Genomic DNA, 141009 nt, shown 5'->3' with positions numbered 1-141009 from the left:
TTGCTCTTCCTTCCCCTCCCCTCTATCTGCCTAGCCGCCATTAATGGAGTTGTGGAAGCTTTAATTCATGGTAAATTTTAGTGTTATGTTAAATAATCATGGACAATTATGCTGAATTAGTTTTCTTTGCTCTCCTACAGCTGTCTCCTTTCTCTCTCCTACTTCTCCCATCTTAAATGATATTATCTTTCCTCTATCCTCCATTATTAAAGCTTTGGAGCTGAAGAATTCACCAATGTTGATCAAGTATGATATTATAAAAAATGATCTTCATTGTTACCATCTTTATACAATATTGACATTGATTACAAAGTCGGTGAAACTGATGATAGGTAGTCAGGTAGAGCAATACGAGGAGAGAGAAATTAAATTGTATTATAAATCAAATTTGGTGCTGAAGAATTAACACCACCTAACTGCAGCAATTAAATTAATTTGATATTAAAAAAATCATTTTGATTTAATGATTTCATATTTGATTATGGAACTGCAAATAAAAAATATTAAAAGTTCACAATTCTTGATTTGAAGTATCATCTATTTTCACTATTTCCCAAACAAGGGGAATTGAAAATTTGATATTCTTGAACTTGAATTTTAGTATTTTCCAAACATGATATTTGGAATTCAAATTCCAGATTTCAGAATTCAGAATTGAATTCTTTCATTTCAAATGAATTCATGGTTTCCAAACACTACCTTAATGGTACTTTTCTAAATTCCCATTTGTTAATGTGAGACAGTGTTTCTGTCTAGTGTCTATTGCTATCTAGATTGTATTCTCTGTCTCTGATATAATGTGAAATTTTAGATGGAAATTCAATTTAGATGGTTTTTCCATGTCCATGACCAGAATGTGCTGTTAAATGATCTCTTATTTCCCATGACCGTTCTACTAAGAATTAAAGAACTGCGGTGTAGTCTTTACTCTAATGCTTACCACTAAAAAATCGGTTTTATCAAGTGAATTTCATATGCACCAAATGCATAGGCAAACTCATTGGTAAACTTCATGTGTAGGTATGCCATTGGTGGGTATGATGGAGCTCAAATGGTGCCCACTGTTGAAGTTTTCGAGCCTCGCGTTGGTTCATGGACAATGTTGGAACCGATGAAATATGCCAGAGGATATATGGGTTGTGTGACTCTTGAAAACACTATCTACGCAATAGGTGGGATGCAGGAGAATGAGGAAATCCTGGACACGGTAAGTAAATTAGCGTGGTTTTCTCAAATGAACTTTGCTGATTACAATAATTTGTAATATTGATAACAAATTCCTCTATTGCCTTTATTTTTGGTGGTAGGCGGAGTGTTTTTCTGAAGGTAAAGGATGGCAACTCACTGACCTGAAGGCCGTTGGGAAAAGATGTTTTTTCTCAGCTGTTGCCGTGTGATGTATTGACGTGACGACATGGAGAATCTTTGTGAATGAAAAGTTTGTATATTTCTAAATTAGCCATCTAATTAACTACTTCTTAACCCATATTATAATGATAACTAAAGTTGTAATTCTATAGTACATGTATGAGTTGTAACCGTGAGTTTTTTGCGCGTTGGCCATTGTAATAGCGTTCCAACCCCCACACGATACAATATTACAATGTAGGATGGGTTCATATTTAAGGCTATAATCTCAATGATTACAACTTCCAACTGTTTTCATCTCTCTTTTTATATTTTGCTTGCTTTTGGGTCCAAATGAGCAATACAATTGGAAAAAGGGGGATCTAAATGAGTCAAGACCTCATTGTTTGTTACTACTAGTGAATTGTGAATTTGTGAATTCCAAAATTCATATTTTCATTTTGCTTTCTTGGATTGAATTGGTGCCTAAGTTCATAGCTACACAGTTATTGTATTGATACACAATTTCGCATCCAGCTTCGATATGATGGTGGATTGGTGGTAGTATGCCTAGTAGAGTAGTAGATGCTGTCATCTCATTGCCACTAATTTAGGCATTTATAATGTCCTTTTTTGTTCATAGATAAGCCATATTTATTTACCATGTTATCCTGTACCATTAAACTCAACTCAAAGGACTTTAAATCCCGAAACCAATCTTGATCGTTAATTTGAGGTTTTAAAAGATGGTATTCAAGATAATAGAACAAAATTAATGTCTGTTAATCAAAATTGCATGATTAAGGGCTTGTTCATATTTACTTAATTTCAGTTCAGTTCAGTTCAGTTCAGCTCCAATCAGTTCAGTTCAGTTCAGTTCAGTTCCAATCAGTTCAGTTCAATTCCAATCAGTTCAGTTCAGTTCAGTTCAGTTCAGCTCTTAATTTCCCTCTCACATAAAATATTCATTTCAGCTTAATTCAGTTCAGTTCAGTTCCAATCAGTTCAGTTCAGTTCAGTTCCAATCAGTTCAGTTCAGTTCAGTTCAGCTCCAATCACTTCAGTTCAGTTCAGTTCAGTAAATATGAACAGGCCCTAAGTGTACAAAGTTGCTTTCTCCATCACTTGATTATTCTACAGTATAAGATTTTCTAGAAAAAAGACACGACCATTGAAAATATATACTATAATTAGCAAAACCCAATTGCAGACAAAAATTACAAAATTCCTCTATTTGACAATCAACTAGTACAGATCAGCAAATCAAGTCGCCGCAAAATCCACGTCAGAAAACCAAAAAAGAAAAAAAAAAAATCCAACCTTTTTATTCGTTCACAATTTCCCCTTTTCAGTTTCCTTTTATTTTTGAGGCAGAAAATTATCCATGTCTCCATTTATTCTCCTTCCATTTCTTCACCAAGCTCTTTGAGTGCCCTGTGAATGTATCACTTTCTCTCTCCTCGCCATCAATGAAGCTCCAAGCTCACCGAGGCGCTGATTACATTCCACGGCTTCTCCAACACTCCGCCGCCAAATTTTCGCCGGAAAATCCTCATATTCCGGCGAACATCCGTGTTTCTCGGCGAGTTCTGACCTCAAGATGCCGTTTCACTGTCAGAAATTCCGGCGAAAATCACGAGAATTCCGACGAAGTTAGTCGCGGAAGAAGAGGTATTATTTTCACACCATTGCTTGCTGTTGGCGCTGGTTTCCTCCGGTCGGCGGTTGTTAAGGCAGACGAGAAGCTTCCAGAAGTGGCGGTTACTCCTCCAGCGCCGCCGCCTCCGGCGGAGAATAAGGTGGAGGAGATTTCTTCGAGGATATACGATGCGACGGCGATTGGAGAGCCGTTAGCGGTGGGGAAGGATAAGAGTAAGGTGTGGGAGAAGGTGATGAATGCGAGAATTGTGTATTTAGGTGAAGCGGAGCAAGTTCCGATTGGCGGCGATAAAGAGTTAGAGGTTGAAATTGTGAAGAATTTGAGGAAGAGATGTGTTGAGAGTAATCGCACTCTTTCTTTGGCTCTTGAAGCTTTTCCTTGTGATTTGCAGGAGCAGCTCAATCAATTTATGGATGGAAGGTTGAATTCTCTATTTTTCTACTTTTAATTTGTGATAATTTATGTTATTAATTAGTTGCAATTGTGTTATCTTGATTTTGTTAGTTAGTCTGTTTATTTGTGAATGTTTTAGCTTTAATTTTGTTGCTTTGATTGAACTTAACTTATATGAACTGAACTTATCTTATATGGAGTATGAACTTATTACAGTTTCGATTTGTATTTATGTATCCCTATAATCCCTGAATCGAATTTAAAAGTGTTGGACTATTATCTTAGCTCATTAAACCTTTAATGAAACTTGTCTGAATTTATTACTGTAGAATGTATCACCGTGATTTGATAAAGCTACCTATCTTTACTAGATGGGCTCTGAACTTATTACATTGTAAATATACTCGTAAATAACATGGTATATAAGTGTGTTCTTTCTGTTTTCAATTTATGTGAGTAGAAATTGTGGAAATGGTTTTGAGTTTCTGTTGATTTGTTTGGATCATAAGAGAACTTTCATTGTTTTCCAACAAGTTTTTCCTAGTAATTAGGATTTTACTTGTCAATACATTAGGTCTTGGATAAGGTTTTTCTTTTTCTGTTGTGTTTGTTGAACTGACCTTTGAGCCTTAAATGAATTAATAATTGTATTTCTGGAAAATTTACCAACAAAACCCTTGTAAGCTTGGGACTTGCTACCATAGTACTATTCCTTGATGAGTCTTTGGAATTTAGGTGTTATGGCAAATGGCTTTTAGCCTGTTTTTGAAATGGTTTTTGGCTTATAGTTTAATTATTTTGTCTGGTGGTAAAAAAATTATGCAAATGGCTTTTGAACTAGCTGATAAACTAACACACGGTTTTACTATACTAATAACTAAATAACACAGTACTAACAGCTGGTCAGATAAGTAAATTGCATGGGCCAACTCTAAACCTGAGATGCCGTACAAGGCCCTATTGGGTGGTGGTCAATACTTTAGAGGGTGACAAATTGGCTGAATTTGTGCTTGTTGTCAAATCAATGAGCTTAGTAAACAGTCTTAAAAGTCTATTATAACACTCATAAGTTTCAGGTTGTTGTAGGGTGTCAACTATCTGCAACCCTAAAGCTCATTGTGCCTTTACATGATCTATGAAATTATGCTTGAAATTGGTCTTCCAGTTACATCTTAGCAAGAACTCCTATTTCTGAAAATTTTGTGAAACATTTGGCAGGATAGATGGGGACACCTTGAGGTCTTATACAGCACACTGGCCACCTGAGCGATGGCAGGAATATGAACCTCTTTTAGGTTACTGCCGTGAGAATGAAGTTCGCCTGGTTGCTTGTGGTGCTCCACTTGAGGTGCTTTTTGTTTTTTAATTCATACCTGTGTGTTTGGGATAATTACATCATCCAAGAGCGATAATTTATTAAATGCTAATGTACAATTTTTTAAGACACCATGTAGTACTGCAAATGTTTGATGTCTCTGTGTAAAATGGGCCTTAGGATATTATGAAGCCATTTGCCTATTTGACATGCGTATTGTTTTCCTGAAATGTTCTCCTTCAACATCTTTTATAATCCAGGAAATTAGGTTTTGTGTTGTGTTCCTATCTCATGGTTTCTCTGGTTCTGCGTATCTGCTGTTGAAATATGTGTTCAATGAGCTTTTACTTCTCTCCTCTCACCCTCACTTCTAAAACAAAATAGCCAAATGAAATTACAGTTATTATTTTTCATAGCTGCCCAGATAATGCTTTCTTTTGGATGTATGTGCTAAAAGTGTTACCAAATCCTTTCTCCTTTTAAATTTATTTTCCAATTTTAATGGTTTTAAGCTTAATTTTGATACAACTAGGTGATGAGGACAGTCCAAGCTGAAGGCATTCGCGGACTTTCAAATGCTGATCGTAAAAAATACACTCCTCCTGCTGGTTCAGGATTTACAGCAGGCTTTAATGCCTTTTCTCGAAAATCATATAAGGATCCGACTTCTTTAAACGAGGCGTTAACTTTTGGTCCAAGCTCATATCTCTCAGTACAAGCTAGGGCTGTTGAGGATTATACTATTGCTCAGGTCATTCTGCAAGCAGTGACAGATGAAGGAGCTTCTGGGTTGCTTGTTGTTATCACTGGTGCAAGTCATGTCATTTATGGACCTCGGGGCACAGGAATTCCAGCAAGAATTTCAAAGAAAATGCAAAAGAAGAACCAAGTTGTTATGCTACTCAACCCAGAAAGGCAATCTATGAGAAGAGAAGGAGAAGTTCCTGTGGCCGATTTCTTATGGTACTCTGCAGCTAGACCTTGCAGTAGGAATTGTTTTGATCGTGCCGAAATTGCACGTGTTATGAATGCTGCTGGCAGGAGAAGAGATGCACTTCCTCAGGTAACTTGTTCTTATTGTTATTACTGAAAATGGGTTGTCTGCTTGACTGCTTTTTAATACATTTAAACTCAGACTAAATAATTTGACCTCTGACTTTGGTTAAGCTACTTTTGTTGAATGCTCCCTGATTTTAGTTGTTGATATTTAAGACTTCATACCTCTTCCCGAGAGAAACATCCACCAGGAACTTGTATGGCTAACTTTTTTTCAACCTCAAAGAGGAACAGGTCAATCTGCAATGGTCATTATCTGCTCTTTACTCACTTATGGTGTCTGACTGTCTGTAGAGATAAACCCTTTTTCTTTAATTACTAAGGTGCCTACAACTCTCAAATATTTCTAGAATTCCATACATTGGAACTATGCAACAGAGTAGTAGTGTCTTGATGGGTACATTCCCATGAGAAATGCAAATTGGTTCCATGCTTTACAGCCATAGTAACATATTAAAACCTTGCTATCTGTAATATTCTATGTATTAGTTTTATCATTTCATCCTCTTGTACGACTTGTATCTTTATTGAAAACCATTATGAAATTAAATTATAAGGAAAACGATATTATCATCTGCATAGAACAATTATCCAGTCCTCTAGTTTACTAAAACCCAAATTTGTAATAGGTTTTCTCTCTTCACGTAATCAAGAAAGTTTTTAGCAATAAGTATCAAGTGTTTGTTTCCCTAGCATTATTCTTTGACCTGATCAATGGTCTTAAAATGCTTCTCAGGACCTTCAAGAAGGACTTGATCTTGGTCTCGTGTCTCCGGAGGTGCTACAAAACTTCTTTGATTTGGAGCAGTATCCCATTATATCAGAACTTACTCATCGGTTCCAGGTAAGCTAGTTGTCAGAGTGAATGCTTAGTTACTTATCCTAATTTCAAAATGCATAGAGCTCTTATGTTTACAAGATTGTTTATTTTCAAAGCTACATATGACTTAATTTTGTTTGGGGAGGGAGGTTGGGGGGTAGGGGGAGTGGAAAGAGCCCAAAGAGGTGACCGTGTCATAATGTATATACTTTCTGTGCAGGGTTTCAGAGAAAGATTATTAGCAGATCCAAAATTTTTAAACAAATTAGCTATTGAAGAAGCTATATCACTGACAACAACTCTGATTGCACAGTATGAGAAACGGAAAGAAAATTTTTTCCTGGAAATTGACTATGTCATTACTGACTCAGTCAGAGGAGCTGTAGTTGATTTCTTTACTGTTTGGCTTCCAGCCCCAACCCTTTCCTTCTTATCTTTTGATGAGATGGGTTCATCTGATAGTATGGATTCTCTAAAGGGTTTGTTGGGATCCATCCCAGACAATGCTTTTCAAAAAAATCCTGTGGGGAGAAACTGGAATCTGAATCACCGGCTTGCATCAGTGGTTTTTGGTGGGCTGAAACTTGCTGGAGTTGGATTTGTATCAAGCATTGCTGCCGTTGCTTCTTCAAATATCCTATATGCATTACGTAATTACCTCAATCCATCTCTGGTCACAAACCAGAAGATAAAAAGATCACCAATCCTAAAAACTGCTGTTGTCTATAGTAGCTTTCTTGGAACATCAGCAAATCTCCGATACCAGGTAAATTGATCTTTAGCTAATTTAATTGCATTCATATGACTCATAACAACTTTGATTGGTATCATGCAAATATTGTTTGTTATTACCTTATACTTCTAATTGCATGCAAGGTGCAATCTATGTACCATCTCTTGGTAGCATTGTTGATGCTGCAAAGGTTTTGATATTAATGAAAAAAAAACAGTTTTTTTTACTCCATGCCTGCATGCAAAATTTATACCAATCATACCATTTAAATAAATTTACGTAGGGCCTCCTCATATGCCAATGGAGGATTTATCTCTTTCATCTATTTGTTAAAGCTCATTGTGTGCGAGCTATGTAATTAGTAAGGATTGCTTTGGAAAATTATATCATCAAATACGGGCAATTAAACATGCTGGTCCGTACAAATTACTAGATACTCCATATGCCAGTACACTAATTTAATAGATTTATGAATTACTGTAACCTTTATCTGAGGTCTGTGCAAGGAAATAAAGATGTATTTTTGTAAAGTAACTTTAGTTGCAAATATTTTTATACTTTTTATAAATTACTATGTCTGATACATTGAAACAATGATCATAGAAGTCTCATGACTGTTGATACTAAGCAAGAAACTGGCTTTACTAGTCCATGATAGGGAAGGAGAAGAGTTGTTGTGATTTGTGATTCCCTTTAAGTTAGCATTGTGCAGTGGTGATCTGTTACTAATTTCAGAATTTTTGCTGCAGATTATTGCTGGTGTAGTTGAGCATCGTATATCTGAGCTCCTACCTTCTCAAACGCTGCTTGTAAACATGCTATCCTTTTGTGCAAGGGTAATAAATTCCTATTGGGGAACCCAGGTTAGCTTGCCATTTCATTATCACTGCTGAACAGTGTTCCATTCATATTTTTTAGCTCACTCTTGTCTGATAATGAATAACTGGGAATTCATACATCTTTCTTTTGAGCTAGTTTAATCTGCTCGATAATACTTCATGAACTCACTTTATATTTGAGTCCTTGACACTGTTAATTAGTGTTGATTTGTCAAGCTCAGTCATATTTTGGCACAAAATTAGAAGCACACACAATGAGTGTGTGATATATAAACACTACAAGTGTGTATATTGTATTCATTTAGATATATCGTTGAATACTCTTTTTCAGTTTAGTGTTGCTACATAAGAAATCCATTTGTTCAATTTGAGGGTTTGGAAAGAAGCAATTAGCTTTTGTGGGAATGATCAATTTGGCAAGTGAGATTTGGATGCTCAAAGACGACTCATGGCTCTAAAGTTTAACATAGATACTTTTTTATAGTGTCTTGCTTAACAAAGCTATTGTTATTATCACTGCATAAGTGCATATTGCTTTGCTGCCAGTGCAGAATTCTGCCAACTCTTTGGTGCTTTATCCATCTCATAAGTGGGTTATTTTGAAATTACTAAAGAATAGAGGAATATTCATTTATTCCATAGTCATATGTTCCACAGTCATATACTCATACAAATAATACAATACCTAGCATGCTTCATTCCAATATAATTTTCAACTATATTTGGGATCTCAAAATAGTACCATATTTTTTTTTACTATATTTATGAATTGAAAGAAATATCAAATAGTTCCAATGTGTATGACTTTTTTTTAAACTCTGCAGCAATGGATTGATTTGGCACGTTATACTGGGCTGCAGACTCGCAGTGTTGAATCATCTCCTGATGTTTCCGATACTGTTGAAGCTTCTTCCATCGAATGCAGTAGCTCAGATGAAACCAATGTCAATGACATTAAAAATCAGTGAGCTTACATTTGATTGCTTTACTATTTATACTTCTATGTAATACATGTGCTGATGCCTAGGTCTATAGATACAGGGACAAAGCAAATTTTTTATAAAAAAAGCAATTCCTTAGTTTAGGACTTTTTTGTATAACATCACACTAGGAGAGTGACATGTATTACTGTATAAAAATGAATATAGTTCGCTGCCATATATATATCAAAGCAGCAATTTTATGCAAAGCCAATAACTTTTCCTGCTTCAGTCCTTCTCCCCTCTCTTTTCATATTCTCTTTATAGGAATCCCAATTTTGCACTAGGGTACCCTATGTGATTTTCAAGTGTTCTATTATGCGTATGAAGTTTAAATCGTTCAGTTTGCTAATTGCTATTCGAATATTGATGATCATTTGTGTGATGTCTATGTAGTTCTGTTGGCCGTAGTTTCTGTAAAAGGCACAGCACTAATTTCGATCATAGTCATACAGATGGGTGGTTGGCATATGGACTGAATGGTCATTGAGTTGCTCGGTCTTATGAGAGAGATTACGCTTATTAGGAGGAATTGAGGTCACAATGACTGTTATGATTAAGGCAGATTATTTATCCCTTTAACAATTAGAAAATTTATGTAGTGTTCCTGCAGTTTTTAGTGAAGCTGAATTGACTTGATCAGTTGACCATGTCCCTCTCTACTTAGGTGCCATGAGGTCTTCCATTTCATTGATATATTAGCAACTTTGAGGAACTATAGACTTAGAAAAAATTTGAGACAGGTATTAATACAGATTTTAGATACAACCTAGACATCTACAAGACAATATCCTATGCTACTTCAATCTAAAATTGGGATTAACCTAGGACCTATTTTTCCTAATAGGATTTGTGAATCTATCTATAGTAACTGTCCTTCATCGGGCTATTTTCACTGTCTATAGAAATTTCCACCGATGGTTTATGAAGGTCACTTGTTCTTTCAGTAAATGGCTCATCATGTACATACATATCCCTATTTTGTGGTACTTGACCAGTAGATGTGTTGATTTTTTGTTGATGTACAACCAACTCGGATGCTGTGGTTTTAGCATCAGGAGAGGCAAGTCACCGATTACACCGAGCTCAGGACATTCACTCCATTCATGGAGTCCAAATAGAAGCGGGGAGTGCTGATGGCTTCTTCCCACTAGTATTAGATCATAGCTATTATCCATAGTTCTAATAGATTCAGCCAACCCAACGCCATCTTTTACCAATTTTTCCTGGTACATGAACCGCTCATTTCCAGAGTTAGCCTTCTTATAGAACTCAATGGTTTCACTTTCATGCTTTCTCTCTCTTGAAGTATCCCGAGCTAAGAGAAGAAAACGGATGACTGTTACTGCAACTTGCTCATGCTTGACCATTCTGGCTCCATAGGCTAGTGATTCTATGTCATCCACCCCTCCAATGAAGAGCACAGCAACACGATAGATTGACTTGTTATTGAGAATTGATGAGGAACCATTTATTGGACCTCGGTCAATGAGAATCCCGAGTGAGCATGGAACACACTCAAGGAGCTTAAGGTTCATCTCCTTAATGGGCCGGTTCACTGCCTCTACTGTGCCATCTATAGCCCATTGTTTGTGAAATGGCAAGATTACAAAATTGGCTCTCTTGTCAGCTGCCACCCTGCATACATCATCATGCATGGCATCAAAGTGAGACATATTTGTGTAGACCTGCACTGAGGCTTTTCCTTCATTTTGTCTTTCATATTGCTGGAAAGCATTGGAAATATGGTTATTACATGAGCTGGTTGGCTCAAGGGTTCGCTGGGGCCTGTAGGCTAAGAGCATGGGTGCTGACTTGCCTACGACTTCTACTAGGATGACAACTATGACTGAAATAGGGCTTTCTTCAGAAGCACCTGAGGCTTCTAGAACGTCTACTAGGGTAGGGACATTGTTGTGTTGGTGAACACACACCACTATTTTCATCTCCCTGTCTTTCTTGTGATGTTGAATGGTCATCCTCGACACTGGAACATATCTTCTTGAAGGACCATAAAAAATTTTGACAAGAGGAGATATTATTGCAGTCACCAATGCTGCAGAGAGTACCAGCAAAGTGAAGTCCTGGCCTGATATTTTCTGTAGTTAGCAAAGAATTGTGTTACGCATGGAAACAAAATTAACCCTAGATTGAGAATACATACTGTTGGAAGGTCTTCATTTTGAGGATATGATTGGATTCATACCTTATCCTCCAAGACCAAGTTGTAAATGATTAGCTCATTGATGCCTCTGGTATTCATCACGAGGCCAAGCACGAAAGCCTCTTTAAAAGGTATATTGCCATGCATTGCTGGTATCATCACTGCTGCAAACTTAGCAGCTACTCCAGCAAAGACAATTATTCCTGTCTGCCATGATTTCCTGAAACCAACACTGAATATATCTGTCTTCAACCCGCCAATGGCGAGAAATGTAGGATAGAGCAACCCGGAAACAAAGGTATCCAACTTCGACACAACTGCAGCTCCAAGAGGTGATGAATTGGGTATAGCCAATCCAAAACTACAGGTCCAAGGAAGTAGTGCTGTCCAACAATCTCACTTAGCAGGGTAGATATAAACAACACTACAAAGATAATACTTAGTTGCAACTCATTCACTCCTGACGAGGTTGTGGGTGCTCTTTTGGTTTCTTTGTATGGTACCAGGAACCGCAACAGGAGATACCGAACCACGACAACAATACTCACGATGAAACCTAAGATGGACATGATTGCTGCCATCGACCTTAGGAAGCCCTCTTCCTGAGTCTCGAAGTATGCAAACACGAAGGCACAGGTGCTCAAAACAAGGAGGTCAAAAAACATAGAGGTGGCCACAGCTAAGCGGCCCACCTCTGTGTTGAAGATCTTGAGCTCAGCCAAAAGGCAAGCAATGGCTGGGAAAGCTACTATGGATTGGGATCCCACTAGTAGAGGTAAGGATCTCCGGAGTTCGGACTCGATGTTAACTGTATTCATGATAGCAATGGTAACAGACAGGGGAATGATTAGGGTAAAGATGAAGAGGGACATGCTTATTGAGATGGCGATTTTTTCAGGCTTAAACATTAAGCTAGCATCCATCTTAACACCAATAGAGAACAGGAAAAGAACAAGGCCAAAAGTGGATAGTGTTTCTATGATTACATTTCCTCTTTGAGGAAATAGAATTGCTGCTACATTTGAAGCTTTTCCAAGAACTGATGGCCCTAGAATCACACCACCCTGCATTTCATATCAGATGAAATTTTAATTTGGATAACTCCATAACTAGGTACAAAAGCATCATTTCGTAATGTAGTCTACAATGCGCTAAAGGCAAGTTCCGGGTGGCACAAGGCATGGATTTCGAGTTTGTGCACAGGTGTTACGGTCATTTCACACCGAGGTAAAACTATTGGCATCAATTTGATTGAATTTTGCAAAAATGATGACCCCCTCCTCTCAAATTAGACCACTAAAACATTAAACGACATAAATTAGAAACGTCCTTCACATCAACTATTGTTAACTTGTTACGCACTTAAGCCTTATATTATAGCTCACATCTTACAATCTTTTTTTGAACATGCATCAAATATGACGGAACTTAATCAATAATCCATTCTTAACCATAGAGCGTCAAAGGTTTCATATGGTGCACACTAAAATCACACGTACGAAAAAACATACACATTGATGCATCTTTCAGACGTTGTCGTGGAATCGAAAAGACTTACAAGAATTTGACATACAATGGTGGATTGTCCAAGGGGCCTAAGGCAAATCTCGGCAGCTTTAGAAGTGAGAGATATCAAGATGAGTTGAGCTAAGAGAAGTGGAACGCTTGACCGCAAAGGATTCTTACCATCCCAAATACCATTAGAATTGACCATTGTAGGGTTATGGCAATACATTGATCTGTTTGCAAACGTTTCCATCTTCATCTATCGCAAACAACAATCATAACACAAATTAATAATTTTATTGTTGCCTTTTCTTTTTGTTGGTTTTTTTTTTTTCCTTGAATGTATGATTATGTTGTGTAAAAATTAGAGAGAAAAAGAAAAGAAAAGTGATAGTTTGTCTTTGTTTTTTATTGAATGATCAACTTTTTTGGGGGAATGAGGTGCATGAGAGATTGAGAGTAAAGGCAGGGTGAAAGAACGGACTTTCTGTTGAATCAAAAGAGTACGATTTATCATTAAAGTGGTGATCCATTTGGTTAAATAAAAAATTAGTATTTCAGAACACGGTAACTCGTATTTTCTACATAGGTTTTTTTTTTCAATTCTTAGGAAATGTAAATATTGTTTAATGGATCAAGAAAAGTTTTATTTACAGGGTCTTAATATGTCAAGATTCAAATATGTAACCGGGCAAAAATTACACTTGTTATAGTTGTTATTTTTCAATGGAAAATTGATACTTGTGGCTATATAAAAATAAAAACCGATTGAGAAAACGTGGGCAAAAATACTAATTCAAATTACCAATTTTAGGCATATGTTTAATTAAACATGAATTATAGTATATAATTTTTTTCTCATGAGTTCTAACTTTTATACATCATGATATGAAATATTATACTTCTTCTAATTTATATTTACTTGATACAATCATACAATATTACATCAATGTAATACTCTCTTTGTCTCTATTTTTTTGCCCCATACCTAATTTTTGAGTCAACTTTTAATAACTTTGACCGCAAATTCCCATTAATATATAAGAGATAATATAGTCAAGTGGGATCTTGTTGGATTCGTCAAATTATATATTTTATTAATATCAAGTTTTTATAATTTTTACACTCATAGATCTTGAGATATATACGTTTTAACACGCGTCTTGAAAACCGTAAAATGTCCAATAGAGCAAAAAAAAAGGGACAAAGAGAGTAATAAATAACAGATCAGCAAGGCCAAAACGGGATGGTGCTTAAACACTTTAAATCGAATTCTATCTTAAGATTAGATTACTGCGAGTAACTCAAATGAATTGGTACAAATGCTATAAGATGGAGGTACTACTGTACTATATTGATACTTTATTAATTACACAATGTTAGCTCACCTACTTGCTACGGGATCAACATGTTCGTTTATTTTCGTATTCTAATGTAATTTAATTTCTTTATGCTTATGTTTTTAAAATAGAAATTGAGAAGAAAAAAGAAAAGAAAGTAGCACAATTATTTAAATGGGGCGTGACGTGAGTCACGTTATTAAAGCAGTAAAAATGAAATGTGGCATCTCTATAATGGATGAGGCTATGGATTAGAACAAACTAACAATGACGTGTTACTCATTAATGAAGATTTAATACATTAAAAAATACGAGTAGCAGTGTATTTAGCCCTTTTGTTTCTTCGCACGTGTTGGTTGCTCCCCAACTAAAGGTCACTAATCCTAACCCATATATCGCCCACTGATTTTTACGGAGTACTTACAGCCTTTTTACACTTTCTCCTCTGCGGTGTTATTTGATGATATATTGTTTCTTTTCGTCCCCTTTTGATAGTTACTTATATTATTTTTGGTGACCTAAAATATTAGTCATATTTGCTTTTTTGAAGTACCATTAGTATTATTTTTTTATCAAAATTCTCTCCCATTTGCAAAAATATTTATATAAATTTAACTTTTTAATGTAAATTTTACTTTCCCATGTACTTTAATTACTTTTTCTCTCTACTTTTTTGCATACCAAATGTAAATTTACTTTTTAATGTACTTTTGATACTTCTTATTTATATTTTTTAATTCCCGTAATTTTCTACCAAAAGTGACTATTAAAAGGGGACGGAGGGAGTACTATGCTTAGCCGTTGATTCAGTCTACACTGTCTTGCTTTACTATGTTATATTGTGCTCTTTTCTACCTGCTCAGAAGCTCAAAAAACAGAGTTTAAGGGTCTGGATGTCTTTAGCTTAATTAAAGTCTTTCTTTTCTTTATTGGAGGGGGCGGAATTTCAGTTCAGTTCATTTCAATTTAGTTTCTAATTTCCTTCTCTTATAAAATATTCATTTCAATTCAGTTCAATTCAACTCCAATTAATTCTGTTGAGTTCAGTTCAGTTCAACTCCAATCAATTTAATTAAGTGCAGTTCAGTTCATTTCAGTTTCAATCAATTTTGTTGAGTTCATTTCAATTCAGCTCCAATCAATTCTGTTGAGTTCAATTCAGTTCAGTTCACCTCTAATCAATTTTGTTGAGTTCAGTTCAATTCAGCTCCAATCAATTCATTTCATCTCAATTTAGTAAATCACAACAGACAATCTATAACAATAATATTCAATTACCCTTGTTAGATTATAAATAAGTGTAACATTACATGCTTAGTACACACAATGAAATAATTTACTCCATAATTACTAAAATGACTAACACGCATAATATACTCTGTAACATCCAATTATATAGAAAGAACACCCTCCAACAATCTACTTAAATGAAAGAAGCGATTGATTCATAATTGGTACTCCATATTAGAACTTTTATCCAAATCACACCCTATATTTATTTTCATTTTTAATTACTGTTAAATTAAACAAGATTCTTGTTGACAATGATGACTCATACATACTCCGTTTAAGATTTCTCATCTAGAAAAATCCGTACTAGTCTGGTTTTATCCACCGACCCACAACTTTCCCATTTCCTTCCTCCATATCCAAAACCAAGTGTCATTTCCGTAATTTTATCAAACTCCAATACCCTTTTCTTACTCTCCCTCTTATAAATATTCATTTTACTATTACATCTAACGTTATCCATTATTACCCCCAAATTTCATTTCTCAAATCCTATCCAAAAAAAATATCACCAACCTCAAAAAATATCTTTAACAATGGATGTTCTTCATCCTCAGTCACCTCCAAGATCGCTAGCATCATCGAGATTGAATCCTAACGCTCCGATCTTCGTCCCGATGAAATCGTATCAGACGGTCGAGGATTTCTCCGATCAGTGGTGGGATCTTGTTCACTCTTCTCCCTTTTTCCGAGATTACTGGCTTCAAGATTGCTTTGATGATGTCGTTGATGATTTTGATCTCCCTGATTTCGATGACGCCTTTGAAGAACTTCATCCTCCTAAACGTAACGTTTTTCTCTCTTTTATTCCATTTTTTAATAAAATCACGTGTCGATTGGTGTAATTAATGTTTGATTTGCATTTTTCAGCGGAGGAGAAGGTAGCGGTGGCGGAGGAGGAGAAGAAGAGAGAGAAGGAGCTGATATCAATGGCGGCGTTGAAGTGGATTGGATCGAATGGAAAACCGGTGGAAGCGCCGAAATATTCGGAGAAAGCGCCGAAGGTTGTGAAGAGTGTGAAAGTGAATCCAAGGACGATTCATCAGCCGCGTTAGAGTGATTGACGATTGACGAAGAGTAGGAAATCGAGCTTTAATTTGTTCTGTTTTTTTGTATAGAGGAAACTGTCTTTGATTTAGTTTATCTGACTTTGATTTCGCAGTTGTTTATTTGGTTAATTAGAGTAAAGTTGTTTTAATTTGATCTAGATTGTGTTGAAAGTTTTAGCTTTCGTCTTTGTAGTTTGTAATTATGCTCCTGTTTTCGATGATTAAAATGAAAAGAAAACAAAAAATTGGAGTTCAAACTTTAATTTGTGAGATCAATGATCAAATGTGTTATGTCTTAAGTAAAATGGTTAAAACATTTGATCAAATTATACTCCGTAATAAGTGTATAAGTTGTATTATACGAGCAAATTATTAGTAAAGATGTTTAATTCAAGAAATCAAATCCGTTGGCCGTTGGTAGGTTGTGGAGTATTGTGGACTAGGCTGCTCCGAGCTCGTTCCTACAAAACCCGAGCCCGAACCCATCATGTGGTATTGACTCTTGAGTCTCTTTGATAGACTTGTTGGGCTTATTTTATATTTCCTCCGTTTATTTTTAGTTGACATGTTTATTTAGTCACGTTTGTCAATACACTTATTCAATCATTAATATCTTTAATTATCGATAAGGAAAAATTATGAAAAGTTAATATTTTGAAAGTATATAACACGACGAATCTAACAAGATTCCACATGACTATATTTTTCATTACGTATAAAGCATTAAACACAGTCAAAGAACAATGTGTGAATAGTGCTAAAGTCAAAACGTGTCAACTAATAAAACTGAGGTAGTATAAGGAAATGAAAACAAAATGTTACAAATACGGATATTGGTCCAAATTAAGCTAATGACTATGGAGTAGTAACAAGTATAGAATTATCATCAAGCTAAATTTGGTCTAGTGGAAAATAATACACTTTTCAATTTTGAGATTGAGGGTTCAATCTTTACTTGTGAAGTTGTGATACTTTAAGGGGTATGATTCCTTACTCCTCCCCCCTTCACTCTCAAAGTGTAAACCGTTATAAAAAAAATAAAAAATTAATAAATAAGCATAGAGTTATCCTCATAATCAAGTAATAAAACGACTTTTAAGTCTCAACATGACATAAGCCAAAATTTAGCCTATAACATAAATCAAATAAAATAATATAGCAAAAAAATTTTAAATTAAATTGGGGATATAACCAAATACGAACATTAATAGGTAAAAATGCAAGGATGACTATTCAATGGCTACAATAAATATGTAGCCATTGTAATTGTTTTCAATCTCAACCATTAAAAATTTAAGAATAAATCTTGTTCATTTATTTGTTTGACTATAAAAATTTTGAAGGAAAAAAAAAGTTCACTGTTTATTTTTAGAATAACTGCTTATTTACTGTTTTGTCGCCACTCGCCAAATACAATCGGATTTACGCTTTCTCTACCAAGCGAAACACTCAATATCCATTGTTTGTACAGTAGAAATTAACATCGTTAACTGTGTATTATCATCAAGAATAGGAATATTAGATATTTTATCTTCCACCATTAAGTATGTATTGCCTTTTTCGCAAAAAAATATGCACCCTTGACACCAATATCATATGGAATACATCCTATGAAACTAGAAATTCGGAATCAAAGGAAATAAGGTTTGGGAATCAAATTTTAAGATTGTTTAAATCGATCAATTATTATCACTAATTATATCAAATAGAATTAAATTTTATTTATTGCATACAAATATATCATTATTTTATTGTATTAATTATTAAGGGAAAATTAGGAGGGAAAAAACAATTAAGTTGGCATTTGAAATGGGTAAATTTTGGTTTTGGTTAATTCCCTCCTTTTGTACACTCATATAAATATAACCACCCATAAGATAACATTTATTTCTACTGAGAGATTTGCCCTCTACAAACTAGCCACTATGCCAAAGGGAGGAGGAGGAACCCGAAAAACATCGTCTATTGGTCAACCCACTTCTTCAATTATGGTTTGATACTCTATTTTCCTTCCTTTCTTTCCTTTTGTTGCAACATTATTACTGTTAACTCTTATGATTTCAATATGTGTTCAACTTTTGAATTTTTAGAATTTGATTGTCAGAATAATTAAGATTATGCAATATTAGGAAGTTTGTACAAGTGATTTAATTTGTGATTTGAATATGAATAGCTTTCATATTAATTTTCCGATGATTTTTTTAATAGGGTGTATGTAGTTGTGCTACATAATGGCTCATTTATTATTCTAGTTTTGTCTAATATATTCTCGCTCTAATTTGAGATATGAATGTGAGATTTGTTTAGTTACTCACTAGGGTGCTACTAACAAGTCTCAATCCCAAGTATCGTGGATTCGATGTCGTGAATAGATGTGGTGGTATCTCACTATCTCAATTGACTATGATGGTATATTGGTATGTGTATTACGGATTTACGGCGTACAAAGTACTATATCTTTATGTGCCGTAAATGTAGTTGTGAGCTCGTTCGGTTGGTTAAAGCCTTAAGGGAGTGATACCTATGAACCATGTACGCAATTCAACGATCTTTTTCCCTTTGTGGCATCCTAAGATTAAAAAAAATATAGAAGTCCCTAAAATTTGATGTTATGTTGGTTCAGTCGTGATATAATAAAATCATAAACACATGTTGAACCATGTAAGAATAACAATTGTGTGGATTATCAACAAATTTTATTTAACAATTGTGTGGAGTATTAACTGAAATCGCGCAATGAATACTTATTATATATATCCTGTTCTTCTGTATCTATCTCCGCTTAATATTAGCTGTGTATACATAGGTGAACGATCAACCTCATCAACACAACTATGAGGATGTCTGGTCTCAGCCAAACTGGCCACCGCGTCTAGAGAAAGTGTTTGTGGAGTTGCTACTCGAAGAAATGAAACTTCAGTATTTTGAGGTCTGTGTTACTGGATTCTCTGAGCAAGTTTGGGATCATGTGACTGAAGAGTTCAGAAAAGAAACTGGTTTGGATTATGACAAGAAGGAGCTCAAGAAACACCTGGCTGTGTTGAAGAAACGTTATCGCATTGTGAAACCATTATATACTCACCCTGGCTTTGGCTGGGACTACCGGCGAAAAATGGTAGATGTGGATGATGAAATGTGGAAGGATTACATCAAGGTATGCATCATGACATATAATCTGCTGTTTGCTGTCAACATATAAATACTCTGGTTGAAACTTGTGAATTTTATTTACTGGTGGACTAATGGACTTACATGACAGTTTTAGGCTTTTATTCGACTAGAAAACCCAATTTGTTACAGCCCGAGTATATTTTTAGGGTCTTGAATACAATTTTTCCAATCCAAAATTATGTGCAAAAAATCCTGACTTTACCAACTGATATGACAGGTTTAGGTGAACTGAATATGTATTGGTCTCATGCAGGTGCATCCTGAAGCTGCACCTTACAGAAAGTATAAATGTCCACTCTATAATGATTTATGCACACTATTTACAAAACCTAGAGCTACTGCACAGCATGTTATATCATTTGGAGGTGGGGGGATTACTCGAGTCAATAGCTCTAGTGCATGAGGCAGCAACAACAAACGTAAATCTTCTCAACCATTGGATTCGGCTCCTGGGAAGAGAATGGCTACTGCTACTCAGAATACAGGAGTAGGCAGCACAACCAAAAAAGGAGCAGCTTCATTTCCTGATGGTAAATGCATAATCTACTTGGACTAATAATGCTTGGTTATTCTCTCTATATGTGAAGACTGAAGGAAAGTATTCTGATGCTCAAAGGCAGTTAAATTTTTTTTTTTCCTTTTTTTCTTTTGACATAGACGATGCACTTTAGTGTTTATTTGTGGTTGCAGCAAAATTAAAGGAACAAGGTTTAATAGTTGTAATTATGCATATGTAGTTTGGTTATGATCAATTATCTTAGCCTGAATCCCAAAAATCGCCGCTGTGAGCAGCTATTACCATCTAAACAGACAAAATAAATTAGCCAAAGCCTTATTCTTGTAGTCAACATGAAGTAAAGAACAAAGTTTTGGAATCCTAAATAGTAAAGAACAAAGTTTTGGAAACCTTTCTGTTAGAATTATATGAGGCCATCAGCAAGCAGACAACACCGGGAAGATAAATTGGCATCAAAATTGTAAAATCAACAAGATCTGAATTGAATTACACTACATGTTACGCGTATATACTACTGCATAGATCATTCATATGCTGTGAGAATTAGCATGAAAGATTCTGATTTTTTAACAAAATGCAGAAATAACATCACATATATCCTGCTGACACATTGGTTGATTCTTCGCGATCATCCCAACTGCTAGCTGTCTTCCCAATTTTATGTATCACTCGTATCACCTCCTCTTCTGTGACATTCCCCGTCACTGTGACTTTGTTAAGCCTTGTATCGATGTTGTAAGTTTCAATATCTAAACCAAGAAAAAATGGGAGAAAATCAACAATATAATAATGAAGTAGTGAAACAGAATTTCCTGAAAACAGGATGTAATGTTGAATTTTTCCAGTGTTATATCATTCTTTACCTTCAATCTTCTTGATGGCCTTCAATATTTTTTTGATGCATTCATCACAATGCAATCCCACCTTCAACTCAACCATCTGAAATGACGCCGAAATAATGATGTTAAGTAATTAAAGATCATACAATAACTGAACAAGGAAAATAAGATTCATACTTACATTTGTCATAGTTGATGAATTACAATATACAAGTCTGTTGGTCTAAGAAAGAGCTAAGAAAATTAGAGAACACTAAAATTGCTAATGTTTTTGCATTTGTTAAGGCTTATACCTGTATATAAACATGACCATGAAGCTTGAGGTGGGGCATTAGATTCTTCTTTTCTGGTGATGATAATAGTAGTATAATCAACTTTAGGTAAAGGTGAAAAAATTCAATTTTATTCCTGCTTTTTGGACTTTAATTTAGGATGGTTCTTTCATACATACGCGTTTTATTATGGAGTACAGTTGAACAATCATGAGCAAGCAATTATGCATCATATTCACCTATCATACTCATCTATAATAAGGCCATTTTAGACATGTATAATACGATGGTTTGATTATGTATACGGGATAAAACGGCCATCATAAGTTTTTATGTTAATCTATTTTATTCAACTATTGGTCTTGAGTAAAAGGTAAGACCATAAGACACTAATAAGTCACTTTTTAACAATTTTTTTTTTTTAAAAATTTTTTATGGGAAAAACAATAGTCACTTCAAATAAGCTGATTTTACCAAACTTTTCAAATAGCGCGTTGTATTAGTGTATATACGTTTTTTTTTTTTTTTTTTCAAAGCCTACTCAGCTACTCGACTTAGCTAGTAGTAACAATTAAAACTTGAAAGTGAGTACATGACTATACTTCCAAAAGACTAAAAGTGAGTGCTAGCATGATCATTCTTCCAAAGATAAAAAGAAGTTATTGGCGTGTGCATGAAATAAAGCCTTTGTTTGGGCCAAAAGTAACAAGTTTTATCCTTCTTTTCTTCTTACTGTCACATAAAACGGAACAAATCAGTATTGAGGTCTATGAGAACACCTTATTTAGACGAAGTGGGCGGCAAATATCATGATGCTTGCATATCATAGACTATTCTGTTTTACTTAATGGCCAACATTAATTTAGTACTTTATTAAGTTCGTATTAATTTTGTTTATTGAACTGATTTGCTTATGAATTTATGATAATGGTAATGTTTTGTTCAGAAGAAGATTGGGTAAACATGAAATACAATTCATGCCTTTTTTATGGGCCCAGTTCCATCATGTGTATGGCTTAGCCCATTTAAAAATTGTGCTCATTTTTTTTTCAAAGGAAACTGTTATATCATTCGTTGAACATTCTTGAAAAATTACATCTAAAAGACTAAAATGAAATTTCACTCTCAAAATCAAATTTAAATTTTGATTAGTATCATTGAAATTTACTTACAACAATGAATAGATTCACCGAGCATAAGGTATAATCATATAAATCAGGTTATTACCAAGATTATGACCGAAGTCTTGTATACGATAAGTCATAGGTTCAAATCCCCATCCCCATTTATAATTTGTAATGTCCTAGTAACACTTCGCAAAAATATAGAAAAAAACTTAAAATGGTTCTTTCTATCTTACTCCGTACTCCGTATTTATTTACTATAATACGAAAATACTTGACTAGAGTTTTAGCAATGTACAATAATTGTGTAGTATTTTGGTCCATAATCTGAAAAAGTCCAATCCAGTTTATTTTGGTCCATAATCTGGGTCTAATAATTGTGTAGTTGGATGAGGTTTGAGAAGACCTTTCCAACGATATATTACAAGCCCAAATCCGAGTTATAACGAGGAAATTATGGCCAAAATACTAAACCGAGTCTAAATCGAGCCTTACCTACGACCCAATGATCATGTGGAGGGTCCAAAGGCTTTAATCACATTCCTAAACCAATTAGGATTAATTAGAAATCAAGCCTTACCTACGACCCAATGATCATGTTAACGAATAGTTTCATATTATTTGTTAATTTACGAATAGTTCATATATAATTTGTCAATATTTATATGTTGCTTGATACTTCGTATATATTATTGTTATTTGTCCAAAAGCACCTTATAAACAACGACTGATAAACCAAAGACCATTACAGTAGCTGTAGTATTCCACCATCTGAAAACAACCCCCTAACCCAATATCAGGTGGACTATAGTGTATTCGCATTCCTTCGCCAACAGACTGATGAGAATCACAGCAACGGCGACTAAGCCCAAAAAGTACACTTGAAACCTCCCGGGAAATATTCGATGTACAGCAATGGCCATGACTGCAACCAGAATTAGACCTAAGGTGATAAGGAAGACGAAGAGAATTGGGTCGAAAATAAAAGAGCAAAACACTTGAAAATTGGTGGGTTTAATTTTTTTTTTTTTTTTTTTTTAAAAAAAAAAAAAAAAAAAAAAAAAGTGCGATCTAGCGGTTTGAGTTTCATTTGCTTCCATTTGGATTTGAGGAGAGAGAAAGCAAAGGATAGATTGTTGAGTAAGGAAAGGGAAGGAGTACTATAGTCTGTAGAAGAGAGAAAAGGGGAAAGGAGCGAGTGTTTATATAAGGCCAAAATAAAAGGAAGACTTTTCTTTTGTCCTAATACCCTGATTCATTTGAACATTAAGCCTTGTATCTATACTCCGGTCCAATTCCAATATTTGTGGAATGGAGAAAGGTGGTTGATGCGGTGTCGAAACGCAAACAAATTAATAATAATTACCCTAAGAGTACGAGTTTGTAATTAGCGGAAGTAAGGGTCGATCCCACGAATAATGTGCTTGCAAATAACTAAGAATAAAATCCAAAACACTTAACAAAGACTCAAAACAACGAATAAATGATTGGGGGGAGTTTAAGGATAAGGATCAACTAACAACTAGGAACTTAAACTAATAAGAATAATAACATATAAGGAACTTGAGATACTCAGCAACTATATATAGAAATCCACTATACAAATGTATAATCTCGAACATATTATTTAACCCTTTAGAATAGCTCGACTTATGGAACAAGTTCCTCTGTTTTCCTTTATTAATGGTTAGATCCCGTACGACTTTCACTAACCCTAACCAACAGATAACCCCTATACTACTAGCAAGGAATTTAACCTAATGACGTCATTAAGAACTAGGAAAACATCAAGCCAATACAACCACAACACTCTAGAACTTACGTGATTTGGCTCGATCAAGAATTACTTTTCAATTAATATAGTGGAACGTCCTCCTCTACAATTGTTTGCTACTTCATTAATGTTCCCAAGCAATTACGAACTTAGTAGTATTAATTAGCAAAAGAAATCAGACCCAAACAAATAGTTGTACACCTACTTATAAGAAATCATCATTCGTATGAACAAAACAATAATTCAAGAATACTCCAAAGCATTAATCATTAAAACCAACATTACTCGTTTCAAATACTTAATACATGGCTTTAAACTAATAGTTACTGAGCATAACAAATTAAGGACTCATAACACAAAGATAAGAAAAGAAAACGAAACAAGAACCCATCAAGTTCCTCGGATTTGGATCTGAGCTCCTCTCAGACAGCTTTGAGTTCCTCCGCTGCAATGTATCGCGAACTATGACGAATGACTCCAAACCCTTGAGGGGTTTTGGAGTGAAGCCTCCCTTCTCTCGCGGCTCTAATCTCCAGTGTCACCCTAATTTCATAGCTTTAAATAGGCAAACAAATAAGTGGGAATCTTTCAAAGATAAGGAAAGCAATTAGATAAGATTAGGAAAATATATCTTTTTCCATATCTTAACCTATTGATAAGATCTTCTCTTTATTCATATATATCTTTTCCAACTATTGTCGATCTTGTAAATTATTCCCCAAGACTTCCCAAATTCGTGGATTCAATGAACCTAGACGAACAAAACGTGCTTAGCAAGCTCTTTTCTTCTTCGTCAGTTTCTCAAGTTCCTCCGAAGGAACTTCCATTTGTGCTTCGCATTGACTCCTTTATTTGGTTCATTTTTTTATCTTCTAAAACCACTCAATAACCTATAAAAATAGACAAAAGAGAAATAAGCCACAAAATATCAAAAACCTAAATAAAAACACTAAAAATACTAAAGGAACTAACCTAAAATCTAAGGAACATAGATATAAATAGTGTCGGAAATGACACTCATCAGTGGTGTTAGGAAGCAGGGGCGGACCTTCATTGCAGCTGATCGGGGCCCGACCCCTTTTAATTTTTCTAAGTTATTGGTTTTAACTAATATAATGTCTAATAATTGCACTTAAAAAGTTATGACATAGTGGTTAAGCATTGTTATTTTTTAGCAAAAGGTCCAAGGATCAAACCTTGGCCCCCAAACTTTTTGGCCTGAGATCCGCCATTGTTAGGAAGAATAGGAACACAGAGAGAGTGTAGATATAGTAGTAGAATAATTAATAGATGCATTATATTACAAATGTACAAGTAATGTAACCTTTAACAAGTGATGAAATCAATTAATTTATTATTTATTGTATACGGGAAGGTACAATTGATGAATTTTTCTCATGTGAAATACTTAAAAAAATTTAAGTCATGAATTTGTTAGTACTCGTATGATAGTAAATTTGTAATAATAAACAACTATTCAAAAGAAAAAGTATAGGCTCACATGCAAATAAAATACTAAAAACGATAATTTGTACGAATTAGAAAATAAATAAAAAGATTGATTTTTATGTTCGAAATAATTACTCTCTTTCATGAATTATATTGTAGTTTGTATTAATTAGGGCATCGGAGTACAACACGTCAACATGCTTCAAACTTGGTATCAAATACAATTTCATTATTATGAATTATAAATGAAGATCATTTACATATTTTGTAAATTAAATACCGATAACGATAAAACCAATATAAACTGTACTATTTGCGGTGTACATGATAGAATGCTTCCTAAATAATCAAACACCCTAAATAAAAGCATAGATCGTGCAAATCTAATCAAAGGATTCGTCGTCATCAATGTCCTCAGGTTTTTCCAATTCAAACCGGCAACAAGGGCAAACACAATTTTCATGAAGCCATATTAGGATACAAGGCTCATGAAACACATGCTCGCAAGGCAACTTCACAAGTGACTTTGCTTTAATTCAACAATACAATGAACATCAGTACTAGTAGTAGCGGTATCATTATTATCGATATTTAGATCTTCATCCTCTTTGTTTTTCAATTTTCGTAAACAAATACCACACCTATCCTCTTTTTTCCAAAACTTGCTATCATCATCAAAACTTACCTTTTCTAACCCCGTTATAATTGGTATCTCCTCTTCAAAAAAATCCTTTCCGGACCATGCCCTAAACTCCTCTTCATCGCAAACTCGGCCCAGGAGCATAAAAATCAAGCTTATACTCGTAAATAATATCAACCTGTCTTTGATCACAATCATTGCCACATAATGCCATGACGATCAATTTACACCATACTTCATCGCTTAGATGTTTCAACTCATTATTCACCCCATCAATAAACATATTATCCTTAGATACTAAAAGATAGTTAGCAATAATTTTTCGACATGAAGGGCAAAAAGGGTTTAAACTAAAACATGTATTGTTTGTTGGAAATGGTAATGCAATTGGATAATTGCAAGGCCTGACGATCCGCACTCGTGGGGGATTAAACGTTCCAAGGAATACTCGTGGCCTACCGGGTGGGCCGTTGCCCGACCGGGCCCACCTAATTTGCTTGAGTGGGTTTGTTTATTTGTCTCTTATTTTTGAGATACATATAAATACAAGTATTGTCTTCTTCTTTTAAAATAATACTTCCTCCGTTCCACAATGATGTTCTTGTTTGGAATCTTTGACCTTTTAAAAAAAAAAAAATCTTCTAAATTTCTCTTAATCAATAAGAACAAATATAGTCATGTGGGATCTAGTTTGATTCGTCTTTGTGAGTAGATTATTAATGTCTAACTTTTATAATTTTTGCTAGTGTGAGATTAAAGATGCGGTCAAAGATGGATAAAAATTTGCATCGATTTACAAAACAGGAACATCATTCTGAAATGGAGGGAGTAACATATTATTATTGAACCCTAAACACATAAACACAAGCCTACCCTTTTGAGATCTGAACAGTTCTTGAGCAATTCCAACCTTCGAATTCGGGTACACGAATTATGGAGGTCGTTGTGTAAAACTTGTGGGGCGTGCGTCACTAGGATACTTGTACCGGTGGTGGCGTATTTTGCTTCTAAGTCAGTGGGTTCCAAACCACGGCACAACTGAAGAAACAGGTATTTAGTTCGAGTATGGCGATCGAATTTGTTTCGGGCAAGTTCTTGATTTGTCTAATATTATTCATGAAATCAACATGTATTTTTTTCCATCATTGTTTGGTATATTATGTACACTCACCAATTGTCGACCGTTTGTATGATAATATATCAAGCTATCGTAGACATCAAAGACTAGCCTAACGTCGAGTTTCGTAGAGGAAGAAGGTGAGTCATCGTGTGGTTTATTAGGATTATCATGGCAACAAATAAGTTTTGATGTTCATCTATTTTATTCAACTATTGGTCTTAAGTAAAAGGCATGACACGCAATAAGTCACTTGTTAACATTATAGTCACTTCAAATAACATTATTCACATATACTATTTTTTCTTCGGTGTTTAGAGAACGACAAAGGCAGGTGATGAGATTCGATCTCAGGATCGACTAGAATCGGGAGGAAAGCTCTACCCATATGAGCTATCCCTCACTCTATTATTTACTGATACTATGAAAATTCTTTACTAGAGTTTTGCCAATGTAAAATAAAACACCGATCTCAAAACAGGAATGTCATACTCTTGCGTATAAATTAGCATTCACAATAAACAAATAGACAGTTACTGTTTGAGTTTAGTAATCCCTATTACAAACCATTTAGCAGTCCAAGAAAACTTAATTTGCCAAATACTACTCCGTAATTATTTCCTAAATAAGTGAGCTAATCGATATCTTTTAAAATTACGTCTTAAATCAGTGAACATAAATAATAATAGTAGAGTTAGTACTCCATGCTACTGCACATGATATAGCAAGGTTTGTCATCAATATCACAGGAGATGCCATGAGCAAAAATTCTTTAGTTCCCAATAATGCTCCCCTTGTAACGGGAGGTCGGTCTTATATATGAAGCCTATACACTATACAGCCACCACTACCAGCACGGATAGCGGCGCAAACATTCAGTCCCGGTACCAGCACTGCTACCGCGCTATGAGGTTGAGTAGTGCAAGAGGAAGGACTGGGGGGAGAAGAAAGTTGTAGAAGGCTAATAATATAACTCTACATTAAAAAAAATGCATTAATGCAAAGGTTAAGTTAACATTAACCATTAATTGACAATGTAAGTAGTAGGCTGATTCAGCGTCGACATACGCTTGCTTGATTACGCGTTAACATTATACGATTATGCAAGAAAAGTGGTTTGCCCACGTATTTTTGTAAAGTATCTGCTACTAATAATATTCTATTAGTAAGCTTGTAGAATAATCAACTGTACCAGCTAAGTTGTACAAGTTATCCAATCTTCTTATCTCTAATTTACGGTATGTGTTTAAGGTAGGGGTGAGGTTTTGGTGTGTGAAACGCCTATACAGGTATTAGACAAGTCAAGCAAGTCGGATTAGAATTCCATTGAATCTAAATTATGATATTTAAAGACCAATATTATGACGTTACGAAGTATTCTTAGCACATATGTGCATAAACACATACGGAGTACATCACAATTGACAAAAAATAAGACATAATCTGTACTTATATAAGTTAAGTGGGGCAATCAGAAAGAAAACAATAATCATATAAGGTAACTAGTAATTATTACGAGTAGATATTTAGCCTCATCCATTCTCAAAAACCACAACTTTTTTACAACTAAACAAAAATCTATGGGGTGTGGTCCTTAAACTCCCTAGAGTTAGATAAATAGATCAAAGACTCGAGGTAAAGATCTACCAAATCCTGAAAGATATAAATAGTGCCATAAAATACAACCCTTCATTTATTACGTTTCGTGTACCTTTTCAATTCAATACGACGTATATAAAAATAAAAATGAAAAAAACCGTCCCTTAATTATAACGCCGACGCTCCTCAATGTCACAACGTCTCTCCCATGTCCCGCATAGTATATACTTTCACGTTGACTAAAATGGGGGCAAACTATTTGTAAAATGTAACAGAATTATAAAATATCCTAACAAACACCCAATCATATCTGTCATCCTCCCACTCCTTTCCTTTCCCCACAAATTATTCTCTCGCTTTTTTTCTTTCTTTCTTTCTTCCTCTCTTTCACCAAAAACAGAAGCATTAGCTACCTGATTAAGAAAACAAAGAATGGGAAACGCCTTAAGATTTCTCTACAAGAATTGCTGTCAGCCTTCAACCACAGACTCGCACCCGCACGGCCACCACGGGGTTCCTACCCAAAGCGTCGGAGTCTCCGCCCTTGCGCAGGATCTCCTCCACTTTGAGGCCACATCCCAGGTATGGGATCATCAAGAAAGTTCAATTCAATTCATCTAGGATGAAAAAGCATATTTTGGATTACAATAGATAAGGTGAAGAAAATAGAGTGGTTGGTTTGATGTTGATGTTTTAATCTTCAGGTACCGGAAGGGCTCGGTAAGCATGTTGTATCGTCGAAGAAAGCTCAGTCTAACTGGTAAGTACCGCCATACAACTGCATAAGCTGTTAAAGTTAATTATAACATCCAGATGCTTCAGTACTTCAGATTTGATCAGAAAAAGTCAAACAGAGTCTACAAGAAATAAGTCCTGTATTTTACTAATCTTGATCCAGACTGATATCTAATCGACGTACCAAGACTCATACGTCGGGATGTACACAGCTTTACTCTGACTAGACAATAGTTTTAGAGAATCTGATTCTGAAGGATCTACACTTCTACAGGAGACTGTCATTTCTGCAATGTAGTCGAATTCGAAGGGAAAGTTGATCTGCTCTTTCCCATGACCAAATTCAATGCTTTGAGCATAATCAAATTCCACAATTCTGCTACCAATGTCTCCCTCCCCCAGCCCACCTACCCAAAATACTGGCCAACATTCGGCGTTGATCATAACACACAAGCAAGTCTTGGGTGAAACTGTTTCATACTATTTCTTATGATACTATAAGATATTAGCCTAAAAAACTGGGAAGTCATTTATAAAATTTCTTCCCTAAAAAGGGGGAAAGCATATAATTCATATGAGATTTTATCTCTTAGGTACAGAAAACTTCTACAAGCATGGAAGGAGGCCAAGCCCCCACCAAGAACTCCAGAGGAAACAGCAAGGCTCATCACTGCGACCTTGAAAGGACACCAGAAGGCGGATGTGGAGGTAAGCTCCACCGCCCCAAGGATTTTCTTATAAGCATTGTTAACGAAATGAGACAGCATACAAGAAAATTATTCTAATTTGGGGTAAATACTATTTGAGCAGGGCTTACTTGCCTACTACAACCTGCCTCATCCTCATACATTAGTTGATCTCCCTACTGGAGCACCATCCGCATACCCTGGTGGGGTGAAGTACGAGCTCCATACTTTACCGGTAAGAACCTACCTTTTTCTTGCTCTTGCTCCAAATTGATAATGCAGGAAGATTTTACCTGAAAATCAAAATAAATGGATGGACACAGGTGGATGTAAAGGCGGTAGCAGACGGAGATACCGTAACTGTATATGTAAGTACTGCAGATCCTCGAGAGTCATCTTCAGTTCCTAAAGAAGTGCAGGTTGCAGCAATTGAAAGAGCAAAGGCGCGTGCTCAGAAAAATTATCCCAAGGCCGATGCACTCCATAAGAAAATAATCGATCAGAATTACAGGTATTTCCAGATCTTTATCTAATCGTATCACAGCTCAAAGAATAGGAAACTCATGAAGTTTTTTTTGTTGTCACAGGGTTATTCCTGTTCAAAATGAGGAGGTTCTAGCCAAAAAGTACCGAATTCGATTGAGGTACTATAAATCATGATAAAATTCCCTTAGTACAACTCAAGTTTCATCTACCAAATTTGTAATGCCTATGAAAAGAATTCAGGGGAATAGATGCACCTGAGAGTGCAATGCCGTACGGGAAGCAGGCAAAAGAGGAGCTGGCAAATCTTGTACAAGGAAAGAGCTTAAGGGTTCTCGTTTATGAAGAAGACCGTTATGGTCGTTATGTAGGGGACATCTACTGCAATGGCGTATTTGCACAGGTACTTCACTCCCTTGCCATTATCCTGTAAAGCTTATCACCCTTTCATGGAAAACTATGTCTTAGTCTTAGGAATGTGATATTAGTTAGTATACTCATTCACCTTAGTTATGATATTATTCCATACCTCTGTTCTTTTATCCACCCAAAATTTATCGATTCCACCTTATCATCACCCTCATATCAGGAAGTGATGCTGAAGAAGGGATTAGCATGGCACTACGCAGCCTATGACCGCCGTGCAGAGCTAGCTAATGTAAGAAAAAAAAACATCATATTGTCAATTTACTCTGCTTGTATCCGAACTCTTACACTCAAAATGTACATAATGATAATTGATACAGTGGGAGAAAGAGGCACGTGCTAAGAGGGTAGGGCTATGGGCTTCGAAAAATCCAGAGGAGCCATGGGAATGGAGAAAAGACCGACGTGAAGGAAGATAGATTAAACACAGTGAAAGTGATAATCAAATTACAAATCCTCAGCTTCGATGGAAGCAGTATGAATGAAGACAGAGAAATAATCAGAAAAGCGTTAATGTTGTACAACATTGGTTTTGTTGAATAATATGTATATTGTACATCAGTGTATATATTAATCAATTACTACTGTATTTTAGCAGTATCAATACAAGGAAATTAAAACTTCCGGCCAACAAACTTACCATTTCTATCAGTAAATTACACACTTCATAATCTACATATATACGGAGTTATATGAAACAATGACCAAATATTGCAATACCAGTAAGAAGGGTGACCATCTTCTCATCCCAGCAACAAGTGGTTAATGAAAAGTTTTCTTTAAAAGCCAGTTGTAAGATTTATAGGCATGTACCTTTGATATCCCATAGATTTGGAAATTTTATATGTTTGAATGCTTAAAAAAGCCAATAAGAGTAGTGTACTTAGGAGCAGTAAAACAGTGAGTAAATAAATATCGGAACCTGATGAGAATGCTTGGAATATAAAAAGGTCCTCGAGCAACTGCAAGAAACCATTGGCACAAATTGGTTCAACATACAATGTAGTGAAACACGAATGTGAAATTAGTCTAATAGCAACGGAACCCCAGAAATGCACAATCTCTGAGTAGTATGATCCTGTGAATCCTGTTCAGTGGCTCAAGTCCTCCCCAACTTAATGTCATAATGTAGTCTATCACATCATTGTTATTAAGAGGATACATGTACTTATGACCGACTAGGTTGATTTAAGGTTGACTTATTCTAAGTATAATACATAATAGACAGAAAGAAGCATTGTGATTGTCCAAGTGAGTAAATAATCGAGGGGAGAACTGGCGTATTTCTTTTTTCTTTTCTGTGAGGACCACGAAAACACACTAACCATTAACTTACAAGCAGAAAAATTCAAAAGCTATCTCAAATGGAGCACAGCAAAATTATGTACTAAAATGATGCATTCTTTGCATATTGTCATATCATCATCACATGCAAGTGTAAATATTAGCAATGAATGGCCTTGTTTGAGTGGCAAATGCATTTTGGCCCACTTTTTATTTGGCTTTCAGCTGAGTGGTCAGGCAGCTTGAGAAAGCAGTCAATAAAACCGCAATTTAGATAGGACAAGAAAAATGGTCTCAAGAAAACCAAGCTACTATGTCATGTTGACTTGACCTACATTTCTCCACTAAATGTAAATGCTATTCATAATCATGATCTAGCCAACGCATATGCTTTGATACATTCACTTGAATTCACAGCATTTACTTGAGGGATAGGAAACATTACCAAGCAAATGTAAATATTCAATACCTTGTGAAAAAATGTTGCATCAACTTGTAAAGGGCCATATATCATCAAACATGTTCCTCATATACTAAAGAAAATATTGCCTTCATGGCCATATAAACAAATGACAACATACATATACTGATATACATGGCTAATTTTGGTGCTACAGTGTCTAGATTGAAAAACAAATACAAAAACAACTCACAATTGGATCTCCTTCTGCCTGTAACATAGTATTACATGTTGCTTCTGGTGTATTAGAGATCCTGAGACTCTGAGTCACTTACATTGTACCCTATAAGAAGGCAGATATAAGCAATGATAAACTTCAAAATCTAAGCTGAAATTTGGAACAAGACAAACCTGGCTGTTTATTGCTAACTTTCCATGCAGAAGACCTTCCTTTGGAAGCTATATTAATCCAATTACGCCCCTGGATTACATGTGTAAAGCAAGTTATTGGTCACCCTACCAGATGCTATAACACATTATTCACCTTTTATCTAAAATCTTAAGCACTAAAACAGTCGGCACTAACAAGATTTTCTGAACGAAGCAGAGGTGTATGTATCACACATACAAAGCACACTTTTTTGCAAATATGCTGATAAGCAGATCTAGAAAAGGAAGAATGATGTGAGGGGTGCACCTCACACTCCTCCTGGTTAACATAGCACAAGAGAGGTTTGTGTAAAATCTGTAAATGGCATGCTAAGTGAAAAAACCATACCAACATAAGTTATAGCATACTGATCTAAGTACCTTGAAGTTTCATGCTTCTTTCAGAATTTAAAATTGTCAGAACGGATAAGGTCACACCTTTGGAGTAACACACTAACACCCACCTTCCATAAGACTCCCTCCTCACATAAAGGAAAGGGGAGGCCTTAAGGTAGAACAAAGGCGCAAAAAAAACTCTGTAGCATTGTAGCATAGACTGTAGAAAGTGTGATGAAGGCATTCTCCTTCATATACATAAAACCAATATGATTCTTGATTTAGCCTAGCATTGAATGGAATTTTGCAATGACAAGTTCTAAGCCTTCTAGCAAACAACTTTGAGCTAGTTTTCTTGCTTCCCAAGAGAAAATCTGCAAACTCCTGTCCCATTTCTATTCCCCAAATAGCTTGTCTAGGAAAATTCCTATCCCATATCAATCCCAATATCACTTAAATTCAGCCAAACAACTCATCTTACAACCAAAGAGGAAAGCTAAGACAACCAGCACATCACAAACAAGAAAGCTTCTTTTTTTAAGCTAGTATGCGCTTAATGAATATTGCTTGCAAACCATAATACAGTATAAATTTCCCACTCAAACATCAAAATCCAACTTAAACACAACCAATCAACCATATATGGTCTACATTCCTTCCAAAGTCTACGTCAATATCCAATTTTCAAACTATTAAGTATCAATCCACATAATTCCATAACCAAAAAACAAACATGTTCACAATTGACAAATCAAAATCATACTATTATTGCAACACATTTTCCGAACATGCCTACATTAACATCCAATATTGATCAATCCCGCACTCATGAATAATAAAACCGCTAACTAACTCAACAATAATTGTAATAAAACAACAACATACACTTTAATATCAATTTCCCACAAAATTGAATTGCATAAAAAAAAAACACAAGTATTCCCAATTTCCAATTACCTTCTCAGTATCCTTTCGAACACCATAACCACTGTTATACATCTGACCCACCAAAACCTGCATTGTAGCATCCCCATTTTTAGCCTCCTTAAGAGTGTCTTGAAACCAGCGCCTCGCGCAATCCACGACAACTTCCGACAAAGGAATCCGAGTTCGACCCACCGAGTTGTTCTCCATTTTCAAGCCGAGTTTAGCCGAGTCAACTCGGGGTTGTGACTCTGACATTGAGACAGATGTTTTGTTGTGATTTGGTGATCTGGGTTTGACTTGTTTTGGAGGGGTGATTCTTTCAGATGTTATAATTCTGGCAAAATTCTTTAATCCTGCTGTTGAAGGTAGTGATTTACCCATTTGGAGGAGAGAGAAAATGAATCAATTAAGGGAAGATTATGATTAAAGATATGATTTTTATGGGATTAATGGGAGATTAATTAGTGTAATTATTATGGGGTGTAATGTTATCTGGTTTTCATGGTGGAAAGATTTGGTCTTTTGAAGGTTTTGTTGAATGAGATGAGAGAATTTTGCAGGAATTTCATTGAGGTGCGAGTGTAAGTGCGAGTCGATTTGGTTTGACTCAGTGAGTTGAAAAATCGGCCCAACTCAATTGGGCTTATTTATTACTTCGAGGAATTTGGACATTGTAGGCCCAATTTAGAAAGTTGGTTTGGTCCAGATTGTGGGTAATAATAAGAACATAAAAATTTCTGGTTGATTGATTGGAAATATTGGCAAAATATGTTGTTTATGTTAATGTTTGATAGGGTTAATTCGATTGGGATCATCATATTTGAGTTTTCTAACATTAATTTATTCCGTATTTGCTAATAATAATAATAAATGCACTATAATTATTGGATTGATTTAGCACAATTTGAATGGGGTTAATAGCAATTTGGATTGAGATCAATTTATATAATTTCTTATGTTTGAGGTACATTTTGAGTATGAAAATATTGGAAATCACGAGAAGTCTATCGGTTAAATAAGTATATAAATGACTTTATAAAGAAAGTGTGTCAAGTAAATAAAGACAAAAGGAATACTGATGTCCGATAACAATATTATTTAGAAGAGGCCTACAAATGATTTTAGATGATTTTAGATTGAGACAAGTTGTCTCGTGTTGGGACCAAGAATAGGCTTGTTATTATAATATATAATTATATAAGCTATTTATACATCATTATTTTTAAGTTAGACTGTTTATGACATGTGATTTCAAGTTGAATCTGGATTTTGGATTGGATTATAAGATGCTTATCTAGTAAATTTTATCAAATATATGTAATATTTTAAAACCGAATATGTATATACTTTGTAGCTAAAAAGAACATAATATTCGTTGTTGGGTGAGAGATTTCAACTACTTTTCACACTAACCTAAGTGCAATTATACTCTTTAATTTCCATTTTGACATGCATAATCAGGTTTACTTTTTTTTATTGCACTTTCGGTTTATCTATTCTAACCTTTGTCAAAAGCATGTAATAAACGATGTGAAAGATTGAAAGGGGGTGATGTCGTGATGTATATTTAGCTTGTTGCTTGAATTATGACAATGTAGTAATGTTTTAATTACTCACCTCTTAGAATTTAGTAAAAGTTTCGATTGTTTTGCGTAATAGACCAAAATTACTTGAATAATTCCCTGATTTTTCAAGGGTAGTTTATCATGTTGATGTTTTATTATATAACCAATATGTTACGGAGTAATTCATGTAAGCAACCTCTAGGCTGTTGACTTCTTGTAGTGCTCTTTGATGTTTTTGCAAAGTAAGAAAAAATGGAAGTGTTAGGCCTGAAATTTCTTCACCGAGCAGTTTATGATAAGAATAGGTACAAAAGAGTCAAAAAAAAAAAAAAAAAAAAAAAAAAAAAAAAAAAAGAATAGTTACAAAGAATAATATACATACGCAAATTAAATTCTAAGATACGATAGGTGAATTTTATGTAATATACGGAGTATAAAGTCATATTAAAATTAAGCGTCGTCTTATTAATTAATAAGTGATCACCTACACGGTAGATGCATGTCATTAATAAAAATCTTGGAAAAACTAATTTAGCATAATTGCGAATTTTGACATGCATCATAACCATCCGAGGTATATGATTCAATACATCTATCTACCATATTCCCTTTGTAATATATATGAAAGTGACAACATAATATAGTGGAAAGCTTAGTGGGTTAGTGGATATATTTAATCTTTTCATTATAAAGCGAACGGTGTGGAAAAAAATATATTTATCTTAGAATTAAAGTTAAGAAAACTGATTAATATTCTTTCATCACGAATCAGAATTATTCCTTCAACGTGATTGATCATCAAAGGCATGTCAAATTTAATTTGCAAAATCTCATTATTGCATATGAGTCTTTTTCATGATATATATTTTTATTATACTACTAACCTAGCTACTATGATTAAATTTGTAATATAATCAATAAAACCTTAATTATGTAAGGGAAATATTTGTAAACAATTTGGAATGTTTAATGAATGTTATTGCACTCTTTTGTGAGTTTATGAGTTAATTCAGTTATCATATTATTAGCAGTCGGTTTGTTATACTTGTATTACGCTAATATTGTATTTATGTCAAGTTTATCTTGTTAGGAGTTTTAAGCAAGTTAGGGGTTCCTTTTGTATTGTGTGTATATATTGTCGCTATATGAAATGCAAGTCCTAAGTTGTTTTCTCTAATTTTTCTCCACTTTAACATGGTATCACAACCTCTCTAATTTCTAGAGATTTTTCTTCGATCCTTGGTTTGTTCTTCAATTAATTTTCCGCAAATTAATTTCTTCATGAGATTAGGGCTTTGATATTTTACAATTAAGATTTAAGAATAACATGGAAAATGGCAAATTAAGTGAGCAAAATATGCTTGATAATTAATTTGTTTTCAATTTCATTTTGTTGTTTCAATTTTGATTTTTTAACTTGCAAAAATAAAACTCAAATAAGAACACACAAAAAGGATTTTTTTTTTTTTCTTTTTTTTTTTTTGGTTTGACTAAGAGCAATTCATCAAAGTGAAATTGAATGATATGACTGCTCCCCCCAAAGAGGGGAAAAAACAGGGAGAATATTCGTATATATTGCATATGCTTTATTCGTTGGAATGAAATATTAGGTTGATATATCATTAATATCAATGTTACTATGTTAGGAAGTTAGGAACATCATACTTGTAGGAATCTACCACGTGATAAGAATATGCCTTGATCATTATTATTAATAAGAATATGTTTCTAGCTTGTTATCATATCCACACAAAATTAGATGTTCTAAATATTATGTTTGCCCTTTTCATATAAACTCCAAACCATTCAAATTGAATATTTAAATGAACAGATCGGTCATTTTTAATGAGTTGATTCAGTACCGTCTTAATGTCTTATACTGTTAATTATACTGCGTGTTAATAATTTAGAACACATAACTTACTTGTATTGTATATTGATTTGATTGAGGATTTACATTTTGCGAAGCAATTGTCAACATTTATTAATTTAAGTTAAAATGTCATTAACTAATAATTGTTTTGCAAGGAATGTATTTCTAGTAATATCATGAGTTTATTTCTCTTTTTGGAAATTTTTAATTTGGACTTCTAATCGATACCTGCCTTTTGCAATTACATATTTGGCTCTCATTTATATTTTTAGGTCGGCATGTGATTCCTATGTGTCAAATTCTACATATTCATGTTCGTCATATATTAATTTGGCAACTTCTACATTATTTTTATTGTTATAGTGCTAATCATTGTTATTATGGTAATCATTTTTTAATGCAAAATTATCATATATATACAAAAGAAATACTCCCTTCATCCCCAAAACTTCGACCCTTTTGGGTTGATTTTGCAGTTATTAAGAAACTTAAATAAAAAGAAATAAAAATATATTGGAAAGATAAATTTACATGGGGTTTATAAAAAAAAATAGAGAGATAAAGTATTAAAAATACATGGAAAAAACAAAATTTTATATGAGAAAACTAATTTTGCACAAATATTGTTGTAAATTGGTGGGTATTTTAATACAAATGGGTCGATTATGTTAGATTTCGGGAAAACTCCTTTCGGTTGGAGTGTGTACCATTGAATAATATATATAGTGTTACAATACTAGTCCTAATCATGTTAGGAAACCTAGTACGATAAGAATACAAACTATATCACAAATATATACAAATATATCCTACTCTGCGACAAATATTATAATAATCCTATAATATCTAAAGCTTGGGATTTGTATTTTAGAGGAATTGTCCACACAAAATGAGTATGATCATCTAATAAAACTAAATAATATTTGTGACCTTGAGCACTACGAATAGGAGATGTCCATAAATCGGCATGTATAATATCAAAAGCACAAATAGTAGTATTATTAGAATTTTCAAAGGGAAGACGGGTATGTTTTCCTAATTGGCATGAATTGCAAAACGGGGAGTCATGCTCCTTATTACAATAAATATGATTTTTAGACTTAAGATAGCTAAAAACTTGAGCTCCAGGATGTCCTAGACGGCTATGCCAGGTGGAAGGTGAAACAGCAGTAAGGGAAGTAGCAAGACAAGTTGATGGAGTGGACTTGGTGGTTCTCACTGGATATAGGTCTCCCGAACTATCACATCTCGTTATTATTTTCCCCGTACGAAGATCCTTCACAGAAAAACCAAAAGGATCAAACTCAATAGACACAGAATTATCAGTGGTAAATTTACGAACTGAAATAAGGTTTTTAATGAGTTCAGGTGCTAAAAGGACATCACGAAGAACGAGAGGTGTTTTAGGATGGGGAAGGGTGCTATGACCATAACCTGTTACTGGAATACGATGACCATTACCAACTAAAATATGATTTTTAGTGCTTAAATTAAACAGGGGTAAGAGATTACCGGCATTATTCGTCATGTGAGATGTTGCACCCGAATCCACATACCACTGATTGTCGGGATTTGGAAGTGTCATCGTGGAGAAAGAAGATGCCAATTCCGTTGGTGTCATGGGCTGCCCGTATTGGGCCGTGTATGCTTGCTGCTGCGAGGGTCTGGGCTGACCGAGAATAGACTGCTGCTGTTGGGCTGGAAATGGAGCAGGAGGCCTGGCCCATGTGGCTTGCTGAGCCCACTGCTGAAAACTTGCCCATAGTTGTTGTTGGCTTGGGCCTGATTGATTAGCAGGGGTGGGTTGGGCTGCCACGGACTGTTGCTGCGGGTTTTGCCCACGCCCTCTGCCTTTGGCTTTGGGTTTGCCACCCCTGCCCTTGTTGCCACGCCCACCGCCACCACCTCCTCTGCCCTGGTGCTGCGGCTGCTGCTGCTGGTGGGTGGCTGCCGCGGAGGTGGTGGTGATGTTATTAGTTTGCGTAACAAAAGCCTGTCCAGAGTTTTCCTTAGCCGACTTGCGAGACTCTTCGAGCAAAATTCGTGATCGTGCTTCATCAAATCCGGGTAGAGGGCGAATTTGAGTGATGGATTGAGCCACTCCATCATAGTCTGAGTCAATTAAACCTGCGCAAAGACGTAACACCAAAGTTCTCTCGGACACGGGTTGACCAACGTTAGCAAGTTGATCTTTTAGTTCCTTCAATTTCTGACAATAAGAAGACACATCTGGAAAATTCTCAACAAACAAATTGTTAAACTGATTTTCAAGATAAATAGCACGAATTTCACCATTGTCTTGAAAAATATTAGCGAGCCTATCCCAAGTTTCTTGTGCCGTAGCATTCTTGTACAACACCGTGCTTCGTAAATCTGCAGAAATTGTGTTATAAATCCACTTTTTCACAATTGAGTCAAGGCGGTTCCACTGCGCCGTGGTGAGGTCCGTAGGACGGGGTGATTTTGGATCTATATGGTCGATAACATTGCAGGAATGACAATGAATCTCAAAGAGTTCTACCCAACTACCATAATTCCCTTTGTCACGATCAAGAATTTCAGGCACCTCATTCTTGATATTGCTAATAGAATTAGCAGGGTGATAGTCGTTGGAAGGTGGAGGAGGAGGAGGTGATGGGGCAGGTTCATCATCTTTTGCCATTGTTAATTAAGGAAAAGAACAAAAGGCTGCTACTGGAGAAACAACAATCGTCAATCTTGCGGCAAGAAGGACAAAATAAGGTAGCAAATATGGTGATGAATTACCACGTGAAAGAAGAGTTTGCGGAAGAAAGGATCGGAATTTTTTAGAAAAAAAAAAAAAAAAAATTTTGTGGAACCCTAAAAAATTCTAGGCTGTGATACCATGTTAGATTTCGGGAAAACTCCTTTCGGTTGGAGTGTGTACCATTGAATAATATATATAGTGTTACAATACTAGTCCTAATCATGTTAGGAAACCTAGTACGATAAGAATACAAACTATATCACAAATATATACAAATATATCCTACTCTGCGACAAATATTATAATAATCCTATAATATCTATCAGATTATTTTGGAACTAAAATTAGGCCAAAAGGGTCGAAGTTTTGGAGAGGGAAGGAGTACAAAGTAATAGTTAAATTAATATTAATCATGCAGATTCTTGTTGATTCTATGTGTAATTATTATAGATTAGTACATAAAACATATTCTTGTATAATTGATCTTGATTTAGATAATCAATAAAGTGATTTGGCTGGTTAAGTTGTCTATCAAAGGGATGGCTGATACCAAATTTCTAGAATATTCACACATATTCTTTTTGATTCTGCATATCAATAATAATTTTTAATTAGGTTAATTAATAAGTTATATCATTCAATTTAGCTGTTAAACATAGTTTTGTTAATCATGATTAATCAAGATGTCCAACACATCAATTGCTAATACCATCAAAAAAAATTGAGGTATATAAATACAAACTATAATTGAAAATAATAATATATAAAAGTTAAACTAAGTGGATATATATTAGACATTAAAGCATTATTTTAAGTCAATAATTGTAGGTTTAGTACTTTAAGTTGGCCTTGATAATCAAAATGCATATGTGGATAATGTAATGGACGGTGCATGAAAATACAATGCACCCGCAACTAGACAACATAGTGGGTCCCAATAACAATTTTTTAAAGATTATAAAATAATAAAAAGCTTAAATGGGAAATCATGTCCACATTCCCAAAAAAACATTCATAAGTCTAAAAAAGGAGTGGTTATGGAATGGTACGCACGTGTGGTAGCAAGGGTTTCTCAGCTCAGCTCAGCTCATTGAGGTTTTAACACGTGCATGCCTTAGCTTCATAAGTTTATGGCAAATTATTGATCAGAGAATGCCAAAGCTACTCATTAGGGTTGAGCAAAACTTGAGGGTACACTAATCTGGAATCGAAACCTGCTCGGAACCGCAGGTTTTAGAATTGGAACCTGTAGATCAGGTTCCGATTCTAGGTAATAAAAATGGGAACCTGTTGAAACAGGTTTCGGTTTCGGGTAATAAAATTTTGGACTCGGAACCTGTAGGGTACCCTGCTAGTATAGGTTTCCTATAAGATACATGAAACCGGAACCTATCATTTAAGCCCAAGTATAAAAGCCCTATATTAAAATTGTATAAAATCCGTCTCCTACCTCTCTCACTCCTTTTATTCATTTTTCATCATACTCTTAATGGTTTAATTAACGGTATTAATATAAGTATTTGTAATTTTGTATTAAATATTCTAGACAATCAAGTAACTATTAAGCTTATTTTGAAAGACATGGTACCCTATTCCGGAACTGGAACCTGCAGGTTCCAGTTCTGGTTCCCAATCTTTAGGAACTTGTTGAACAGGTTCCGATTCCGGTTCCTATTTTTAGGAACCTGTTACAACAGGTTCCGGTTCCGGGTCCTGAGATTTTTATAGGATACCCTGTTACGCAAATTAAAAAAAAAAAAAAAAAAAAAAAAAGAATAGTTACAAAGAATAATATACATACGCAAATTAAATTCTAAGATACGATAGGTGAATTTTATGTAATATACGGAGTATAAAGTCATATTAAAATTAAGCGTCGTCTTATTAATTAATAAGTGATCACCTACACGGTAGATGCATGTCATTAATAAAAATCTTGGAAAAACTAATTTAGCATAATTGCGAATTTTGACATGCATCATAACCATCCGAGGTATATGATTCAATACATCTATCTACCATATTCCCTTTGTAATATATATGAAAGTGACAACATAATATAGTGGAAAGCTTAGTGGGTTAGTGGATATATTTAATCTTTTCATTATAAAGCGAACGGTGTGGAAAAAAATATATTTATCTTAGAATTAAAGTTAAGAAAACTGATTAATATTCTTTCATCACGAATCAGAATTATTCCTTCAACGTGATTGATCATCAAAGGCATGTCAAATTTAATTTGCAAAATCTCATTATTGCATATGAGTCTTTTTCATGATATATATTTTTATTATACTACTAACCTAGCTACTATGATTAAATTTGTAATATAATCAATAAAACCTTAATTATGTAAGGGAAATATTTGTAAACAATTTGGAATGTTTAATGAATGTTATTGCACTCTTTTGTGAGTTTATGAGTTAATTCAGTTATCATATTATTAGCAGTCGGTTTGTTATACTTGTATTACGCTAATATTGTATTTATGTCAAGTTTATCTTGTTAGGAGTTTTAAGCAAGTTAGGGGTTCCTTTTGTATTGTGTGTATATATTGTCGCTATATGAAATGCAAGTCCTAAGTTGTTTTCTCTAATTTTTCTCCACTTTAACATGGTATCACAACCTCTCTAATTTCTAGAGATTTTTCTTCGATCCTTGGTTTGTTCTTCAATTAATTTTCCGCAAATTAATTTCTTCATGAGATTAGGGCTTTGATATTTTACAATTAAGATTTAAGAATAACATGGAAAATGGCAAATTAAGTGAGCAAAATATGCTTGATAATTAATTTGTTTTCAATTTCATTTTGTTGTTTCAATTTTGATTTTTTAACTTGCAAAAATAAAACTCAAATAAGAACACACAAAAAGGATTTTTTTTTTTTTCTTTTTTTTTTTTTGGTTTGACTAAGAGCAATTCATCAAAGTGAAATTGAATGATATGACTGCTCCCCCCAAAGAGGGGAAAAAACAGGGAGAATATCCGTATATATTGCATATGCTTTATTCGTTGGAATGAAATATTAGGTTGATATATCATTAATATCAATGTTACTATGTTAGGAAGTTAGGAACATCATACTTGTAGGAATCTACCACGTGATAAGAATATGCCTTGATCATTATTATTAATAAGAATATGTTTCTAGCTTGTTATCATATCCACACAAAATTAGATGTTCTAAATATTATGTTTGCCCTTTTCATATAAACTCCAAACCATTCAAATTGAATATTTAAATGAACAGATCGGTCATTTTTAATGAGTTGATTCAGTACCGTCTTAATGTCTTATACTGTTAATTATACTGCGTGTTAATAATTTAGAACACATAACTTACTTGTATTGTATATTGATTTGATTGAGGATTTACATTTTGCGAAGCAATTGTCAACATTTATTAATTTAAGTTAAAATGTCATTAACTAATAATTGTTTTGCAAGGAATGTATTTCTAGTAATATCATGAGTTTATTTCTCTTTTTGGAAATTTTTAATTTGGACTTCTAATCGATACCTGCCTTTTGCAATTACATATTTGGCTCTCATTTATATTTTTAGGTCGGCATGTGATTCCTATGTGTCAAATTCTACATATTCATGTTCGTCATATATTAATTTGGCAACTTCTACATTATTTTTATTGTTATAGTGCTAATCATTGTTATTATGGTAATCATTTTTTAATGCAAAATTATCATATATATACAAAAGAAATACTCCCTTCATCCCCAAAACTTCGACCCTTTTGGGTTGATTTTGCAGTTATTAAGAAACTTAAATAAAAAGAAATAAAAATATATTGGAAAGATAAATTTACATGGGGTTTATAAAAAAAAATAGAGAGATAAAGTATTAAAAATACATGGAAAAAACAAAATTTTATATGAGAAAACTAATTTTGCACAAATATTGTTGTAAATTGGTGGGTATTTTAATACAAATGGGTCGATTATGTTAGATTTCGGGAAAACTCCTTTCGGTTGGAGTGTGTACCATTGAATAATATATATAGTGTTACAATACTAGTCCTAATCATGTTAGGAAACCTAGTACGATAAGAATACAAACTATATCACAAATATATACAAATATATCCTACTCTGCGACAAATATTATAATAATCCTATAATATCTAAAGCTTGGGATTTGTATTTTAGAGGAATTGTCCACACAAAATGAGTATGATCATCTAATAAAACTAAATAATATTTGTGACCTTGAGCACTACGAATAGGAGATGTCCATAAATCGGCATGTATAATATCAAAAGCACAAATAGTAGTATTATTAGAATTTTCAAAGGGAAGACGGGTATGTTTTCCTAATTGGCATGAATTGCAAAACGGGGAGTCATGCTCCTTATTACAATAAATATGATTTTTAGACTTAAGATAGCTAAAAACTTGAGCTCCAGGATGTCCTAGACGGCTATGCCAGGTGGAAGGTGAAACAGCAGTAAGGGAAGTAGCAAGACAAGTTGATGGAGTGGACTTGGTGGTTCTCACTGGATATAGGTCTCCCGAACTATCACATCTCGTTATTATTTTCCCCGTACGAAGATCCTTCACAGAAAAACCAAAAGGATCAAACTCAATAGACACAGAATTATCAGTGGTAAATTTACGAACTGAAATAAGGTTTTTAATGAGTTCAGGTGCTAAAAGGACATCACGAAGAACGAGAGGTGTTTTAGGATGGGGAAGGGTGCTATGACCATAACCTGTTACTGGAATACGATGACCATTACCAACTAAAATATGATTTTTAGTGCTTAAATTAAACAGGGGTAAGAGATTACCGGCATTATTCGTCATGTGAGATGTTGCACCCGAATCCACATACCACTGATTGTCGGGATTTGGAAGTGTCATCGTGGAGAAAGAAGATGCCAATTCCGTTGGTGTCATGGGCTGCCCGTATTGGGCCGTGTATGCTTGCTGCTGCGAGGGTCTGGGCTGACCGAGAATAGACTGCTGCTGTTGGGCTGGAAATGGAGCAGGAGGCCTGGCCCATGTGGCTTGCTGAGCCCACTGCTGAAAACTTGCCCATAGTTGTTGTTGGCTTGGGCCTGATTGATTAGCAGGGGTGGGTTGGGCTGCCACGGACTGTTGCTGCGGGTTTTGCCCACGCCCTCTGCCTTTGGCTTTGGGTTTGCCACCCCTGCCCTTGTTGCCACGCCCACCGCCACCACCTCCTCTGCCCTGGTGCTGCGGCTGCTGCTGCTGGTGGGTGGCTGCCGCGGAGGTGGTGGTGATGTTATTAGTTTGCGTAACAAAAGCCTGTCCAGAGTTTTCCTTAGCCGACTTGCGAGACTCTTCGAGCAAAATTCGTGATCGTGCTTCATCAAATCCGGGTAGAGGGCGAATTTGAGTGATGGATTGAGCCACTCCATCATAGTCTGAGTCAATTAAACCTGCGCAAAGACGTAACACCAAAGTTCTCTCGGACACGGGTTGACCAACGTTAGCAAGTTGATCTTTTAGTTCCTTCAATTTCTGACAATAAGAAGACACATCTGGAAAATTCTCAACAAACAAATTGTTAAACTGATTTTCAAGATAAATAGCACGAATTTCACCATTGTCTTGAAAAATATTAGCGAGCCTATCCCAAGTTTCTTGTGCCGTAGCATTCTTGTACAACACCGTGCTTCGTAAATCTGCAGAAATTGTGTTATAAATCCACTTTTTCACAATTGAGTCAAGGCGGTTCCACTGCGCCGTGGTGAGGTCCGTAGGACGGGGTGATTTTGGATCTATATGGTCGATAACATTGCAGGAATGACAATGAATCTCAAAGAGTTCTACCCAACTACCATAATTCCCTTTGTCACGATCAAGAATTTCAGGCACCTCATTCTTGATATTGCTAATAGAATTAGCAGGGTGATAGTCGTTGGAAGGTGGAGGAGGAGGAGGTGATGGGGCAGGTTCATCATCTTTTGCCATTGTTAATTAAGGAAAAGAACAAAAGGCTGCTACTGGAGAAACAACAATCGTCAATCTTGCGGCAAGAAGGACAAAATAAGGTAGCAAATATGGTGATGAATTACCACGTGAAAGAAGAGTTTGCGGAAGAAAGGATCGGAATTTTTTAGAAAAAAAAAAAAAAAAAAATTTTGTGGAACCCTAAAAAATTCTAGGCTGTGATACCATGTTAGATTTCGGGAAAACTCCTTTCGGTTGGAGTGTGTACCATTGAATAATATATATAGTGTTACAATACTAGTCCTAATCATGTTAGGAAACCTAGTACGATAAGAATACAAACTATATCACAAATATATACAAATATATCCTACTCTGCGACAAATATTATAATAATCCTATAATATCTATCAGATTATTTTGGAACTAAAATTAGGCCAAAAGGGTCGAAGTTTTGGAGAGGGAAGGAGTACAAAGTAATAGTTAAATTAATATTAATCATGCAGATTCTTGTTGATTCTATGTGTAATTATTATAGATTAGTACATAAAACATATTCTTGTATAATTGATCTTGATTTAGATAATCAATAAAGTGATTTGGCTGGTTAAGTTGTCTATCAAAGGGATGGCTGATACCAAATTTCTAGAATATTCACACATATTCTTTTTGATTCTGCATATCAATAATAATTTTTAATTAGGTTAATTAATAAGTTATATCATTCAATTTAGCTGTTAAACATAGTTTTGTTAATCATGATTAATCAAGATGTCCAACACATCAATTGCTAATACCATCAAAAAAAATTGAGGTATATAAATACAAACTATAATTGAAAATAATAATATATAAAAGTTAAACTAAGTGGATATATATTAGACATTAAAGCATTATTTTAAGTCAATAATTGTAGGTTTAGTACTTTAAGTTGGCCTTGATAATCAAAATGCATATGTGGATAATGTAATGGACGGTGCATGAAAATACAATGCACCCGCAACTAGACAACATAGTGGGTCCCAATAACAATTTTTTAAAGATTATAAAATAATAAAAAGCTTAAATGGGAAATCATGTCCACATTCCCAAAAAAACATTCATAAGTCTAAAAAAGGAGTGGTTATGGAATGGTACGCACGTGTGGTAGCAAGGGTTTCTCAGCTCAGCTCAGCTCATTGAGGTTTTAACACGTGCATGCCTTAGCTTCATAAGTTTATGGCAAATTATTGATCAGAGAATGCCAAAGCTACTCATTAGGGTTGAGCAAAACTTGAGGGTACACTAATCTGGAATCGAAACCTGCTCGGAACCGCAGGTTTTAGAATTGGAACCTGTAGATCAGGTTCCGATTCTAGGTAATAAAAATGGGAACCTGTTGAAACAGGTTTCGGTTTCGGGTAATAAAATTTTGGACTCGGAACCTGTAGGGTACCCTGCTAGTATAGGTTTCCTATAAGATACATGAAACCGGAACCTATCATTTAAGCCCAAGTATAAAAGCCCTATATTAAAATTGTATAAAATCCGTCTCCTACCTCTCTCACTCCTTTTATTCATTTTTCATCATACTCTTAATGGTTTAATTAACGGTATTAATATAAGTATTTGTAATTTTGTATTAAATATTCTAGACAATCAAGTAACTATTAAGCTTATTTTGAAAGACATGGTACCCTATTCCGGAACTGGAACCTGCAGGTTCCAGTTCTGGTTCCCAATCTTTAGGAACTTGTTGAACAGGTTCCGATTCCGGTTCCTATTTTTAGGAACCTGTTACAACAGGTTCCGGTTCCGGGTCCTGAGATTTTTATAGGATACCCTGTTACGCTCACCCCTACTACTCATTTAGGTGTACAAGTAAAGATGGTATTGGATTGAGCTGATCGTAACATAAATGGTCTAATATGAAAGACGTATAGGTTACACAACGCCAAAGCTATTCATCTATGTGTACATGTAACGATGGTATTGGATTGAGCTGGCTGGGACATAAATGGTCCAATACGAAAAACGCAAGAAATGGCATGGGCCAAGGTAGGCATAACGCATAATATGCCGGTGAGCCAAGCTGAGGTGTCATTTAAGCTTGTATTAGTCACGCTGAAACGACATAATGGCAAGTGAGCTTAGTGTCACGTGCCGACTACTTTACCCTAGTCACGCACCGTGCGCCACCCGCTTACAGTCCGTCGTAAGACGAGTCAGGCTTTCTCCTTGGCACTAACTCTTTGTGCCCACGTAGCACAACCCTTTGTGCTGCTAGATAAGTTTGCTAGCACGATCCCTTGGTGCTAACAAGTCCCTTAGTTGAACTAAGCACTCTCCCTTAGTGCCTTAGTCCGAATTTACGACTAAGTGTCGTAGACAATTGAGCACACAAGCTATCACCCTTGCTAGTATGCCCGATCACTCACTTGGCACCCTCGTGCCTTAGTTTTCCTCACACTCTCTAAGTGTTAGAAGGAAAGGATTAAGTTGCAAGAGAACACAAGTGCTTATGAAAGGCTTTTTGTATTGCTCTCAACTTGAATGTACAAATGATGCCTTGGAGCCTATTTATAGTGCTCCACCCTACTTACATAATTTCTCTAGAACGTTCCTAACCTCCTCAAATGGAGGGTTCTAGACTACAACAATCTAGAGAGTTCCCACCTCCTTAGGAACATACATACATGGAGGTTTCTACACCCATCTAAGCCTAGAATGCTAAAGACTAACCTAGAACATTCTAGAACTTTACAAAAGTTATGTACATATGTAGAAGAACCTAGAAGACTCCTACAATGTACCAGACCTTCCTTGATTATTCTAGAGTCATCCTCTCTAGAATAATCTCCAAAAGAACCTTGTAGATAGCTCCGGAACCTTCTAGAAGCTTCCCGCGTTTTCCGGGCTACCTGCTGCCAAAACTTGTATTTCGGGACCTCGTATCGGAAAACCGACTTCACCATCGTCTTCCTTGGCCCAAAATACGGTGGACCCCCAAATTTGGGCCCGTTTGGACTTCATTTGGGTCTCCAAATGACCCATTATTGTGTTACTGTCACTTGGGTGTTTACTAGGAAATTAAGCAGGGTACTAAATAAAGCTCTATAGGGGGAGGTGCTCAGCAGGGCACCAAGGGCAAGCCCCCTAGCCACGATTATGCCCTGTTGCCTAGTGACCCATGTGACGCCCATTGTTGGCAAGGGAGATGACCCGTGACATTCTCCCCCACCCAAATTCTTGCCGTCCTCGGCAAGATCGCCCGTTGGAGTACGTGCCCGCGACCCGGTCTAGCGCACCACTTGACCCTTTGATGCTTCCGTGCGCCGCTGCCTCGTCCCTCCCATTGACTCCACACTTGAGCCTTGTTGTCCCATCCCTTGGAACACCATGATGTCTTGTTGCCTTGATCCTTCCATGGACCGTATCTTGAAGCCTATGCCTCGGCGCCCACCAAGCTTTCAAGGACGAGACCCTTGCATCCCGCTCCTTGAGTTGAGCGAGCTTGATCCCTATCTCGCTCCCCTTTGATGTGATTGTTATCATGCCATCACCCACTTGAAACGGTAGGACCTTGCGCAAGAACTCCATGCCCAGCACTACGTCCTCATCATCAATGTCGACCACCAAGAAGTCGACCTTCCCCTTCCACTTCCCCAAGCGGACTGGAACTCCCCACGCCCTTCCATATACTGGCGTGGCCTTTGAATTGATGGCCTTCATCTCGCCATCGACCCTTGTGAACTTCACCCCTAAGGCCTTGGCTTCCTCCTTAGCCAAAAGATTGTGCGACGCTCCTGTGTCCACTAGTAGCCTTGTCGGTACCTCGTTCACTTCCCCGTCTATGGCCATCAAGCTATTCCCTTGCTTGACGCCAGTCCCTTCATTTGTTGAGGATGCCTCCCCCTTGGGCACATCTTCCTCAACACTTGCAGTATTGAGAAGCCTCATGCGAGCAAAATGGGCCTTCTCACCCAAGGCCATTGCCCCCATACTCATCTCCGGAGCTGGCTCCTCTTCATTTGCGACCATGGCATTCAACTTTTTCCGCACCGGGCAATTCCTTGCTAAGTGAGGACCCTCACAAAGAAAACACTTGAAAGGCTTTGAGGGCTTACCTCCGTCTCGGTCGTCCCCCTTGGACTCCCACTTGGACTTGGCCTTGTCCTTGCCATGATCCGCATGCTTGGCCTTTGGATGCGATGCCTCATCATCTTGGTCGCCTTCCTCGACCCTTCTACCCTTGTCCCTTCTCGATTCCCTCGGGATCTCGATCAAGGACTCCGCCACTGCTATTGCCTCAGCAAGTGTCTTCACATTCCGTCGTTCCACCTCTTGCTGAGCCCATCGTTGTAGACCCCCGATGAAGTAGATGAGTTGGTTCTCCTCTGATAGATCATCGATCTCAAGCATGAGCGATGTGAATTGCTTGATGTACTCCTTGATGGTGCTAGTGTGCTTCAAGTCACGTAGCTTCATCATGGAGACCTTTTTAGCGTTCTCCGGATAGAACTGACGCTTGAAATCTTTCTTGAACTCCTCCCATGTACTGATGGTGCAAGTCCCTTTCTTGATGTCCAACTCCCGACGCCTCCACCAGAGGACAACATCCTCACCCAAGTACATTGTGGCGGTGTTGATCTTCGATGCATCGCTATCCATCTTCATTGCGTCGAAGTACCTCTCGACGCTCCATAGGAAGTTGTCGATTTCTCGAGCATCTCTCTTCCCATGGTACTTCTGTGGCTTTGGGACCTCTAACTTTGGCCCCTGATTAATAGTGACACCCCCGGTCACTGCCGCCTTCTTGCATAGAATGACATCCCCCTTCACCGACTCTACTTCGACTCGGATGTCGTTTAGTTGCCCCAGCAACTCCTCCTTGAGTTTCGCGACTTCTTCGCGAATTGTTGCCAACGCACTATTGACGAGCCCAAGGGCTTCGTCTCTTAGATCTTGGGTAGCGGTATGTGCGGTGTCCACTTTTACTTCGAGCCCCTCTACGGAGTCCGAGAGTTGAGTAATATCATCACGCAAGTCCCCTACCGCACATTCTACCCTTGCAAGGCGGGGTTCCACTTCGGAGGGCAAGCCTCTAGGCATCGATGGATCCCTTGACGGGTCTCTCGTGCCCTTCTTCTTGGACCTCCTCGTGGGATCCTCTTCCCCTTGCACGACTTGACTCACCTGAGCCTCTTTGTCGCCAGCCATTACTTATATTAACAATAAGAATGAGCGACGTACCTTTGTTGCCTAGCTACCGTCCCTTCGTAGCTCCAACAGCAACGCCTCGAGTTTACGACGTCGATCCCACACGACAATCGTAACCTTGCTCTGATACCACCTGTCACGTGCCGACTACTTTACCCTAGTCACGCATCGTGCGCCACCCGCTTACAGTCCGTCGTAAGACGAGTCAGGCTTTCTCCTTGGCACTAACTCTTTGTGCCCACGTAGCACAACCCTTTGTGCTGCTAGATAAGTTTGCTAGCACGATCCCTTGGTGCTAACAAGTCCCTTAGTTGAACTAAGCACTCTCCCTTAGTGCCTTAGTCCGAATTTACGACTAAGTGTCGTAGACAATTGAGCACACAAGCTATCACCCTTGCTAGTATGCCCGATCACTCACTTGGCACCCTCGTGCCTTAGTTTTCCTCACACTCTCTAAGTGTTAGAAGGAAAGGATTAAGTTGCAAGAGAACACAAGTGCTTATGAAAGGCTTTTTGTATTGCTCTCAACTTGAATGTACAAATGATGCCTTGGAGCCTATTTATAGTGCTCCACCCTACTTACATAATTTCTCTAGAACGTTCCTAACCTCCTCAAATGGAGGGTTCTAGACTACAACAATCTAGAGAGTTCCCACCTCCTTAGGAACATACATACATGGAGGTTTCTACACCCATCTAAGCCTAGAATGCTAAAGACTAACCTAGAACATTCTAGAACTTTACAAAAGTTATGTACATATGTAGAAGAACCTAGAAGACTCCTACAATGTACCAGACCTTCCTTGATTATTCTAGAGTCATCCTCTCTAGAATAATCTCCAAAAGAACCTTGTAGATAGCTCCGGAACCTTCTAGAAGCTTCCCGCGTTTTCCGGGCTACCTGCTGCCAAAACTTGTATTTCGGGACCTCGTATCGGAAAACCGACTTCACCATCGTCTTCCTTGGCCCAAAATACGGTGGACCCCCAAATTTGGGCCCGTTTGGACTTCATTTGGGTCTCCAAATGACCCATTATTGTGTTACTGTCACTTGGGTGTTTACTAGGAAATTAAGCAGGGTACTAAATAAAGCTCTATAGGGGGAGGTGCTCAGCAGGGCACCAAGGGCAAGCCCCCTAGCCACGATTATGCCCTGTTGCCTAGTGACCCATGTGACGCCCATTGTTGGCAAGGGAGATGACCCGTGACATTAGGTTGTGCTTGGCCTGCCTTTTTGACAATTTCTATACAGGTACACAGCACGTACTAAATGGCTCATATTTAAGATGAGCCTAATGACCATAAGTCCATAACCATCTTTATTAGTAAATTAGTAGAGTTAGTACTATGTAATGCTTATATTTTCCTAATTTGAAATAAGCAGTTTTGTTTTGAATATTTTAAGTTTCTATAGCGATGTGCCATCTGCGGATGTGGACACATCGTATGGGATTGAAATATGTTTATATTCATAATGTTGTTAAATTATATATACTATCGATAAAGAAAAAAATAAACGATATTAATCGGGATTCAATTATATTATTCTGTTACGCTAATCATAAGATTATAAAGTCCAAAAAATTAAATTGTACGTAATTTTTCTTTAATAGGTCTTTAATTTACGTGTTTTGCTTTTGATAAAGTCTTGTATCGCTTTTGATGAAGTTAGAGTATATATTTATATTATTTGTACATCATGATGATGCCTTCTTTATGACTTTATTTTACGTGTAAGGAATTTTAAAATGTATACAAAGCCAAAAAATAAAATGAAAAATCATATCTGATAAATATAGAGAGTCGTTTGATTAGTATGATATCGATATTCATTTCGGCATCACATAATATGCCATGCTTGAAAATTGTATTGACGTTGAGTGCTTATACTATTATTGCTTAGGAACCTAAGTTGAAGCAGCCCATTCCTTAACCTTTAGGTATGCCAGCCAAATGATAGCAAGAATCCATCCGAATCAGTCAATAATCATTAAACGTAGCAAGTCTATTATACACTCGGGTCCACATGCACAAGTGAATTAAGGAGCTTTCATTGCCAAAATACAAAAGCTACATTTACATTTTAATCCACTTAAGTCCAAATTAAGTTAGGGGCGATATGAATGTCCCTTGTCTAATTATCTCTATTAGTCTATTACGAATACTTTTTTTTTTTTTTTTTTTTAAAGTATTAGTCTATTACTTCTATTCTCTTTAAATTCTCTCTTTATCTTTTATTATATGCTCGGAAAAGAAAATTTATTACTCCGTACTCGTATTCTTTATCACCATGTCATTATTACCCTTACAAAATTGATAATATAGATTGTACAATCCTATTCTTATCAAGAGCATGAAGGAAGTGGATTCCTTTGCTCAACGCTCAACTAAATTGAAGACTCGGAGTGCATCCGTAATTATGAATAATTTATGAATAGATAGGGATTAATCCACATAACTTTTTTTTTTTGGAAGGGTAATCCAAATAATAAATGCATTATAATACTCGTATTTTTTATTGGACAGTTTTCAAATGGCTACAATAAAATTGTGGCCATTGTAATTGAGTGAATCGCAACCCTTTAATTTATAAAATTCATCATATCCATTCATTTAATTTACTTTAACCCTTATAAAAAAAAAACCCAATTTAATGAGATAAATAAAAATTTCAGATTTTTTAATACTAGAAAATTTGGTGGAAGGATGAAATTTATAATTATTTTAATTGATGTTTTCATTTTTTTTTTTATTATCATTAATTTAATGTCAATCGATTGATTGGTTTCTTGAAATTTCCTATCATCTTCTATATCTATCTCGTGGAATATGTTACGAGTATGCGGTATACCATGCAAAAATTATAGACTTGGTAATATATAATGCTGTAGACTAGGTATATTGTTGATAAACTATAATCCGTTGTTGTCTTGTTGATTTTTAATGGAGATGAGGAATCCTTTGAACTTTAGAAATTGCAAGTATATGCATCAATGGCAAATAAAGTTCAATTTTTTTGCTTTTTTTTTTTTTCTAATCATAATCAAGAAAACTTTTTTTTTTCCCATTTTTTATTAAAAAAAATCAATTGGATGAATGGACAAGATTGAGTATTGAAAATATAGGGCCAAGATTAAAACTAAATAAAATGGCTACAATTTTATTGTAGCCATTGAATAGTCTTCCCTTTTTATTAGGAAAGTGCATGTAGTAGTTTCTTAATTCTCTTGTCCGTAAAAGTTTTTACATGATAAATTTTACCTAGTAATAACAAATGGAGTATCAGTGTACTTCTTTCCATTTCATTAAAGTTGACCCAATTTTTGTAGTATTGTCAATCATCTATTCATCTATAAGTAAGAATTATTAACATTTGATAGTTAAAATTAAGTAAACGTTAAGATCAATAAATCTAACATTCTGTTTTAATTTTACTTTACAAATAAAAGTCAAAGTAACCTATAGATATATAAATAATGTTCAAAATCAAAATATTTTAACTACTCTGCATAAAAGAAAAAAACAACAGATGAATGTGAATAAATAATAAGCAAGTTATTTTCTACTTGGTACTTTATAGAGGAGCAAGTTGAGCATAAAATCCAAAACGTCTAAAAACGTGGATCTTTTTGGAACTGCCTTGTTAACTTAAGGTCGCTATAATATTGCTGTTCTACTACGAGTAGTAACGTAGTAAGCTCGAGTATGATGTCGATACTTGTTGCTCTTTAGCTAATTGGTGAAGCTAGCTAGCAATATACTGAACCACTACTTAACCAGTACAATCCAAATCAAGCTATTGTTGGGAGTCGGAAGTCAATAGTGGCGGTTCTTGAATAGTTGAATTGTCATATTTCGTACTCTCTATATTTTTAAATACTTGCTTAACTATTCTTTCTCGACCGTTTTTAAATACTTGTTTCATTTCCTTACTTGAAAAGCGTTTATAATATTTAATTAATTTCTCTCACCAAGTAGACCCAACAATATTAACTTCATATTTTCTCTCCTTCAATTTTCTCAATTACTTTTTTTTTTTTTTTTTTTTTTTTTGAGAGAAATGCTCTAAGAGAGCACTAATTTCCATTCACAGGGAGATCAAGTTTCAAAGAACGGGCAATACAAGACGGAAAATTCGACATCCTAAGACTACTACCTACACTCCATGGCATACAATGAGCAAGCTCATGAGCTACTTTTGGAGCTGAATTGAACTGAACTGAAAATAAGCTAAAAAGAACAGATCCTTAATAAATTGAACAAAATAATATGTATGGGAATAGATAGAGTTATAGTCTTATAGAGGAAGTCATGTGACCAAAACTCATTTTGGTCTTTTACATGCACAATGTCTTTAAAACTATACCTCCAAGGCTCCAACCTCGTGAAGTTGCAATTGTTATGCTATGAGTATCCACTTTCCAGAAAATGAGTAAATTTGTTTGACCGGTCATAAGCTCACAACAAAATTAAAATTGTTTCATGTGTGCATTTATACCAACCACATAAATTCTACTATGCACTTATTCAATAAAATGTTGTAGTTTCCATACAATTCGATTCAATTAAATAATTACTTCCTTCTTTTCACTAAGATTCTCTTATTGATACGAAAGGATATAAGTCAAATCTGTTTATAGTATTTTACTCAAAATTTCAATAATAAACCTTAGTAAAAAAAAGAAAAAAAGGAAAATAATTAAGAAAAAATTAATATTAATTACACTGATCTGTGCGTGATTTTATCATGAATTCCCAACTTAATTTCATTTTAAAAAATATATTTAATATTTATATATATTTCTAAGCACTATATATATCATTACCCAAAAAAAGAAAAAAAAAATTAAAATATGCATTATCTTTATAAGTTCCTGTCAAAGTGGTGATGTAAGTGTATGACAATAGTTAAGAGGAACCAATAAAATCCAAATATAAAAAATAAACATTTCAACGGCTGCTTTGTCAAAGATCCCGTCAATTAACATTTAGCTGACATAAGCTTAACTAATTGGATTAGGAATTTTGAGGATCTTTTTAAGTCATTCAGATTATTTCACTCTCAACTTCATTCCTTTTTTCATTACTTTTACACAATTAACCTTCCTTATGTTCATTTTTAAATAATTTATTTATACACACGATGCGTGGGTGAATGTCGAATTAGCATAAAACGACAAAAAAAAACTATTAAAACGACACAGTCTTATTTTTATTACACAGTAGTAGGAATAGTAACCCATTACATAGCAATAACACGAAGACGGCATTTCTAGAAAACCACACATAAAAGGGTAATAAAGTAATTTCACTTCTTAAAAAACCTGATTTTTTTTTAATTTAAAACACCCAGAAACCATACATTCCTCGTTCAGCCCATACCTGACCCGAGCAAGCCCGTTTACAAAGCAAGAACCAAACCCGGAACCGACTTCCCGGCCCGACCCGAAAGACTGCTCTCCCAAAGAGGCTGACAATGATGATGACCACCAGTAATCTGATTCTGATCGGACGGTGGAGCAGAAAGATCAAGACTACCCTTAGGCGCACGATTTCCGACACGTGTAACAGTAACAGAGGTGTTAAAATACTCTCTAACCTGAGTAATTACCCCATCATTAACCGTCCAAGCGTGAACCCAGGAAATCGAACGGTTGTGATCGCAGCCCTCGGCGATAACAAGAGAGCCAAAGGCTACGATTGACTGAGGGGTAAAATGGAAAGTATTGGATAAATCTCGTGCGTCAGCAGATGTTGTACCGGTGAGAAGGTGCATGAGAAACTGGTGGGATGGCGGACCATGGAACCACCACTCGAGATCAGATGCTAGAAGTTTCTGAACCTCGTGAGCGTCACGTGAGGCTAAGGCTTCATAAAGTGAAACAACCACTTTTTTGTTGGTTGTTTCTTCGTTGTTGCTGCTTGCTGGTTTTGCAGCGGACTCCAGCGCTGTTTGGTTAATGATAGCCAGCTCTTGCGATATTTGATTAAACTTTGTCAATAACTACCTTTTACGAGTTTTTCGATTTGATTTTTAAAAACAACTTTAAAGGATAATAGTTTTTTTTTTTTTTTTTTTTAATTATGGGATTATTGGGAATTTGATTTGATTTTTTTTTAAAGATGGGATTAGGAGAAAAATGGAAGTGATTTGAGAGGAAATGTGGGGAGATGATGGGTATTTATAGGGGGAGGAGAGAGAAAATGAGGGATGGGATGACGTGGAATAAAAGTATTGGTTAACAGTGAGATTGACGCGTGGGGTTGGATGTTAAAATGGGTTATTTTAATTGTTACTCTTTCTTTCCGCGGGAATTTGTTGATTTCATACGGTTAATTTGCGAGTTTTTAGTGGTTTGATCAAGTTTAAACTCAAATTAGATTAATAATGTACTAAATATGGGAGAATGATGTTTGGTGAAACACTGTATTGGAGTTGTTTTTGTAGGTGGAGGTAGAGGTAAATTTAATTCTTTTGTGTACTATTCAACCATTACTCTTGTGAAGCATTTAATTTTGTTTAGAATACGCATTGAATCGAATTTGCCTCGTGTGAATAACTTAGTAAGGCTAGCGATATAAGGCTATAAGCTATTTTGGGTTATAGTTAATCAGAGCCTTTTTGGTGCAGTAGGCCACATCGTGTGGTCTGCTATCAAGTCAGAACGAACTCAGACGCGCGCATATCGGGATTAATATTTACGCGCATAACGGGGTTAATGGTTTTGTCAGGGTTACTTATATTTTTTTTTCAGGAGTTGCTTGTATTTTTTTTTTTCATGAGTTACTTGTATTTTTTTTTTCAGGGGTTATTTGTATGGATTACTTATTTAGGGGTTATTTGTATTTTTTTTTTCAGGGGTTACTTGTATTTTTTTTTCAGGAATTACTTATTTAGGGGTTACTTGTATCGAGTTGTATGAGTTATCAAAGGTAACCTGTATGAGTTACTTATTCAAGGATTAGTTGTATGAGTTACTTATTTAGGAGTTACTTGTATGGGTTACTTCAGGGGTTACTTGTATGAGTTACTTATTCAAGGGTTACGTGCATGAGTTACTTATTCAAAAGTTGTTTTTAGACCCCATACCAAACCAGTAACACCCTACAAGTAAGCTCTGACCAAAACCAGTAACACCTTACAAGTAACCTCTGACCAAACTAGTAACACCCTACAAGTAACTCCGGACCAAACCAATCGCACCATACAAAATACACTACAATCTACTCATATTACTATTGTTGTTTCTGTTGCTGAATTTTTGACGAAGAATGTTCGATCTAAGATTCCACGAAGAAAACGAGCTCGTATTTCTCCGGTTCTCATCGATTTCACTACTTCAAATGTTGTTGATGATCTTAAGGTTAATTAATCGCAATTTTACATAGCAATTTGGCACCCAATTTCTACAATTTCGGGCTTTAATTGCAGCAATTTGGCAAAGAGGAGAGAAAAAATGGGTGGAGTAGAAATATGGTTGTTGATGATGTGTGGTTTAGCCCGGAGAAGAAGCTAAGAAAAGAGGAGAGAGAAAATGGGTGGAGTAGAGATATGGTTGTTGATGATGTATGGTTTGGATTGGAGAAGAAGCTAAGAAAAGAGGAGAGAGAAGACTTGTCATATTTAAAAACAAAAAAAAAAATAATAATAATTGTGGCCGGCCACACTGTGCAGCCAGCCGCATACAAAAATTTGTGATAGCTAATAGCTATCACCTATCAGTCTAGGCCCTCTAGATATTATATCAGGGTTAATTGTATTTATGTTAGAATTAGTATATTAAGTCTAAAAGTTACTTCGTATTAATTTACCCTTAGGACATGTTCTGTAAAATTAGGTGTGGACTATGGTGATAGATATGAGTATGTAGTTGTTATTTGTTAGTTACGTGAGTAGATGTAATTGCATACGGGTAGTTATATTATACTACCTTTGTTTTTTATTAGTTGGCACGTTTTGACTTTAATTTACATACTTTTCTTTGACCGTATTTTGTGATTCATATGTAATGAGAAATATAGTAATGTGGGAACTTGTAAGAATCGTCACAATATATATTTTCTAAATACCTACTTGTTAAAATTTTAACTGATCGGAAATTAAAGATATTAATGGTTAAATTTGTGCATTGACAAACGTGACTAAAGATTCGTGTCAACTAAAAAGAAACGGAGGAAGTATGAGGTGGTGGTCACAAATAAGCTGCTAGGTGAAGGTGTTTAGTAATTGATACTATAGCTAAAAAGTTACATACCATATCCACCACAACTTTGCTAATCACTATTGCATGAGTTGGGTATCAAAACACGCCTAAAAATTATTGTTAAACACGCCCTAATTTTTAGAGTAGAAGGTTTTGTGTGAGTCCATTTCACGTGAGTCCACCACCACCACCAACCCAAAAGAGCCCAAACCCAGACCTTAATTGCAGTATTAAGAGATCGAGAAGCAGCAAGCCATTGATGAGTAATCAACCGTAGAAGTAAAAGCTCGAATTTCGAGTAAAACCATTGATGAGTAAAACATTGAACTCCGCCATTAACAGCTCGAATTTCGAACACCGCCATTGAACTCTGCCATTGATGAGTAAAAGCTCGAATTTCGAGCTCGATTTGCGTTTGATGGAGAAATGATTCTTGAACTCCACCATTAACAGCGTCAACCAAAAGCTTTGATACTCAAACAGCTGCTTTCGTCGCTTCCTTTTCGCTTTCTCTAATCAACAAAATACTAATCGATTCAAATTACATGATTTCTGCAACTAATAATGTGATCGAGTTGCAGAGAAAGATGAGAGAGATGGTGGATTGTTGAGGAGAGAGAAAGAGAGGAAGGTAGGAGGGTTTTTAATACCTGACCATTATAATCTATTTTTTGATATATATAACCTATTTTTTCTGATATATATAACCTATTTTCTGACAATTATAATATAGTATCTGATATTTATAATTTAATATCTGACCATTATATTCTAATTTCTGACCATTATAATCTAATACCTGACTATTGTTATCTAATTTATGACCATTAAGATTTGTTTTTTCCTCATTTTTTTTGTTTGTATGACTGGACTCATGTGAGTCCGTTCTACACCAAACTTTTACTTTTTAGAGAGTAATTCCTTAAGATTAATAAATTCTGAAGACGAGTTATGATCTCAGATAATGAGATAGTTAAATGCATAATGTAATTAATGTGAATTGAATTTTAACATACATATATTTCAAAAATTACATACATACACATGTTTATTTATTTTGGATTGTTGGTAAATACTTTGTCTATAGGGTCTAATAAGTTTATAAAGCTAGTATGTGAAGATATATGAAGGGTATATTAAAATGACAAGAAAAGGGAACATAAAAAAAACTTAGCCTCTTCAATCTTCATTCATTGTATTATATGAAGGTGTTAGAAGTCATAGAACGTCTAACAATTATGACACAAAGTCAATAATATAATTGTCTAAGATTATATAATCACGTACACGACACAACTCATAGAATAATAAGTATATTCCGATCCACACAAGATTATATGGCTGTTTATCATCGAAATACGATATTAAAGAGATGATATATAATCCATGGGACTATGATCAATAGTTAATAATTAGATTGTAGACTAGATCTAAATATAAAAGGCTAAGGTCACTAGATTGAAAATTCCCTCGTTGAAATTTGCAAGTTTCAACTAATGAATTGTCAAGAAATTCCCTTTGTTGCAAAACATAATAATTATATTCCTTTTAAATTAAAATAATTGGTTTTAAAGGTTAATATCTTGATGGTGGCTCCATTCATGCGACAAGCATTACAAGTATCAACAAACTTACTCCAACCAAACTCTTTGTCACTTTTCAATTCCTAGGTTGTACCCTTTTTATAAACATTATCTTAGTGGCAATCTAAACACATCAACCACAAAGATTGGAGGATACTAACATCATCCTTACCCTTTTTGGATTACAATTATATTTCCATAATTAAAACTATAACTAATTAATTACAACTAGTAGTATAAACCATTGAGGATCAACAAGTGCACAAATTAGAGATGCTTTAAATCTAAAACGGCTTTACAAATGTTCAAGCGCCATGTTTAACATGAAAATATTAAACTAGAAGGTGGCTATATATGGACATGATATCTAAAGTTCCTTCTAAAAGTAGTATTATTCTTCCTAGATTTTTGTTCATGGCTACTTGGCATATTATTATAGAATGCATGATTTACGTTTAGAGAGTTGTTTTGTTTATATTTAGGGTTGACAATCCATGATCAAAAAAGATTGAGTAATAGCTACGTACATTACTGATAATATAACATAAACTTGTTGTATTTATGATGAGTTTTTCCTTCTATTTTTTTTTCAAATGTCTTTTTGACGAGCTATGTTTTTTCATGTTATTATTAATCAACCTCATTTAGAAATAACTATTTTTACTAATTATTTCAGCCCAAAACAACATGTCCAAGTAAGGGTCATATTAATATCAAATAATCATTAACGTATATGAGATGAAATGAAAATTTAGATTAACACAAAGTTCATGAGTCTATGATCGAGGGTTTCAATCTCAATAACAAACCAGCCTGGCATATGTAAAATTGTTATATATACTTGGGTGTACAGTATACCCGGGCAACTCGGCCAACTAACATAAGGTTAGTTTTTGCTCTTCATTTGATGATTAAATGAAAAACAATCATCAAAATGAGAATAAAAACCCATGGGTGTACTGTATACCTGGGTGTATATGTGGCATATGTGTTGATGAATCATTCATCCTATATTTTCCATTATTGGAAAGTTTAATTCTCAACCATCAGTAATTAAGGCAAGGATTAAATTATGACAGCCTAAAGATATTAAAACCGAATAAAGAAGTTAAATCAAGCTTGTACCACTCATCAACCATCATGATAATTATTCAACAACTACTCATTGTTTAATTTAGTCCTCTAATTAACTTTAGAGGCAATAATGGAGGTGGTAACTGGTAAGGGTTATAGAAGAATCCTGATCATACGTACATCAACCCTCACAAATTTTTGGACTAATATTTACGGGGCAAACACTTGAAAATCGAGGAAAGGTCAAATAAAGATATCTGCATTATCAAGTACTATTACTATACTTGCCCAAACCTTTAGGATTTAAGCTAGGTAAGAAGGACTAAGAACCTTACCAAGCAACTCAATTGAGCCAAGCTGGTTTGTTATTGAGAATATTAAAGTGCGAATATTAAATTGCTTTGTTTATACGTTTATTTTAAAGTATGAATCCATTATTCTACCTCGCATTATTAATTAATTTATTAATTATTTTTAAACAAATTAATTAATTTTCAAAAATTTCTGCACGCATCACCTACGTGCAAAGTTTTCTTATATGTAGATCCATTATACTCCATGTATGATGTATCATACAAGTATTTTCCATTTAAGAAGTATAATTTTTTAACTCTTTCAATTCGATACAATTGTAACCAGTTTGAGTGAAGCAATGTTCAAAGAAATTGACAAAAGCTACTAACCCAAATTAGCCGAGAGTATACTCTAATTTGTCTTATAATCAGGCATGGAACATTGACCCTTTTAAGCAGTTAGTTTGTCCCAATTTTCCGCAAATAGCCAAAACATTTAGAGGTAATATACACTTAAGAATATAATAATATTAATAATATCCCTTAAAAAAATTAGTAAAAAATATGGAGTATATAATAATGATTCATGACGTAAATCATAATTTGTTTGTAAGCATAAAATTGCACCTGCCTCTAGCTAGAATGCTCCATGCTGATTCAGTCATTCTCATTGGGCGTTGTTAGTTGAAATATTTTGAGCATATAAACTAATACTACGAAGTATTAAAGGTGGAAAAAAAAAATTCTTTCAAAAAAAAACAAAAAAGGGGAAAAAAAATTCAATCATAGGAGCAAATGTGAGAATAAATGTTACATTAATTTAGGGCTTGTTAAGGTATACTTTATGTTTCAAAATATATGCAATTTCGAATTTACCACTAAAAATATGATATTTTATTTGAGGTTAGAAATTAATGTTGAGGTAGTAAAATGGAATATTAACACATATTGGTTCATATATATTGACATAGATGAATGCAAGATAATAAAATGTGAAATAAAAAAAATGATTTTATCATTAAGGATAATATAAGGAGGTGCCTTGAACGTTTATTAAAAAATTAACTTTACATGCTAGTCAATACTATGTCTTGCGTTTGGTTTGATTCAAAAAAGTTTACTTGTATTTTTCATATAGCATAGCTTTATTTTGAATCATAAATCATGATCATGACTCACATTAACATATAGAGTATATCGCATCATTTTTTCACAACTAAAAGTCTCGTGTATCACTTACAAAAGTTATTCATATTTGTGAAAATTTTCATTTCACCCTATCAATATTTTATTCACCTCAAAAATGCCAAATTTCATATTTTTAAAAAATTATTTTTATGATCCGGTTTTATATGCTCACCTTCAATAAAACAAATTTCACTTTAAAAAAAATTTATTCTAATAAATATGCGATATTAAAGGATTGAAAGTTTTATTTGACGATGGAAGGATTAGTTAATGATAGAGAATATCCATAGAATATTCTCATCTTAGGTTTAGGATATATTTTGTATAAGATTATCTTTATATCTATACATATCTTATAGTTACCTAATATGATTAGGTTTCTCATTGTAACCCTATAAATATTGATCAATGGAAATCACTCTGATCAAGGAGTTTATATTATCTGACATGGTATCAGAGCTTAGGTTAGATCTTGGGAATTGTTAGATCTAAAATTTTCTCTTCCCCTGCCGGTGGGTTAGAATATTCTCATCTTAGGTTTAGGATATATTTTGTATAAGATTATCTTTATATCTATACATATCTTATAGTTACCTAATATGATTAGGTTTCTCATTGTAACCCTATAAATATTGATCAATGGAAATCACTCTGATCAAGGAGTTTATATTATCTGACATGGTATCACAGCTTAGGTGAGATCTTGGGATCATATATAAAAATTCTCACCCTGCCGGTGGGTTGGAAAATTAAACCCACCGGCGGGATATACACAAACTTTTTATGCTTCCGCAAACACACACATATAGATTTTTTTTTCCTTTTCTCAAAGTTTTTTTTTAGAATCTTTATGTAACCTTGTGCCTCCCACCGACAGTAGCAACCGCGAAAGCCGCCTCCATCATTAGTGGCAATCGCATACACTACCGCCTCCCACTACTGGCAGTAACCACATCTGCCAACCTTCTCCATGTGCCGCACTCTATTTCCACCTCCTCATGACCAACAATGATTCTTACATTGTCCCATTGGTTTTTCTACACATAATCACATAGATTTTGTTTTGGTGGTCGTATATCAGAATAAGGTTAACTACTTTTGCACATCTCTTTTGCTATCAAGTTGGCTCCTCTTATTGTTGCAGCACTTGGAATCTTTGTGGAGTATTGATTCTTGCTACCTGGGTTTCTCTTTTGAGATTAATTTCAAGCGGTGGAATTTAATCTTTTCTTGCGCAATTTTATTTGTTTTTATTCAACTGTGATTTCACGTAGTAGTGTAGTGTCTTCTCCCCGATGATGGTTTGATCCCTTAGCTTCTTCTTCTCTGGATCTGCAACTTAGCCCAAGTCTGTGTGCGGCTCTTCTCCTTCTCCTCCGGCCTAGCAGTGCTTATCTCTACTCTATGTAGGTCGTGGCTGTTGCTTCTCATCGTCATCACCGGCACATGTCTACTACTTCTCTTTTGATCATGGGTTACCATACTATCCTTACCGCTCGATGCGTGATTCAGATCCAGTCTGAGCATCCGATTTTCTCCCGCTCTGACTGCGGGGGTGTGATAGAGAATATCCATAGAATATTCTCATCTTAGGTTTAGGATATATTTTGTATAAGATTATCTTTATATCTATACATATCTTATAGTTACCTAATATGATTAGGTTTCTCATTGTAACCCTATAAATATTGATCAATGGAAATCACTCTGATCAAGGAGTTTATATTATCTGACAGTTAAAGTATATGATAAAAATATCCCTTAATATTATAAATTTAAAATTGAAATATCTAGTAACAACTTAAAGTGTCAAAGCAATAACGAGTAACTTAGCTTTGAGCTACAATTGGCCCCAAATTGTCACAAACCTTTGGTTCTTGGTTCTTGGGCGGCATATTATATAACCTTTCACCCATATCTTAGGGTGTATAAGATGGCAATTGTCTTGGTAATTGGCCCTAATAACATTGCTTAACATAATTAATTATGGAAGATATGGTTTATAAAATATGAGGTTAAATAAAAAGGTGGTAACGGCTTTGCTATAGTTTATGTAATGCTACTTTTTTATGTTGATTTTATGGACCGTCATTACTGTAAAAGACGAGGAAAGAAGATGATTAGATTAACCACTAAGATTTTGGACTTTAGGAGCCTATATTAACCACTAATTAATGGTATTTAGATTGCTGATATCATTAAGCTATGTTCCAAATCCAATTCCAACATCTGTGTGGCCTAGATGAGATGAAATGTATACTCCTCTATTTCTAAAAGTTCTTCCCATTTTACATGTACAAATTTGTCGATGTATTCAAATTCTTATATGTGTCCAGCCATCATAGGGGTTACATGGGTTAGTGTTAAATGGGTTACTTGGTCAGTGTTATAGGAGTTACTTAGTCAATATTACATGAGTTATCTGGTCAGTGTTATAAAGGTGACTTTGTTATTTTATAAGTAGTCACACGGTGACAAGCCGGTCAATGTATTACTCGATTATACCATATTACTGTACATTCAAGTGAATAATAGAGTATAAAATGAGCCACACACCAATACACCACGCTTCACTAAGGCGTATGCATGCCAAATATGAGTAGGTTAATTGCCAAATTTTAACTGAAGATTTTTACTAAATCTCAAACATTGAATCTAGCGTACAGTCAATCAATTTAAGTGAGAACAAAATAATCATCCATCAATCTTATGGCCGCCGGTTGCCGCAATTAGTTTCCATCACAAATGTAGTCCTCTAAATAATTGATAACGCATAATGCTTGTCAATTGTCACATAATTAATACAGGTTTTTTTTTTTTGGATTAATTAATGTATACTATTTTTTTTATTTATTTTTTTTTTTTTCCATTTGTTTTTAATGGTGCCATGACAAATAATTTAAGATATTGACGGCTTAAAGTTACCCAAGCAAACAACCAACCTTTAAATGGTGGGGCATTTGTAATTTGTTTGTTGATTGATCAGACAACACATAACATCAACTAATCCATCAGTTTGAGACTGATAATAATAAGACGAAAATTAAGAGGACCATTAGCTACAGATCGTGTGATTAAGTGCTTAAAGTTCAAAGTAAGTACCTATAGTAATTTTCGTATATGATGGTAATATGATAAGATTATAAATTTTTAAGACCAAAGTAACTTACCACAATATACAAGTATATAATGAGGGACTTATAATTGATTAGGCCTCATCTCATTCTATTAGTGTTATTTTCACTTATTTAAGAAAAATATGTTCAAATAGATAAGTTTAGGAAAAAAAAATTTTAGATTTAAGTGTTATCAAGGTGACTTTATTCTTTTATAAGTAGTCACACGGTGACATGCCGGTCAATGTATTACTCGATTATACCATATTACCGCACATTCAAGTGCATAATAGAGTATAAAACGAGCCACACACCAATACACCACGCTTCACTAAGGCGTATGCATGCCAAATATGAGTAGGTTAACTGAACACTGTACCGGCTAAATGGACAAAACTCATAAAAAGCTGAAGTTTATTATGGAGATATGGAGGGGGTGGGGGTTGACATTATCCACTTGCCATAAATTACAAAGGGAGAGAAAGAGTTTAGGGTATACCTGGGGATGCAAATATGTAGTGCATGTCTTATGTAGGAACAAAAATTACGATGCCATACACAATTATAGAAGAGTTGTTTCTAGGCCGTATAACTTTTAACCACAACTCTTTAAAAATCAATACTAAAATTCTTCGTATATCTCTTTCATATATGATATACTCTATTAATCTTTTCGACCAATAAATACTTAAAAATTGTCTTAACTTTGCGAAGGATATGTTAGAAATCAATCTTCCCTGATTTGTACATCGATTTATATACAACCTAAATAAGAGATCGGACCTAAAATTGACCCATTAACCAAGTACAATATTAGGCTTAATAGTTATATCCCGTATTTTAACATGGCGGCACGAGTACATCCTAGTTGATACTCCACATAATACAATGTATTTTTGTTTTAACACAAAAGGCAAGATTGGAAGAAGGCAAGTTACAGGCTCCCAAATCCTTGGTACGCGGAACAGGTTGTCATTTAGAATGTGTTTGTATATGTGGTTTTTGGTGGGAGAATATAAATAGTAGCAATAATGAACAAGATAGAGAGAATATCTAACATACTTACGTATTTTTGTCAATTTTTCATTATTGAGGCGTGTGACAGTGTGAGCTGTTTGTGAATTGACTAATTCAATCTAGGTAGCCTTAACATTAGCTGCATTTGTGTGAGGTGCTGCCTATTTAGCTTTACCACGTTTGTTGGTATTGGAAATGTCATGCATGCTATGGACATTGATGATCCATTGATCTTAAATTGAGAGCCACTCTCTCACATCTTTTATTGAATCTTGAAAGAAAACATTGAAAAGGTGGATATATACAAAGTACATTAATATATACGAGTATTAGGTGTTAATTCGGATATGCAAGTCAGGTCAGATTGAGTTAAATCTATTTTAAATTTGACTCATACTAATCTATTGTGTCTATACAAGTTGAAATCTGAATTTGATTTTTTTTTTCTTTTCCAGATGGGTCAGTTTTTAATACCTCTTATTAAGTGTGTTCATGGAAAATGAATTAGATCCTAGAGAATTAGTAATATTGCCACCGTGAAATATTAGCTACATACATCACTTACATTTATACGGAGTTTTAGTAGAGTTTATTATAGCTATAACTTTGTATCATACAAGTGGCTAAGTTGATGATTGATTGGAGATCATAAAAGAGATAGTATGTGAGACAATGAGAGTGAGTAGGTTTTTTTTTTTTTTTTTAAATTTTAAATTTTTAATTATTTAAATAGAGATCTTTAGAGTGCATAGTAAAATATTTTGAGTGGGATTCGAGGGAAGAGAAAGACATTGCTAACATACGGAGTATGGTAAAAAGTTAATGAAATGCAATGCAATCCATAAAAGGAGTGTTTAATCATCTATCACTCTATTCCAAAACCCTTTACAAGGACCCTATCATGTGTGTGGCTGGCCACACTTTGGTCATTTATTAAAAAACAAAATAACTCATATAACACTGTTTAAATAATCTATGACCGAGTAACCTCTATAACAATGACCGAGTAACCCTATATCATTGACGAAGTAACCCTTTTAACACTGACCAAGTAATCCCTATTAGACTAACGAAATAACCCTTATGCTGACTGGCCACACATATGACTAGCCATATATAAAAATTTGTTACAATGATTATGTTTTCTCCTTAACATGGTAGGCTTTTATCGATTTGGTCTAGTTCCTATCCAAGCATAATTGGTCCGATTTTCGGGTTTTAAATTTTTATTTTTCAGTATTCGGTCCAGACTTAAAACAGAAAAAAAAAAAAAAAAAACCCTGATTTTTCTAATTAAAAAAACAGTAGCTCTAATGGTGGTCAAGCTGGACGTGTCAATGTCAAATAATTGACTAGACCCACACTTTGAACAAAATGGTCGTATCATGTAATAGGATTAATAAGAAATTCGTAATACTTATCTAAAACTTTTTTTAATGACTCATTAGGAGCGTTTGGTTAACACTAACAACCTTTTTACTAGTTCTTGATTCACGAGAGCATAAGATTGCTTATAGGCGTAATAAGCGATGTCTAAGTAGCTGGATTTTGTTAGCATTTAGTTGGAGGTGACTCAAGTTAATAAAAAAACTAGAAAGAAAATGAAAAAGAAAAAACCCGGGAAATTTTGTTGGGTCAAGTCTTAAGGTGAGACAATTTCACACAAACTTATTTTGCAACGTTTTAGATTATATCAGAAGAAAATACAGTAAATTACCCAATTCACACAAGAGCTTATTGTGACACCCGTCTCATTTGAGAGTCAAGCAAAAAATGTATCGGAAGTGTCGATGAGGCATGAAGGCGACAGGCAAGTTTGAGTGACACCATAGTTAAACTTGCTTCAGCTTAGGGAAAGTGATTTTGGCACTCTTAAGTCCATTTCCCCTCAGCTTATGGTTGCAACTGCAAGGAAAATTAATCTACAGACGCATCACAGCAGTGGTGCAGAGATGTTAATCTGGGAAATTATGTTCATGATTCTATGATGAACCTTGCCTAAATTTGCTGCTTTTGTTGTCTATAGTTTCAACAACCTCGCAGTTTATCCAAAAATACTAAACCAATCACATAAGCAATGAGCTATGGACTTCAATTGTTAGACTGTAATAGCATCATAATGTAGCTTATACCGCAGTTTAAAGAATGCCCACCAACCACTGTGATTCCCAGCCCTTGGCATCAGATACTAGTAACACTCAATAGAAACTAGAAAATACAGATATAATGCACCCCTGAAGTAAGATACGCATAAACCATTCCAGCACTCCCAACATATTTGCTGCATTATGTAATCTCAATCTCAAATTCTTTGTTAATTTATGCAGCATGAATTCAAATTTATGGTAACAAGTGGAGACTCAAGAAATGGGATAAACACAGAATTCACACAAAGCATTTTTGAGGTCTTTAACACAAAATTGTGATTCCATCTCAAGTTTATACTAAAAATGCATGTTAATTACATAACAAACCTCATACCTCAACCATATTACATTGCATCTCTTTACAATTGTGAAAAATGATCAGGCTAATTGCCTTCTCTATCAATCATTAGGGGAAATGGTGGTGTCATGGGTTTCGACATACCTTCCTTCAGAGACGCATCTTCTGCCCTTTCTGAAGTGGGATTAGCTGTTGTGATTACAGTGTCAACAGATGGAAGCACATGAGAGCTTGGGTCTGAATTGCTGTTGTCTGTCATAACGCCATCTTTGCATGGTAGATGAGAGCTTCCCAGCTCGGCATCCCCATCGTCTTGTTTCCTGAACAACTTGTCTTCAGCAATATCGTAGAAATTTGCGGTTCGCACTTCCTGAGCAAGTGAGCACCAACAACAGCATAACCACAGAAAGCAATCGGAAACAGCAGGTTTCCCACAACAAGATGTATAGCCAGACAGATTAAACCTCTTCCTCATCCGGATCCTCCAATACCCACCATAGAGTAAACCAAGGCCACAAAGTACAAACCCAGTAAGTCCTAAAGCCTGCCTGACTGTATCATTATCAACATTGAGGCCAGCCAAATTGAAAATCCAAAACGGAGCAGAGCAAAACAAGATGAAAGTTGCAATATGAACATACATGTTTCCAAATCCCAACCTCTCCATGTTCCATCCAAAAACACAGAAGCTGCAAAATAGTGAGAGATAGGCTACAGAAATATCATCCCACAGATCAAAAATTCCTCCTCTCCATGTTGGTTGATTCTCAACAATCTTCCCGTCTTCTCTCACCACAAAGGACCGCCTCTTCTCTAGTGAATTTGACCTTAAACCACTCAAAATTCCATTTGCTGCAGTCATAGGAACCTGGGCTTCCTCATCAACAGTTTGATCATATCCATACTCCTTTCCTAAGGGGCTAAGAATCATGTAAACACCTGCTATAGCTGGTGCAGCTATGGCAACTGAGATACAAACTGCAACTCCAAGTACAGGCCGCTCAGATCGTTTGTATCCCACGTTAAGACCACAAAGGCCATACTGAGCAAAACAATTCAAATGAAGCAACATAATAACAACCAGCATATGTGCCCATTCATGGGGCTTGTAAGTACCATTCTTACAGTAAATATTTCTCAGCTTAGAGATATCTTGCGGATTCCATCTCAACAATAATGCCAAGTGATAGAATCTTTGAGGGTGTTGATACAAACACATGAGTGTAAAAAGGGCATTAAGGATTTGATTATTGACTTCAAACCAAGCGTTCCTCTGAGACTTCTTCGGCAGGGCACCATTTAGCATTCCAGTCATGACAAGAAACAAAATTGCCCCAGAAACAGCAACACAAACTATCCATACAAACAAAGCCAAGTTCATAGGGTTCTTAAACCATTCTCTACAAGTCTTCTTTAAAGACTCCCAATCAATTTTGTGAGCCAACTCGCTTATTCGTCCTCGTAAACCATTGTTACTAGGACTCGATACAGCTCTAGACGCCTCATCTTTCCATTGAGCAATCTCCCAGAATTTGCTTGATGGTCTACTCAAAAGGGCATATCTCTTATTTTTAGAAATCCCATCAATTTCCTTCTCTTTAGAAGGTGTTGAGCATTGAAGAGGGCTAGGTGTCTTTGATTTAGGAACCCTAGCTTCTTCTATTTCCTCCTTCTCAATTAACACCTCACTTTTAGCCATTTTCAGACCAAAATATAAGCCCCCTTTACCTCAAATTAAGCTTTGCAACACTAAATTATCATAGCTATTTCCACATAACAATTTTTTCAGCCCTAAAATTAAAGTACTTCAACTTAAAATCAATTATTTCATCAAAAATTCATCTGGGCATAGACCAAGTAAATGCTCAAATCAAACCCAGAAGCAAAAAATACCCAAATTGATGCAATCAACAAGATCTAAATCGATATATAACCTCAATTTATCAAAGAAAAAAAGCAGAATTAAAGGCACCAAAATTGATTTTTTTTTTTTTTTTTGCTATATTGCAGCAGATTTATGAATATAATAAAAAATAAGAAGAAATTGAACCTTAGAAAAATCTGATGAGCGCCAAGAATTCCCAGAAAACAACCAATTCAGAGTAGCATGATTGTGACATGAAATTGAAATTCGAATTTGGTTGCTCAACTAATTTTTTTTTACCTGTAAAAGTATGATTTCGACCTTTTTTTTCTTTTCTTTTTTAGTCTAAATTATTGGGTGACAAGCAGATTTTTTTTTAAAAATTAATTTTAATAAAGACAAAAAAAAAAAAACAGATATTTATGTGAGAGAATTAAAAAAGGAAAGAAAATATGAAGGCAAAGAATTTGAGCACAACCTCACATCCTAGCTGTTGGATATTGGAGTATCATTTCTTTCACATGAAAATTAAAACAACTGAGATTGGTCCACTTGACTGAGATACCACCTCATTCAAGGAAGGAATTTCATCCTTCAATAAAAGAAAGTAAATGAATGATGGAAAAACCTTTTTTTTTTTTCCCCAATTAAAATTAATTTTGATTTACATATTCTTTTAGTAGGGGTGTCAAAAGCACACTCAATTCGACCCGATCTGAAAAATATCCGATTCAGATTTAGACCCGCGTCGACATAACAATTTAATATGACTTAACTTTAAAAATTAACCCGACCCGACCCGACCATATCAGACCCGACTCAACCATATCAGACCCGATCCGATTATTCGAATTGATACCCCTATCTTTTAGTCTTTACTATAACTATGTCTACTAATTCAAACTAAAATATATCCGAGCTAATGCACGTGATATATTTTGTGCGACGAAAGTATACTTTAATACTTAGATATTTTAGTTCCTTAAAAAAATGGAAAATTTAGTGAAATAGGTACTTATAAATTTTTATGATTTAATTTAGTGGAATAGATAGTTATTGATATTTTTATTAAATAAAAAAAAAAAAGGTCATGCAGAATTTGGGGATTAAGGGTTTGGAGAGAACTGTTGTTAACTTGTTATACAATGAAAAAAAAAAAAAAAAAACTGCATATACAGTGGAGTAGCATTAATACTAAGTATATAGATAACACTCCATTTGAGAAAGACCTCTTGATGCAGTGGCCCAGAGGTCGTCTTACCTCCTTGAGGTGCGAGGTTTGATTCTCATCAAGCACAAATCCCAACCCCCTATTCTCTCTAGATCTTAAAAGCAAACCATTAATCTGTATTAAAATCCTAGCAACAGATTATGGACTAGTCAAATTAGGTATGAACAACTGAGAACTGCTTTCGCAAAGGAAGCAATAATGCAAACAACGAAGACTGCCTTTCGCAAGGAAGCAATATCACAAACAGTTTATTGCCTTATTGGTGGCGTCGTTCCTGTAAGCTGTGTATATAGAAACATTATTGGGCACATAAGGATATATATGTAACCTTTTTTATACTAATATGTATGACAGGCGCCACATCTTTGAAGTAACTCGAATTTCAAACTAGGACTACAAATGTAGCAGACAAATTTTACAGTTTGGCAAGAAATTTCAGGAACAGAAAACCATTCCAAGGCTGAATTATGTTGAACATGTTAAAAGATGAAATCACATTAAAAGACCATGCACATAGATACTCTTATGTTGGCTTGTAGTATTTTGTGGGCACAAACGGCATTTTAGTGACGACTCCTTCATAGGGCTTTCCCCTGACCAAGATGCTAGCCTTGGTGCCAGCCTTATGGTTCCCGGACTTCACATAACCCATGGCTATGTTTTTCTTAAGGCAGGGGCTAAATCCTCCGCTAGTAATTTCACCAATGTTTTCTCCTTTTTCATTCTGAATTTCACTGTGACCTCTAGCTGGTGGTCCTGAAGATATAAATCCTACACGCCTTATTGATGGACCGTCAGCAATTTGTTTGAGAATTACTTCTGCACCAAGAAAATTGCCTTCTGCCCTCCTCCTCTTTCCAATAGCCCATGTTAGCCCAGCCTCAACAGGTGTAATGTGCTGCTCAAGGTCGTTGCCATATAGACACAATCCAGCCTCTAGCCTTAAACTGTCTCGAGCACCCAGCCCTGTAAGTCTTACCTTCCCTTCAGATTTCTCTAAAATTTGCTTTGCAAGCTCTACAGCGTTCTCATCAGGAACTGAAATTTCAAACCCATCTTCACCAGTATATCTGAAAAAGAAAACGTAACTTTTGAAGTCAATGAAAAATCAAGGAAAAAGTAATTGAATCCCAATTCATAAGGTATATTGCAGGTTCACTTGAGCATGAAGTGGTAAAACAAAATTTAAAAAGTTACATCATGCAAGGTATGTAAATTTTCAAAGTATAAGATATGGCATTGTGCATACGTTGCCTCAAGCTCCTACTTAACAAATCCAGTAGCCATATTGAAGGAGGGAGGATCATACCCTGTCCTAGTGAGATAGCAGGGGAATCCACTGACATCCGTCATACAAAATTGTCCAAAGTAAAACTTACTTAGATCATACTTGGTCAATTGTTGAAGAACAGGGGCAGCAAGTGGGCCCTGATAAAACACATCAATATAAGTTTCATTATTGGCTGTATAGGGAAAGGAAAAACAATAATGAAATTTTTACATCTTAGAATACAAACCATAAGTGCTGAGATTACAAAAAAAAAAAAAATCAAGATTAGTTGATCAATAAATTATGGAAGACAGAGTAAAAATAATTGAACTGTCAAATGTGCAACAGTTGAACAAAAGCTTCACCCTCCTAAAGGAAGAGATGCCAAAAGGATTGAAATGCCAAAAATTTGTTTGCACAAAAGGGTGTAATTCAAAGGTTAGACTTCCTCTCCAAAAGATGAAGAGGTTTCTGAATAGCAAGGCAGGTTGACCAATACCCTACCCCCTACTGAAACATAACTTATTAACTCAAACTAATGATTATTTTACAGAATCAGTTGAACACAATGTGCACATGGATGACAAAGAATTCAAGAGAAGAATAAAACAATATTAATCAATCTCCATGTATTACGCCAACTCAATAATATATCATGCATTCGTATTGGTAGGTGGGGGCAACATGAAGTTAGAGCATAAATATTTGCCAAGGGTAATTAATTGTACAATGAAGAAATAAATACCTGCAGAGCAAGAAGAGATCTCTCGTCGTGAATATGCCATGAGACATCGCCACCTTTAGACTTGAATGCTTTCATATGCTCCTCAATATGTGCCAGATCCTTATCTCTGCAACCCGCATTCACAACCAAATATATATGATCATCTTTCACCTTGGTGATGACGGAATCATCAATTGTTCCACCCTTCTCATTTGTAAAAACTGACAAGGTTCCTGTGCCAGGAGAAAGCCCAGCAATATCACCAACAACAAGTTTTTCAAGGAAAGGAATGCAATCCTTCCCCTTAAGGCTCAGCCCACACATGTGAGCGACATCAAAGAGGCTTCCATTCTCTCTACAATTGACAGTAGAATCCATAATTGAGTCCTTGTATTGAATTGGCATGCTCCAACCAGCAAAAGGCACCATTTTCCCACCATTTGCAACATGGAAGTCATAAAGAGCTGTCTTCTTGAGATCTCCTTCACTGGAAAAACATCGACGAGTAACAGCTTTCTTATGAGCCTGAGCAAGACGTTTAGTAACTGATTGCCCAAACTGCCATAGCCCTCCTCTCATATCTTTATATCAAATCTTCTGAACACACAATGACAATGGATTTTCAAGATTAGGGAAGATCATTTAGTTAGACTCAAGTTCCGAGTTTGTTTAAAGGGGCACACAAAGCCAATTACGATAACAAAAGACTAGGAACATTTAGGTACACAGAATGTAAAGACCATCCGAGACATGTAACTTAAAAGTCCATACAATCCAAAACATATTGGGGTAAGAAAGAACACTATGATTTATTTATCATGGTCAGTTATCAACTCATCTGAAGGCACTACAAAAGTATTCCAAGCAACTAGATGATGCATACTATATTACTATTACATGATCCTTCAATTAGAAAGAAATTCTGTTAAAACAGTATCTGAATTCTGCACCAATTGTCAATAACTAAAAAATGGGAAACACAAATTAAACCTAAAATACACTCCCCTAGCAATAAGAGGTGTATAGGGAGCCTCAAAGGGCATTCATGTAAACGGGATTCGATCCGAGGTCTTGGGTGCCCCCTATACTATAACTAATTAAACTAATTGGCCTCTAACATTATTACATTCATAAAAGTTACAATATTTATGAAATACTAAAGATTAATCCAATGTAGCACCTGAAACACCATATATCAAATCCTGCCTCATTTCCCACAACCCAAATGATTCAAATCAGTGAGAAAAGGTCCATTTTCATGGTTTTGACTTGACATTAAACAGTTATATAAACCAACAGACTATCATTTGATTCAATCATCAAATTAAGCTCCAACAATCACGTTTAATTCATCAACTAATTATAAACGATTCAATAATCAAATTAAGCTCCAACAATCACGTTTAATTCATCAACTAATTCTAAACAATAGTTCTATAATCAATCAATCTCAGAAGAAGCATAAATTGAATCAAATTAAATTAACGATTAATACTAAATTGTGAAGATGATTAAAAAAAACACCTTACCTCAGAAGAAAAGGTGCTGTAATGGAGGATTCAGAGTAGACTTCAATGGAGGAGAGAGAATGAGTGAGTGAGTAAGAGGGAGTGCAGCAACCGCGAAATAGATGGATCTAATCTATGAATGACAAAAACATATCCAGGGGTAAAATCGTCATTTCACGTATAAAGTTAACTTTAACCTCAAACGTCGCTAACAAGGGGTTTGGTGGATGAAGTTAACGTCGCTTTATTGTAAAATTGTCCCCTCCATTTTCATCATCAAAGTAGGTTGACCCTATCTTTCAATCTAATACACACCTTTTATTTTACTTTTTTGGGTTGTTTAGCTTTTGCATTCTCAAATTAGTGCTCTTTGTTTCATGAGTGTGTTGTTTGGTTGAGCATTGTATTACTCTCCCAAGATTTTATTTACTCGTACTTGTATAATGCGTCCATAATAGTAAGAAAATTTAGGATTTAAATTGTTACAAGTTGTGACGAAAATAACATAAGCATATTTTTTTTTACACTCGTTTAATTTCTTCATTCCAAAGATGAATACAATAAATTAGGGATAACAGAGAAAACAAAAGGCGAGTAGCGACGCTAGGTTTCTTTCACATCAAAGCTAAACAACTCCCTAGAAAATATGAAGAGCACAGGTCACATCTGACAATTGAATCTTTTTAAGATGAAATTCTAGTGTTCGAGTGAAATTAAACCTATATGCCTAAACTGTACAACATCATCGGAGATGATATAATGGTGTTTCCATTCACAACAAAATTCTACAGTGTCTAAACTAGCCTCTACATGCCCGGTAAAAATAAAATAGATCACCACCTTTCAGAAGATGATTCTGTCACACTGAACTGAGGCCAGGGACTTAGTGGGAGGAAGCTCCAATAAGCTCCTTGATGGTCAACACCCCCACTAAGCCAATGAATTCTGTAGGAACCAACAGAAAAGGCAGAAACATCCAGCAGGCAAGTCGAGAACCCTTGTGCTGAGCCATTTGTTTCGAAACATACACACGTCTCCACTGTCTCATCATCACTTTGATCATCCCCACAATTCAAGAATTCTCTGGTCTGCTTCATGACATGGCTCTGCAATTTCTTATTCAGTTCTATCAAAAGACCAGTTTCAGATTCTTGATAACTTGTCCACCCTTTTCCACTGGGCTGTCTATCACGTCTTGTCCCTAAAGATGATGCATTACATGAAATGATGCAATGGACCTTGGAGAATCTTGAGCAGACATCTGATGTCACATTCTTAAGCTGAATACACAGATTGAGAGCTAGTTGGGATCCCCGAGAGACACAAATTTCATTTTCTTTTCTACTACCAGCACTTAGAGAAATAAGCAAAGAACCCACAGTAGGCCTGAAATATAAGTCAAATTAATTTTTGAAAAGATAGATTTGTCTGGGAATAAACTTAAAAAAAAATGGAAAAAAAAAAATGATTTCACAGCAACAATTGGTAAATACTGCAACCAACTTCATGCAAAAGAGAACTATCTACATTAGTCCAGAACACACACATGTCAGCTAACAATGCGTTTGGAAGCGAAAATTGGAAGAAAAGGGAATGTAAGGAATTGAGTGAGAGTGATGGAACTTTTTCCCTAAAATTTTAAGATGGGTTGAAAAAGCGAGTGAAATGGAGATTGCCAATTTCCTTTCTCTTTTAATAAACCAAATATTTAACCCATAAGCCCACTTTTCCCTTTCTCTTCCCTCTCATTCCTTGTCCTTCATTATCTTCCACCATTGCTATTGAAACACAATAAATCAATTATGCCTCTTTGTGAACAATTGTTCAATAAATCAACAGTTCAACACAATCCTAATGCCCTATAAGTTCGAATATTACAGTAAATATAATGTGATGCTTCATAATCCTATCCCATAGGTCTAATCCTGCATTTCATGATAGTGTGAGCCTAAGTAGTGCTTCACAACAGCTCTAGTAATTCAATTCATCAGTGTCATTATAATTGAAAAGGCATTTAAATACTCTTAAGTGAAGGATCACAGTGAAAGAAACATTCAACAGGTCTAAAACAATAATCATAAATTACCATTATAACATCAGTTATCAGCCATCAATCAATATAGATGTAACAAGATATAAATTATATATCAAATCAAAATGCAGCACCATCATACCTTAGTCTGAAAAAATACTTGGGAACCCGGTAAGGTATATGCATCCATGCTTCAACTATATTCAACAGGAGTTGCATACGATCCTTATAAGCTTGCCACATTGTATCCTCATCTTCTGCACTCATGCACTCATTTTGCAATTTCATTAACCGCCTAACACTAGATCTGCACAATGTAAGAAGATCTTCTGAGACATAATTAACTTTTGATATCCCATGTCCAGACAGAAAATGCAAAGATCTCTCAGGCATTTGACATTCTTTTAAGAGTGACATGAGGTTTTTACACATCTCCAAGTCCGTATGCCACAATCGCACAGCTAAGTCTTTTATGATGACACTCTGGCAATAACCTGATTCTTTTGTCAGATCGACAAAATCAGGTGAATTAGGAATCAAATTGATGAACTCTGTGCAGAAGGCCAACACTGAACAACCGAATGCAAGGGCTGAAATTTGTTTGAAGCTTCTGGAGTCTAAGTCAACAAAAGACGAGGAAATCATATCATATTCCTTTGCCATACTAGCTAGTCTTGCAGATACTCGAACCAAAGAAGACATCATGTCTTTCATCTTTTGAACAATAGGTTGGCCATCAGTAAAATCACTTTCCCCGTGCCTAATACTCTCGAGGCCTGCCTTGGGAAATAGACAATCATTTAAGAGTTTCATCATATCCACCATTACAAGTAGAACCTTCTGTCTCAATGCCATGAACCACCTTTGGAAACAAAGGGTTTGCGTTTGTAAAGAAATGGCTTCCAAAATCTTGACAGATGAACAAGTATCATCAAACGCATTAATAAGTTTTTCAATGTACCCATCCACAGTCAATGGCACCAAGACATGGTCCAGAGGCAAAAAGCAAGATCCTTTCTGAAGCAGCACCTTGACATTCTTCTCAGAATGGGAAAACTTAACTAAGAATTTTAACCACTGGCAGCAAAGTTCAGACTGAACCTTTGCTTCCAGATGTTGAAATACAAAACTTGCCACATCCCATTCTCCCTTACAAGATGCATATCTTCCAGCTTTGTAAGCACACCAATTATATCCTCCTGTGAGCATGTTTTTTGCGCATACATAGATAATTGCATCACTTTCAACCAATTTACTGGGAGACCCACTCAGTCTTTGAACAGAATTGCCAGACTTATCCTCAGGCATGAAATGGTTCCAGTTGACAAGGGCATGCAGAAGAAGGGCAAAGAATGTGTGGGTAGAACAATCAAATAAATTGTTGTCACAAATAAAGGACACCATTAGTTTCAATTTGCAAGATATTTCATTTGTCATAGCACACGAATCCTCCAGAGTTTCCAGGAAAGCCACCAAAAATCTGTAGATGTAAAACATCAACACATGCATAGAGCAACTTTGTTTTGCTCTTGTATTAACAACTTTGTGTACCTCAGGATTCTGTATTGCAGACAAAGGTATGTTTTGTGATTCTGCCATATTCTTGATAATGAAGTGTAGTTTATCCACTATGAAATCACTTGATTCTGAATGATTCTCAACCAATAAAAGTAGCAATTTGAGCATGCTTCCTAGTTCTTGCTCTACTTGACAGTTAGAGGTCCCATCTAACACCAGCCGTACCAATACAGTTATCTGATCACTGATAACTGAGACAACTCCAGTGGGATAAGTAATAGGATCAACCTCCAACATTAGCTCATCTCTTCCCTTCAGCTTATCAGATATACTTACTAAGATTTGAAAAGCTAAGAATCTTACAGAAGGTATTGGGGATCGAGTAGCATCCTCAACATACCTCAATAGCTTCATGAACTCATCAACGTCAATTAAAAGCATATCAAGCATCCCATATGAAAGCATCTGCAAGTAATGCAATAGAATCAAGATAATGAAGATATCTAAGCACATACATAAATCACTCAATCAAATTGAGTCAACAAATTTACCTTGAGGAAAATATGCAACACTTCACAATGCAAAGCAGAAGGTAGATTTGGTTCATCAAGCATTCTGAACAAATTCTGAAATGGAAAAGCACTAACAGGTAGAAAGCATGCTGCCTGCTCTCCAATATAACGCATGCATCTAAGCACTATACCCTGCAAACGTAAACTTGCTTTCTGAACAAGAATTGAACTAAGCAAGCCTACCTGCACACCGGGGGGGAGAGGGTCAAGAAAATGTGATTAAACCTCAATATAGCAATTACATGTCACAAGAATATCAAAGGGGAGGACTGAAAAGTGAGGCAATGGAGTAAAAACAAGCTTCAGGAACTAGTGATTACACAGCCAAGATAAAGCATGAACTGGTGCATTGCCCATGTTTAGTTACAACTATGACTATAAGAAAGAAGAATTTTTTTTCATATAGCTTATAAAAGTAATAACAGATATTATTCGGAAATGTGGTACAAAATGAAGCACAGATATACAGCTCTTTAATTCATGTAGCCAACCTAGCAGGCTCTTCACAACCATAAACAAGAGAAGGATCAATAATATGATATTGTAATCCTTACGATGGCATAAAACATCAACAGAAGGTCTACAAAACTTAAAGGAGTTAGCTACCTTCATCAAGTGATGCCTATAACTCAAAAAATTCAAGGATCATAAGTTGTCAAGAATTCAAAGACAAAGCAACTATAAGATAGTACATATAATAAGATCAGAACGTTGACTGTTTACCTGATCAGAAATCAGAACGGATGCTTTCAAAGAAAGTTTCGTGAGAGAGATCAACATAGTGGCCAAAATATCCTCTTCTAAAGTTTTTCTTATAAGTTCAGCACCAGCCTGCATTAATCAACAGTAAACAGCTTGATCATACAGCCACATTGCTCTAGAATTTCTAGAGAATCAGAAGCCCCATCATATGTAGCTGCAATAATGATACAAATAACTATATCAACTGTTTTGACAGACAAAACTGCAAGTTGCAAACTTGTTAATAAAGCATTGTCTGAGATTCTAAAAAGGAAACAATTAACAAAGTCATTGAAAAAATTACACTACTTTCAGTTGAAGTTGTGAGAAAATAAAAGTTAGGGCACATATAATGGTTGACCAATATCTGCTAAAACAGTTCTGAACCTTTTCAACTGAAAGACCCTACCAAAGGCATTCTATCAATGTTGTGATGTGGTACAGTACAATATGGCGAGTTACAGCACAGCTTATTATATACTCTGTACAATGTACTTAAGAGTCCATTTGTTGAGTCGGCCAAGCAGTTAAAGTTTATGCATACATAGAGAATGCATTCTTCATTTGTTCCCTGTTAAAGAGCAACTATTCCATGTGAGTTTGAGACATTATCAGCACATTTCAATGGTAACATTCTTTTCAACAAGAAGAACAACCTAGCATAATTCTCATTGTAGGCATGGTCTGAAGAGGTCCCAATGTCACAACCTAATCGTCAACAAGTCTAGAGTCTAAACAGGGCAAGAATGCATAACATCTTTCACTACAATTAGCATACACTGTTTCAGTATGTTGTCCAATAGCAGATCCTTTCACGTACGTGTATAAGAATATTCGTGATGGCATGGAATGATTGGTGGGAAGCAAAAAAAATACATATAAATAACGACCTTGTATATTGGGTAATTATAGGCATTAAAGAGAGAAAAGTCACATTAATTAAAAAGCAATAAAAAAAAAAAGTGAATATAAATAAAAAGACCTTGTATGATTTCATCGCAAGTAAAACTGAGCATCCCATTTTAGGAAAAGTTCGTGCTCCGGCAATTCTTAGAGCTGGCAAGGTGTTTGGTGAATTTATGAGTTTGAGCAGATTCTCCAAGAAAACAAATCCAAAGTCATCTGATATTTCTGACAAGTATTTAGCTGCAAACAGTGACGCCTTGACCTGTAAAGAAACAAGCACAATAACATATCAGCTAGGACTAATTGTCTACAATATTGAAAAGTACGTATTTTGGGCTATGAAAATTGCACAAAGTCGCCAACACATGGGCATCCTGCAAGAGAGAAGAGTATGGCGACAAGCTGGCCATGGAGGTGTCCTAAAATTGATCAGGGTATTTTATAATGGTTTCGTCAGGCAAACAAAATATTTCTTCAATTATGTAAGCGTTTGGGTCTAAGGCTTTGTTGTAAATGTATTTCTTCAATTATTATCAGACATTTCTTTAACTCTTGCTTCTCAGCTTGCTTGTCAAAAAAGCATTAAGTGTCACCATAGACACTCCAGTGGCAAGATCCTAAAGGGTGGTGGTGGTGAAATCTACCGAGTTTGATGGCAAAAGTGCAATTACTAGAGGCAACAACAGTCAGAAGTTTTAACCAAGAAATGCAACAAAACATGACTTTCACAATCCAGAAGTTTGTACAGTGCATCAAACTATTAATGTGCAGAGCAACACATGACAGGGGGGGAAAGGGGGTTGATCCTGGCATTCAATAATGTTCTATTCTTAATAGCACAAGAGTGACAAGACTAGTACAAACATTAGCCCACATATAAAAGAGTACTCTCAAATGGTGAAAGATAGATGTTTGCCAAATTAATCTCACCTACCTGAAGGGGACAGATCAGGATTGAAAAGAAAAACTTAATAAAATTTGGGTTGTTATAGCAGGTTTCATATTGTCAATATATCAGATTACACAAGTTCTTACTTGCAAGTTAAATTATAACCAGATGCAAAGACAATAATATTAAGTAGTAACCAGGAAACAAGGTTAAATCCAAATAAACAACAGACAGCATAGAAGATGCTAAATTGCTAACCAGACCAGGTCCTCACCTCCAAAACATGACAAGAATACAAAGCAGATAGTATCGCATGTCGTATTTCAGCAATATCTTTAGCAAGCTCAGCACAACACCCAAGCAAAATTAAAGCTAATGCTCTGGACTCAACACTCTCATCAGTAAGAACCACTTTAACTCGTCTCAAATATTCCATTTTGTTATCCTCGTCCATGTTTGAAAAGAATCCAAGTGCTTGTCCATATTTCCTCTTGCAGTGCCTCAAAATTGACAAGAACACTCTTACGACAGAATTCTTCATGTCTCTGTCCCCAGATACAAACGTGTCTGCAAGCCTGAGGAGAATCGCATCTGCAAAAAGTCTATCTTCCCCAGGAACTAAGCTGAACATGTTATACATAGCTAAAGTGGGTTGTGGCTCCATACTCCACTGCTTTAGTCTAGGACCAATCAGATTTATTGATTCAATAGGATTACCTGAAAAGATGAGTATAAGCCAACAGATGAATTTTCTCTACAACAAATCATACCCGATATGGCCTCTAAATGAGAAAATCAGAATTTACATTCAACCAACAATTTTCATTCTCAGAAGCTATTGTGATATTACTCGTTAGACATGCCAAGACTTCTGTCAGATCTACATACAAGGCTACAAGCATACAATGCGCCAAGATACATTTTATCCACAAACAGGCATGCCTTTATATGCCATATCCACATAAATATCTAAACCTATATAATGATTATTTTACCTGGTTTTCTGGACCGAAGGCCTTTTTCAAGTTCAATGCTCCAGCCCATAGCAAATGTAGCAGAAATTTTCTCCATTCAATCCCTTAACGTTGACAGAAATTTTGAAGCCGCCTCTACCAAAGATTCAAAATTCTGCAAAAATACAAGATAAGCAAATAATTATAATCCTGTATGCTCTGAAATTCATTACAGTGACTGTCGGGTAGCAATTTGAGGCCGATTCTATTATTCAAAGTTCCCAGTTGTGGAGGTTGTCAAATTTACATAATCTGGAACTGGAAGAAAACAAAGAAACACTAAAGTTCTTAGGAAGAAAAAAAAAAAACAAAATATTTACAGCTGGCCCAGTCCCACTACATGCGAGTATACCAAGTAAAGCAATTTAATTAATCAAAGAAAGGGGCTCTCACAGGCTCTCAAACACAGTGACAAGAACAAAGATTTGAACAAGCATGCCCAAAAAAAAATCTGCAGTAACACATAATAATAACAAACTTCATACTTGATACAGAAATTACATTAAGAATTGGCAGATATACCAGGCAAAGAACATCAGAGTTTACAGCAGAATTTTTGCCAAGGACAAGCCTAATAAAAAGCTCACTCAAATTTCATTACTCAATGAGGGATTCTAGAGTTTGCCTGCATTTATTTTTTATGTGTCCACCCACTAACATAACAAGCCAGGCTAGGACCTGCCATCAATTAATTTATAAAAATGATTCTTGTAAAAGCCAGATTCAATAGCGGGCCATCCCATCTGTGGTGTGTTGATAGATATGGGGAGTTAAACAATTCCAGAGAGAATTAGGAATAGGATTTGGGAATCAGATGGAATGTAGGAGAGAAAAGAAATTCGCTTAAGAGAGTATACTGGAGAAAGAAGGGTTGGGAGCGGGAGAGAAAATCAAACAAAAGTTTTTTAAAAAAAAAGAAAAAAAAAACTTAGTTACAATATTACAAGTTAATAAACCTTTGCAAGCATTATGGCTGCGTGCTTTTCACCTATGTTTTACTATACGACATATTAGAATTTATTCTAGTTTTAGGTTGAATTTGGGTAGCCCTTATTTTTTCTCAACTTACTCTTCCTGAAAATGAAAACAAGGTGAGCAAAACAAGGCCTATACAAGACTTAGACAATCCATAGTGTTACGAAATTTTTCTGTCAGTTCTTATGAACAAAGTCATCCAAAAGAGAAAAGAAAAAAAAAGGTGAGCCTCCATTTAGTTGATTTCTTCTACATTCAATACATAGTGGATACGAATAAAAGCTAATTGATGAATGAAGCTATGAATCCTTGCTGCTATGAGACAGGCCAGACAGCAACATTTTTGCAAGAGCGCTAACTAGTTAAGCTCATTTTACATTCATCTCTTTGTTAAAGCAATCACATCTGGTCAATCTAGGAGGTGGTTTATCCATTTCTTAATAACTGCAGGCGAGCCATACCAGGGTCTTGAGATATCATCTGAACCAACAGGAGAGTGATATACTCCATCCAATCTTATATTAAGAGCACCTTCTAAATGAGCAGATACCTCTGGAACAACTCCATCACCCCATACAACTGCCTGCCCACATACTTGCTTGTAACCCTGACCAACAAAGCGAGCTCGAAATGTAACAGTATCCGAAGTTGACTCAGATACATTCACGACTGCAGCTGCTTGGGATGCATCCTCTATTTCATAAGAATTTCCAAATACTGGAGCTCCTTGGATATACCTTCCAGCAATGCATACATACTTTAGTTCAGGAGTATACACAGCTTTAGCACAATGATCTTGAACATAATACAATAGCCCCCTCGTTTGATCAATAACACCAGACACTCCTTTTGGAGGCGGCAAATGTGGAGTTCCAAGTGTCAAAAGCAAGGAGATATCAGACTTCCCAAATTCCTCCATATAAACACGAGCAAGCCATCCTCCCGCCGAATGTCCAATCAAAGAGAGCGGCCTACCCTGAGCAATCTCCTTGGCTTCATTTACAGCTTCATCCACCCTATTAAGGTACCAGTCTAAAACAGGACGAGGACGAAGTGTACCCTTCCAGTAACTAGGGTCTGCTAAACCCGCCGCATTCCTAAACCAATCCAACCTCGAAACTCTAGCAACCGCACTTTTAACCCCATATTCCTCTAAGCTGAGCTGCAGCCTCTGGTAATCCCCTGAATTATTCCCCAGACCAGGGAGTATTACAGCAGGGCGAGGCGCTTCCAAAGAAGTGACAGGAGTTACAATAGGGAGACACCGAGGAACATTAGAAAGCAACCGGGGTTTCGAATACAATTGTCGATTCTGAGGTTTATGTGGCCAAGACCATTGCAAGGGTGAAGCTACCGCCATATATGATTCACTTAACCAAGCAATTGTTCAATGATTGCCTTAGTGGTAAGACCCTTCACTGGTACTATGAATTCAATTCCAAAAATCCTAATTCCTCCTAAAAAATTTCAAAGCCCACAATTGTACACGTAGAATTCCTAGCTTTGCAATTTTGGGTTTTTTTGCCCCACAAATTAATATTATACTTTACATATTAAGACAACAATACCCATAATTCCCTGATCTATTTCCCACTTATGCCACCCCCAAAAAGGCAAAAACCCTTTGTAAATCATCAATCACTCCAATTCAGAACTAGGGTTTAAGCTAAATGTTTTCACAAAATTGATAATAATAATTCAGTCATTCAAATAAGCATGAGTAAAAATAACAACAGAAATTACAAAAAGAAAAAAATTAAACCAAAAATAATTAGCGAAATAAATAAACTTGATTTAGTTGCTTACCTCTGAGCAGAAAAGCTGTAGAATGAGGTATTAGGGTGTCACCAAAGTAGAATTTGGAGAGAGAAAATTGGGAGTAAAAATGGTGGTTGAGCTAATGGAGAGAATAATTTAAAGAAGAATCAATGTGTTGATCGATGCCAACGTCAAGAATGTTAGATATTGTTAAGTTATCTGCCTTCGCCGTTGCCGGCGCTTCTCTTCCGTCGCTTCTCCGCCGTCGTCGTGGTGCTTCTCTTTCGTTGTGATGCGAGTTTTCTCACTCTTCTTAAAGTTAAAATGTTAGGAAAAATAGGAGAAGCAGTAAATACTTCTCTCCTACGCTACAAACTCTTTCTTCCAAATTGCGAGGGAAATTATTGAATTTCACTGCAATTTTTAAGGGAATAGTGAACTCTATTACTAGGTTTTGTTATCAAATGACAATCAACACAAATTAGTATGAAGTAGTTAGTAAGTATGGAGTAGTCTGTTCTCTTCAACTTAATTTCACTTCGATTTCTAATTTCCTTCTCTATTTATTTCAGTTCAGTTTAGCTCCAATCACTTCAGTTCAGTTGTTTTTAGTAAACCAGAACAAATCCTTAGTACCAATAACGTTTTACTAGAATTGCTAAAAACTGGAACTATTAGAGACTAGGAGGTTGTATTATGTATGAAGTATAAAGCATACTCGTGATTAAACTTAGAGCTGGCAAAAAGTCGTGTCGTGTTCGTATTTGGTCTCGTGTCAATTTCGTGTTGTTCAAAAATCTATCAAAAACCAGGTAAAATGTAAGATGGTTGCATAATTTGACCACTTTATCTAAACAGATCGTGTTCGATTTGATTTCGTGTCATGCCTTGTCGACTTTGTGTTTTCTCTCAGTAACTTCGTGTTCATGTCGTGTCGGTTTCAGTCGTGTTGTCGTGTCAGAGATTGCCAGCTCTTTAAACTAATGTTATGTTCTATTCATAAGTATTTCCATTTATAAGCGTAAACATAATGTGAAGCCAAGCTGAAGGTATGATGAGATTGGTGACAAAAGCTCATTTCATCAACAAATTGCCTCAAGCAAAAATTGGATTTATAAGTACTTTCTCCATCTCGTATCAGATGTCAAATTTTATCAATGTAATTATGTAAAAATACATGGGAATCATTTAATGTGATGCTTCTCACCAATTTTTTTTTTTTTTTTGAGACAATGATGCTTCTCACCCTTTAGATTTACCTGAAAGTGTTAAAAATTGGCTTTAAAGGCACATGAAATGATTTTGTTGTTTGTTTTGACAAATATTGTGTGACATCCTAAACAGGAAATTTTAAGAACTACCATGACGGAGAAAGTACTACTGCAACCAAGGACCATTCGTCTAGTGAACCTCCTAGCATAGTAAAACCCGATGGCGGTACATTGCTGGACAGCCAGGCCCAACTCCCATGAATTAGCACATCTGATATTTTGTCTCTTGTGACACAATTCTGGTTCCATACACAATGATCTTGGTAACACAACTCCTCCACTACTATTCATATTTCAGCGGCCAAATGTTTAGAATTGACAACAGCAAAACCATTGTCCCATTGATATTAGACATCTTATAAAAAAAATCACCTTCACATTAGTAACCAATAATGAGAAGCAAAACATCACAGGATAACGAGGATAACCCACTTCTATCTCTCAGACTAAAAATACAATCAGAAATACAAGATCAACACATCTCCAACATGAAAACATCCTCATAAGCTATAGTCCATGCTTAAATGTCACTGAAGAACATTTGTACATCAAGGCAGCACTTTTATCCAAATAGAACAAATCGAAAGTTGACAGCATATCAAATTTCTCATGTCAGATCATCGTCATCATTATCTTGGGCCTTCAGTTTTTCCTTCACTCTTAGAAGAAGAGTCGTCTTCCATGCGTCCTATGCATCAAAGTTCAAAAACAATCACAACAACGCACAAGGTAAAAATTGTCCCAAATACATTCCAGAAATCTAACTCACAGCTTGAGAACGGACACTAGACTAATAAAACATATGCTGACATCAGACTACTGTGCCTTATCCAGCAACAGATTGACTACACACAAAGGGGTGCAGCAATCTCACCAAAGAAAAAACGAGGGGGTTGGGGGGGAGTAAAGCAGTTACAATCTTCAGGAATTACTGGCACAGCAGTACACACTTTTCGAGGGGCATGGATTGTCCCCAAACAGCTATTACACTATAAACTAATTAACCTATAAAGCAAATTTTTAAATATCTGCAAGACTACAATTGCAGCAGTACATCCTTCTAAATCTAATGAACGACTTGTATAATGGGTTTTGGATTTTAGGTAGCAAACTAAAAACAATGTTGGACGTACAAGATGATTTCACACATACAAAATAGAACTAGTAGCGGATGACAATAAACCCAAGAGGCCACGAGTAATTTAAATGTTCTATCAAAGACAAAGGTATACTAGCGCTAGGCACATCCAAGGCTATTTGTTTTGCTCATTTGGAGAGAGAACTCCAATGAAGCAATGAGGAAAAGTGTTGAAACTAGCCTACACTCTAGTGTATAATAGACTCTCCCCAAGTCATTATATCCACCCAGTAGAGCATAAACTTTGACTTGGGTGTACTTGCCCTATAGCTGGACACATGCATGTATGTGGAAAATCGTAGGATGCCATGTGCATGGCAATATATAAACAAACAGTTAAAATTTCAGGAAAAGATCCATGCATATACTCATTTCATTCAGAAGAACATTAACAGTAAGTGAACTGATCTATTAACTGAAATTATACCAGTGGGGTCATGCTATCAAACTCTTTAACAAGATCCGTAAATTTTGCAACATCTTGGTCATCAATTGCAGAAGCCAAACCCTGCAACAACAAAACAAACCAGAAACCTCTTTCAGAATCAGCTCACACAATCCAAAACTTTTTTCATATCATACCAATGCTTCGTGTTATTCAAACTAATTAACTAACCTGACCTGGAAATCATTTTATCTGAAACTTGTACAAGTATATGAAATTGAAAATCTTGTTTGGTCTGAAATTATCTCAACTCGCTTCTTCTGAATTTATATGTTCTTTAAAATATCTTAACTTGTGTCAACTTATCTTGTCTGGAATAAGTTCAATAAGTTGAACAAGACAGAGCCTTCCAGCCAAAAATACATAGGAGTATAGGACATGACACAATTTTAAATAAACACCCAATATAACAGTAATTCAATGCCCACCATCCGCATTACTCACCTCAGTAAGATATTTTTGGAAAGACAATCATAAACCATTACTACTATGAAAACTTTTCACGTACATTTTGAAATAGTACAAGTGAAAAAAAAAACCGCATAAAGAGGGTAAAAATTATCTTCAAATTGCAAAAAAATCTAGAAGACGTCCTACATGATTGACCAACAATTGAAAATGCATTAAGAGACGGAAATGAGAAACTAGAGAAGAGGCAGTTATTTGGTTTAGCAATTTAATTGTTTATGGTAATTTACTCAAGTTTAGGTCGATACTGTGCCCAATAAAAAATCTCCCTGAATGGTATTACATTATGTATTAGACAACGTGTTTTTCCCAATCATTTGTCTTAAAAGCAATAGTTATTCCCCTAAATACATCTTTTGGATCAATATGCCAAAACATTTAACGGAAAAACATTAGATAACAGAGCATAGAAAACAAGAGAGATACCGAAAGCAATTTGTATTCACGAGTTCCCGCAAATGTCGGATCCAGATCCTGAAAATTCAAGAACGATATTATGAGAGTTCTGTACTACGAAATCAGAACTTCAAAGTTTCTACAATAAAATAGGGGAGAAAAAAACCTGATATTTTTCCAATGCATTGGTTATTGAAACAACATCGCCCTTACAAAGGTGGCAAAGCCCAGCATTGAGAAGGTGACCTTTAACTCCATATTTTAGCAATGAATTATTCAGAGATTGGCGTGCTATGTCTTCATAGATCTCAATTGCCTTCGGATACCTAAAAGAACCAATTAGTTCATGAATACACTAATTAATCTGTATCTAGCATTCACACTTAGAGAAAACCAAGCAGTGCATGATAAATGGTAAGGGACCCTCAGAAGTCCATCTGACAGGCAAAAAAAACAATGCAGAGAAACTTCTGTGGTAAGGTTACGGTGGACAGCTCAGAAAATACATATCAAATAAGGCATATTCATATACTGTCTAACAAACTATGTTGAAATCCCAGAGCATATTTAAGTTCCAAAGTCCAAATTGCCAGTAGTTTTTTTTTTATTTTTTTTATTAAGGAGATTTCCTAAATGTAGAATCCACATGCAGAGCCGCTAGTTGGTGATCCAGGAAGAATGGCAGGGGGATCAAAAAGGAGAAAGAATAGAAGTTAAGCAAAATCAACTTCATGTCTTTTGAGATTAACAAATAGAATTTTGTTTACCCAAGGCTCCCAGCCTGTCTTCTGGTTTTTGGCAATCAAATGTCAGCTTTGAGAGGTAAGAAAAAGGATTGTGCTCCAGTAAATACCAATAGTCTCCAAGAAATTCTCCCAAGACCAGCCAGAAACTCACAGGAAAGGAAATTATAAAATAAAAAAAAATTAATAATAATAAAAAATAAAAAATAAAAAAAAAAGCGATAAAGAAAGAAAGAAAGAAAAGAAAAAGTTCTGCGCTTCCATTCAACCATAGTTTGAAGAACACTAATAATATGATATTGCATCACCACGCAATTACATACTCCCATAAGATAAAATTTTGAAAGTTAAAATTACTCCAATAAAGCCAAAATGTCCTAGACACAAGAACCATTTTGCATCACAACTCAGCAATATAAGAAGCTAAGTTGCAGCGGGAATAGCCCACAAACAATTTTCCAGATTAAGCCACAAACAATTTTCCAGATTAACCATTAAATTTAAATCTCACGGGACATCAATGTAGTAAGTAAGTTTCTGATTCACTTCTATGCAGACAAACATATAGAATTCTCGCACAAAATATTACACTGAAGTACCTATTGTCCAATGCTCTAAAGTTCCACAAACAGACCAAGTTACTACCTCCGTTTCATATTATTTGCAACGATTTGACATAAAGTAGAGAGGAAAAATGTCTAATCGTTGCAAATAATATGAAATGGAGGTAGTATATTTTTTGCATGGTTTGAGTTCGATAAACAATCAAATTGTGACATCACTACTTAGTAACTTCAAGCATGAATATACAGGGTGGAAATACCGAGGAGCCAGCAATTAATGGTTTGACACAACATTTTTAGTAAAGCATATGTATGTTCCTACCGATAAATAAATAAAAAGGATCCACCATCAGAAATAACTAATGTCATGCCAATCCCTCGGTTATTGGACAATGCATGCAGCATCATATATAGTGAAAAGTTAGACCAGATGGCGAGCGGAACAAGCAATGCTTGATTGTTGAAAATGAAAGAAGGAAGGGGAAGAAGCATACTGTTCCAACTGTGCAGAATATTGTGCAACTTTCTGTCTGCACTGGTTTGCAGAGGTTGTCACCTCTTCACTTTGAAAAAGATCACCGGCTTTTGCATACCAAGCAATAATCTGATCCAAATTCTCATCAGTCTCATGTATCTCTGCGATTTCCTGTGCACAAGAGATAAATCCTGAGTGATAATGGTTATTGTAAATGTCAATAATCCTTTTTCTTTAAAAGATACATTAAAACCTATGCTATTTGTCACTCATACTGTACAGATTCAAAATTTGATAAATACCAAGCGAAATAGTTTCTGGCTGTCATCAAAACTACAAAAGTGACCTGATTAATGATAACGTAGAAATTTGCTAAAGAGAATATTGAAAGGAAGAACCACCAAGATATCAGAAAGAGATTAACTCACATACAAGTATCAACCACATAGAGAAAAACTGACTTACAACCATAAAGTTTACAAACATGAATTGTACCTTACAGTATCTTGCAGCCATATTGAGTCTTCCCATTTCAAGGAAGCTATTCACAGCTTGCTCCAAGCAAGATACAGCCTCTGAAAGGAATAAAAATTCAAAACATAAACACTCGTCTCAGCCAAAAAGTTGGTACCTAAGGCAAAAGGCCCACATATCAAAACTACTGGTAAATTAGCAATTCTTCCGGTAACATAATTTACTATATGCATCATTTTGACAATAAGAAAAAATAAAAAATACACAATAATTACAAAAAAGTGCAATTCAGCTGGATGTGTTTTGGCAAAATGTAGACCTCAGATAATCGGTCCCAAGTTCCCGGCACATATGACCAAATACTGCAAATCCCATTCCTTCCAGACAATTCAAGGCAGTTTAAATTTTACAGAAACAATTACAGCTATTAACTTAAAACATTTTACCAATTTATGCCAGTGTCTTGGGTCAAATAGGCTATTTCCTAAAAGCACCAGAGTTTATCCTACAACTGCATTGCCATTGACTAACTTGCCACTTTACCACAAAGATAAGGCCTTTGAAGTAATAAAGCTTTTTTCTATTAAGAACCCTTTTAAGAAAAGGAATGCAGACAAGTGATTTCGACAACATTGAGCATAGTATTCGACCAAGTTTCTCTTCCAGTCATTATTTTTTTAGCTGACAGATATAATTCCAATACATCAAAATATTATACTAAATGGTTAGCTAAAATTTCCACCAGTGTGTCTATCCACCTCTCTATACTCGTGTTCGGTGATAAAAAAAAATGACAAGAAAGAAACCTATGGCTTGACAATAGAAGACAAATGTAACTCCAAAAGGAAAAAGTTACCTAAGAGTTGATGAACTAGTAAGATGAGTAAAGATGAAAATACTTTCCAGAGATCAATAATTATACATCTTGAAGCACTTAATTAAAGTGCTCAAATGTGAATACAATTACTAAACCTGATATTGAGGTCGGTATTTTCTAGCTGTATCCCATGGCACTTTGATGATAACTATTAGCATGAATAAGTGTATGATTTTGTATGTTGATCACATAGTTAAAAATGTAACAGATAAGGAAGTAATTATTTCACTAGGGAACTCAAAAAATGAAAACACAATAAACATGCACTGTTCAACAAACATCACAATTCATTATTACCCTTGGATGAAGTCTTCTTATAAGCATGACCTGCCTCAGCATAAGCATTGGCAGCTTCATGTTTGCTCTCCACCTGCATACACGAAACTAAAATCACCATAACAACCACATACACGTAAACTTAAATTAAAAAATTTCCTCTTATGCAAACAATATTCACCTTCAAATAACAGTTTGCCAACTTAAGATAAGCAGCACCAGCCTTATCCCCTGAAAATCACAAACAACCAACATCGAGAATACATTATTAAGCATACTATACAATCATCAATCTCATCTTTCCTATTTCAGATATTGATAATTAGTGCACTCTACCAAAAACACAAATGATCAAAAACAATAATTCTGAAGATCAGTTTCAATCAACCACATCAAAAATTCAAAATGTACTTAGTCTCAGCCTCAATCAATTGGAAACTTATCGATCCTTATCACAAATCAGATCTATTTCCCTAAGAATACCAGAAAACAAGAATTCAATGCCGAACAACAAAAATGCGCATATTCATCTGATTTAAACAAACGAACATCAATTTTTCCATTTTTTTTTTTTTTTTCAAATCAATGCTAATACTAAAACAATACAGATAACAACAATCAATCACAAAAAATCAGATTCAACACACTCAAACAAATCATAAACCCTAACTATCCAACAATCGAACAAAACAAATCAAAATTCGATAAATTAATCATCGATCGATCAATCGAAATCAAATGATTGTATAATTAACTAAAATGATTGATTAAACAACAGAAAAAGAAAGAAATCATACAGGCTTTGGCAAGTTTGTAAGAATTGGCGGCTTTTTCGAACAATTCAGCAGCATCTTCGTGTTTGTTGCTGAATAATCCCCAACTAGTAAGCTTTTTCTCGGCTTTCTTCTCGAAATCATCTCCTCGTGCTATGTGATCACCCATTTTCGCTTTCTCTGCAAGTTTTTCTCTCTCCTGGTTTTTGTTTTCTCTCTCTTCGGTGGGCGATTTTCTGTTTTTCAGGCAGCGCGTGGGATGAGGATGTGTTCAATACTTAAAATGTGAAATGCCTGATTTTTTTTTTTTTGAAATGCCGAAAGGTATGGTGCTAAAGAATTATGGGCATGGAATTTTATTTTTTTTGTTAAAAAGTATAATCAACAAGAATATTTTTGTTGTGCTTATAATGATGTGGCATTGGAAAATTGATGATGATATGTTGAAATGGTCGCTTTGATCGGGGATTCTTGTTGCCTCTGATTTGATTTTTATCACGGTGGTTAAAATGTTTAATGCCCCATGACTTAGGAAGAGATTGGGTTTTTTTTAGTTGATTTAGATAATTTGATCTTATAATAACGACTTGGAAGGAATTGATCTAAAGATGGTTGGACTTGGTTCATTTGATAGTTGAAGTATCTGGTTATTATGGTAAAACTCTCCTTCAGACAATGGTAATTGTATATGAGTATTAAATACATTACGGTGAGAACAAGAAGAAACATCATTTAAGATTTTAAGCGTTATTGTCCTTGTAAGTTAAGTTTGAAATCAAAGTGTTGCACAATTCTGTTTTATTCCATTATTGTTCATCATTTAGACATATATTGATTGCCAAAACTTTTAATATACGAAGTACTCTATTATAGCAAACAAGAAAAATTCACGCATTCATATGGTGAGATGATCAAAAGGGCATTTCTAAACACTTACACTCATGTGACAAATACTACATCTGATTTTTTTTTTTTGTTGCAACTTTAGTGTATTATTTGAGAGATATAAAATATTCCAAAGTAGCAACTAAAAAAAATCGGATTTAGTATTACTTTCTCAATTCTCCCCTGTGCCAACAACGATTCAATCTCCATATGGTATCTAGAGAGAGGGGAAAAAAAGAAAGAAAGTAAAACTAATGAAAAGTTTAGTCAACAAAAATATAAGATTAGTCGTTTAGCTTCTCACTCTTGCTCAAATCAGCAATTTTAACGTTGTTTTTTTTTTTTCTCAATCCAATATACTAAAAGTTTTTTTAAATGACATTCAGAATTTCCAATAGGCCCACCCACCTCATTCCAATATATTCTTGCAAGAATACAATCCCTAAATAAGTAAATATATGCACGTCACAACTCTCATGTTAATGTACAACCTTATGCAATTTCGATATATTCTAAACATGTTTTTTTAATCACCTACGTATTTCTAGCGGTAAGAGAAGTTAATGAATTTTATTGAGCAAACAGAGGTAATTATATTAGTGGATTCTTCCTACAAAAGTATGTCATAGGTGAAAGATTAGTTGTAATTTTGTAACCTTAAGTCATTTATTATTTTACGTTCTCTAATGAGTACTACTTATAAGTTATAAGAACTTCGAAGTGGACAAGACTTGGTGCGTAGGTAGGGCTTAGGAGGAAATGGCGCTGAGTTAAGTTGAGCCCAATAATACAAAGCAGGATTAAGTTACCCAATCCATACGGTAACGTTGTTTGGGGCCATGGGTTATGTGCTGTTGGAGCACAGACAGCAAATGACAAGTTATTGGCTCCAATGTCAAGCAATAACAATTGCGAATCATGCCACATTAGGATTCAAGTGGATTTGACCATTTCGTTTGAACTGAACTGAATTAAATTAAATTATAGTATAAAATAATACAATATGTTAAAATTAATACTTGCATGTAAAATAATATACTCCGTATGTTATAATAACAAATCTAATACGAGGTAATATTAATATATTTCGCATTTATTCAACCTCACATCTCAATATTATCATAGTACTTTGTACTCAATGATTATAATTACTCGTATTAATTAGCATTTGACTCTTCTAGTGATCATCCTTTATACGAAGTATTTTAAATAAATAAGTTTTGATTTGCACAATACTAGCACGTATCTTTTTTTATTTCAATGGATTTTTCTGATTTAGTTAATAAAAATTCAATGTCATGTTAAATAATACTCCGTACCAATGATATGTTTTTTTTTTTATAAGATTAAAAAACAAATTCTCTTCAATTAAATAATGTATATGTGTCCTACAAAGATGTATATCTGTTTTATTAAAAAAAATATATACATACGTATATATTATTTATTAATTATTTTTTTAAGGTAAGAAGAAAAACCATGACCAGACTCTCAAGACTCACGATTGTTTTGGTCCAATATTTGCGAGTCAAATACTTTAAATGTGAGGGGAAATGATAAAGGATCCTCACCTTCAATAAGCTGGAAGGTACAATATTTCCCACTAAATCAATCTTAGCTTGGTAATATAAATGAATATATATACTCATTTGAAATACCACATTGATACACCGACGATCAAGCTGACATGTCTGATAAGGCATAATAAATAATAAAAGGACAAGTGGAAGTAGAAGAGGTCTAAATCAAGCATGGAATAAAACAAAAACAAGAGGAAATAAGTGACTCAAATCATGCCCATTAAGAGCCAGTTCATTTGATTAGGTTTACCCTCTATTGATCCACAATTGCCCCAAAATGGGGCCGAAACACAGATGAGAATTGAGTCAAACAATAATGTCATTTCTCTATATTTATGTTTCCTTTCCAATAATAACACACTTTGCCTAAGTTTTTGAATTATATATTATGTTAATTACATGTCGTGTTACGTTTCCTAACCACACGAAAATTCATTGCTATTGTCATTAATCATTGTCGTCATCTAGGCGCAAAACTCTTACTTTTATCAGGTATCTTCTTAAGTTTCAAGTAATTGTATTTATGGTTTAGATAGAAGGTTCAATACGCTATTTGTCATTTTCATTACTAGTACTTTCGATTTTATTTGTGATAGGGTATAGGTGTTAAGCCGGCTTATTTTATGTGTGATTTCTTAAAGCGAAGATGAGTCATTTCAGCTACTAATTTATATTAAGGTTGTATTTACTGCACAAAGAAATGAGGGAAGTGAAAAAGCACGAGAATTTGAAAATTAAGATAAGAAGAGGTGATAACACCATATAGAGAGTAGTTTTGAATACTCAAAGAGAATCACAAACCATTGAGTGAGTTACATTTGTATATACAATCATGTTCCCGAGAAATCAACCCTTATATTTATATTTAACTACTCTGTATTTGAGTACAATGAAAATAAACAATCTAATATTTAAAGCTCATTGGACTTTCATTTAAATTGACATTATCTCAAACAAAATAGGGAGTCAATACTCACCAAATATATTGTTTTTTAAGACCTTAATCTATCACATTATCCCACTTATTTTATACTAGAATTGAGTTGGTCAATAAGTTAAAATAAATTTAGTTAATATACATTAAGGAATATTGTAAAATTCAAATTGTTACATATATTAAGAAATGAAAGAAATATATAAATTGTGTACTCCATATCATATGTAAAGTCATATAAAGCATCCACAATTATACAGATAATATGAGATTGAATTATGTAAGGTTGTAAACACATTGTATACAATACACTCATTACGACCTTACGGGATCAGTAAAAAAAAAAAAAAAAAAAAAAAAAACATAGTACCACATACCGCTTTCAATGACCAAAAATATCAAATTCTATATGGATAGCCGTGTGCTAGACTGGGTTTTATCCATTTTTACAAGATCTAAAAAGAAAGCCAACTTTCTCAAGCCAACTCTCTCTATTTATATTCTTAACTTTCTCAGTCTTTCTCAATCATATACGCAGGCACAAAATCTAGCTTAAAAAGGGGCAACATCACAAAACTTAGCTTCAAATCTTCAAACCCCACCAAAAAAAATCCCCAGAAAATGAAGGGAAAAGAAGACGGAGAAACAGAATCAAGAATTGAAATCCCTTTACTGGAGAAATTGGATGATGAAGAAGAATCAGGAGGAAAGGGGGCAAGTTTAGCAAGTGCAGTATTCAATATATCAACTACTATGATTGGGGCTGGAATTATGTCAATTCCTGCAACTTTTAAGGTTTTGGGTGTTTTTCCAGCTTTGATTGTTCTTGTAATTGTTGCAATTATGGGAGATATTACTGGAGAATATATGTTAAGGTATACTCATTCTGGAAAGTCAACTACTTATGCTGGATTGATGGGGGAGTCTTTTGGAAGAGTTGGTTCTCTTGCTTTGCAAATTTGTGTTATGATTACTAGTTTTGGGTGTCTTATCATCTATCTCATTATTATTGGTAAGTTGGGTTTTTTCCTTAATCTCTTTCTCTCTTTTTTTTTTCTTTTTTTTTTTTTTCTTTTTAATATATACATAATGGATATTTAATTTTCATATTATTTGTGTATTTGGTGGTTTGTTTGAATATATGGATTAATATTGATGAACTTTTGGATAACTATTAAGATGGCTATTGGGAAATCAGACCAAGTATTTGAGGGTCTCCTATAGGTTATAAGCTTATAACCCCGACTCCATGTTATCCGGACACTTTATTTTACCTCATATACTTGGATGACCAATGTAAGAATGAAAGAATCTAAGGGTGTTGGGTGTCCTATATGTTATGACCCTATGTTATCCGGACTCTTTATTTTACCCGAGTGTGACCACAGATGTAAGAATTTGAGGGTATCTTCTGAGAGTTATGACCCTATGTTGTATGCGCTCGTATTGGTAACCATGAACTTTTGCTTCATAAATTAGCAATGTTTGACACTTGAACGCGTACAATATGATATTGATATACTGATAATATGGACTCGTCGTGGACCAATAAAATGATACTATGTAGTTTGTTGATTGGCTGTCTTGTTTGTATATTTTTGGTGTATAATTCTTGTAAAAATGCTTCAATATTAGCCCTGCATGTATGTGTGGTCATGTGGTGCTTGTCTGGAAAATAAATTGGCATAATAACAGCTTCATAATCTGATGAATGACTAAACTTGGAGGGTGAAAGTATAATTTGTAGTTGGTTTCCTGCAACTGGTCTAAGTATTGATGGTTAATGGGCACTAAACTGCAATTTGTCCACTAATTAATCTAAGAAAGGTACATGCCTGTCTCTGTATGATTCCTAAACTCATAATCCATTTATTGTCATGGACCTGAGAAACATGTGGCAAGGAGACACATCAAACTAGTCTTTAAGAGTTTTCAACTTCTGGAACACTTAATAGAGTTGAAAATGAAAGTTATAATTATTCATGCGAAATTGCTAATGGTATGTTCTGGTAAATTTTCATGCAACTGTATTACAAAAACCTGCTCTAGGTCTTTAACCAATAATATTTTTGTGGTTAGCCTCATTAGCTAATATAGCTATCATAACCTGAAACAGTAGAATCTATCCGATTGATCAGAATCCTGTTACTTTACGGTTTTACATGGGATTAACAACTTTTTTTTTCCCTTTTTATTTCCTTTCAGGGGATGTGCTTTCTGGAACCCATTCCGGGAGCACCATCCACACTGGACTACTACAGGAATGGTTTGGGTTTTATTGGTGGACTTCGCGTGCCTTTGCAATTCTCTTTGTGGTGCTTCTTGTTATCCTTCCTCTGGTGTTGTTTCGTCGTGTAGGTCAGTACTTCAGACAGGCCTGTAAAATTAATATTCCCTGTGGCTAATGGATATTGCTTGTGTCAATATTGTTTGGAATTCTGCTGTTTTATTTCAACTTCTTACCTTGTCCTTATTTTGCTATTCAGATTCACTTAGGTACACGTCATTATTGGCAATTCTCCTTGCCTTAGTGTTTGTTGTCATATCCTCAATATTGGCAATAGAAGCAATGTTGGAAGGAAAAACACAAAACCTGAAGCTAGTGCCTGATTTTTCCCGTCAAGGCTCAATCCTCAGTCTTTTTACCACCATCCCAGTTTTTATGACTGCTTTTGGATATCAACTCAATGGTAAAGCTGAACACTATGCTATCGGCTGTTAGTTTCTTATTGCTTCTCGGGTTGCTAATATTGTACCTGTTGGGTTTTCCTCCTTTTCTTTCTTTCCTTTTCTAGTTTTAAATTCTTGATCTCTTATTGTTCGATATGGTACTGGAATAAGTTAGGCAGAACATAGTTTTATGCTGCTGGTTAAATTGTAAAAGTACATTGAAATTTGGAGTAATTTAAAGAAACTGATAGACATGTGAAATGATAATAATCAACTTGAGGCCGTGTCCATATTTTCTTCACCCAACAATTTACTATTTTTGATTTTAATTTTTTAAAAAGCATAAATCTGTACCAGTGCATCTGTGCATGTAGCTGTTCTCAGCAAGTCAGCATTGATATTCATTTGAATTTACTATATTTTGCAGTTCATCCTATTAGGGCAGAGCTTGGAGAACCTTCAGACATGAGATTGGCTATCAGGATATCACTTGTCATATGCGCTCTCTTTTATTTCTGTATCGGATTCTTCGGTTATCTATTATTTGGGGATTCTATTGATGCGGACATGCTGGTGAACTTCGATCAGATTGGTCATGGTACTATGATCGGGTTAGTAATCAATGCCATTGTTCGATTAAGCTATGCAGTTCATCTCATGCTGGTGTTTCCTTTGATAAATTTCTGTCTGAGAGCCAATTTAGACGAGCTCTTCTTCCCGGACAAGCCTGACTTAGCCAAAGACACACCAAGATTCATATGCCTCACGTCTATACAACTTGTCCTTGCTTATCTAGTTGCAATCGCCATACCAAGCATATGGTATTGCTTCCAGATACTGGGTTCAACAACTGTTGTTTTCCTCATACTCATATTTCCATCCTCTATCATTCTAAGGTACTTTTTTAGCAAATTTTAATTTGGTGCTGTTCAGATGCTTGTTAATATGTTAGTTGGCAAAGGTTTTGACGGTAATTATTGGCAGGGATATTCACGGGATCTCTACATCATGGGACAAGGTGGTCGCAGTCTTGCTTGTACTTGCTGCGCTATTTACCAGCACAATTGCTATGTGGACCAATTTGTCCACTCCTTCGGGGAGTACAGCCTAACTGTTTTCTCGCAGTCACCCACATTTTAGCGGGTTTTATAGTTGATCGTGATTTGTGCACTTCAGTTCTAGCTGAAGTTTGCTGATCTGGTGATCACACTGGTCAGTTTATCCGTCTCTCTTATTCGTCAGGCTTCATTTATCTTCCGCGCCTGGATTTTCCTGAATTGACACATTTTCTTGTGGTGGTTGATTTAAACAAATGTATATTCTTCCTGTAAAATGTAAATATTCTTTTCTGAACCACATCTATCTCTACCAACAAGAGAGAGCTGGTCTGAGCCTCTTTGGTTGAAGCTTCTTAGCATGCTGAATTGATTGTTGGAGTTCTCATACTTGTCAGTGAAACGTTAAGGTGAAGGGAAGGCGCTTGTTTTTTATATTGTGGCTGAATGGAATTTGTCAAACCTGCGAATGAACATATCAAAGTGGTAGCAATTGCAGCATCGGATCCTCGGTCCAAAGTGCAAGGGGTCCTGTAGACCTGTAGTTTGTGAGATCTATGTTGTTACTATCCTTACAAAATGCTCAATTGTAAATTGTGTTGTATCAGTAGCTCAATATCTTTGGCTCCTGAACAGTGATTTTAGTTTATGCAATCATTCTGTTTGTTACTGATCTTGCATGGTATTGATTCATGTAGTCATGTTAGAAATACTCGTAAAACTTAGGCTCTATACCACATCATTGTAAATTTCCTGTTTTCAGCTTTAAGAGTTTGAAAGGGTAAAAACAATATAAGTTATACTCCGTAAAAAAAAAAAAAAAAGTTAAATAAATAAAAATAAATGAAATTTAGTCATACCTCTTACTTATACTCCGTAACATTTATGTTCATTGAGAAATTGTAAACAAAAAAACGATAAAGATTATAGCACTTAGCGAGTTAACGGCCGTTTACTAGGCTACAATATGTCAATACGTGCTTGGTTGGCAAGGGCAATGTTGTCTACTTGTCTGTGTCGACTGTCAAGTGTCCCACATGACCTTATTGCTAAATTGCTAATACTCGATGATGCTTGTAGATTGTTCTAAAGCAAGTAATCAGGTATGGACCCAGCGAGTTGGCCCAGAAAAATCGGGCTAAGTTTCGCATGATGTAGCTGGGTCCAGTTTCACAAAAAAAATTCATCGGATGCATTATCTTTGTGTTGGGACCTTACGATAGGTTTAGGTAGTCAACATTAAGGCCCCATTTAATTTGTTGTAAAATAGTTTTGTTTTTTTACAAGATCCCTTTTTCATGTTTTTTCTATTTTCTATTAGTAAAGTTTTTGTGTTTATTCTGTTATTTGTTTTTTTTTTAAAAAAAAACAAAATATATAAAATCAGATAGAGTATTAGAGTGAAAATTAATAGTTTGATTTTAATAATCAAAGGGAAGAAATTCTCTTTGCTTCGTATTATTTATTGTATCATTTGACATTAATTTAATGTATACTAATATATTAAAAGGTGTTTATAAAAATATAACATTTCTTTATGCCACATCATCACCAAAGCAACCCACGTTACTTCGTATAAAAGTATAAGAGTAAGGGGATTCAAACACCCAACCACTTATAACAAAGTTGACTATTTAACCATCTTAGCTAGTGGTGGGCATGGGCCGTGCCGGGCCTGCCGTGGGCCGTGCCTAGGCGGGCCATGAACAGTGTCGTGCCGGGCCGTGCCGGCCCACGGTGGAGGCGGGCCGTGCCGTGCCGTGCCGGCCTTCAAGGTTTCCCTGTCCACGGCACGGCACGGCCCACCGTGCCGGTCGTGCCGTGCCGGGCCGCCCGTCGTGCCGGCCACCGTGCCGGCCCACGGTGGAGGCGGGCCGTGCCGGCCCACGGGCCACGGCTTACCCTTTTTTCTTTTTTTTTTTTAAAAAAAAAAATTAAAAAAAACTTTAAAAAAACTTGAATTTTTTTTATGAAAGAAAAAATTGAATTGAATAATTATACAATTTAATATTTGAATTTAATAATTATTAAATTTTTTATGGAGTTAAGTTATATTAAATATTGTTTAAATTATATTAATATTTATTGTTCATTCATAATTTACTATATATCATATTATTCATATAACTATATAAGTATTAGACAAAAATTAAATAACAATATAACATATTCCATAAAATTAAAAGTTGAAAAAATTCATTCATAAAAATTTATTAAGTAAAAGATAATATGAAGTACAAGTGTACAACTAACAATAATTGATGAATAACTTATTTTGTTATTTTATTATACGGCTAATGTTAATAGAGTACATAGCCAACATAGGAAATACTAACATTTTCACTAATTAATAGAGTACATAGGAAATACTAGAATTTTCGCTAATTAATATTAATTCTCGAGTTGTTGGTAATCTTCAATCAAGGTCTTCATTATCTTCTTCGTCTTCATCTTCGGCTTCATGTTCACTAGCTAATGCGGAGGAGCTAGTTGAACCAGAACGATCGGAACCATCGATGTTGTCGTTGGCCGTAAAAGTACGATCTTGGATGCGTTCTTGGGCATCCATCCAATCCTTCAAGCAAACACACATTTCTAGTGTTTCGGGCTTCAAACTTGTTCTTCTATCGTCTAGAACCCTTCCCGAAGCACTAAAAGCTCGTTCCGAGGCAACGGAGGAGGCTTGGATGCTGAAAATATCACGTGCCATTGCCGCCAAAATTGGATGCTTTGTGCTTTGGGATTTCCACCAATCTAGGATGTCCATCCCCAACCTCGAATCTTCGTCCAAGCCTTTCATGAAGTCGTAGTTTAAGTACATTTGCAACTCCGAAACATCGCTTTGTGTTCGCCTTGATGATGATCCACTACCTGAAAACTTAGATAACATGTTAGCAGCTTGGGCCGCCAAACTTTTGCCCGTTTTACTTACGCTTTTGGATGTTTGAGAAGGGGCAAAATGAGTGACGGTTCCATATTTAGATTCATAAACTCTATATAACTCAAAAAATTTATCTTTCACATGATTTTTATATTGTTCGACACCATCACCGAGTTGCATGCATTCATAGTAAATATCAATTAGCATAAATGTGCCATCATACTTTGATCTAGGATCTAAAATAGAAGCAAACATATAAACCATAGGAAGCTTAGTGTAATATTTACGCCATTTAGCCTCCATTTGTGGAACATAATCATTGTAATCTTGTTGTGATCGATGTTCATAAAGAAGTTGAGCAAATAAACATGCATTTTGAAGGAAAGAATGAATGCAAGGAACATAAACAGAAGAAAAACAGTGAGTCATACTATATAATAATTGTAAAAATTGCATATATTTTTCACAATTATCCCAATCGGAGTCTGCTATCATGAATTGTGGATACTTATTATTGTAAAACAATGAAAATGGAACTCTATACGAAAGTGCCTGACTCAACATGTCATAGGTGGAGTTCCACCTAGTTGGACAATCCGTTTTAATTCTAATAGGCTTTATCTTATTTTGCTTAAGATATCGCCTCCATTCCTGATACCTACTGCTAGAAGACATAATAGACAAAACAGCATTTCGAATTTTGGAATAGTATGGACCAATTGCTTCTTGTCCATCCTTAACACACAAGTTTAAAACATGACAAATGCATCTAATATGTAATGCATCTCCATCCATTATGACATTATGCAAGTTTGGTTTAATTAGATTAGCACTAGCTGTCATGGATGTTGCATTATCAAACGTCATGGACATGATTTTGTCCCTAAGACAATATTCATCAAGAGCACTCATAATACAATTAGAAATATTAAAGGCCGTATGGGGGTATTCAAGCAATTTGAAATAAATAATACGTTTTTGCAATAACCATTCACTATCAACCCAATGACAAGTAACACACAAATAATGTAAACCATAACCACCATCCCATGCATCAGAAGTTATAGAAACTCTTGAAGTAAGAGTTTTAAGTTCTTCAATTAATTTCATTTTGTATTCTAAGTAAGTTTTCATGGCAGCTGTTTTAACGGTTTTTCGGGAGATTTTTTTGTGTTGGGGTTGTAGTGCTCGTTTAATGTAATTGTTAAACGGATCACTTTCAGCAAAAAGAAAAGGTTGTTCGGCTTGGACTATCATTCTCCCAAGTTCATCCCTATCCCTCTCATAATTGTAAGTGAATCCATAAGGATGGAATTGAGAAATTTTTGGTTGAGTTGGGTCAGTACTAGGGGCACCACATTTTTCACTGTGTCGGTTTAGGTGCCCCGTACCGCCTTTGGCTGGAGCCGAATAAATATTACCACAAGTTTTACACTTGGCTTTTTCACCATCTCTACTTAACAAGAAATATTGCCAACATTTACTCTTTCGGTTTTTCAAAAGGGTCATTTCTTCTTCGGTGTACCATTCAATGAATGGGTTATCAGATGGGGGAATAGTATTTTGGACGGATGGGTCACTAGAGCCGGCAGGTTGTGTGTTGCTTGCTTGAGTTGTTTGATAGTTAAATTCAAAAGGCATATCATGTGCGGAGGCATAATAAGGTGGAGATTGGGTGCTTTGCCATGGTTGGAATGTCCCTTGTTGATCTAATCCGGTGGGAAAATCGGTAGAAAACCCGGGGTGGGTGGTGGCCATTGTAGGGATTTGCATAGTAGGGATTTGCATTGTAGGGGGGGGCATAGAAGAGCCTTCCAATGGTCGTTTAGATTTGGCTTTTTTAGAGGAGGATTGGTTCGGGTTTGATGCCATGATTAATTAAGATTATTAACTAATAAATAATAATTAACAACAATATTAACAATTATAACAAATTAACAATTATAAGTTTATAACACTAACAAAGTAACAAATTATAACAAATTATAACAATTAACAAGTATAAGTAAGTTTTTTTTCTTAATTATTACTTAATTAGTAAGTTAATAAATTTTCAAAAATAATTATAATAATAGTAGATTATCTAAATCAATGAGATCCCAGGTAGGTTATGGTTAGGATCGACGTTGTCCAGAGCCCAAATCCCGCCTTAGACAGATTTCAACAATCCAAATAACCCACAATTAAAATAGAAATTAGTTTTTATGTAATTAAGTAGTTCCAAGTATACAATAATAATAATAATAATAATAATAATAATAATAATAATAATAATAATAATAATAATAATAATAATAATAATAGTAACAATAATAATAATAATAACAATAACAATAACAAATTAAAATAAAGTTGAGTTAGATCTTACAACGACGCTTCAACGCTTTCCCAAATTTATAATTTCTCGAATTTATAATTTCCCGAAATTATAATTTCCCGAATGTAAATATAACAAAGTATTTTTTTTTTTTTTTGGTAGTAGACTAATAATATTAAAAATGTAAAATTTATAAGAGAATAAGAGATTAAGAAATATTAAGAGATTATAATTTATAAATTATAATATATGAGAATAATGAGATTATGAGAATAAGAGAGTAAGAGAATGAGATGAGAAGTTGAGTTGTGGAAAGAATTGGAAGTTTAGGGTGGTATTTATAGGTGAAAATATAGCCGTTTATAGCCGTTTATGGCCGTTTATGGCCGTTGGAGGGAAAACAAAAACAGCCTTATAGCCGTTAGCCCGCGGGCCGTGCCTGCGGGCCGTGCCTGCGGGCCGTGCCACGGGCTATTGGCCGGGCTCGTGCCGTGCCGGGCTGCTTTTTGGTTTTTTTTAACCGCAGCCCGCACGAGGCACGAGGGGCGTGCCATCGTGCCGGGCCGGGCCTGCCGGCGGGCCGTGCCGTGCCGGGCCATCCTCGTGCCGTGCCCGGGCCGCCCGCGTGCTGACCCGGCCCACGCCCAGCTTTAATCTTAGCTCATTATCAAACATGTTATAAGAATGAAAAAGAAATGTATATAAGTACAGACCACATTATTTAATTATTGAAAAAAAAAACCTTACAAAAAAAGAAACAATTGCATGATTACAAAAGTACCAACAAGGCAACGTTTGGGCTACTCACTAGTTCATATATTGTATGTAGTACTATTCAAATATATATATATATATATATATATATATATATATATATATATATATATATATATATATATATATATATATATATATATTGTATGTAATATTTGCACTTTGCCTCGTAATGAATTAACGAGTATTCTTTCAAAAAAAAAAAAAGTTCGTATGTTGGTTGAAGTTTTTAGGGAAGGTGCCTGCATTACAAATTCGTGATTAATTCTCGTCTACTTATAAAAAGCAAAAGTTTATTTTTCTTTCTTTGGACTATTTTTTTTTTGGTGCATTTTTTAAATCATTAATCATTTTAATCTACAAAATTCAATTAAGTATGAAATATGATATAATTTGGTCTCATAATCTTATTTAATTTGATCTGATTCTAATTAAAATAAGTAATAAAATCTATAAATAAGGTATATAACAATGTAACACATAACCAAAACTTATCAGAATGCATCAACCTTGATTTAGTGAGAATTCTTAGACAGGGTAGCATAATAGGATTCCTATCCAGAAGATATGAATGTCACAAGCTCACAATTTATCTTTAGGGCAATAATATATGCATTCAGTACATTTATCGTTAGGGCAATACATACATGTATTCAATACATTTATTAAAACCTCCATAGTATATTATCTACAACCAACAACAAAATGTTTGACTCACTTAGTAGGGTTCTTATCTCATATCTTAGAGGTTTGGGATTCGAATCCTACCAAATAAGGCTGCAAATACTGAACCAAAAAATTATGAGGATTGAGGTCTAATTAAGATCTTCATTAATAACATATTCCAGCATTCTTTTCAAAAGAAAAATAAGCCACAACTACTTCCCATTAACAATGGCCTATTCAATAGCTAAAAACTATTTAGTATTTTACTTTATCGAACAAGATTAAAATCTCAAATTTAATATCCAAGACCTGAAATTGAATTTCATTTATTTACTATAGACGACTCTCATTTAAGACTTATTCCAACATGGCAACATCCAACTCTTCAATAATTGTAAAGAAATCGTCGTGTTTCACATGGGCCAATACCACGTCCAAGTACATCCTTTCTACTCACATCAATATCTGATTTTGTCCCCCATGTGACGTCCAGGTACATGCCCCTCCACCAAAATTACCATAAATACCACTCTCACCCTTTCTATTTTCCATCTCTTTTAAAACCCCCAACAATTCTCACACCACAACAAAACCAACAACCAAAAAAACGCGCGGGGCAATTTCGTAATTCCACCACTTCGCCGGTAAAATGATTTCCGACGCCGGAGCTCCACTACTCCCTACGGAATGCGTAGCCGAAAAACGAACCAACACTGAAGCTTCGATTTCTGGCGCCGTGTTTAATGTGTCGACGAGCATAATCGGCGCCGGAATTATGTCTATTCCGGCGACATTGAAGGTTCTCGGAGTTATTCCGGCGTTTTTTCTGATTTTTACCGTCGCATTGTTGTCGGATTTGTCTGTCAACTTTTTGCTTCGGTTTACTTACTCCGGTGGTTCGGCGAATTATTCCGGCGAACCGGCGACGTATGGTGGTGTTATGAGGGAGTCTTTTGGTTGGGTTGGATCTTTGCTTGTTAAACTTTGTGTCATCATTTCAAATTGGGGCTGCTTGATCGTTTATCTTATTATTTTAGGTGACTTGTTTAATTTTTTAAAAAAATATATTTATTTTTAATTTAGCATTTTTCTTGAAGTTTTGCATTGATACATGTAGTAGTTTGATTTAGTTCTTTTAATCTATGTTTTGGTTTTAGTGTTTTTAGATTAGTTTGTTTTGGTGGTAGAGATTTAAAATTAGATGAAAAGTCTAGCAAAAGTCTCACTATGATTGGCAAAAGGTTCTAGTATGTAACTATGTACATAGTCGTGATGTGTGGATTAGTACATAGTCGTGCTGTGCGAGTACTAATGAAGTGATTCGAGTGATAATGTAATATACTCGTGTTAGTGTAGATAGCCGTGTGGATACTTGATAGAGGCATAGAGCCGAAGCAATTGATATACTCGTGTAAGTGTAGATAGTTGATCGAGCTCACAATCCTAGTCCGACCTTAATATGTTTTGTACGTGTTCGATAACGAATATGTTAAGTAGATATGAATATATGATGTTAGTGTTGACGGTTCTAATGATCATCATTAGGTTTGAGTGTTTGACCAACTAGAATCTGACCCAAAATGAACCTGAATCCGATCATTTACTGTACTGTCTTCTTGAAAGAGCTGAACTTTGATCAAACAACTTAGGTAGATCAAGTGCCACATCCATACATCCATTTATGTTGTGCAATTTATGCTAATTCTTGCAAATTTATGTGTGTTTTTTTTGAGAGACTGCTTCTGTATTGGATTGATTGTTTTACTGGACTCGCTCTGTCTCTCTTTATGCTAGATTTGGCATATTCAGTTAACTTGTAGCTTAAATTAACATAAAAAGATCAAATTCAAGTTGGTTAAATTAGAATTTTATTCTATTAGGGACAAATCTGGACTCTCTATGAGGTATACAGAACAATCTGATTAGGTGATTACTCTTAAGTTGTAACAATTTGGCAGGGACAATGTGTCATAAGCTTATTTCCTTTTTGTGTTAGATATTCAATATTCATATATTCTTGGCTTACATATGATGATGTTTTCCATTATGAACACTTAAAACTGTGCTTAATATCCTAGTGCTTTTTAATTCTGCAGGCGATGTTTTCTCTGGAAGTGAGAATGGAGATTCCATTCATTTGGGTGTTTTACAAGAATGGTTTGGCTCTCATTGGTGGAATGCTCGGCCTTATGCCCTTTTCTTCATTGTCACATTCATTCTTCTCCCTTTAGCACTTTTCCGGCGTGTTGGTAAGCTCAAACTCAGTTTATTCGTACTACTTATATAATTTACTTTATGCTGTAATAGATGCTTTCCTGAAAAACAACTGATTAAAGTCCTAGTTAAACGTTACTCAGGCGTGATCATTAGAATCTGTTCAAACTTGATCTATGTATGAGCTAAATTCCCATTTTTTTCTTTGCAAGCAGAATCCTTGAGGTTTTCCTCTGCAGTGGCTGTTCTCCTAGCTGTGGTGTTTGTTTTCATCAGCTTCGTGATGGCCATCTCTGCGCTCTTTCAAGGAAATGTTCAAAAGCCTAGATTGTTTCCTGAATTGGATGACCATTCCTCATTCTTCAACCTCTTCACTGCTGTCCCAGTAATTGTTACAGCATTCACATTTCATTTCAATGGTGAGTAAAATAAATTTCAACTATAATAGTATAAAGTGAATTCGGACATAATATGAGCTAGTTAGTGGTATGTGCAATATAATCCAAACTATGAGTAGTTTATTTACCAACTTTTACATAATTTTGCTCTCTAGTCCGAAGGAACCTTTTTACATGAAAAATATATAAACTAGAGCTTTCTTAACTGCCTTGAGAAAAGAAAAGAAGGGAAGGTGTTTCTCTAATCTTTGCACTAAAACTATGTATAGACCTTTAATTTTCCTGTTACAATTTTTTTTATTTTACCTCAAAACTGAAAAATTATGCAAAACTGTGTTGCTGGGAAAATTTCTCAGTTCAGCACAAGCTGCTCAGTGCTCACTTTCAGAATATTTTTATTAAATTTTCTTGATACTAATTACTATGAGTTAGAGGTAAATGAAATCATATTTTGATAAAAGAGTGCATCTGAAATATGTAATTGTTTTCCTTTGTAGTCCATCCGATTAGCTCAGAACTAGGCAAGCCGTCTAAGATGACAACAGCAACTAGAATTTCTCTCATACTTTGTGTTGTCATCTACTTCTCTGTTGGCTTCTTCGGGTACCTTCTGTTTGGTGAGTCAATTGCTTCCGACATACTTGTAAACTTCGACAGGTCTTCTGCAAGTCCTTTCTTGAATGATGTGGTACGGTTGAGCTATGCTTTTCACCTTGTGCTAGTGTATCCTCTGCTGAACTTCTCTCTGAGGGGCAACATAGATGAACTCCTGTTCCCTAAGAAGCTAGTTTTGGCTAATGACAACTTCAGATTCGTTTCTCTCACTCTAGTACTATTGGGCTTATCATACTTGGCTAGTTGGCTGCTATTGCCATCCCGGATATATGGATATTTTTTCAGTATGTTGGTTCAACTACCATCATCTCAATAGCATTCATTTTCCCTGCTGCCATCACTCTAAGGTATACTACTCTGGCTTTTACTTCTTTTCCGTTAGCTATGGATACAAATTGTCATTGCTAATGAAATCCATTTTCTCATGGCAGAGATGTTCGCGGCATATCTTCAACAAGAGATAAAGTTGTTGCCTTGATAATGTTGATTTTGGCAGTAGTTACCAGTACGATTTCTATTGCGACAAATATTTTCAACGGAAGCAAGTCTTAGTCATGATTTTCTGGCTCGATTGTATTCATCGTGAGTATTTATGGTATATTATATGATAATAGTGTCTGTAAATTGAGTGGGAATGCGGTTGATTTTAGCACCATGAGCTAATCATATATGTAGATGTAGTGTCTGTTCCATCTTGGAATGATGTCTTTGTATCATGAACGGGTGGTATGTGTATGTAATTGTGTTGGAGAGTTGACCATCTGCAGATAGAAATAGGCTGAGAGGTTTTTGCAATTAATGTAAAATTTTATACTTCTATGGATTTCAACTCACAAGAAAACCTGGCTGTTTAGAATTGTATAACAAGGCACTGAAGGCAGTAATTTTATTTAAAAGAGGGCAACAACACTCGTTCGGCAGATTGTTTGCTCTTTTGGTTCTTCAATGCTCCACATCAAAAGCACATTTTCATTTTAACAGATGATATATCTACTTATCTAGTACATTCATGGAGTGAAATCTTAATTTTGACTACTTTTTATTTAGAATAAATAACTATTTATGATTGAGAAAATGTAATATTTATTCTTTTTTTTTTTTTGATGAATAATATTTATTCTTAAATCAAAGAAGCTACCCATATTTCTAATTTTCATTTAATTGAACAGCCCTACCAAAGACCATAATACCTCCAAGGTCTCCAACTCTATCAATATAAACATATGTAATGTAAATTATTTAATTGTCTAAATCAACATGAATTTTGGCACAATTTCCTATAATAATTATATTTAGCTGTATTTTTAAATAACTTGCCTATAATTAGGAACATGATGGCAAACGAGAGCTACGAATTTCATCCAAATGGCAAGAGTATAGAAATACTCGTATAGTCGGAAATTATTTATTACAAATGAAAACCTGTGTAAATCATCATTCAAATTTTGCATAACCTTTAACAGTTTTACCTAGAGCCATTATAGAATATTGACTCTCTATAACAAATACATAGGACTAAATCACGTTGTTTAGAACTAATCATATACAAGTGAGAAGTTTTCCGATTCAATTAGTTCGCATTAAGAAAACTTTTTAGTCCATCATCGATAAAAGACTTTTTGATAAGCCTAGTTTATACGGAGTACACCAAGTTTTAGTCGTTAATAATTATAGAGTAACATTGCCCTCATAGGGTGGGTGACTTCTAATCGAGTATGATTTTTATTACCTGTCGAGATAATTTTAAACGGTACGAGTACATTTCTTAGCCTCTAGGATATGGTTGACTTTCAGGAACAATATCATTTGCAATGCAGTGATGAACAGCCCAATAAAGCCCGTAACAAAAAAGTCGTGGGTTCAATTGAAGGCCCATAAATTGGCCCATTGATAAGAAGTTAGGGTTTTTCCTAAGGTCTTATAATCCCTTCACACTTCCCCTCTTCGTCTTCTTCACCTATCATTCACTCTGCGCCGTCTCTCTCCTCTGCTTCCTTCTCAGGTTTTTCTCTCTTCTCTCTCCTATGCTTCCTTCTTTGTTTTGAACTTTTAATTTTTGATTTCTGAACTAGTTTGATCTTTGCTTTTTAATTGTATTTCTCAATTTCATGTTTGATTCTACATTCATGCCTTTTTTGGTGGTGGTTGTTGTTCGTGTTGATTTAAATTTGTTTTTATTTTTTGAAATTCCTGGAAAATTGTAGAAAAGCCCTTATTTTTTCAATTTTCTTCTGGGTAATAAACTATGAAATAGTTGGAATTTGTTGCTTTGTTGATCAATTTTATTGGGATTAATGGATTGAGTAGTTGTAATATATTCCAATTAATGAATTTTGTTTGGTGTTTCAACCAGAATTTAAAGTTACTTCCATTCTTAAATTAAAATAATGGCTTGATAATCAAGCTGTTAGTTGAAACCCTTGCTGAATATATATTATGTGGTTTTTGTTTGGACAATTTGAATTGATTTGATTTTAATTATTTATTAGTATAAGCTTGCATATTATTGATTACGAAGTATATAATAAGATTGCATTTTTTGTTTCAAGTAATTCGAGCTTTAATGTTGGTTAATTGGTCATCGGTTGTCGTTACTAATTGATTGAACGTATTGCTTAATTTTAGTTATTGCTTTTGCTGAGAATTGCTTCTTGGAGCGTGTTTTGATAGTCTTCTTTAATGTTTAAATTAGGTATTTGCATTGTTGTGTTATCACCTACAAACTAAGCAAAGATGCAAAACGACGAGGGAGAGATCATCGATCTTTACATTCCCAGGAAATGGTATGCTTGCAATTTTTTCGCCAATGTGATTAGTTTGTCATTTGTATTGTCCAAGGTTAATTGGATAATTGACATCTTTTCTGGGTCTCGTGTCATTTTAGTTCGGCCACTAACAGGTTGATCTATTCCAAGGACCATGCTTCAGTCCAAATCAATGTTGGTCACTTAGATGACAGGGGTATTTACACTGGCAGTGCCACCACCTTTGCTCTTTCTGGTTTCGTCCGTGCTCAGGTCTGGAATGTTTACATGTTCCCTCTTTAATTCTTTCTTGCAAGTAGCCGTCTGAACTGGGTAGCTTACTTGGGATTTATCTTTTTGTGCAGGGTGATGCCGACAGTGCCCTTGATCGCCTTTGGCAGAAGAAGAAGGCTCAAAGTGGCCAGTAAGGAGTTCACATTATCTCAGTTAGTGTTCCTGGGTAGTATCAACCAGGAAGGATGTGGAAGTTCGATTGCTGATGTTATGAATCAAAAAAAGATTTAAGAACTCAATTTTGTATTTTTACTCTTTTGGAGTTTAGAGTTTGTTTTTAGTTGAATTGAATGTTAGTTCTTTGGCTATAATATGGATTTGATGGTATATCATCAGCTAATATGATTAATTTTGCTTGGTATATCTTCCCTCTATTTTGTGCTAAATCTTTTTGAAGTATTTTGGTTTCTTTTCCATGTTCTGGTTTGCTATTTCTGAGCAGTATTGCAGGCATCCAATTGAAACCAATTGAAGTATTTTAATTTCAGTTATCTACAGAATGTGTAAACTCTGGTGTAACAAACCTTAAATTGAAACACATCTACCTTTCCATTCAAGCTCTGATTTGAGTATCTTGGTGCTGTAAAGGCAGTGATAATTTTGACTGAGATTTCTGAAGTTATTGGAGAGAGGGATATACAGTGTTGGTCATCGTTGAGGGCAGTGAGTTGAGCGTCGTATCCCTTGGTGAAGGTTCCTGCACAAAGGTTAGGGATTCAAGTTCAAGCACTGAACCATTGTTGAGGGAGTATCTAATATTGTTTCTTGGAGAAAGCAATGGATGAACTACTGTGCACGTAGGTTTGGATAAGTTTATTTTTGTTTTTTTATTTTTCATAGTAAAACTGCTACTTGTGGACTGTGTTTTCGTAAATAAGTTTCATTCCAATGCAAAACCGTAAATAAATTTCATTCCAATGCAAAACCGTAAATAAATTTTTTAAAAGCTATATTTTTATAACTCATCCGTGGATTTGACAGTTTAAGGTTGAGATTTAAGCATATGTATATGCTTTGGAGAAGGACTCAATCACATGGGTCCTAGGGAATATGCTTTGGAGGTTTCAATCACAATGGTCATAGGAATCAAGTGCAAGCCTATGCACTGAACCATTGGAGAGGATTATATAGTATTGGCCCTTGGATAAGGCAGAGTTTAAAGGTTTAAGCCTTTAGGTTGAGATTTAAGAGAAATGGAGGCAGGATGCTTGGAAAAGGATTCAAGTGCAAATTATAGCGCAAAGGTACTCACGTTGGAGTATCTGACAATTTGAAAAAAAAAACGTTTTCTGTAAGAAGAATTTGGGTTTCGTTGAGTTTGTTCATGTTAGGGTAGTAAAAGAAAAAGGGTAATATATTAAGAAATGAACAAGTAAAGTGAGACAATTATTTGATCAACAATTACATTAATTAAATAGACCGTGTGTCAATCAAGATCGTAACTCTAAAAATGGGTCACACTCCATGAAGTATGAATCACATACTGAAATTATCAGGAATTGACACAGTTTTACAGGGCACTAAACTCAGCCGACCTCCTTGCACAAATACATTAAAAAGAACATAAAACATGCTGCACCTGCACCTGTTGCTGGAAGGGCAGCACATCTGATTCCAGTCTTCATAAGAGTCGTAATTAATCATGCTGCATCTGTAAATGTATAGCCTCGAGATGAAAACATTAGTTAAAAGCCAAAATTTTCAGTTGTATCACAAATCTTGAAACTTTTTCAGTAAACTTGACTTGTAAGTGGTGATGTCTTGATCCTCAGCAGGGTCTGGAACCGACCTGATCACTGAAATTGCTCCAGCTTGGTGTAACGCAGCAGCAGCTTCGTCTGCAGAAACCAATGTTATTAATACATGGAGTGAAATATCAATTTTAAGTCCAAAACTAAATGAGATCTGTAACATTTTCAGGATGACAAACAAAAGTCCCATGTCAATCACTACTATTATAGCACAAAACGACTAGGCATTAATCTTCATCACATCCTAGAATTTGACTCTAAAAAATTTACTGACTGAATTATCTACTTCCTTTAACTAGGGAACTTAACCAGAGCACTTGGATCAATGTGAGAAACTCAGTAAAGCATTCTATCTCTATCCCAACCATATTTCACTGGAATAAGTAGAGGAGTCCAATTTCTTGGTTTTTAGATACGGGAAAACCCAATTCTGTAGAAGAGAGATACGTTAAGCATATACCACCACTTCCCACAAGTGGATGAGGTCACAAGTCACATTCACACCAAAAACTCCCAATTTAAACTGCCTTCTTGAAAGCTGATGTATCTTTGGCTTCCATCCCATAAATAACAAATCTACACTCATGATCATTTTTTTTTGTATACATGTTCATGTCATGTAAATCATAAAAACAAAGTTACCCTTGGAAGTTTTCTTTGCAAAACAAAGATGATTTCACAAGGAATTATTAATAGAACAAGATCATGCTCAGTCTCCAAGTCTACAATTCCTACCTGAAAAAGGCTGTACAGAGAGAACTTGTACCATATAGTCCTAACAAGTGACATAGAAATATAAGAAAACAAAAGGCAAAAAGTCACAAGGATGCTTGAATTCTACATAAATTATCCATTTTAAAATGTTGGAAGAAAATTCTATATTATGCTAGCGAAAGGAGTTCTACTCAATGTGATGGAGAAAGGAAGATATTCACAGATATCCGTACCTTTTTTCACCATTCAAATCCTATACATTACAGAGGTTATCTTTCTTCAACAACAAATGAAAGGTGAGGTCAGTTGTTTGTTGTCCCTAAAGCCACCTTGAAATTCGTGAACTAATAAATGTATTTGCAAGTTTGGTGGCTCGGAATGACTATTGTTTTATTTCTCATCGATTCTCTTAGCCTATGACCTAGTCTGCAGCAGTAATCTCTCATTGCACATCAGAACCTTATTTCAGTACTTAAATTTAACTATATGATCAACCTGATACTTCTGAAGAAGCTTCAGATTTCGTGGACAATATCATTCTTATTAGTAAGGTGTAAGTAGAGGCTTGTCATTCTATCTTCTGAAATGCAATATGTAGAAACCCTATTATCTTGTTTATCAGTATAATGTAAATTTTAAGTCCTCAGTGCCACAGAAGGGGCATTCTTTTAATCAAGCCCAAATTTACCCCCAAAAAATAGATAAAATCACAGAAGGGGCATTCTTTTTGAACTCAGTAATATCAATATTCTGTATTGTTCAGCAGGGTTGAAGACCCAACAGAAACCATCTTTTGAGAGCATTAAGTAAAAGAAATTGCAACAACAAATTATTGAATCGTACCTGAAGCTGAAAGAGCAGAAAGTGCTTTAAGTGCTTCTTTTCTGGTTCGGTCATCTTTAGCAGTGTCCAGCATTTTCACAAGCTCTTCAGCTCCACCCATCTCTAGAATCTTCAGCCTCCTTTCATCTACAACACATGTTGGCTACATGATAAAATCTAAAAAGACTCATCCTTTTTACAGTCTCTTTAAAATGCTCTTCAGGGAGGAAAGCTCAAAGGAAATGCACAGAAACATCAATAAAAATAGAGAGAAAATTAATAAAAACTCCATCTTGTTGCATTGGCTTCCATAATGCAGTTATAGAGCCCATCATTTTGTCAATGGCAAAGGGGTATTATAAGCGGTAGCACACTAGCATTGTTGATCACCAATAATAATCACCCACGTACAGCATGACTTAACAGGTTTTTGCATCCACATTAACAATATCTTGCAACCCTGCATCCTCTTAAAAATTGAAGTGTTTCATGCAAATTGATACAAAGTACTTGCTTGGTTACAAATAAAAGTTCAAGTAATGGCTGGCAAGTGAGATGCAAGATGCTTATAACATAACCATGAAGATGAAGGTGGACACATTATGGAATACGCACATTTGATTTTGCAAGATGATCCAATTCTTTTCTTAAAAAAAAGAGGGGGGGGGGGGGGGGGATTTTCTTTTCCCCCCTAACCCTCTTTCTAATATCGCCTTCTCAAAATACAGCTGAAATTGTAATGTGCTTAATATGCATATTGAAAGATGAAAAACATGATGAAAGCCTATTAATCCTCATTTCCACAATACATCAAAATTCAAAAATGCCCTAATACACTTGAGCAAATGCTCCCCAACCTCATAGCTCCAACATAACAAGTCAAAAACCACACCAAAGATATAATTCACAAGAAAACAAAAGCAACACAAGTTAAGGACAATGAATTATACCGTCAACAGCGAAACGAGCAATCCGAGATGCACCCATTCTCTTAAACAAGGGATCTTTTACTTGCAAAAGTGACACAGATTGTTGTATCAAATTATCTCCTGCACAAGACAATTGAACAAAAACACAAGAAATCAGTAAAAATTTAAGAACAACAACAAATCAATCGCTACATTAGTCAAAAGTTCAGTCTTTTCTTCTTATACACAAAAATCCAAGACATAAATTGACAGATAGAAGGTAAAAACCAAAATTTACCCATGTAAGGGAAAAGATGGTAACCAACAGCAGTAGCAGTGCCAGCAAATATAAGCTTAAGCACCCATCCAATTTTTCTTTCAGCATCTTCTTCAAGCGTTAATTCTTCTGAAAATTCCAAAATCACAAGCAACCTTAATTAATAAATAAACTAAATAACCTAAACCCAATTCAATTCAATTAGTATTAATCACAGAAATATAAAAAAGAGGCAATAAGTTTGACCTTTTGTTCTGAGAAATGTAGAGTTGCCATTAGATTGTACATTTCCTGGTCTAATTCTGCAAAAATACTTAAAACAGAATAACTTTGATGATTAATACAAGCATAATTAATGAGCAAATAGGTTGAAAATTGAAATAATCCCAGAAATTGAATTTATGAAATAAAAACTCACAGTATAAATCTGAGCCGCTAAACCACGCATTGGGATTGAACAATGGAGGATTATTTGATCTTGTTAATGGATGATTAACAAAGCTACTTAATTTCAGAATGTTTCTGGGTATTTCTCAAATTAAGTGATGTTACAACACTCAAGTTTGGGCACAAAGGTCGGGTCTTTATGGAATATGAACTTTAATTTTGAGGAGAAAAAATGGTAAGGTTATTTTTAAGTTTTGGGTCTTTTGCCTCTTAGATGGAAAGTTGATAATGGGTCAAAGCACGACATGATCCCATGCGAGTTTGTTCTGCGGTTCTGCCCCAATCAAACCCATGTTGGCTTGTGAGTCAAGAGGTGTGAGAGTATGATACTAACATGAGATTTTCGTAGTCATGCCAATTTTAGTACTCGTAGGTTTGTTCAACCGTGATACAATATAATCATGTCACATCCTTAACCGTTTCAAGCTTGACCTTTCCGTTGGCATTACCGTATGACCCCAATGTCATGCTTATTCTTACAATCGCACCAATTGATCCGTTAATCTTTGATTTTGCCTAGTCACTTAATTTTTGAGTTTATATTTCATTTTGTCACCAATATTTAATTAGTTTTGTGAATTACATTTACTTGGTTTTTGTTCTTTTTGTCGACATTGGGTAGTTTGGTGAGGGAAATTTTGTATTGTATTAAATTGACAATTTATTTAAATTCAAGTTAGCAAATCTCTTATATTGATTAATATACTCGTATGAAGTGCATAGTTTAACAAACTCTTTGCATGCGTTCTTTGAGAATCTAGCCATTTCAGGTAGAGTTTTCTTCTTTTTTGTGCCCAAGGATATCATTATATCAACCACAATCTTATAATTAGCATAGCAACCATCCAAGTGACGAAAACTTTTCATAGACTTCCTTTCACTTTATTGAATATTAATATATTATGAATCTCAATAAATAAGTGTAACTTGTCTATAAAGTCCTTAACATGGTCTATAACAACCTAAAAATGAAAATATTCCACTCATGTTTAATTTTGACATGTATTCTTAAAGTAATTTGAATTTAAGAAATATATTAAATTTTTATTCACTGCCCTATAGATTTTATATTTCATTATTCTGAATAAATAATTTGTAAATAGTATTGCATCAAATATTTTAATGGAACAAAAATCTAAACTAAAAATAAAATTAGCATCATTTCTTTTTAAATAAATTTCTTTACAGAAGAGTAGTTCAATAATCAATGAACCATATGTTGACAAAATGAATTTACACTTGAAAATTATAAATTATCCCCACAATTTTGTTACAAATTAGTTTTGCTCCCACAAAATCAAAATTGGTAAAAATCAATTTTCAGAATGGAAAAATACAGTATAATTAAGTTTTCTAATTTGGAGCATGATATGTACAAGTGTACAACAATAGGGAGTAAGTACTATTAAATGGCGTTACCCATTATTATAAGTACAGACATAACAAATGCGTAATCTACACCTTCAATAACTTCAACCTTCAACACGTCTTTTCCCTGAAGAAAGTTCTTCCATGTATTTCTATGTTCAACCTGTAAAATAACGTTTTTACGAATTACTACCCTTAATCATTAATAATTACCGCGTCTTGCCTTTTTTTCAAAATAATCTTAATACCTAGAAAATAATCTACCCATATATCGGAATTCTCTCTACTATTTTCAAATTTCAACCGTTGTTCAATAGATTTAGCCTAAAAACTTATACTAATTCTTAAAACCTCCCACCCCTCCTTATTATTGCATTCTAAACGTTCATACAATAATTATGATCTCCATTTCTTTTTACATCACATAAGAAAGACGGTTCAATTATCTTATACAACTATTAAGTATAAAGATCGAAGTTAAGAAATTAGTAATCCGGGCGACTTACTCGGGCGATAATTCTACTGCCTTGGTACATAGCAGCAGAATTAGAACTTGCGTCATCCTTCTTAATTTGAAATCTGGCTTCTTCAGGGTTAGGGTTGTCTAGAAATAATATATCAAGTCGTGCATTAACTTGAAATGCGCTTGTTCTTTGCACTTTGAACATGTGATCCGGTGCATCTGTGCTTTCTCCTTCATATACATCCCATCGACGTTTATCCGTAATACGCTACATAACACCAAAATTTTCAATCTAATATTACTTGCAAGAGTCAATCAAAAGTCGTTTTTGCAACAATTATAGACTATTGCAAAAGAGGCAAAGATAGGTATAAATATATTAATCATCAAAGTTGTGCACTAATAAACATAAACGTTCACATGTCTAATCCTTGATCGTGTACGTATGCTATAATAGGGTATATTGTATGATTACCGCTTCACGAAGTGTGACAATAGGAGAATTATGAGAGTCTTTCATTAGGAATGTCCTATGAAGCAACCAATTGAGACCGTCAGCTTGTAGGAGAAGATTTTGATCAACATCAAAAACTTGGAAAACAGCATTGGTTTGAAATTTAGTCCTTTTCTTCAGAACTATAAATTCTTGGGATTTTTGGGTGCAGTAATTTTCATCTATAATTGCTACTTTTGATACCGGTTTATCGTCTTCTACTTGGGGATCATCCGCCATTGCTTTAGAAATTTGTCAAAAATTTAACTGCATTCAATCCTTTTTTTAGTTTTTGGTAAAATGGAAAAACCAAGTTATTTAATAAAAGCAGAACATAATTGAAGTAGAATTGCATAATTAGAGGAGAGGAAAAGAGAGTTTGTAGGACAATAAACGATCAGCATGTTATTTGCCTTTGTCCATTGTTGCAAATATAGGAATGCATACTATTGTTGAACAATTACATTTGTGATGCTGGCCACTTTTGCCATTATGATCAACATCCGAGGGCGGTCTGAGCTCACAACACGGGTATCCTTGTGCTCTCTTGGATGAGTGGTGATGCAGTGGTTACACCTGCAGCCGCCTACTTAGTGGTACATCCTACATGTCGCCTGTTTATTGGTACATCATATATGATCTTTTTCTAGCTTATGGCAGAGTAGAGAGTACTTTAAAATTACACATTTCGTTGTTGTTTATTATTGCCTTGTACCATCTTGTGTGCTTGTCAAATTTGAAATACAGAATACACAGGAAAAGGAGAAAATTCAAGTTTACAGGCAAAACAAATACTCACATAACTAGACCTTCTATAACATATAGTAATAAATATCATGATCCATGAATTGGAATTACAGTATACACTCCCATTTGTTTTGGGGAGGACTATATCTTCCTTACTACCTACAGATTTGGCTAGCAAAACCTCTCAACAAAGAACTAAAAGCAAAAAACTGGAAAAAACGGGGAAATCCCATTAACTACAAAAAAGACCGATCAAAATTTGTGTAGGATTTTGTCAACAGCTCAGGCTACTTTTAATTTAATCTTGTCAGCAAGTGATCTTATACAAGCCTTGCCCTCTTGAGAAATCAGCAGCTCTGAAAACCACTATTTCCTGAAAAAAAAAAAAAAACAATGAAAAAAGGTGAGAACTTGGAATTTGCGACTGCTGTAGAAAACACCAGCATATCTATTACTCTGAACTCAAGCTAACCTGTTCCTCTTCATTGATGGGACAAGTATTCCTCTCTTCTCTAGACTCTTAAACCTATCCCTTGCTAACGTATAACAAGCCTTAGCAAAACAGAAACACAAATCAAGAATTAGGGAATATACTGAAATTATCGAACAAGTGACCAGACATATATCCATCACAGAAGGGAAGTTGATTTTATAAGCAACAAACCTTCAGCTTGCGGAGGGATCCAGTAATTTCTTCAGTCAGGAGAACCTGAGTCGGGGCAGGCTCAAACCTGAAAGCAACATTCATTGGCATTAGAAGTACAGGTGGAAAACCAGTAGTTTGGCTCAGGAGCATTCTGGTGGTGAGTCATTCAGTCCAGGATAAGGTCGGGTCCAGGGGGTGCTTTCGTTTATTATGGAAGATAAATCACATTTAATAATAGATTTCGACTTTCCGGGTACAGACGAAAGAGGGGGGGGGGGGGGGGGAGCGCACATTTAACAATAATTCAACATGAAATTAGACCATCAGGTACCACATACTTTCGTTTTCCCAAGCGTGGAGGGCCTGATTTTAGCCTTTCTTCTTTTGCTACCATACGACGGAGATGTCTCTTTTGCTTTTCTTCGTCCTCTTCAGCTATTTCCTTAAGTAAATCTGGTATGCTGCAAGAAGGAAACAAATAAAGAAATGACCACCATTTTTATTCTATTTTTTTAAAAAGGACTACTTCATTGCCCCAGATGAATAAAACATACCTGTCAATTTCCTTTGAAAGCTCTTCAATCTTCTTGGCTTCTGCTGAGGCCTTTTCCTGTTCCTTCCGTCTAATTCTTTTGTTTTTCTCAACAGTGGTAATCCGTTTTTCTTTAGGTTTCCTGCAGCATTATTTTTCTTAGCTACATGAGCTCCCAGGTCAACCTTACATCTAACCAAGGTCAAATACACCAGAACAAAATTGCCTACGTAGAAGATAGCATTTACAGAAATAAAGAAGATAAAAAATTGCAACCAAAAAGATAAGAGCATGGAAAATCAACAGATGGATCTTCTAGCCAAACAAAACTCAAATTTGGAATAAAAGTCTGTACAGATTAAGCAACAACTTTGACTTGTTACAAAGAGGGAAAGGGGCCAAGCACAAAAGATATTGCCAAATATTCGAGAAGCAGCAACTCTGAATCCAACATAATTTCTTAGTTATGGCACACATATATAAAGAGTACAAGTCTTCTACTTATAAAACAAATGCAAAATTTACCTTTTTTCATCTTCGATATTCCCATCTTCAGTTTGATTTTCCTCGTCCATTTCCTCATCATCTTCATTGTCCACTTCCAGAAAATATTTCTGATAAATGTTACTATTGTCAGGATCTTCTGTTGCTTCACAAGACAATTACAAATGGCACAAGGCTCAAACCAGGCAGGCTAAAATGAATAAAAACTTACATCATCTTCAGTGACTGGTTCTCCAGGAACAGTTAAAGGAATTGGCTCAGGCTCCAGCTCCTTTTTATAAATTTTCTTCATCTCTTCTGCAACAGCTTGTGCCAAGGAGTCCTGAAATGCTCATTGATTGAATATTAAGTAAACGTTTGATGTGGTTAAAACCGCAAGACAATAAGAGATATTGGGTAATAACTAATAACCTTGTGACTCTCATCCTCTGGATTAAAAGAGCATCCTTGAGGCTCAACTTCAACTGCTGGAATTTGTGAAGGTTTACCTTTCTGTAAATCAAACAATTCATAATGGTCACCAGTCAGACAAGGGAGCTAGATCATACACAGCCAGATATAAAAAGAATCAAGTAATAGACTCTGTGCATCAAATATATATATCTAAAATCAAGGGATCTCATAAGAGACCATGACCCAAAGATCACCAGAAAAGATTTGACAAGCCAAATACTTCACATAACATGTGTAACAGTGTAAGCTCCTTTTAATGGGAAATAAATAATCAAATGTCTACATACTAAAGGATGGGAAGCACAATAAGCGAAGGAGTGAATCATTAGATGATTAGATTAGCACAATTCTATTCAAAATGACAATCAAAGCAGAAACATTAAAGTATTCGAATATCAAGTTTCGTACACCTAATTTGCAGCCAATGACATGTGTTTCTAAGATATCAAATATTTTACTAATGATGATTGATTAAATAAAATTGGATGATGAATATGTTCTTTCTACTAGTAGAATATCGAGTGTGAATTGCTTTCTGTACCTACTGCAAATGATAAAATAAAAAAAAAAAAAAATTAACCGCCACCAATGTAGATACAAATGTACTCTCAAAATTTCAAACAAAAAAATGAATAGCTAGTCATCAACATACCTTCTTGCCCTTGATATTTACTGTACCTGCAAAAATGCAAGAAAGACAACTTGTAAATCACATGATAAAGTTAGCAACAGGATCATCTGGAAACTCAAGATAACGAAGATAGTAAATATTACTTTGAGCATCCCATATGTCAAATTTGCCAGATTCGGGGCCTTTTTTATCCTGAAAAAACAAAAGCACATGTTACACTTGATAAATTGTCTTAACACTAAACATAGCTATTTGCTGATGTTAAAAATACTCACTTTATCTTTGGAAGAATCCTGAGACTTAGCCAAATCAACTGTTTTCCTTTTCTTCTTGGAATCCTTGAGAGTAGATGACTCCACAGGTTTAACAAATTGATTCCTCTGTAGTATACTCTCGAAACGCAGTACTTTCTCCCTCTTCTTCTCAATTTTACGCTTCACCGGTACATCTAAATCATTCAAAAACCCCAACTTTCTTCAATTATTTCATGTAAAAACTGTAGACACGCCCAGAATAAATTCCTTAACCTAGGGTACCTCACAAAAATTCCTAATTCATACATCGTCTATGATTTTTTGCTTGTACATTCACTAGTACAAAATTTTGCTTAAGGTAATATTTTGATTTTACTACAACAAAATTTGTGACAAAACATACAGGTCTAGGTCACACTTCGGTACCTCACCCGATAATCCAGAGCCTAATAGACTCTGAATAATCCCTCAAATGCTCATATAACAAAGTATACTAGCTTTAATTTGAAATATATCAAACAATAATGGAATTTAACAAAAATACCCATAATCAAAATTAAATTCACAACAATATAACTAAATCAAATTGAATCCCTCAAATCAATTAAATGTTCATATATCGAAGTATAATAGCTTTGATTTGAAAAACAAAAAAACAGAAAAAATTCTCATTCAACACATAAACCCATATGCAAAATTAAACTCTCAAGAATATAACTATATCAAATTGAATGCAAAAACTACTGTATGAAATTAAATTAAAATTAAGAACGTAATTAGAGGGAAGATAGAGAAAGAGATATACCGGTGGATTTATCAAGAACAAAGAGAGAATCACTGGGAGCAGAAGCAAGGGAGCCGCCGGAATTAGCGTCGCGAGTAGTTTTCTCGTTGAAATCCTCGAATTCTTGGGAACTAATATTGCGCCATGCTTTCTTCACCTTCTTCGCTCTCTTCTTCCCCATTGTTGGTATTTTCTCTCTCTTCGCTGCTGTTGTTCTGTGTGTTTGGGTGTTTCTGCGTGTAATGGAGGCGGACAGATGAAGTTGAAGAGTGGTTTTTTGGTTCAGGGTTCCTTCCCTCCTTTTTAGCGTTTATGGTGTAGGATATTTCTGTGATTACTTTTTTTTTATTGGGTTTGAAAAGATATTTACCTAGGCGTTAAAAAAATTCACGTCGTGTTTGGGGAAAAGCTGAAAGCTGAATCTGATTGTATTACCTAATCGTATTATTTAATTTGACTAACTTAGTTTATTAGCTTACTATTTGATTATTTGAAATGACTAATAAGCTAATTATGGGATAAGTAGTTCATGTAGAATTTTTAATTAAATGAGGGTATAAGTGTCATTTCACCATAAGAATTGAATACGGTAATTAAAAAGCTCTTAAAAGGAGCTTTATGAAAAAGAGCTTATTTAATGGAATAACCTCTTTAAATAAACTTCCCACCAAACACCTTGAATTAGCTTATTTAATAGTCAATAAGTTAATTTTGCTCAAATAAGCTAGTTACCAAACACACCCTCAATAAGAATAAGTTCAATTCAATGAGAAACCCAGTTTGATAATCGTAAAAATCGGTAATTTTAAAAAAATATATATAGAGAATTAGTATAAATAGTTTTAGTTCAATAAAAATAATTTGGTTTGGCAAAAAATACTGATTACTCCCTATGCTTAATACTTCTATCAAATTTCACACCTAAGTATGTTAAACAATTTAGAAACGTAGAGAGTACTATCTATGTTCCCATTTTTCATAGTTTTATGGGGCTTTGTTAGATTTATCGTATTATATATTTTAGTAGTAATATCAAGTTTCTATAATATTTATACATATAGAAATGAAATTATATAAATTTTAAAATGCATTTTGGAGACCGTTAAAAGTTAAATGGGGCTAAAAAAATAGGGATAGAGGAAGTAATAAATAAGGAAACCACCCGTAAGATTGTTTCTTGAACATCATGATTTATCCCAACTTAAATATGTAAGAAATCAACTCGTCCTAACAGAACCTTAAATGCAGATTAGTCCAGAGGATGAATCGGGTAAGAACAATAAAAGAAAAAAAAACTCAACTCGTTTTGACTTAATACGAAAGTAATGTGATCCACATTTTAACTTACGAAATGATTTAACACAACTCAAACTCGGGTGACTGAACCCGACCCAATCACTCAAATCAATACCTCTACGACTCTAGGCCCGAATTGAACCCTGACCTCGGTTAGGAGTTAGGAGTCTTAGGACTAGGCCAAACATATCTTGGTAGTAGGCCTAATACTCCGAGTATACGGTAGGGAAAACTTGCACCACTACTACACCAAAAACGAATACGCAGTACTTCGCTGCAACAATTTCTTTTCGAATTCCTTGAATAAGGTATGGATTTATAAATTTTAATTTTTTTTTGCTTTGAAGAGTGAAATTGATGAGAAAATAATGTTTTAATTTAAGTGGATATGATGTTGAATGCATTGGGTCGACTTGTGTTACAATTCTGTGTTTTAGACTTTGCCTGTGTCAACAAACATATTGTCGTGTGATATATGATAATTATAATATACGGAACTTCGTGCTCGGTTTTATATTGAAGTGTTTAGGGAATATTATGGGTTTATGTATATATAATTAATACTTGTACTTCATATATAGGAGTGTTGTTGGGCTTTTATGACCAAGTAGAAGTCTTTTTTCGTAATTTTGGGGTGCAAGTGGATTTCCAATGAACTCCATGATAACAACAAAATGCTTGAATCACTGAGCTAAGCTTGGTCTAGTGGAAAGGGTTGTACTTTCCAACCTTGAAGTTAGGGGTTTAATCCCCAATAGAGGCAATTTGGAGTGGGAATTCTCTTACCCTTCCCCCCACTTTCAAAGTGTATAGCCTGCTAACCCGGGTTGAGAGGTCCGGCCTGGTAGGGCCTTTCTCCTTACCATAAGGCCCTTCTCCTTACCAACCAAAAAAAAAAAAAAAAAAGCTTGAATCCTCTTGTAGAGGTCTTAGGACGTAACTCACGTAACACCATTTATTTGGAGAGATTCTATTAATTGGGATTTGTGGTGGTTAGCTGGATTATTTGGAGTTTAGTAAGCTCTAGTATATGGATTTCCGAGTTGAGGTATCCAAATGTGTAATGTGTAATGTGTTTTTTAAGGCCGTTTATTCACTATTAAAAATGCAACCTTATAATTCACGTTATTGTGGGTATTTGGTTGTAAAGTGTCAATACATCTCCTAATCTTCTAGATGCAATGTGTTGAAAAAGATTGGGATAATATGCGAATATGTCGTGGAAAAATTGACAAAAGGATTCGCATGTTCTTTGTTTCTATATAAGTAATTGAGGCTTCTAAATGATAGTGATGTTTTATTGTTTACTGTTGCTAGAATTGTGACCTAATTTAAATGAAAGTTTTCATTGGCTAGCAAATTGTTGTCATCTCCAACTTGGTCATGTATGTAATGAATACTTTGACTAGGGTAATGCATTGCATTGTCTCTATTTGAACATCTTCGTAAGTTATTCCAGGTTTTTGTGAATTCTATTTGGGCCCTGCAATAGTATAGGTTTTTACTCGAGTACTATGCAAATACACAAGATTTTTAATGAACATACACTTCGTCAATAGAATTCACCTGATGTATTATGCTTGAAATTAGAGTCCTTAGTTGTTACATGAGTGGTCTATATATATTCTAGCATTGCAATGAAGTTATCTCCATTATTTGAAGCAAATAATATTCAATTATGATGTGAAGTAGGAGCTTCATAGAAATGGAGAAATGTCTGCATACCAGGCTAACAGCATAAGCATCTGTAAAGCTCTTCAGTTAGATCCGTAGGAATTATTTTACAGGCCTCAACCAAATGTGAAAGGAGTGAATTTATTGCGAGTGTTAATAAGAGGCTTGCTTATGTTAGTTGATTCACCTGTGCAGCTGCGCTCTGTAGTGCTCTTCAGAACAGGGCCTAAGTAATTTCATCGGTTGGGGGTTTTGGACGACTATATATGATTTCTATGTGACATGATAACTTTTTGGCTGATGAGTATTTCTATCAGTGATTGAACGACTTTGGATGTTGACACTTTTGCCATCCCCTTTACCACTTTGTTAGACATATACTTGTAAGCGACATCTGATTGAAATGAAGAATATTTTGGAGTCAATTTTTCATGAATGGTTATATTTTTGGAGGTTGACAGCTTAACTGATGTGCGCTTTCTGAAGTCGATGTTTATTTCGTTTGCAAGTTAATTGAGAATTTTTAGTACTGACATTTGAAAGATATACAATACTTGAAGATATATCTGGATCTGTGGTGATAATTCAGACTGCTCAAACAACTTTGTTAGTTTAGCAAAGTTTATTAAAGGTAGATAATAGTGCAAGATTAAAGTGCTTCTAGTTACAGTCTGGACATTTTTTTGGACTGACCAAATGACTTTTGAGATGTTTAAAATATGTGTAATCTGGATAATGAAGGGTGCAAGCTGCTCTTATTCACTGGAAAGAGTCTTAGTAGTGTGTTCTGATCTATTTCACTTATTACTTCACAATCAACTTTCATGATATCACTTGTATGTTGGCCAACATCAAAGACATAACTGATATATTCTCAAGTTTCATTGGATATATGAGTATACTCGTTAGAGCAATGTGATGAGCTGAGCTATGAGATGTCATAATTTTAGGATCTCATTTTGGTATCAGGTAGAGTTATGTCTTTGTGAACATTCGATTTACTTGAAGAAGTCTGAAAATTGGCTTATGCGGAAGATTTTAAGATAAGAGTTGCAAAAGCTTGGAGTTCTATTGGAGGTTGAATGTCAATTTTATCTCTAGGCATAAACAAAAGATACCCTCTTCGTTTATGAATTGTTGTCACGTTGTCCCAATGTCTTGTAGGATATGACCTTAGTTGACTGATCACCTGGTGGTTGAGCTTAAGTAAGAGCAATCTTGAGAAGTACTATACTTATTTAGTAAAAGGGGACAACTTTTTCCAAACATCCCAAAATTAAATAAAATGTCGTGGCTGATTATCTTAGATCTTGGTGGAAGGAATTTATGTACGTGTAAGGAGTTGTTTCTTCAAATATATGAAGTTATTTTTTCAGAAAGAAACAGAGGATGGGGAGCCAGGTTAGAGTAAGATGAAACCAAAGGCATCTAAAGTTATATCTTTGCAGATATGCTGTGTAAGGAATTGAAACGTCTGATGGCTGAATATGCCTAATCTTGGGATCTTGTCTTAGTTTACTTTTGTAGTGTTTTTAAGGTGTGCCAATACAAAAGATAGCTGTCACTTAACTTACACTATTCTGTATTCCAGAAAGGATGAAATTTTGTAAATTCTTGCTAGCAATGGCAAGAGGCAGTAGGATAGCTGTCACTTAACTTACACGTTTGTTTTCAAAAAAAAAAAAAAAAAAAAAAAAAAAAAAAAAAAAAAAAAAAAACCCTTACACGTTGGAGACTTGAGCCCTTCTCTTAAAATTGAAGGGAAGTCGTTTTCTTCTAGGACTTTTTTGTTAACTTAAAATGCATCACTTAGTCCTTTGGGGTATTACATGTTAGAAGAATGACAAGGCAATTAGCCAATTTGTAACCATCCGTGCACTCTATATACTAGCCAAAAGTTGGCAAAGGGATGCCATAGTTGGAAAGACACCTAAATGAAATGTCGTAGTAGGAGCTAGTCATGACATTGAGACCCTCCTGAAATTTTGTGTGGCCTAATTGTTCCCACTTGTAGGCGTTGTTGGTTTTATTTTGCATGTGAAGTAAAGGGACAGAGGCAAATCTTGTATAGACCTCAACATTAATATTCTGATAGCTTTGTTGTGTCTTAGATTGATCCATTCATGTTTGGAAAGTATTACAAAACCTTGTGATCTGACCTAGATTTTACGGAATAGTTTTCGCACCTATTCAAAAGCTTTTACGCAGAAAACACAGGTTTTTTTTATCTGTTTGAGCGTCGTTACTGATTTTTGTTTTTTTTTTTCATGAGGGATCGGAGGACATGTACTCTTTAGTTTTTACTGTCAATCCAACATTGATGTATGTAGCACTTACTGTGTAACTAAGTTAGCGAGTACTCTAAGAAGGAAGCCCCAAATAGCCTCTTCTTGTCCCTGCTTCTATCTTAAGTAGGATGCTGTATAACAAAATCAGTCAAACAATGCCAGGCCATATCTATTTTAATTTTACCATTAGTCTATTGCTATGACTGGGAAATTGGCTTGCTCATCTTTGGCATGAATTGGGGATGAAATTCTATTGTAATTTGTAATTCTAGTTTATAGAATGGACCCACTGCCCACAAGGAATGATAAGGATCGGAAAAGCAAGAATTTATGTAAAGGCAACATATAAAACTTGACATCATTATTGGAAGAACAATGTGTATAGTTCAAGAAGAAGACATCACCCTAGCTGTCGTTGGTATGTAGCCTTTTGGACGTATGGTCTGCTTTGCATGCTAGCATGCAATATATACTTCTAACAAGATAGCTTTTTGTTAGTCTAATAAGTTATTCCCACCATCAATTTTTTTACTAGTTAATTCCTATTCGCTTTGTCTTTTTTTGGTCATTAATTCCTTTTTTTTACCCCGGCCAAAACCTCACCCATTGATCTCTTCTTAGACACATCAAACACCAGCAATCCTCACATTTTTTTCCCTTTTTTTTTTTCACCCATATTGTGGGAGAGAAAGCAGTATTATTGGGTTGCCTAGGCTTATGTATGTGGCATATTAGACTATGTTAAACATAAAAAAGACGGAGGAAGTATGACCCACGGAGTCACAGGTCATAATTATTAATGTTTTATATTTAAGACCTCATTTTTCTTGCCCATATTTTTAAAGCTTCACTATATAGTTAAGGACATATAACTTCATTTTTTTATCCTCCATGAAGTTACAGAGTTGAAGGTTAGTAATGTTTGAATTGTACTTGATTGTTAGTGGTGTATAGAACCATAATGTGTTGATGTGTTTCACATTGAGTAAGTTTTGGTGGGTATTTTTTACGAGTAAAACTTTAGATCGAATGTAGAATGCATCACTCTCCTATTTGCTCTCTATACCAAGAAAAAAAATAGGAGTGATATTTATCACTCAAATGTTAGAATTTATACAATTAGGATGAATTCTCATCATCATATTTAGATAAAATATGTTTAGAGGCCAATAAAAGTTACTCAGTTAAGAACAATTTTTAACTACACTAAGTTTTTATAATTTTAAATAAGTTCGTATAAGAGGAATTCACATGAAGACAATGCACCATTAGCCATTTGGTGTTTGTTCTCAAACCTAGATAATTAAGAAGTAGTAACTTAGTACATCTGTTCATACTTGTCATTATGGACTTGTCTTTCTCATTTATGTTAAGAGCAAGTTTAGCCCCAAGTTTTAAGACTTGGATGTGACATCATTTTTGGTGGTCCTTATTGAAAATGATATCATCAAATTCTTGTTAAAACTCACTAAGACTTACACAAATTTATCACTTTAGCCCTAAGACTTAAATATTTGACATATTATATGTAGAAAAGTGTAAAAAAAAAAAAAGGATAATAAAAATAAAAGTGGGATGGGTGAAGTGGGTCCCAATCTCAAGTCTTAAGTTAAGTCTTGGAATTTCAAGACTCAACTTGAGACTTGCTTGAGATTTTTGAACAAAAATGGAAAAAGTCTTAAAATTCAAATTGATGATGTCATCCCAAGTCTTAAGACTTGGGGCTAAACTTGTTCTAAGTGGATTCTTAACAGATCAAAACTTCACATTTTTTTTCCCTTTTTGCTTCATGCAAATTAAGGGCACTTAGGGCACTAGTGTTTGTCCCTCAACTTTACAGTTTAAATTCATTTGTTTTTTTCATTTATACAATTGCATGTGAGCGTACGTTCCCAAAGAAATAACTCACGTGACTCCATGCTTGCTAGTCACAGGAATTCTAAATCACAATATAAAGGAAACATATAATATGCTTTCAATTATCAAACAAATTAGTTTATTTTGGTATGGTCACGAGATATGTTACTGAATTGAATAATATCTTTACTGTATAAATTGGTCCCAAATGTGTTCTTTGTTTTTGGATTTATATCTTCTGCTGATTTGATATGTAATCTGAATAATATAAGCTCATGAAATTCATACTGCTGTCAGCAATATTTTCCTTAGTTGATGTTTCCTCATGCTGAGTTGTTTAATTTATTTATTTGTTACTGTATTATTTCTTATTTTTATTAAGCTAATCTCTACAATTTTGGACTTAAATAATAAATTGTTTACTTTTTAGCCTCTAGTCTATATACTTATATGCGTTCTTCATTGTACAACACGTGAACAATGGTAATAAAATCTGATGAAGAATCTTCTCAATTCTCCAACTTTATTGCAGCTGCCTCCTTTATAATTGGACTTGCCATTTATATCTTTAATAGAGTTAATTTTCTACAACGTAGGCTTGTAGCTTTTTTGGGGGAGTGAGCATAAGCAGATCATCAACACCCTGTCCTTGACCACATTCATAATTTTTTTTTGGGTTGCCACAAATTAGAGATAGTTGATATCAGGTTAGCTAGAGGTAATTTATTTATGACCTATTAATTAAGTTAGTTGACATTCATCAATATTCATGTACTGGTATATCATATACTGGCATATGTACATACCCTTGCTCCATACATATGAGTTGTGGTGTAGCGGAGTAGTATGACACACATTTTCCGAATTATTTGAGATCTCGAACTGGAGTGTTTGAGGAGGTGGGGGCATCAATTCTAGTGTACTTGGATAATTTTTTTTTTTTTGATATGGACCCTTTGGAGGTGGCTGATATAGGGTTACTCCATACTAGACTTAAGCAATGGATACTCTCCCGTTCTTCTTTGTTCGAATCACTTACTCCGTATGTTATATTTGTTCTACCAACTTTTCTTTTTCAATTTTAACTTGTCCCTTTTACCATCTTATTACTTCAACTGACAAGTCACAATAATTACACCTTTTCGTACTCTCTTATTTTATTCAACTTTTTTTTTTTTTACACAAACCCTCCTTTTTACATTGACACTTATTTTATCCTATTTTATCTTACATGCACTTACATTTTCAATATTTTCTTAAATTGCGTATCTATAGTAACTAAGTAGTATATAAGAGAACGGAGAGAGTATATCAGATAAAGAGTGACAAACGGACAATAATCCTTGCCTTCTCTTGCAAGCTGTGCAAACTTGTTTCAGTCAAAGTTTGGCTTGAACTCCAACTTAGTTGGGGAGTTTAATGAGTCGAGGAAATTGAGTTGAGCAAAGTTAAACTCAACTCGAGAAACTATTTTTCTTTTTGTGTGTTTTAACTGTAAATTTAATAGTAATATAAGATGTTTGCAGTTTATTATATCTTTCCCTATTTAATTTTCACCCCATTACTTTTCTATTCTAAGCTAAACATTTAACCCCCCTTATTAGCACTAGTCATATATGCCAGCAGAAATAAAACTCCTCAATAATTAGAGTTGAAGTTTTTATATTAAATAAAACAAAATAGTTGGAATTGAAGGGAAATAAATACAAAACTATCACAGTTTATTGGTATCATGAAGGAATATTTATATGTTTCCAGATGTATGAGACAAACCTCCGGTTTGTATTCTTACCCTCATTGTTATGATAAGCATCAAGTCACGCTCATTTTACAAAATATTGAAATATGAGTTTTGTCAAATTTCTAATCATACTGTTTGAGCAATTTGCAATTGTACTCTGGTTTTTCCAACAATATAATTTGCAAGAATGTCTTTAGGTCCGTGATATGAGTAAATCATTGGTTGATTTTTACAAGCAATTACAAGGATAAACATTTACATGTAATATGTTATTGAATGTATTGGAGTAGATTTTACCTGCGTTGTCAAAAATACTAACTAGATTAGCCACAGTCCTTAAGTACATAGAGTAATGTAGTTTTTACATTAGTCATCCTCACCACATAGTGCCCCAACACTAGCTACGAGTATCACAATTTAGTTCTTCAAAATCCAACACATTGACCTGAACTTGTGACATAATTGAGGTTTGCTACCTATGGCCTTGCGGTTGTTACTGGCTAATGAAAAGTCCAGCAGTGTTTTAAATAATACGAAGCATGTATGATCTTAAATGCAGAGAGAAAATTAACATAAACAGGTCGATCATAATGTACTACACATTTTTCTTTAACGTTAGTTTTTTCTACTTTTGGCTAGATTTGTTGACTTGTTACTAGACCTACGGTAGTCAAGGGTGTTTCGAGTCTGATCAGGCTTCTTCTCTTATTAGTTTTATTGTAGTTTGAGTGTTTATGGGGGTAAAATATTATTAATTCTTGTAGGTTTTCAAAGCTCGCGTAAGAGTTTTGATTATGTGTAAAACTACAGTATATTAAAGTGCATTATTTAGGGCTATTAATAACTGCACTGTAACAAGAACTTAAGGGCGCAGTAACTGTATGGATATATGTTTAAAGTACAGGTAGTTATCCTTTCTTGTGATAAATTTAGCTATTGAAGCTATTGTTGACATAGTTGAGAAAGAGATTCCACAGATCGAACAACCGAAACTGATACTAAAAATCTAAGTCACCTATGAGATCAGAGGCAGCATTTTTATGGAAGGCAAGGGACAAAGGCTGGAGCAGTATGTGAGTATGGAGTATATTGTTGTGTTGTGATGATTTATGGCACACATGTGAATAGGTGGGTACGTAATTTGTCCATGTGATTTGGAATGGAGACAATTATATTCTGGGAAGAAAGAAGGATAAATGAGGTTACATATTTCAAGTCTATATACTTAGTTTCAACTGTAGGAACTATGTTTTGATATGCACACCATTTATTTCCTGATACACCTGTTGTAAACTGTATAATCCATGATGGAAGATAGTACTAGCGAGTAGCGACCACCTCTGACCTTGGTAACCGGTCACTAAACAGCTCATCGCTACTTGATAATCATATTAGGGCGGCTTTGTTGATTGTTGTTTGCAGTAAGTAACACATTGGATATATGGTTTTGATAGTGATTATGATGAGGTTTCTGGATAATGTATGATTCTTTTGGAAAATAAAAATTTCTAGTGATATCTATTTCATTCCAAAGCACATTTAGAAGGATGGCTGCTATGCCTATGAGAGGAAAGAAAATGGACTCAATACTAGTTGAGAGGGATTGGAGTCTATTTGTGGGGTACAAAGAACATATGCTTGGATTGGTGAGCTTTCAATCATCTTACACTGCTTTTCTTTTGCGTTTGGTCTCCTTTATTTTATAAAATTTATTTGTGGATGAGTATTTATTTAGGAGTAATTTGTTTATTTAGGAGTAATTTGTTTATTCACTGTATTTCTTCCTTTTGCCTTGTAGCATTATTGATAATAGTTGGTTTATTTAATTTCTTTTGTGTACTATACATTCATATGATTGTACTTTTAGATAGCTTGGTTGATAAGAGAAAGTGTGATAACTTATTGATTATTACTTTGTCCAATTCTGAACTTATATACATGTATGAATGTTGTGGCTCATTTCAAATTACAGTACTTTGAAATATAGGAAGAAAGTACGAGTATATGTTGAAACTTTTATTTAACAAAACATAATGACAAACAATTTACTACATACATGTTTGATCACTTAATGAAGTCTTTGACATGTACAGTAAGAAAAATAAAGTTGCATACATCTGAACCTCATCGAAACCATGATAGGTCATGAGTTATTGTATTATTATTACTATCAATTGATGATGATGATGAGATAAATTATGTTATCTAGTCTGCAACAAAATTAGGTAAATAACAATATTTATTATGCTAAAAACATTAATAAGAGAAGCAGAAAATATGATTAGATCAGAAGTTGTGGCAGTGGTGGGTTAGAAAGGCACGTGTGGAGAGAAGACAAAGAGATGATGTCTAGAGAGAAAGAGAGAGATCTAGAGAGAGAAAGAGGTAGAAAGGATTCAAGGGTGGGGGTGGTAGTACAAACTAGTAAACTACACACAAACACACACATACACACTCACACTATCACTCACTTACTCAACTCAATCAACCAAAATTAAGACCCCCGTGAGGAATGTTTGGAGGCATTCATAAAAACATCACCAAAACTAAACATCCCATTTTGACGTTTCCTTCGCTGCTTTCTATGGCTCTTCAGTGCCAAACACTCCCCCTCTTATTCTCATCACGAGTCTTTGATTCCTTCTTTATCTTTTCTTTTTATTTTTCTGTCTCCTTCTTGCTTATTTTTATTATTATTAGTCTTCTATGTCTATAAATATTTCTTTTCTTCTTACTTTCTCTAATTTATCTTGTTTTTATGTCCTTTATTAGTTACTGTGTTTATTACATTTTTAGTTTTTTACCAAAAACTTATCGCGTATGTGATTTGTCCTTGTGCCTCATCCGTTTTTATAAAGATAAATGAGTGTGATCTTATTTGGCCTGATGCCTAACCAAGGTAGGGTAAGGATGAGAGTCGGATATACTGATATACATAACCTTACTCCCGTGATTATGTAGAGGTTGTTTTCAGTTGACCTTTAATTGATGGGATTAAGTTATTAGGTAGATTACTTTACTATGTGAAAAACAGAGAGCATAAATGTTTTACAGTATCATTTTTAACTTGGTTTACTTTAGTCAAAAGCCAAAGGATAGTGACCTTATTGATTTTACGAGATATGGTCCAAGTAGACAGTGCCATTAATAGAATTTTAAGGAGAATGAAACAAAATCTTAACAGTTAGGGCTAATTTATGGGGTTCATATTATCAATAATACTTATTTATTATAAGTAGGGTGAATTGGTGATTGAGAGTTAAGCAAATGTTCATTCTATATATCTCATGAAGTAAAAATGTTCGACCACAAATGACTTTTTTGTATATTTGGAATCAAACATATCTTCATTCTTCATAATTTATACTTGTATAGACAAATTGCATTACTTACTTTACAAGAAAATGTATCTACTATCTGATCATTCATGAAATTTTGTTTAGTTGTATAACAAGTAAAATAGGAATTTATCTTTTAATTTTCCGTGAATTAGCATGAGTGTATTTGATCTACTATAGCACTATGTTTAATTGTGTCAGGGATATTGAGAGTATTTAATTTTCATGAGGCAAATTTGCTAAAATAACCTGGTAATAATTCATTTGCTACTTATACAAGTAAATTTTTTTCATTTTGGGGTGGAAATTAAGGAGCATATGTTTCCCTTAACCTTTTGAATTTCAAGTGGTTTTTGTTGTTACATTAACGTTAAAAAAAACGCTGGTATGACGGTGGCCGGTGATAATGACAACATGAAAGTGATGTGGTCGAGTTACATTATTTGAATAACCTCTGGATTGGGATTTACGGATTTAGCTAAGATCCTGATTCTTAGAAGATTAATTATGATTAAATTTTATAAAACAAGACATGTGCAAGTTGGCAATTGCTCTGATCATGGCTTAGGTTAATTTGCTGAAATCTTGTTCTGATATTTGCAAATATTGCTCTTTTTACATTAGTTTTAAAAAAAAATAAAAAAAAAATGAGAGATTATTTTAGATTAAATAACTTCGAAATTAAGCACTTGTATTGCATATTTCAATATCTTTCGTGTTTAGTCTCTTCCTTTTATACGGAGTATATATTTCTCTCGCTCTAGGTGATCTTTTACAATTGTAATATTTTGACTTTTGTATTTATTTACACACTAATTTTGACCATTTTTGTTAAAACAAAATAAAAGTTATTGTATTATACTCCGTATATATACTCTGTGTTGTTGACATAATATACTTTAAGGGCATGTTCTGATTTACTGAAGTGAACTGAACTGAATGCATTATTTATGAGTTAAGGAAATTAAGAACTGAACTAAACTGAATGAATTGTTTATGAATTAAGGAAATTAAGAAATAAACTGAACTGATTGGAGCTGAATTGAATTGAAATTAAGCTGAAAAGAACATGGCCTTAAATTAATAATGTTAGTTGTCAAAATTATGCGTTGATATATGCTGTAAAAAAAATAGAAGAATTGAGGAAGTAGAAGTTGTTAAAGGGATGGATTTTTC

The 141009-nt window shown here is 34.9% G+C and overlaps 18 protein-coding genes and 2 pseudogenes across 22 annotated transcripts in view; 8 read left to right on the top strand and 12 right to left on the bottom strand.

Moving 5' to 3' along the window:
• LOC145592622 (uncharacterized) overlaps nucleotides 1-1650 on the top strand; it is a gene marked incomplete at its 5' end in the record, with an annotated part of 6305 nt that extends 4655 nt beyond the window's left edge. Inside the window, 2 exons of the mRNA XM_081649125.1 lie at nucleotides 1021-1207; nucleotides 1308-1650. Coding sequence (XP_081505251.1) covers nucleotides 1021-1207; nucleotides 1308-1397 — 277 coding nt within the window. The remainder of the gene's footprint in view (nucleotides 1-1020; nucleotides 1208-1307) is intronic.
• A 1069-nt stretch (nucleotides 1651-2719) lies between these two features.
• Nucleotides 2720-9374, top strand: LOC145591136 (protein RETICULATA-RELATED 6, chloroplastic-like). The gene is made up of 7 exons (XM_081647540.1): nucleotides 2720-3427; nucleotides 4619-4748; nucleotides 5248-5778; nucleotides 6508-6615; nucleotides 6812-7357; nucleotides 8074-8187; nucleotides 8988-9374. The coding sequence occupies exons 1-7, from the start codon at nucleotides 2817-2819 to the stop codon at nucleotides 9129-9131; spliced, it is 2184 nt and encodes a 727-aa protein (XP_081503666.1). The 5' UTR covers nucleotides 2720-2816; the 3' UTR covers nucleotides 9132-9374.
• A 627-nt stretch (nucleotides 9375-10001) lies between these two features.
• Nucleotides 10002-13072, bottom strand: LOC145590667 (cation/H(+) antiporter 15 pseudogene; annotated as a pseudogene).
• A 2838-nt stretch (nucleotides 13073-15910) lies between these two features.
• Nucleotides 15911-16755, top strand: LOC145592621 (protein EARLY RESPONSIVE TO DEHYDRATION 15-like). Its single transcript, XM_081649124.1, has 2 exons — nucleotides 15911-16229; nucleotides 16314-16755. The coding sequence occupies exons 1-2, from the start codon at nucleotides 15980-15982 to the stop codon at nucleotides 16496-16498; spliced, it is 435 nt and encodes a 144-aa protein (XP_081505250.1). The 5' UTR covers nucleotides 15911-15979; the 3' UTR covers nucleotides 16499-16755.
• A 1661-nt stretch (nucleotides 16756-18416) lies between these two features.
• On the top strand, nucleotides 18417-20066 carry LOC145590666 (L10-interacting MYB domain-containing protein-like). Its single transcript, XM_081647080.1, has 3 exons — nucleotides 18417-18483; nucleotides 19299-19646; nucleotides 19917-20066. Exons 1-3 carry the CDS (start codon nucleotides 18418-18420, stop codon nucleotides 20064-20066), a joined length of 564 nt encoding a protein of 187 aa, XP_081503206.1. The 5' UTR covers nucleotide 18417.
• Nucleotides 20067-20626: 560 nt separating this feature from the next.
• LOC145591135 (copper transport protein ATX1-like) lies at nucleotides 20627-22477 on the bottom strand. The gene is made up of 3 exons (XM_081647539.1): nucleotides 21201-22477; nucleotides 21044-21119; nucleotides 20627-20929 (listed from the first exon to the last, which is right to left on the bottom strand). Exons 1-3 carry the CDS (start codon nucleotides 21207-21209, stop codon nucleotides 20769-20771), a joined length of 246 nt encoding a protein of 81 aa, XP_081503665.1. The 5' UTR covers nucleotides 21210-22477; the 3' UTR covers nucleotides 20627-20768.
• A 6828-nt stretch (nucleotides 22478-29305) lies between these two features.
• On the top strand, nucleotides 29306-31898 carry LOC145591132 (staphylococcal-like nuclease CAN1). Its single transcript, XM_081647537.1, has 9 exons — nucleotides 29306-29576; nucleotides 29699-29754; nucleotides 30323-30437; nucleotides 30540-30650; nucleotides 30739-30926; nucleotides 31003-31059; nucleotides 31142-31301; nucleotides 31488-31556; nucleotides 31645-31898. Exons 1-9 carry the CDS (start codon nucleotides 29427-29429, stop codon nucleotides 31741-31743), a joined length of 1005 nt encoding a protein of 334 aa, XP_081503663.1. The 5' UTR covers nucleotides 29306-29426; the 3' UTR covers nucleotides 31744-31898.
• A 29-nt stretch (nucleotides 31899-31927) lies between these two features.
• On the bottom strand, nucleotides 31928-35286 carry LOC145591133 (uncharacterized). Of its 2 annotated transcripts, XR_014102250.1 has the most exons (4): nucleotides 34731-35286; nucleotides 33420-33489; nucleotides 33262-33351; nucleotides 31928-32286 (listed from the first exon to the last, which is right to left on the bottom strand). XR_014102250.1 is itself a non-coding variant. In XM_081647538.1 (3 exons), exons 1-3 carry the CDS (start codon nucleotides 35079-35081, stop codon nucleotides 33314-33316), a joined length of 459 nt encoding a protein of 152 aa, XP_081503664.1. In that variant the 5' UTR covers nucleotides 35082-35286; the 3' UTR covers nucleotides 33115-33313. The 2 variants fall into 2 exon arrangements, 1 of the variants encoding a protein (XP_081503664.1); XM_081647538.1 differs by lacking the exon at nucleotides 31928-32286 and having other exon boundaries at nucleotides 33115-33351.
• A 21900-nt stretch (nucleotides 35287-57186) lies between these two features.
• Nucleotides 57187-60566, bottom strand: SAG20 (senescence associated gene 20). The gene is made up of 2 exons (XM_081647079.1): nucleotides 60420-60566; nucleotides 57187-58002 (listed from the first exon to the last, which is right to left on the bottom strand). Exons 1-2 carry the CDS (start codon nucleotides 60564-60566, stop codon nucleotides 57400-57402), a joined length of 750 nt encoding a protein of 249 aa, XP_081503205.1. The 3' UTR covers nucleotides 57187-57399.
• A 10267-nt stretch (nucleotides 60567-70833) lies between these two features.
• LOC145591131 (uncharacterized) lies at nucleotides 70834-73215 on the bottom strand. The gene is made up of 2 exons (XM_081647536.1): nucleotides 72969-73215; nucleotides 70834-72709 (listed from the first exon to the last, which is right to left on the bottom strand). The coding sequence occupies exon 2, from the start codon at nucleotides 72615-72617 to the stop codon at nucleotides 71004-71006; it is 1614 nt and encodes a 537-aa protein (XP_081503662.1). The 5' UTR covers nucleotides 72618-72709; nucleotides 72969-73215; the 3' UTR covers nucleotides 70834-71003.
• A 1114-nt stretch (nucleotides 73216-74329) lies between these two features.
• On the bottom strand, nucleotides 74330-77682 carry LOC145591130 (aminomethyltransferase, mitochondrial-like). 2 transcript variants are annotated; one of them, XM_081647534.1, is made up of 4 exons: nucleotides 77537-77682; nucleotides 76029-76604; nucleotides 75323-75441; nucleotides 74330-75083 (listed from the first exon to the last, which is right to left on the bottom strand). In XM_081647534.1, the coding sequence occupies exons 2-4, from the start codon at nucleotides 76584-76586 to the stop codon at nucleotides 74537-74539; spliced, it is 1224 nt and encodes a 407-aa protein (XP_081503660.1). In that variant the 5' UTR covers nucleotides 76587-76604; nucleotides 77537-77682; the 3' UTR covers nucleotides 74330-74536. The 2 variants fall into 2 exon arrangements, with proteins under 2 accessions (XP_081503660.1, XP_081503661.1); XM_081647535.1 differs by having other exon boundaries at nucleotides 76029-76601; nucleotides 77537-77664.
• Nucleotides 77683-78016: 334 nt separating this feature from the next.
• Nucleotides 78017-88305, bottom strand: LOC145591128 (uncharacterized). Its single transcript, XM_081647532.1, has 8 exons — nucleotides 87968-88305; nucleotides 85169-85301; nucleotides 84448-84890; nucleotides 83361-83546; nucleotides 82361-82468; nucleotides 81617-81820; nucleotides 79690-81530; nucleotides 78017-78901 (listed from the first exon to the last, which is right to left on the bottom strand). The coding sequence occupies exons 2-8, from the start codon at nucleotides 85242-85244 to the stop codon at nucleotides 78349-78351; spliced, it is 3411 nt and encodes a 1136-aa protein (XP_081503658.1). The 5' UTR covers nucleotides 85245-85301; nucleotides 87968-88305; the 3' UTR covers nucleotides 78017-78348.
• LOC145591129 (uncharacterized) lies at nucleotides 86374-87631 on the bottom strand. The gene has a single exon (XM_081647533.1). It carries the CDS (start codon nucleotides 87519-87521, stop codon nucleotides 86571-86573), a length of 951 nt encoding a protein of 316 aa, XP_081503659.1. The 5' UTR covers nucleotides 87522-87631; the 3' UTR covers nucleotides 86374-86570.
• A 1193-nt stretch (nucleotides 88306-89498) lies between the features above and the next one.
• On the bottom strand, nucleotides 89499-96134 carry LOC145592619 (alpha-soluble NSF attachment protein 2-like). The gene is made up of 9 exons (XM_081649123.1): nucleotides 95843-96134; nucleotides 95227-95276; nucleotides 95067-95139; nucleotides 93914-93993; nucleotides 93438-93589; nucleotides 91804-91963; nucleotides 91668-91715; nucleotides 90756-90836; nucleotides 89499-89878 (listed from the first exon to the last, which is right to left on the bottom strand). Exons 1-9 carry the CDS (start codon nucleotides 95985-95987, stop codon nucleotides 89798-89800), a joined length of 870 nt encoding a protein of 289 aa, XP_081505249.1. The 5' UTR covers nucleotides 95988-96134; the 3' UTR covers nucleotides 89499-89797.
• A 3500-nt stretch (nucleotides 96135-99634) lies between these two features.
• LOC145591127 (amino acid transporter AVT6C-like) lies at nucleotides 99635-103615 on the top strand. 2 transcript variants are annotated; one of them, XR_014102249.1, is made up of 6 exons: nucleotides 99635-100229; nucleotides 101423-101575; nucleotides 101704-101907; nucleotides 102315-102783; nucleotides 102872-103099; nucleotides 103341-103615. XR_014102249.1 is itself a non-coding variant. In XM_081647530.1 (5 exons), exons 1-5 carry the CDS (start codon nucleotides 99839-99841, stop codon nucleotides 102996-102998), a joined length of 1344 nt encoding a protein of 447 aa, XP_081503656.1. In that variant the 5' UTR covers nucleotides 99635-99838; the 3' UTR covers nucleotides 102999-103615. The 2 variants fall into 2 exon arrangements, 1 of the variants encoding a protein (XP_081503656.1); XM_081647530.1 differs by having other exon boundaries at nucleotides 102872-103615.
• Nucleotides 103616-110138: 6523 nt separating this feature from the next.
• On the top strand, nucleotides 110139-114042 carry LOC145592618 (amino acid transporter AVT6C-like; annotated as a pseudogene). Its single transcript, XR_014102452.1, has 5 exons — nucleotides 110139-110617; nucleotides 111677-111829; nucleotides 112010-112213; nucleotides 112690-113154; nucleotides 113239-114042. The product of XR_014102452.1 is annotated as an amino acid transporter AVT6C-like (transcript).
• Nucleotides 114043-114699: 657 nt separating this feature from the next.
• LOC145591126 (small ribosomal subunit protein eS21-like) lies at nucleotides 114700-116200 on the top strand. Its single transcript, XM_081647529.1, has 4 exons — nucleotides 114700-114809; nucleotides 115500-115590; nucleotides 115692-115824; nucleotides 115917-116200. Exons 2-4 carry the CDS (start codon nucleotides 115541-115543, stop codon nucleotides 115977-115979), a joined length of 246 nt encoding a protein of 81 aa, XP_081503655.1. The 5' UTR covers nucleotides 114700-114809; nucleotides 115500-115540; the 3' UTR covers nucleotides 115980-116200.
• Nucleotides 116201-117181: 981 nt separating this feature from the next.
• Nucleotides 117182-120999, bottom strand: LOC145592617 (uncharacterized). Its single transcript, XM_081649122.1, has 6 exons — nucleotides 120736-120999; nucleotides 120564-120630; nucleotides 120339-120446; nucleotides 120083-120181; nucleotides 119154-119279; nucleotides 117182-117683 (listed from the first exon to the last, which is right to left on the bottom strand). Exons 1-6 carry the CDS (start codon nucleotides 120763-120765, stop codon nucleotides 117556-117558), a joined length of 558 nt encoding a protein of 185 aa, XP_081505248.1. The 5' UTR covers nucleotides 120766-120999; the 3' UTR covers nucleotides 117182-117555.
• Nucleotides 121000-122169: 1170 nt separating this feature from the next.
• Nucleotides 122170-123328, bottom strand: LOC145590663 (protein LURP-one-related 15-like). The gene is made up of 3 exons (XM_081647078.1): nucleotides 123071-123328; nucleotides 122639-122863; nucleotides 122170-122295 (listed from the first exon to the last, which is right to left on the bottom strand). The coding sequence occupies exons 1-3, from the start codon at nucleotides 123326-123328 to the stop codon at nucleotides 122170-122172; spliced, it is 609 nt and encodes a 202-aa protein (XP_081503204.1).
• A 550-nt stretch (nucleotides 123329-123878) lies between these two features.
• LOC145592616 (ribosome biogenesis protein NOP53-like) lies at nucleotides 123879-127939 on the bottom strand. The gene is made up of 12 exons (XM_081649121.1): nucleotides 127661-127939; nucleotides 126877-127049; nucleotides 126745-126793; nucleotides 126623-126648; nucleotides 125929-126009; nucleotides 125729-125839; nucleotides 125539-125627; nucleotides 125036-125155; nucleotides 124820-124942; nucleotides 124500-124566; nucleotides 124308-124387; nucleotides 123879-124208 (listed from the first exon to the last, which is right to left on the bottom strand). Exons 1-12 carry the CDS (start codon nucleotides 127818-127820, stop codon nucleotides 124202-124204), a joined length of 1086 nt encoding a protein of 361 aa, XP_081505247.1. The 5' UTR covers nucleotides 127821-127939; the 3' UTR covers nucleotides 123879-124201.
• Between the last annotated feature and the right edge of the window lie 13070 nt (nucleotides 127940-141009).

This window comes from Chenopodium album, chromosome 18, assembly GCF_948465745.1.
Source record: "Chenopodium album chromosome 18, dcCheAlbu1.1, whole genome shotgun sequence".
Classification (NCBI taxonomy): Eukaryota; Viridiplantae; Streptophyta; class Magnoliopsida; order Caryophyllales; family Amaranthaceae; genus Chenopodium; species Chenopodium album.
This window is presented reverse-complemented; position numbering and strand designations above follow the sequence as displayed.

Coding starts and splice junctions, on each gene's coding strand:
- LOC145591136 (XM_081647540.1), top strand. CDS start 2,817: ATGAAGCTCCAAGCTCACCGAGGCGCTGATTACATTCCACGGCTTCTC. Junction 5,779..6,507: donor GAAGAGATGCACTTCCTCAG/GTAACTTGTTCT, acceptor AATGCTTCTCAG/GACCTTCAAGAAGGACTTGA. Junction 7,358..8,073: donor CAGCAAATCTCCGATACCAG/GTAAATTGATCT, acceptor TTTTTGCTGCAG/ATTATTGCTGGTGTAGTTGA.
- LOC145592621 (XM_081649124.1), top strand. CDS start 15,980: ATGGATGTTCTTCATCCTCAGTCACCTCCAAGATCGCTAGCATCATCG. Junction 16,230..16,313: donor AGAACTTCATCCTCCTAAAC/GTAACGTTTTTC, acceptor TGCATTTTTCAG/CGGAGGAGAAGGTAGCGGTG.
- LOC145590666 (XM_081647080.1), top strand. CDS start 18,418: ATGCCAAAGGGAGGAGGAGGAACCCGAAAAACATCGTCTATTGGTCAA. Junction 18,484..19,298: donor AACCCACTTCTTCAATTATG/GTTTGATACTCT, acceptor GTGTATACATAG/GTGAACGATCAACCTCATCA. Junction 19,647..19,916: donor TGTGGAAGGATTACATCAAG/GTATGCATCATG, acceptor GGTCTCATGCAG/GTGCATCCTGAAGCTGCACC.
- LOC145591135 (XM_081647539.1), bottom strand. Junction 20,930..21,043: donor GGCCATCAAGAAGATTGAAG/GTAAAGAATGAT, acceptor TTCTTGGTTTAG/ATATTGAAACTTACAACATC.
- LOC145591132 (XM_081647537.1), top strand. CDS start 29,427: ATGGGAAACGCCTTAAGATTTCTCTACAAGAATTGCTGTCAGCCTTCA. Junction 30,651..30,738: donor ACGAGCTCCATACTTTACCG/GTAAGAACCTAC, acceptor GGATGGACACAG/GTGGATGTAAAGGCGGTAGC. Junction 30,927..31,002: donor ATAATCGATCAGAATTACAG/GTATTTCCAGAT, acceptor TTGTTGTCACAG/GGTTATTCCTGTTCAAAATG.
- LOC145591133 (XM_081647538.1), bottom strand. CDS start 35,081: ATGGGTAAATCACTACCTTCAACAGCAGGATTAAAGAATTTTGCCAGA. Junction 33,490..34,730: donor TTCGAAAGGATACTGAGAAG/GTAATTGGAAAT, acceptor CATGTAATCCAG/GGGCGTAATTGGATTAATAT. Junction 33,352..33,419: donor AGTTAGCAATAAACAGCCAG/GTTTGTCTTGTT, acceptor GCCTTCTTATAG/GGTACAATGTAAGTGACTCA.
- SAG20 (XM_081647079.1), bottom strand. CDS start 60,566: ATGGCGGTGTTCGAAATTCGAGCTGTTAATGGCGGAGTTCAATGTTTT. Junction 58,003..60,419: donor CTCTTAATACTGCAATTAAG/GTCTGGGTTTGG, acceptor CGTAAAAGGTAG/TTATTGACAAAGTTTAATCA.
- LOC145591131 (XM_081647536.1), bottom strand. CDS start 72,617: ATGGCTAAAAGTGAGGTGTTAATTGAGAAGGAGGAAATAGAAGAAGCT.
- LOC145591130 (XM_081647534.1), bottom strand. CDS start 76,586: ATGAGAGGAGGGCTATGGCAGTTTGGGCAATCAGTTACTAAACGTCTT. Junction 75,442..76,028: donor GATCTCTTCTTGCTCTGCAG/GTATTTATTTCT, acceptor GTGTTTTATCAG/GGCCCACTTGCTGCCCCTGT. Junction 75,084..75,322: donor TGCTATCTCACTAGGACAGG/GTATGATCCTCC, acceptor TTTCTTTTTCAG/ATATACTGGTGAAGATGGGT.
- LOC145591128 (XM_081647532.1), bottom strand. CDS start 85,244: ATGGAGAAAATTTCTGCTACATTTGCTATGGGCTGGAGCATTGAACTT. Junction 84,891..85,168: donor CCTTCGGTCCAGAAAACCAG/GTAAAATAATCA, acceptor TCATCTTTTCAG/GTAATCCTATTGAATCAATA. Junction 83,547..84,447: donor ATTCTTGTCATGTTTTGGAG/GTGAGGACCTGG, acceptor GTTTCTTTACAG/GTCAAGGCGTCACTGTTTGC.
- LOC145591129 (XM_081647533.1), bottom strand. CDS start 87,521: ATGGCGGTAGCTTCACCCTTGCAATGGTCTTGGCCACATAAACCTCAG.
- LOC145592619 (XM_081649123.1), bottom strand. CDS start 95,987: ATGGGTGATCACATAGCACGAGGAGATGATTTCGAGAAGAAAGCCGAG. Junction 93,994..95,066: donor TAAGAAGACTTCATCCAAGG/GTAATAATGAAT, acceptor TATTCCTTTCAG/AGGCTGTATCTTGCTTGGAG. Junction 90,837..91,667: donor GTGAATACAAATTGCTTTCG/GTATCTCTCTTG, acceptor TTGTTGTTGCAG/GGTTTGGCTTCTGCAATTGA.
- LOC145591127 (XM_081647530.1), top strand. CDS start 99,839: ATGAAGGGAAAAGAAGACGGAGAAACAGAATCAAGAATTGAAATCCCT. Junction 101,908..102,314: donor TTTTGGATATCAACTCAATG/GTAAAGCTGAAC, acceptor TATATTTTGCAG/TTCATCCTATTAGGGCAGAG. Junction 102,784..102,871: donor CCATCCTCTATCATTCTAAG/GTACTTTTTTAG, acceptor AATTATTGGCAG/GGATATTCACGGGATCTCTA.
- LOC145591126 (XM_081647529.1), top strand. CDS start 115,541: ATGCAAAACGACGAGGGAGAGATCATCGATCTTTACATTCCCAGGAAA. Junction 115,591..115,691: donor CTTTACATTCCCAGGAAATG/GTATGCTTGCAA, acceptor GTGTCATTTTAG/TTCGGCCACTAACAGGTTGA. Junction 115,825..115,916: donor CTGGTTTCGTCCGTGCTCAG/GTCTGGAATGTT, acceptor CTTTTTGTGCAG/GGTGATGCCGACAGTGCCCT.
- LOC145592617 (XM_081649122.1), bottom strand. CDS start 120,765: ATGCGTGGTTTAGCGGCTCAGATTTATACT. Junction 120,447..120,563: donor TACATTTCTCAGAACAAAAG/GTCAAACTTATT, acceptor TGGAATTTTCAG/AAGAATTAACGCTTGAAGAA. Junction 120,182..120,338: donor CCATCTTTTCCCTTACATGG/GTAAATTTTGGT, acceptor TGTCTTGTGCAG/GAGATAATTTGATACAACAA.
- LOC145590663 (XM_081647078.1), bottom strand. CDS start 123,328: ATGGCGGATGATCCCCAAGTAGAAGACGATAAACCGGTATCAAAAGTA. Junction 122,864..123,070: donor TTGTCACACTTCGTGAAGCG/GTAATCATACAA, acceptor GGTGTTATGTAG/CGTATTACGGATAAACGTCG. Junction 122,296..122,638: donor GCAGTAGAATTATCGCCCGA/GTAAGTCGCCCG, acceptor GTTATTTTACAG/GTTGAACATAGAAATACATG.
- LOC145592616 (XM_081649121.1), bottom strand. CDS start 127,820: ATGGGGAAGAAGAGAGCGAAGAAGGTGAAGAAAGCATGGCGCAATATT. Junction 124,567..124,819: donor CCACGCTTGGGAAAACGAAA/GTATGTGGTACC, acceptor TGTTGCTTTCAG/GTTTGAGCCTGCCCCGACTC. Junction 124,388..124,499: donor GATCCCTCCGCAAGCTGAAG/GTTTGTTGCTTA, acceptor TGTTTTGCTAAG/GCTTGTTATACGTTAGCAAG.